This window comes from Nipponia nippon, unplaced genomic scaffold (assembly GCF_047370975.1).
Source record: "Nipponia nippon isolate SJK-2023a ecotype South Korea unplaced genomic scaffold, ASM4737097v1 scaffold_78, whole genome shotgun sequence".
Taxonomy (NCBI): Eukaryota; Metazoa; Chordata; class Aves; order Pelecaniformes; family Threskiornithidae; genus Nipponia; species Nipponia nippon.
Genome location: NW_028262400.1, coordinates 127033 through 266781, shown reverse-complemented (window position 1 = coordinate 266781; position 139749 = coordinate 127033). Strand labels below are relative to the sequence as shown.

At 53.1% G+C, this 139749-nt stretch overlaps 3 protein-coding genes and 1 pseudogene across 3 annotated transcripts; all 4 read right to left on the bottom strand.

Annotated features, from left to right (window-relative positions):
- Positions 1-46843: 46843 nt before the first annotated feature.
- Positions 46844-50553, bottom strand: LOC148050637 (ubiquitin carboxyl-terminal hydrolase 42-like). The gene is made up of 6 exons (XM_087741144.1): positions 50367-50553; positions 49781-49891; positions 49515-49617; positions 47617-47728; positions 47079-47219; positions 46844-46960 (listed from the first exon to the last, which is right to left on the bottom strand). The coding sequence occupies exons 1-6, from the start codon at positions 50551-50553 to the stop codon at positions 46844-46846; spliced, it is 771 nt and encodes a 256-aa protein (XP_087597270.1).
- A 5250-nt stretch (positions 50554-55803) lies between these two features.
- LOC148050636 (ubiquitin carboxyl-terminal hydrolase 42-like) lies at positions 55804-57790 on the bottom strand. Its single transcript, XM_087741146.1, has 6 exons — positions 57649-57790; positions 57098-57208; positions 56920-57022; positions 56685-56752; positions 56453-56523; positions 55804-55890 (listed from the first exon to the last, which is right to left on the bottom strand). Exons 1-6 carry the CDS (start codon positions 57788-57790, stop codon positions 55804-55806), a joined length of 582 nt encoding a protein of 193 aa, XP_087597272.1.
- Positions 57791-66213: 8423 nt separating this feature from the next.
- Positions 66214-67491, bottom strand: LOC148050635 (olfactory receptor 14C36-like). The gene is made up of 2 exons (XM_087741143.1): positions 67383-67491; positions 66214-66992 (listed from the first exon to the last, which is right to left on the bottom strand). Exons 1-2 carry the CDS (start codon positions 67489-67491, stop codon positions 66214-66216), a joined length of 888 nt encoding a protein of 295 aa, XP_087597269.1.
- Positions 67492-109518: 42027 nt separating this feature from the next.
- On the bottom strand, positions 109519-129502 carry LOC148050634 (uncharacterized; annotated as a pseudogene).
- Between the last annotated feature and the right edge of the window lie 10247 nt (positions 129503-139749).

The following is a 139749-nucleotide window of genomic DNA, read 5'->3' as shown; positions in this document are numbered from 1 at the left end:
AATGACTCCTGTGAGTAAGGGCTTCACCATTGGACTTTGTGAATGCCCAAAGGCGACGGACGTGGCTGCTGCTCCATCCCTGACTGTGGATGTGCTGACAACCTAGAGTGAATTCTGGGGCGTTTCCTGGTAGCAGCCAGGCTCACCCAGGTGTTTTTGATTAGACACAGGAAAATGAGTTTTGTCCCTCCTCTGCCACGATGTACAAGACTCTGAAAGATGACATTGCTCGTACTGACATCAGTAGGGTTACCTTCTGGGCTAGGGACTTGCTTGTTTTCATGAAGTCACTATCAGAAAAAGGGAAGACTTGACCTGATAATCCAATTCAAGAGTCTAGAGGGAAAGGAAGGTAGCCCGAAGCACAGAAATCAGAGTGTGGCTTTCTTGGAGTTTTGGCAAAGGAAGCAGGGCAACAGACTCTTTTCCAAAACTGCTTCTTGACCAGTCATTGTCAATGGCAGTGTTAGGCTTCCCCCAGTGTTTCTGTGTTGGAGGTTAGAGCTGCTTGTCCTGGGGGCTCCTGTACAGAGCTTGACTTTTAAACGATGCTTTTGTGCAACCACATCGTCTCCTCTCTTTTCAAATGTCATTTCCCTGCAGCCACTGCCGAGGGAATGGCTCTGCCGCAAAGGATCCTCTTTCCCCCGGAGAAGCTTTGCATGGATTGGCAGCAAAGACAGAGAGCTGGAGCAGGACTCCACAACCTGGGCAATACGTGCTACCTCAACTCCGTCCTGCAGTGCCTGACGTACACACCCCCTCTCGCCAACTACCTGCTCTCTCGGGAGCACAGCCGCTCGTGTCAGTACTTTTATCAACAGCTCCTTGCAAATCTGGTGGGCTCTTCCCAAGGATTCCCAGCATCTGGAATTTGATTGAGGAGAAAAGCAGCCCTCCTCTCTCAATCCCCCGAGTTGGTGTTCTTTGAACACTCAAGCCTAGAAGCCCCTTGTCCTATCTCGGTGTATTCATCTTCAGAGAGGCACCTCTTTCTAGCCCCCGCTCTCGGTCCCTATTCCTGCAAGTTAAACTCTCTTTGCTTCTTGCACAGAAAACTTTTGTCAGTTCAGCATCCCTCTGAAGAAAGTTTTCTATGCACTACAATGTCCCAGTGGGCCATTGGCACCTTGGGAGAAGAGGAGCGGGGGCTGTTCTTGTAACTTCAGGATCTCCATTAGGTTTCCCACCGCTCTGGAGATCTTGCTAACCCGAGACGCTTCCCTCCCTCCCTTCCTCTTCAGGTCGCCAGCAAGGCTTCTGCATGATGTGCAGAATGGAAGCACATGTTAACAAGGTCCTGCATTCCTCAGCCAGTGCCATCCAGCCTTGGAGTGTTGTCAATGTCCTCACACGTGAGTCATTTCAGGTGCTTTTACAGGTTTCCTTCCCTTCCTGCGGGGGACAACTCCTAACTTCTTCTTTCTTAGGAATAGGAGAACATTTCCAGCATGGCATGCAGGAAGACGCCCACGAGTTCTTACGCTGCACTGTCGATGCCATGCAGAGAGCTTGTCTGAGTGGAAGCAACGAGTAAGCACAAGCAAATTCCCTTTTCAATGCTCCTGAGGCCTTTGGACTCCTTGGTGTACTCCCATCAAGGAAACCCTACCGCCAGGGTTTTCAGACAAAGCAAAACTCCTGGAGGAGATCACTCTCTGCCCTACTTCTGAGCTCCCTGCCTTACCCTTTCTTTCCAGCTTGGATGTCTCTTCTCAAGCAACTACCATCGTCCACCAAATATTTGGGGGCATGCTGAGATCCAGAGGTACTTTTCCATGACTATCGCTCTGCTTGGAATTGTCTGTGTCCTTCTGTCTGCCTGTGATAAACAGCTGATCGTGTGACTGGCGTAGCAGGTATGGAGGCCGTAAACCGGCACAGTCAGTCGACTTCCCCTGTCGCTGAGCATTTTGATTTGCCTTCCAGTCACGTGCTTGAGCTGCAAAGCCGTTTCCGATTCCTACGAGGCCTTCCTGGATCTTCCTTTGGATATAAATGTAAGAGGGTTTGTAAGACATCCCAAGGCCCCCGTAGCTTTCCAGAATAAACGCAGGTGGTGTAAAACCATATACTGCAAAGCCAAGAGAAGAGAGCTTGGTGGTGGGTGGGGAGTGGAATGGACTGTGTCCTTCTGGGGAGGCCATGGCAGTGGTCTCCCTGTAGGTGCTGGCTTTAAGCGGGACAAGCACACATTATCCTCCCTGCACCCTTGATGGACTCTCCTCCTTCTTCCCTTTGCCCTCCCTCAACACCCCTCTGGCTCCCAGGCTGATGGGTTGTGTTGTTTTCATTCTGATGACCCTGCGCCCCATCAGTAGCTGAACTGAGTGGTGCCACAGAGAGGTCGCTTTGATAGCCCTGGGCATTCCTGGGAAATGAGGAAATGTTCAGCATAATACCCTCTTTCTGCCTCCTTCTGGACACTGCTTGTGGGTTCACAGTGGGTCTCCTCAGCCTCAGCTACCTGCGCCTTCTTGGCAGCTCTTAGCCAAGTGTTTGGGCGAGGGCGTTTCCCCGAGCTCAGTGCTCTCCTTTCTCCCTCCTCCAGGCAGCCTCCTCTGTCACTGCAGCTCTGGAGGACTTTGTGAAACCCGAGCAGCTGGATGGGGAAAACTGCTTTAAATGTAGCAAGTAAGATGATTACTAACGCCATATTAATGCTAGATCCTTCCTGAAGGTGCTGCATGTCATCGTGCAGAAGTCCTCTTTTCATGGAGGTTTAATGCCCAGTAATGGGCAGCAGCTGTTGTTTAATCTGGCACTTATGGTTCTGAATAGCCTTAAAACAGCGTCAGGATGTGTGAGACAGGAAAGCTTGTCTTGCCTTCTGGCGGGGAAAAAGGGTGCCCTTCAGCATCTGGCTCTGTGCTTGCTTTCAAGGTGTGACAAGATGGTTGCCGCCTCCAAGAGGTTTACAATCCATCGCGTGCCCAAGGTTCTCACCGTGTGTCTGAAAAGGTTTGAACATCTCACCGGCAGGAAGATCAGCAAGGTGTGTACGCAATTGGAGTGCAACTTTCTCTTCCTGGAGCGGGAGGTGTCCCAAAGCAGTAGGCTCTTTCACAAGCCGTTCATGTTGGGTTCTTCGTGTTCCCTTCTGGGGAGACGAGAGTTCCCGTGGGAAGACAAGCATGGACTCTGCTCCGACGGAGCTGCTTTGGCCAAGAACAGTTTCCTGCCACCCAAACCATGACATGTTGAAGGCTCGTCCATGTACTAGCTCAGGATCATTTCTGAGCCCTCTTGGTCTCTCTGTAGGTGGTGGAGTATCCCGAGTACTTGGATCTTTGGCCATACACATCTCGGACAGCAGGAGAACCGCTCCTCTACGCCTTATATGCTGTCCTGGTACATAGCGGTGGCAGCTGTCATGCAGGACACTATTTCTGCTACACCAAGGTCAAGAGCAACTTCCTTCCTAGCAGGGGAAAAAATGTGTGCTGGGGAAGGCAACCTTTCACAGCAGTGTTACTGGCAGCCAAGGTTCTGGGGGAGAAGGTCTCCTTACCGGCTGCGTTGGAGTTGTTTTGGCGTGCTCTTGGTTCGGTAGTTTTCTGCCTGTGTTATCACTGAGAAACCAGGCAGTTCCTCTCCAGCTATCGATGCCTTTCTTTGCAGGCCAGCGATGGACTGTGGTACAAGATGAACGATGCGTCTGTGGAGGGTTCTGACATCAACACAGTTCTCAGGCAGCAAGCCTATCTACTGTTTTATGTCAGGTAATAACCAGTGCTAAAATGTGTTTCGAATACGTTTCCTTCTCCTGGCTTTGCTCTTTTTCTTCTCATCCTCCTGAGTGTTTCTCTTTCGGTCCTAGGAGACAGTTCCTACCTGCATCATTCAGTGCTGTCAAGTCTGAACTACCTCACCTCTGTCCTTACTTTTCCTTGCCGGGCTTTCGGCTCCTGCCCTGCTGTAAAGTGCTCCTTGTCTGCTCTCTGAAGCTGGCTAATGTAGAGAAGAGTGCTTAAAGGGGGCCTCCAGGAAAGATGGGGAGGGACTCTTTATCAGGGAGTGTAGTGACAGGACGAGGGGTAAGGGTTTTAAACTGAACGAGGGAAGATGTAAATTAGGTATTAGGGAGAAATTCTTTACGGTGAGGGTGGTGAGACACTGGAAGAGGTTGCCCAGAGAAGCTGTGGATGCCCCCTCCCTGGAAGTGTTCAAGGCCAGCTTGGATGGGACTTGGAGCAACCTGATGGAGTGGAAGGTATCCCTGCCCATGGCAGGGGACTTGCAACTAGATGATCTTTAAGGTCCCTTCCAACCCCAACCATTCTGTGATTCTGTGATTCTATGAAATGGAGGCCGTAGCGGGGATAAAGACAAGGACTTGCTCTGACAGGTGTAGACCTGGTGGGAAGACCCCAATCGAATTTCTCATTTCTAGTCTCGCTTATATCTTCTCTCTGTTGTGGAAACCGCTCCAAGAAAATGACTGAACCCCAGAGGAGGCTGCAAGAACAGACCTAAATGGAGATCACTCTTTGTTTCTCCAGGTGCACTGATTTGAAAACTGGAGAAAGGGCTTCTTCCTCACCAGCACCATCATATGCCCGTCCCTTCCTCAGTCAGTGGGGGGCCGACAGCAAACAGGCGTGCTCTGTGGGACCACAGGGTCTGCCTCGTCGGACTAAGGTAACTCTGGGGAGGTGGGTCAGGGCAGCAGGTGGACAGTGGATTTCTTTCTGGGATCTTGGCATTGCTCTCTTTTCCCTCCCACACTGCAGCTTTCTTCACAGCCCCAACACTGCTCCCTCTCAAAGCATCCCACTTGTCTGCCTTTGGCCCTTCTGCCTTTGCAGCCCTCCAGGAGAGCCTTTGGGAGGCCCTTAGCTGTCCCCTCCCACAGCTTCTGGGCTTGCCTCACTCTTCTGCTCCTTTCAGGATGAAAGGGCAGGACCTTTTCACAGCTCTCTTTGCAGGACGTGGCGCTGGGCATGGAGGACTCTGCAGAGGACAGCAGCTCCTCTGTAACAGCCAGCAAGAGCCAGCTCACCTGGGCAGCTGCACGGGAGGCATCTGCAGGCTGGACGGGCTTCATCTGGCCAGGCAGGCTCAACATTGCCTCCTACATTGGCTCCTGCTTGCATCGCTTCTTCTGTGGCTGCATAAGGCTGGTGTCCGGAAGGAAATCTGCGTGCCCGCTCTGCTCTCAACCACGTGAGCGTGTGCTGCACACCGTGCGAGAAGACAGCAACAAAGAGGAGCATGGATTCAGCCCTTCTTCCCGCTGCCAGAAGAGTGGTGCCAAGGAGAGGGCCCGGAGCAGATCCCCGCAGTGGGGACAAGATCTCCGCAGCTGGTGCGTGGACACCACCGACTATGACCACTCAGCAGGGAGGAGGAGGAGGACAACCGGTCCTCCAAGGTGTGACTGCACTCCCAGGGATGACACAGCTGCAGGGCCCTCCAACGGCAGCTCCCAGTCGGCTCCTGCACCCAGTGCTGCTCGGGAGCAAACCCTGCCAGTGCAGAGAGAGCAGAGCAGATCCCTGCAGCAGGGCTATGATCTCCACAGCCAGTTTGTGGAGATCACGGACTATGACAGCTCAGAAAGGGGGAGGAGGAGGTGGAGAACAAGTCCTCCATGTCGTGACCAAGCCCCAAGGGATGACACAGCTCCAGGGCCCTCCAACACCAGCTCCAAGTGGGCTCCCGCATGCAGGGCTGCTCGGGACCAAACCCTGCTGAGGCAGAGAGAGCGGAGCAGATCCCCACAGCGGGGCTATGATGTCTGCAGCCAGTTTGTGGACACCACAGATTATGATGCCTCAGCAGGGAGAAGGAGGAGGAGGGTTTCAGTGCCCCAGAGAAGCATGCCAGACAAAGACTCGGGGCGCTGCGGCGGTGACGGGGACAGATTGTGACCCTGGCTGAAGAAGGAGCACAGCATCTTTCTTCTGCTGTGCCAGAGAAGAGGAGCAGCAGAAGAAAAAGGAGGAAGAGAAAACGAGGAAGCACCAAAACTGCCCCCAGCAGGGACCAAGCTGCACAAAAGGCACCAGCAGCCCACCCTGTCCCCCCTCCCAGTGCTGCCTCTGGCCAGGAAGAGCTCAGAGAGACCTTCCAGAGACTCGGACACCTCTGCCGGCTAGCCCGCCTGCCCACAGGTCCCTCGAGGAAGAGCTTTAAGCCCTGGTCAGCTCTTGGGATCGCCTTGCAAAAACAACACTCACTCGGTACCCACAGTCAGAAAAGCCAAAGCCAGAATTAAAAACATTCGTTGGCCTTGCATATGTAATTCCTGGGGTGTTTTCTTCTCTGTAGGTTTTGGGGCAATTGGAGGAAATGCCCAGTGTGGGAGGTTTATGTCTTGGGACGAAAGCGAGTGGGACTGAAACGGGCTGAACGGCCGGGCCCTGAGGGTGCTGCTCAGTGGCACCAAGCCTAGTGCAAGGCCAGTAACCAGGGGTGTCTCGCAGGGGTCAAGACTGGGTCTGATCCTGTTTATCATCTTCCTTAATTAATGTTCTGGAGGATGGGGCAGAGTGCACCCTCGGCAAGCTGACTGATGACAGCAGTCTGGGAGCAGCGGCACTTAGGCCAGGGGGTCGTGCTGCTGTCCCGAGGGACCTGGGCAGGCTGCAGAGACGGGCTGACAGAGACCTCATGCCCAGACCAGAAAGGGGACGTGCAAAGGGTGCTGTGCGGGTGACGAGCAGCGGCACAGGCTGCCCAGGGAGACTGTGGAGTCTCCATCCCTGGCGATGTTCCACGGCCCTCTGGACATGGTCAAGGAGAAGCGGCTGCAGGAGGCCCTGCTTGAGCAGGGGGTTGGACCCGGTGACTTTGTCCTCCAGCTGACCTCCCGGCCAGCCTCAAGCAGCCGCTGATTCTGTGAAATGGACGCCTGGAAGAGGACCCAGCCACCAACGCTGTCACCCTCAGGTGGCCATCGACAGCTCCACCAGCAAGCTGCAGGTGTGGAGAGGAGCCCAGGGCGGAGCAGGCTCCTGGCAGGCCCTGCGGCCCCTGGAGAGGAGCCCAGGCAGCAGCAGGTTCTCTGGCCGGAGCTGCGGCCCGTGGGGCCCAGGCAGGAGCAGGGGAATGGCGTGAGGAGGAAGGGGCGGCAGAGCCGAGGCGCTGTGGGCTGCCCGCAGCCCCATTCCCCGTCCCCCTGCACCGCTGGGAGGGGAGAGGGGGCCGAGGAGTCGGGAAGGAGGAGTGAGGCTGAGCCTGGGAAGGGCGGGGCTGGGGGAAGCTCTTTGGGTTGGGGTTTGGTGCTGCTCTCCGGCTGCCTTTTCCCTTGGCACCAAACTGCATCAGCCTGGCCCCGCTCAGGCCCCGCTCGCCCCTGAGGGGGCGCAGGCGGCTCTGGGAGGAGAGGCCCGGGCTGCTCCCGCCCACCCAGCCAGAGCCGTGCCATTGGCCACAGCTGAGCCAATCAGCAGAGCCGGTGTTGGCCTGTCAGGGCCAGGCGACCTGGGGCGGGGCCGCAGGGGCCAGAGGCCGAGCGGCCTGAGGAGAATGGGGGCAGAGCGGGGCCGGGGGCAGGCGGGGGGCCCCGCTCAGCAGCCGAAACCAGTTCCCACCAGTGCAGCCCTGGCTGAGGACAGCCCTGGTGAGAGCAGCACAAACCCCTTTCCCTTTTCCCAGCCTCCCTGGCTGCCGGCTGCAGCCGAGGCAGAGGCCGGGCAGGGGAGGGCTCATCCTGCCAGCGCTGCTGATGGCGGCAGAGGAGAGAGCGGCCTGGTCCTGCTGCGCGCAGGGTCGCTCTCCCGCCTGGGCTGCCCCTCGGCCCGGCGCTGCATCTCAGGACCAAGGGTCTGTATGGTTGTTGGTGTTGCTTTCAGGCAGGGTTGTTCCCCCACCCCATCCTCCCTTCCCCCTCCCTGCCCCGGCCAATATTCGCTGGAACCGTGCTGGCAGAAGGCCCCGGTTCCTGTTAAGGTCATTTACAGGGAATAATTTAAAGGCAATTTGATGAGGCTGGCAATTCCAACTGCTCCAGGTACACAGGAGCTTTAAATGGGCAGTTGCCTGCCGGTGACCTTTCATATGCCTTTCTTCCTAGGTTCATTCATTTCACTCCCACCAAAACCAAAGCCCTGGCTTACACATGGAAAGGGGCAAAACCCGCCGTGGCAGACAGCTGCTCTCCAGATCCTCATTGCTGTCTGGAGCCCTCCGTGACCAGGAACGGGCAGTGTGTGCCTCCAGTGTATCCCATCTCTGGATGTGCCAGGGCAAACACCAAGCTCACAGCTGGCCCAAGTGAGTAACAGTTCTCCAGCCGTTCGTTCAGACAAGACAAACAGCCTTTCTTTTTTGCCCTGTGTCAGTATGCCTTGTAGAAAGGCAACCTCCTTAGAGGCAGCTTGTACTTAGCATATGGATACAGAGTGTGTTTTATTGTTTGTGAAACTTTATCCGGCTTTTCTTTACTTGCAAATAGGAAAAATTCTCCTGTGCCTGTGTGCAGCCAGTTCTCGAAGGAGAGCAGGTGGGAGATGGTGCAGAGGACCTGTAGCATCCAGCTACGGAGATGAGTGCAGAAGTCTGATGCAAGGAACAGTGATGCAAGTCCCAGGTGGCCAATGACAGAAAAGGGGACGTTTGGGAGGTGAGGAGCAAAGTTGTCCATACAGTGTCAGACCTCAAGGGACTGCTTTTCCTACCTGTCCAGACCTCCCGAGCGGACACTCACCTCTTCTTTAACCTCAGAATTAATAAAAAATATCCTTTAAAACAAAATTCATTTTTATTAGATGCACTTTGAAATCTTTCGCCTTAACTACCCTAGGAAACCTCTCTAATGAGCTGTACAAGTCGTGAAGACTTGGAGAAAATCACAGGAAGAGACAGGGCTCGTTAGGGCTTTCTGTATTTTAATGAGCCCCATGGTGTATTTGGGCCTGAGGCCTTGAACCTCAGATACCGAGAGGAGATTGAACAAACTGCTCAAGAAGTCCAAGTCAGAAGCTGAACCCAAAGTATCTGGAAGCATTAATGGGCCCCATGAGGACCATTACTGACAAAGCCTCCCCAGGGACTCTTTAGAGCAGGTAATTGGAGGCCATGATTGCAGGTAGGCAAAGGCTCTGTGCAGGCAGCTGTAATGCTGAGCAAACCCTTTGGTTTCTTCTGTGAAGCAGAAAGGCCAAACCCTGACCCCCAGGCCCTGGGAAGGCAGATCCTGTCCCTCCCGCATGGCTCAGGGCTCCTCCTGGGGGCAGTGGGGTGTGAGGGTGAGCAATGCCAAGTGTAGGAAAACTGTACACCACCTCCCGGCCTCCCCAGGCAGGGCTGAGGAGAAACAAAGGCCAGAGCCTCAAAACAAGTTTTGCCTGGTAGGCCTCGGTGCCAGAGGCAGCTGCCAGAGCCAAGAGGACAAAGACCTCGGTCCTGTTGGGCCTTTCAGCCTTGCTAGAGCCCTTGGCCATCTCTGCTGCAGGCTGTCCTACGCTGTCCCATGCCTGCACCTCTTTCCCTTCAGGCTCTTGACATCCATCTTGCCTTCCCACCTAGCTCTCAGCCCAGCATTTCTATAGCTTCACTGATGGCTCTCCACCCTTGCTGGCTTTCCCTTGAAACACAAAGCCATGGGCTGGTCCAGCCTCCCTCTGGGTCACCTCTTGCACTACAAGGCTACCCTTTCAGTGACATTTCTTTTTCCTCACATCTAGTCTGAACCTTCCAAGCTGCACTTTGTGGAGGCTTCCTTCTCTTCCCACTACCAGGAAAAGCTCCATCACCTCTGAGGCCACCCTTCAAGCAGCTGCACGCTACTACTATAGTGCCCTGAGCCTCCACTTCACCAGGAGAAAGAAGTCCAGGTCCTTCAGCCTCTCCACACAGGCCCCATCCCCCATCCTGGCAGATGTCCCTTGGGGCCGCTCCAGGTCTCCCACTCTTCCAGACGAGGGAACCCACACTCGGACACACTACTCCAGATGTGGCCACACCAGTGCTGAGTGAAGGGGGACGATAACACCCTGGTCTGGGTGGCCACAGTCCTCCTAATGCAGCCCTGTATGCAGCTGGCCTTAGTCACTGTTGGTAGTGTTTGCTCTATCAAATGGCATTTGAAATGATACCTCACAGAGTCTGCGTGCCTTTCTTACAGGGGACGTGACAAACCAGGACCTCCAGGTGCAAAACAACAACCAAGTCACGTGCCTGCTGCTGCCTACCAGGTTCTCAGGCAGAAGTGATGTCCTAGTCAACAGCCCAGCCCTGTGTCTGCTGATGGCCAATGACCCAAAGAGACCGGAGATTCCAGTGTCCTCACACTCCCCTTCATGGCCATGTGCCTCCTACTGGCCTATGAGCTTCTCAGACATCACTGATGTCATCATAATAGCCCAACCCATCAGCCGCCTTCTGGCCTACCAACTGACCAGACAAAAGTAACCTCACCATGATCTTCCAAGCCACGTGCCCGCTGCTGGCCTTTCAGCTTCTCCAGCGGACACAACCAAGCCATGTACCTGCTGCTGTCCCCTCAGGTGCTCAGGTGGAAGGGATGTGACAACCCCTACCCAAGCCCTCTTCCTGCATGGGCCTACCAGGTACTTAGAGAAAATGATTCCCACAGTCAGCTTGCCAGCCACGTGCCTTCTGCTGGCCTCCTAGGGACACTGGCAAATGGGAGCCTAAAAGTACGTGTCCCCGCCATGAGGCAAGGGCTGAGCTATCAGCTACTGCAGAAAGAAGTGACCTCCCAGTCCCGTTCCCAGCCATGTTCCTGCTGCCGCCCTACCAACTCCAGAGACAGAAGTGACCTCACAGCCACCTTCACAGCCTTGTGCCTCCTGCTGACCCATGAGATCCTGAAGCACAGCGGACCTCACCATAGCATTCCCACCCATCTCCTCCTTGTGGCCTATGAGCTGATCAGATACAGGTCACCTCACATTCCTCTTCCAGTGCCGTGCGACTGTTCTGGGACCTCGCGATCGCTGCCCTGTTCAAGGGGCCAAACAGAGGAAGTTAGGGTTAGGAGGGGTTGAAGGTGAGGGGGCTGGAGCACAGGAATGAGGGCTTTGGGGCTTAGGTGTTCAGGTTAGGGCTTCGAGATCAGAGCTCACCTTTCAGTGCTGGGGATTGGGCAAAGGCTTAGGGAGCGGCCTTGCTGTTCTTCTGTTCACCTAGAAATTTAGAAGACATCAGAGCAACTACCTTCGCTGCTTCTACTGCAAAGCTGTTCTTGAGAACAGGAAATCCTCTTCCGACTTGAGCGTGTGCTTTTTTAGCAGTTAGTTCCCTGTAAGCAGAAGAGAACTGGAGCTGGTCAGCCCAGCACTGCCTCAAATGACCCAGGCTGGGCAGTCCATCCTGAGCTGCCACAGCAGGGCTTCAGGGCCCGCAGGTCCCGTTGCCTCATCAGAGCACAGGGACACATTCTACATGGGAATCTGAGAATAAAGGACTCGGCAGCCCCTTTGCATGGGAAAGAGGGGTGACAGGGTGAGATGCTCGCGGGCAGAGGTGGTTGGGGGGTAACCCGGAGGGCAGGAGCAGCAGGAGGAACGCGAGCCTGCTGCTCTACCTGCCATGGCAGTTGGGCAGTGTGGGGTTGGTTTGGGGCAAACAGCATTCTGAGGGGTCCGTCCCCATGGCGATCATTCCGCCAGCACCTGCTTCAGCCAGCCTTGCAATGCTTTGATTTTTCATACCACAACAACTTCCCACCTCCATGATTTTCCATCCTGCTGATGAGTTCCTGCCCTCAGTGTTGGTTTCCCAGCCCCACGATGGTTCCCCGTCCCAGTGACGATTTCCCATCCCAATGGTGGTTTGCTATCCCAATGGTCTCCCATCCCAAGCATGATGTTTTGGGGGAGGCAAATTTCCTGTCCAAGGGGAAGGGATGGGGCCAGCACCAGTGGCCCTGTGATGCCAACACATGTGTGCTGTCCCATCCTGCCCTGGTGGTGGGGATGGGGGTTTGGGGCACTTTTGGGTTGTTTTTGTCCTCCCCTCTGTGCCCTGTGTGGCAACTGCCGCTCCCAGCTGTGGTGGAACCGGTGCCAGCATTGGTACCGTGTGGCCATGATGGGGAGCTGTCATGAAAATTTGGCAAGTGGGCTATCCTGACTAAGGAGAGAAGCTGGGACGCAGGGTATAGCATTACAAGAGGAATTCTTGCATTCGTGCGCATGAGCCGTCCCATTCAAACTGGGGCACCACAAATGCGGTTTTACACATGCTTCTTATGCTTTTCAAGCATTCAGGTCCAATGCACTTTGACCAATCTCTGCTTAACACACACACAGGCTGCTGTTCTGCAAAGCAACTCTAATTCTGTGGCGTCATCATCCATCTGCTTCTTTGTTGATCTTGACGTCCCTGGAGTTGGTCTGGCTGCAGATCCTGATCTCTGATGGCAGATAAGGGGAGGGTTTCACAGAGGTGTCGGAGGGGCTGGGATGCTGGCGTGAGCTGGGTCATCCAGGGGCATCCTTTCTTCTTCAGGGTGGGGGCTGTCCTTCTCCTCCTTGCAGTGAGCTGGGGGCCTTTAGTCCTGCTGACTGAACCATGACTGTGCAGTATACAACGTCAACTAGATGTGTATCTGTCTATCTTCAGGAACTCGATCCAATTTCATACTCTCATGACTAATTGCTGCAATAGTTAGGGCAAGAGATTTTCCTAGAAGAGCCCCTGGGGTGTCCCTTTGTGGGGGTCCCCGGGAGGTACTTGTGGGGGTTGCTCGTAGATGGTTGGGAGATGCAGGTACTGGGAGCGATGGTAGCAGTGTGGCGTGGGGATGCTGTTCCTGAGGACACCGGTTTTAGCCTGCGGTGGGGATGCCGACGGTGGGGCTGTCAGGAGCAGGACAGGGCAGAGATACCAGGGGTGTTGGTACCAGGCCGGGGTGGGGATGCTGCTTCCAGGGCACCACCGCAAGGTGGTGCCGCCTTTCATAGGGGTGGCCGCCTTTCACCAGGGAACAAAATGGAGGGACAAGGAGCACTAGTTCAGAGCTGGCCTGTGGCTGTATCTTGAGGGGAAGATGAAATTCATTGGAAATGAACCTGTAAGAGACCAGGTGCTTTGTCCACAAGTCTCACAGACACAGTCCTGTACCTGGGAAGAGTGGAGAAGAAACCCTCAGCAACCCCAATGTGGCAGCCAAAGCTGGCAACAGGCACACTTACAGCCCTGGGCAGGTTTTTCTTCATCCAGCTGGTGCAGCTCAGGGAGGAGGTGGGAGCTTTGCTGGCAGATGAGCAGCCCTTCGTCAGCAGTGCATGGGGAAGCCTGGGGGCTGCTGGCTGTGGGAGGTGCCCGGGCCGTGGCAGCTGTGTGGTCTCGAGGGGACACGCCCGCGTGCGCGCCCATGTCACAAAGGGGCAGTGATGCAGCACCCACCCGGCGCTTGTGACCTCACCTGGCCAGGGCTTGAAATGCTGAAGAGCAGGCCAGCGAAAGCTAGTTGGGCTGAGCTGGCCTTCGGGATAACTCAGCTCCTTCCATTGCTACTTGCGTGCCCACTTTTTTCCAACCATTTATCGTTTCCTGCCCACTTCTCCTCAACTTCCATCCTCGTTCAAAGGTAATTATGATTTGACTTTCAGGACACAGCATAGGGTAGGTAGATAGAGGAGAAAAGTATAGGCTGGTGTGTGCCTTCCGCGCTCTAGGCTGAGCTATTACACCTTTCTAGGCTGGCCAGATATGGGCTATGGGTAGAGTTCCTCTTTGCTAATTCTTATATTTCTTTGCCATATCCCAGGAGAGGTAAGTAGGGGGTGGCAGTGTAGTCTGAGGCGTTGGGCTCAGCATGGAATGACAAGAAGCCCACCCTGACTGATGGGGTAGGAAGGGAGACAGAAAAGGAGGACGGCAAAAGCAGCCGTTGAAGTAGCGGCCGAAAGCCGGTCACTGCTGTGTACAAGGTGGGAAAGTGTGGGCTGGAGAGCCAGAGGGCTCTGCTGCTAACGCTGGCCACAGGTAAGCAGCAGGTCCCCTTTAGAGAAGGTGACACGCAATGCAGTGTGTCAAAAGGGCCTTGGTAATTGCTGTCAGTTGGAGTCCTGTGACAGGGACAGCAGGGCCATCAGCCTGCAGCTCTGCAGCACTTACAAGTACCACTGAAACACTTCTGATGGCAGACGTTGATCTATGGGTTTCGTTTGGAATTTTTTTCAATCATTTTCTTGAACTACGATTATTTCTTTGCAATCAGGTGACAGGACTGGTGCTGATCTCTTTCTGGAGCGCGTCCTGACATCCTTTGTCATCCCAAGCTTTCCGCTCTGTTCCTGAGAGGAGCGATGGCCGCAATGGGGAATGACTCCTGTGAGTAAGGGCTTCACCATTGGACTTTGTGAATGCCCAAAGGCGACGGACGTGGCTGCTGCTCCATCCCTGACTGTGGATGTGCTGACAACCTAGAGTGAATTCTGGGGCGTTTCCTGGTAGCAGCCAGGCTCACCCAGGTGTTTTTGATTAGACACAGGAAAATGAGTTTTGTCCCTCCTCTGCCACGATGTACAAGACTCTGAAAGATGACATTGCTCGTACTGACATCAGTAGGGTTACCTTCTGGGCTAGGGACTTGCTTGTTTTCATGAAGTCACTATCAGAAAAAGGGAAGACTTGACCTGATAATCCAATTCAAGGCTCTAGAGGGAAAGGAAGGTAGCCCGAAGCACAGAAATCAGAGTGTGGCTTTCTTGGAGTTTTGGCAAAGGAAGCAGGGCAACAGACTCTTTTCCAAAACTGCTTCTTGACCAGTCATTGTCAATGGCAGTGTTAGGCTTCCCCCAGTGTTTCTGTGTTGGAGGTTAGAGCTGCTTGTCCTGGGGGCTCCTGTACAGAGCTTGACTTTTAAACGATGCTTTTGTGCAACAACGTCATCTCCTCTCTTTTCAAATGTCATTTCCCTGCAGCCATTGCCGAGGGAATGGCTCTGCCACAAAGGATCCTCTTTCCCCCGGAGAAGCTTTGCATGGATTGGCAGCAAAGACAGAGAGCTGGAGCAGGACTCCACAACCTGGGCAATACGTGCTACCTCAACTCCGTCCTGCAGTGCCTGACGTACACACCCCCTCTCGCCAACTACCTGCTCTCTCGGGAGCACAGCCGCTCGTGTCAGTACTTTTATCAACAGCTCCTTGCAAATCTGGTGGGCTTTTCCCAAGGATTCCCAGCATCTGGAATTTGATTGAGGAGAAAACCAGCCCTCCTCTCTCAATCCCCCGAGTTGGTGTTCTTTGAACACTCAAGCCTAGAAGCCCCTTGTCCTATCTCGGTGTATTCATCTTCAGAGAGGCACCTCTTTCTAGCCCCCGCTCTCGGTCCCCATTCCTGCAAGTTAAACTCTCTTTGCTTCTTGCACAGAAAACTTTTGTCAGTTCAGCATCCCTCTGAAGAAAGTTTTCTATGCACTACAATGTCCCAGTGGGCCATTGGCACCTTGGGAGAAGAGGAGCGGGGGCTGTTCTTGTAACTTCAGGATCTCCATTAGGTTTCCCACCGCTCTGGAGATCTTGCTAACCCGAGACGCTTCCCTCCCTCCCTTCCTCTTCAGGTCGCCAGCAAGGCTTCTGCATGATGTGCAGAATGGAAGCACATGTTAACAAGGTCCTGCATTCCTCAGCCAGTGCCATCCAGCCTTGGAGTGTTGTCAATGTCCTCACACGTGAGTCATTTCAGGTGCTTTTACAGGTTTCCTTCCCTTCCTGTGGGGGACAACTCCTAACTTCTTCTTTCTTAGGAATAGGAGAACATTTCCAGCATGGCATGCAGGAAGACGCCCACGAGTTCTTACGCTGCACTGTCGATGCCATGCAGAGAGCTTGTCTGAGTGGAAGCAACGAGTAAGCACAAGCAAATTCCCTTTTCAATGCTCCTGAGGCCTTTGGACTCCTTGGTGTACTCCCATCAAGGAAACCCTACCGCCAGGGTTTTCAGACAAAGCAAAACTCCTGGAGGAGATCACTCTCTGCCCTACTTCTGAGCTCCCTGCCTTACCCTTTCTTTCCAGCTTGGATGTCTCTTCTCAAGCAACTACCATCGTCCACCAAATATTTGGGGGCATGCTGAGATCCAGAGGTACTTTTCCATGACTATCGCTCTGCTTGGAATTGTCTGTGTCCTTCTGTCTGCCTGTGATAAACAGCTGATCGTGTGACTGGCGTAGCAGGTATGGAGGCCGTAAACCGGCACAGTTAGTCGACTTCCCCTGTCGCTGAGCATTTTGATTTGCCTTCCAGTCACGTGCTTGAGCTGCAAAGCCGTTTCCGATTCCTACGAGGCCTTCCTGGATCTTCCTTTGGATATAAATGTAAGAGGGTTTGTAAGACATCCCAAGGCCCCCGTAGCTTTCCAGAATAAACGCAGGTGGTGTAAAACCATATACTGCAAAGCCAAGAGAAGAGAGCTTGGTGGTGGGTGGGGAGTGGAATGGACTGTGTCCTTCTGGGGAGGCCATGGCAGTGGTCTCCCTGTAGGTGCTGGCTTTAAGCGGGACAAGCACACATTATCCTCCCTGCACCCTTGATGGACTCTCCTCCTTCTTCCCTTTGCCCTCCCTCAACACCCCTCTGGCTCCCAGGCTGATGGGTTGTGTTGTTTTCATTCTGATGACCCTGCGCCCCATCAGTAGCTGAACTGAGTGGTGCCACAGAGAGGTCGCTTTGATAGCCCTGGGCATTCCTGGGAAATGAGGAAATGTTCAGCATAATACCCTCTTTCTGCCTCCTTCTGGACACTGCTTGTGGGTTCACAGTGGGTCTCCTCAGCCTCAGCTACCTGCGCCTTCTTGGCAGCTCTTAGCCAAGTGTTTGGGCGAGGGCGTTTCCCCGAGCTCAGTGCTCTCCTTTCTCCCTCCTCCAGGCAGCCTCCTCTGTCACCGCAGCTCTGGAGGACTTTGTGAAACCCGAGCAGCTGGATGGGGAAAACTGCTTTAAATGTAGCAAGTAAGATGATTACTAACGCCATATTAATGCTAGATCCTTCCTGAAGGTGCTGCATGTCATCGTGCAGAAGTCCTCTTTTCATGGAGGTTTAATGCCCAGTAATGGGCAGCAGCTGTTGTTTAATCTGGCACTTATGGTTCTGAATAGCCTTAAAACAGCGTCAGGATGTGTGAGACAGGAAAGCTTGTCTTGCCTTCTGGCGGGGAAAAAGGGTGCCCTTCAGCATCTGGCTCTGTGCTTGCTTTCAAGGTGTGACAAGATGGTTGCCGCCTCCAAGAGGTTTACAATCCATCGCGTGCCCAAGGTTCTCACCGTGTGTCTGAAAAGGTTTGAACATCTCACCGGCAGGAAGATCAGCAAGGTGTGTACGCAATTGGAGTGCAACTTTCTCTTCCTGGAGCGGGAGGTGTCCCAAAGCAGTAGGCTCTTTCACAAGCCGTTCATGTTGGGTTCTTCGTGTTCCCTTCTGGGGAGACGAGAGTTCCCGTGGGAAGACAAGCATGGACTCTGCTCCGACGGAGCTGCTTTGGCCAAGAACAGTTTCCTGCCACCCAAACCATGACATGTTGAAGGCTCGTCCATGTACTAGCTCAGGATCATTTCTGAGCCCTCTTGGTCTCTCTGTAGGTGGTGGAGTATCCCGAGTACTTGGATCTTTGGCCATACACATCTCGGACAGCAGGAGAACCGCTCCTCTACGCCTTATATGCTGTCCTGGTACATAGCGGTGGCAGCTGTCATGCAGGACACTATTTCTGCTACACCAAGGTCAAGAGCAACTTCCTTCCTAGCAGGGGAAAAAATGTGTGCTGGGGAAGGCAACCTTTCACAGCAGTGTTACTGGCAGCCAAGGTTCTGGGGGGAAGGTCTCCTTACCGGCTGCGTTGGAGTTGTTTTGGCGTGCTCTTGGTTCGGTAGTTTTCTGCCTGTGTTATCACTGAGAAACCAGGCAGTTCCTCTCCAGCTATCGATGCCTTTCTTTGCAGGCCAGCGATGGACTGTGGTACAAGATGAACGATGCGTCTGTGGAGGGTTCTGACATCAACACAGTTCTCAGGCAGCAAGCCTATCTACTGTTTTATGTCAGGTAATAACCAGTGCTAAAATGTGTTTCGAATACGTTTCCTTCTCCTGGCTTTGCTCTTTTTCTTCTCATCCTCCTGAGTGTTTCTCTTTTGGTCCTAGGAGACAGTTCCTACCTGCATCATTCAGTGCTGTCAAGTCTGAACTACCTCACCTCTGTCCTTACTTTTCCTTGCCGGGCTTTCGGCTCCTGCCCTGCTGTAAAGTGCTCCTTGTCTGCTCTCTGAAGCTGGCTAATGTAGAGAAGAGTACTTAAAGGGGGCCTCCAGGAAAGATGGGGAGGGACTCTTTATCAGGGAGTGTAGTGACAGGACGAGGGGTAAGGGTTTTAAACTGAACGAGGGAAGATGTAAATTAGGTATTAGGGAGAAATTCTTTACGGTGAGGGTGGTGAGACACTGGAAGAGGTTGCCCAGAGAAGCTGTGGATGCCCCCTCCCTGGAAGTGTTCAAGGCCAGCTTGGATGGGACTTGGAGCAACCTGATGGAGTGGAAGGTATCCCTGCCCATGGCAGGGGACTTGCAACTAGATGATCTTTAAGGTCCCTTCCAACCCCAACCATTCTGTGATTCTGTGATTCTATGAAATGGAGGCCGTAGGGGGGATAAAGACAAGGACTTGCTCTGACAGGTGTAGACCTGGTGGGAAGACCCCAATCGAATTTCTCATTTCTAGTCTCGCTTATATCTTCTCTCTGTTGTGGAAACCGCTCCAAGAAAATGACTGAACCCCAGAGGAGGCTGCAAGAACAGACCTAAATGGAGATCACTCTTTGTTTCTCCAGGTGCACTGATTTGAAAACTGGAGAAAGGGCTTCTTCCTCACCAGCACCATCATATGCCCGTCCCTTCCTCAGTCAGTGGGGGGCCGACAGCAAACAGGCGTGCTCTGTGGGACCACAGGGTCTGCCTCGTCGGACTAAGGTAACTCTGGGGAGGTGGGTCAGGGCAGCAGGTGGACAGTGGATTTCTTTCTGGGATCTTGGCATTGCTCTCTTTTCCCTCCCACACTGCAGCTTTCTTCACAGCCCCAACACTGCTCCCTCTCAAAGCATCCCACTTGTCTGCCTTTGGCCCTTCTGCCTTTGCAGCCCTCCAGGAGAGCCTTGGGGAGGCCCTTAGCTGTCCCCTCCCACAGCTTCTGGGCTTGCCTCACTCTTCTGCTCCTTTCAGGATGAAAGGGCAGGACCTTTTCACAGCTCTCTTTGCAGGACGTGGCGCTGGGCATGGAGGACTCTGCAGAGGACAGCAGCTCCTCTGCAACAGCCAGCAAGAGCCAGCTCACCTGGGCAGCTGCACGGGAGGCATCTGCAGGCTGGATGGGCTTCATCTGGCCAGGCAGGCTCAACATTGCCTCCTACATTGGCTCCTGCTTGCATCGCTTCTTCTGTGGCTGCATAAGGCTGGTGTCCGGAAGGAAATCTGCGTGCCCGCTCTGCTCTCAACCATGTGAGCGTGTGCTGCACACCGTGCGAGAAGACAGCAACAAAGAGGAGCATGGATTCAGCCCTTCTTCCCGCTGCCAGAAGAGTGGTGCCAAGGAGAGGGCCCGGAGCAGATCCCCGCAGTGGGGACAAGATCTCCGCAGCTGGTGCGTGGACACCACCGACTATGACCACTCAGCAGGGAGGAGGAGGAGGACAACCGGTCCTCCAAGGTGTGACTGCACTCCCAGGGATGACACAGCTGCAGGGCCCTCCAACGGCAGCTCCCAGTCGGCTCCTGCACCCAGTGCTGCTCAGGAGCAAACCCTGCCAGTGCAGAGAGAGCAGAGCAGATCCCTGCAGCAGGGCTATGATCTCCACAGCCAGTTTGTGGAGATCACGGACTATGACAGCTCAGAAAGGGGGAGGAGGAGGTGGAGAACAAGTCCTCCATGTCGTGACCAAGCCCCAAGGGATGACACAGCTCCAGGGCCCTCCAACACCAGCTCCAAGTGGGCTCCCGCATGCAGGGCTGCTCGGGACCAAACCCTGCTGAGGCAGAGAGAGCGGAGCAGATCCCCACAGCGGGGCTATGATGTCTGCAGCCAGTTTGTGGACACCACAGATTATGATGCCTCAGCAGGGAGAAGGAGGAGGAGGGTTTCAGTGCCCCAGAGAAGCATGCCAGACAAAGACTCGGGGCGCTGCGGCGGTGACGGGGACAGATTGTGACCCTGGCTGAAGAAGGAGCACAGCATCTTTCTTCTGCTGTGCCAGAGAAGAGGAGCAGCAGAAGAAAAAGGAGGAAGAGAAAACGAGGAAGCACCAAAACTGCCCCCAGCAGGGACCAAGCTGCACAAAAGGCACCAGCAGCCCACCCTGTCCCCTTCCCAGTGCTGCCTCTGGCCAGGAAGAGCTCAGAGAGACCTTCCAGAGACTCGGACACCTCTGCCGGCTAGCCCGCCTGCCCACAGGTCCCTCGAGGAAGAGCTTTAAGCCCTGGTCAGCTCTTGGGATCGCCTTGCAAAAACAACACTCACTCGGTACCCACAGTCAGAAAAGCCAAAGCCAGAATTAAAAACATTCGTTGGCCTTGCATATGTAATTCCTGGGGTGTTTTCTTCTCTGTAGGTTTTGGGGCAATTGGAGGAAATGCCCAGTGTGGGAGGTTTATGTCTTGGGACGAAAGCGAGTGGGACTGAAACGGGCTGAACGGCCGGGCCCTGAGGGTGCTGCTCAGTGGCACCAAGCCTAGTGCAAGGCCAGTAACCAGGGGTGTCTCGCAGGGGTCAAGACTGGGTCTGATCCTGTTTATCATCTTCCTTAATTAATGTTCTGGAGGATGGGGCAGAGTGCACCCTCGGCAAGCTGACTGATGACAGCAGTCTGGGAGCAGCGGCACTTAGGCCAGGGGGTCGTGCTGCTGTCCCGAGGGACCTGGGCAGGCTGCAGAGACGGGCTGACAGAGACCTCATGCCCAGACCAGAAAGGGGACGTGCAAAGGGTGCTGTGCGGGTGACGAGCAGCGGCACAGGCTGCCCAGGGAGACTGTGGAGTCTCCATCCCTGGCGATGTTCCACGGCCCTCTGGACATGGTCAAGGAGAAGCGGCTGCAGGAGGCCCTGCTTGAGCAGGGGGTTGGACCCGGTGACTTTGTCCTCCAGCTGACCTCCCGGCCAGCCTCAAGCAGCCGCTGATTCTGTGAAATGGACGCCTGGAAGAGGACCCAGCCACCAACGCTGTCACCCTCAGGTGGCCATCGACAGCTCCACCAGCAAGCTGCAGGTGTGGAGAGGAGCCCAGGGCGGAGCAGGCTCCTGGCAGGCCCTGCGGCCCCTGGAGAGGAGCCCAGGCAGCAGCAGGTTCTCTGGCCGGAGCTGCGGCCCGTGGGGCCCAGGCAGGAGCAGGGGAATGGCGTGAGGAGGAAGGGGCGGCAGAGCCGAGGCGCTGTGGGCTGCCCGCAGCCCCATTCCCCGTCCCCCTGCACCGCTGGGAGGGGAGAGGGGGCCGAGGAGTCGGGAAGGAGGAGTGAGGCTGAGCCTGGGAAGGGCGGGGCTGGGGGAAGCTCTTTGGGTTGGGGTTTGGTGCTGCTCTCCGGCTGCCTTTTCCCTTGGCACCAAACTGCATCAGCCTGGCCCCGCTCAGGCCCCGCTCGCCCCTGAGGGGGCGCAGGCGGCTCTGGGAGGAGAGGCCCGGGCTGCTCCCGCCCACCCAGCCAGAGCCGTGCCATTGGCCACAGCTGAGCCAATCAGCAGAGCCGGTGTTGGCCTGTCAGGGCCAGGCGACCTGGGGCGGGGCCGCAGGGGCCAGAGGCCGAGCGGCCTGAGGAGAATGGGGGCAGAGCGGGGCCGGGGGCAGGCGGGGGGGCCCCGCTCAGCAGCCGAAACCAGTTCCCACCAGTGCAGCCCTGGCTGAGGACAGCCCTGGTGAGAGCAGCACAAACCCCTTTCCCTTTTCCCAGCCTCCCTGGCTGCCGGCTGCAGCCGAGGCAGAGGCCGGGCAGGGGAGGGCTCATCCTGCCAGCGCTGCTGATGGCGGCAGAGGAGAGAGCGGCCTGGTCCTGCTGCGCGCAGGGTCGCTCTCCCGCCTGGGCTGCCCCTCGGCCCGGCGCTGCATCTCAGGACCAAGGGTCTGTATGGTTGTTGGTGTTGCTTTCAGGCAGGGTTGTTCCCCCACCCCATCCTCCCTTCCCCCTCCCTGCCCCGGCCAATATTCGCTGGAACCGTGCTGGCAGAAGGCCCCGGTTCCTGTTAAGGTCAGTTACAGGGAATAATTTAAAGGCAATTTGATGAGGCTGGCAATTCCAACTGCTCCAGGTACACAGGAGCTTTAAATGGGCAGTTGCCTGCCGGTGACCTTTCATATGCCTTTCTTCCTAGGTTCATTCATTTCACTCCCACCAAAACCAAAGCCCCGGCTTACACATGGAAAGGGGCAAAACCCGCCGTGGCAGACAGCTGCTCTCCAGGTCCTCATTGCTGTCTGGAGCCCTCCGTGACCAGGAACGGGCAGTGTGTGCCTCCAGTGTATCCCATTTCTGGATGTGCCAGGGCAAACCCCAAGCTCACAGCTGGCCCAAGTGAGTAACAGTTCTCCAGCCGTTCGTTCAGACAAGACAAACAGCCTTTCTTTTTTGCCCTGTGTCAGTATGCCTTGTAGAAAGGCAACCTCCTTAGAGGCAGCTTGTACTTAGCATATGGATACAGAGTGTGTTTTATTGTTTGTGAAACTTTATCCGGCTTTTCTTTACTTGCAAATAGGAAAAATTCTCCTGTGCCTGTGTGCAGCCAGTTCTCGAAGGAGAGCAGGTGGGAGATGGTGCAGAGGACCTGTAGCATCCAGCTACGGAGATGAGTGCAGAAGTCTGATGCAAGGAACAGTGATGCAAGTCCCAGGTGGCCAATGACAGAAAAGGGGACGTTTGGGAGGTGAGGAGCAAAGTTGTCCATACAGTGTCAGACCTCAAGGGACTGCTTTTCCTACCTGTCCAGACCTCCCGAGCGGACACTCACCTCTTCTTTAACCTCAGAATTAATAAAAAATATCCTTTAAAACAAAATTCATTTTTATTAGATGCACTTTGAAATCTTTCGCCTTAACTACCCTAGGAAACCTCTCTAATGAGCTGTACAAGTCGTGAAGACTTGGAGAAAATCACAGGAAGAGACAGGGCTCGTTAGGGCTTTCTGTATTTTAATGAGCCCCATGGTGTATTTGGGGCTGAGGCCTTGAACCTCAGATACCGAGAGGAGATTGAACAAACTGCTCAAGAAGTCCAAGTCAGAAGCTGAACCCAAAGTATCTGGAAGCATTAATGGGCCCCATGAGGACCATTACTGACAAAGCCTCCCCAGGGACTCTTTAGAGCAGGTAATTGGAGGCCATGATTGCAGGTAGGCAAAGGCTCTGTGCAGGCAGCTGTAATGCTGAGCAAACCCTTTGGTTTCTTCTGTGAAGCAGAAAGGCCAAACCCTGACCCCCAGGCCCTGGGAAGGCAGATCCTGTCCCTCCCGCATGGCTCAGGGCTCCTCCTGGGGGCAGTGGGGTGTGAGGGTGAGCAATGCCAAGTGTAGGAAAACTGTACACCACCTCCCGGCCTCCCCAGGCAGGGCTGAGGAGAAACAAAGGCCAGAGCCTCAAAACAACTTTTGCCTGGTAGGCCTCGGTGCCAGAGGCAGCTGCCAGAGCCAAGAGGACAAAGACCTCGGTCCTGTTGGGCCTTTCAGCCTTGCTAGAGCCCTTGGCCATCTCTGCTGCAGGCTGTCCTACGCTGTCCCATGCCTGCACCTCTTTCCCTTCAGGCTCTTGACATCCATCTTGCCTTCCCACCTAGCTCTCAGCCCAGCATTTCTATAGCTTCACTGATGGCTCTCCACCCTTGCTGGCTTTCCCTTGAAACACAAAGCCATGGGCTGGTCCAGACTCCCTCTGGGTCACCTCTTGCACTACAAGGCTACCCTTTCAGTGACATTTCTTTTTCCTCACATCTAGTCTGAACCTTCCAAGCTGCACTTTGTGGAGGCTTCCTTCTCTTCCCACTACCAGGAAAAGCTCCATCACCTCTGAGGCCACCCTTCAAGCAGCTGCACGCTACTACTATAGTGCCCTGAGCCTCCACTTCACCAGGAGAAAGAAGTCCAGGTCCTTCAGCCTCTCCACACAGGCCCCATCCCCCATCCTGGCAGATGTCCCTTGGGGCCGCTCCAGGTCTCCCACTCTTCCAGACGAGGGAACCCACACTCGGACACACTACTCCAGATGTGGCCACACCAGTGCTGAGTGAAGGGGGACGATAACACCCTGGTCTGGGTGGCCACAGTCCTCCTAATGCAGCCCTGTATGCAGCTGGCCTTAGTCACTGTTGGTAGTGTTTGCTCTATCAAATGGCATTTGAAATGATACCTCACAGAGTCTGCGTGCCTTTCTTACAGGGGACGTGACAAACCAGGACCTCCAGGTGCAAAACAACAACCAAGTCACGTGCCTGCTGCTGCCTACCAGGTTCTCAGGCAGAAGTGATGTCCTAGTCAACAGCCCAGCCCTGTGTCTGCTGATGGCCAATGACCCAAAGAGACCGGAGATTCCAGTGTCCTCACACTCCCCTTCATGGCCATGTGCCTCCTACTGGCCTATGAGCTTCTCAGACATCACTGATGTCATCATAATAGCCCAACCCATCAGCCGCCTTCTGGCCTACCAACTGACCAGACAAAAGTAACCTCACCATGATCTTCCAAGCCACGTGCCCGCTGCTGGCCTTTCAGCTTCTCCAGCGGACACAACCAAGCCATGTACCTGCTGCTGTCCCCTCAGGTGCTCAGGTGGAAGGGATGTGACAACCCCTACCCAAGCCCTCTTCCTGCATGGGCCTACCAGGTACTTAGAGAAAATGATTCCCACAGTCAGCTTGCCAGCCACGTGCCTTCTGCTGGCCTCCTAGGGACACTGGCAAATGGGAGCCTAAAAGTACGTGTCCCCGCCATGAGGCAAGGGCTGAGCTATCAGCTACTGCAGAAAGAAGTGACCTCCCAGTCCCGTTCCCAGCCATGTTCCTGCTGCCGCCCTACCAACTCCAGAGACAGAAGTGACCTCACAGCCACCTTCACAGCCTTGTGCCTCCTGCTGACCCATGAGATCCTGAAGCACAGCGGACCTCACCATAGCATTCCCACCCATCTCCTCCTTGTGGCCTATGAGCTGATCAGATACAGGTCACCTCACATTCCTCTTCCAGTGCCGTGCGACTGTTCTGGGACCTCGCGATCGCTGCCCTGTTCAAGGGGCCAAACAGAGGAAGTTAGGGTTAGGAGGGGTTGAAGGTGAGGGGGCTGGAGCACAGGAATGAGGGCTTTGGGGCTTAGGTGTTCAGGTTAGGGCTTCGAGATCAGAGCTCACCTTTCAGTGCTGGGGATTGGGCAAAGGCTTAGGGAGCGGCCTTGCTGTTCTTCTGTTCACCTAGAAATTTAGAAGACATCAGAGCAACTACCTTCGCTGCTTCTACTGCAAAGCTGTTCTTGAGAACAGGAAATCCTCTTCCGACTTGAGCGTGTGCTTTTTTAGCAGTTAGTTCCCTGTAAGCAGAAGAGAACTGGAGCTGGTCAGCCCAGCACTGCCTCAAATGACCCAGGCTGGGCAGTCCATCCTGAGCTGCCACAGCAGGGCTTCAGGGCCCGCAGGTCCCGTTGCCTCATCAGAGCACAGGGACACATTCTACATGGGAATCTGAGAATAAAGGACTCGGCAGCCCCTTTGCATGGGAAAGAGGGGTGACAGGGTGAGATGCTCGCGGGCAGAGGTGGTTGGGGGGTAACCCGGAGGGCAGGAGCAGCAGGAGGAACGCGAGCCTGCTGCTCTACCTGCCATGGCAGTTGGGCAGTGTGGGGTTGGTTTGGGGCAAACAGCATTCTGAGGGGTCCGTCCCCATGGCGATCATTCCGCCAGCACCTGCTTCAGCCAGCCTTGCAATGCTTTGATTTTTCATACCACAACAACTTCCCACCTCCATGATTTTCCATCCTGCTGATGAGTTCCTGCCCTCAGTGTTGGTTTCCCAGCCCCACGATGGTTCCCCGTCCCAGTGACGATTTCCCATCCCAATGGTGGTTTGCTATCCCAATGGTCTCCCATCCCAAGCATGATGTTTTGGGGGAGGCAAATTTCCTGTCCAAGGGGAAGGGATGGGGCCAGCACCAGTGGCCCTGTGATGCCAACACATGTGTGCTGTCCCATCCTGCCCTGGTGGTGGGGATGGGGGTTTGGGGCACTTTTGGGTTGTTTTTGTCCTCCCCTCTGTGCCCTGGGGGGCAACTGCCGCTCCCAGCTGTGGTGGAACCGGTGCCAGCATTGGTACCGTGTGGCCATGATGGGGAGCTGTCATGAAAATTTGGCAAGTGGGCTATCCTGACTAAGGAGAGAAGCTGGGACGCAGGGTATAGCATTACAAGAGGAATTCTTGCATTCGTGCGCATGAGCCGTCCCATTCAAACTGCGGCACCACAAATGCGGTTTTACACATGCTTCTTATGCTTTTCAAGCATTCAGGTCCAATGCACTTTGACCAATCTCTGCTTAACACACACACAGGCTGCTGTTCTGCAAAGCAACTCTAATTCTGTGGCGTCATCATCCATCTGCTTCTTTGTTGATCTTGACGTCCCTGGAGTTGGTCTGGCTGCAGATCCTGATCTCTGATGGCAGATAAGGGGAGGGTTTCACAGAGGTGTCGGAGGGGCTGGGATGCTGGCGTGAGCTGGGTCATCCAGGGGCATCCTTTCTTCTTCAGGGTGGGGGCTGTCCTTCTCCTCCTTGCAGTGAGCTGGGGGCCTTTAGTCCTGCTGACTGAACCATGACTGTGCAGTATACAACGTCAACTAGATGTGTATCTGTCTATCTTCAGGAACTCGATCCAATTTCATACTCTCATGACTAATTGCTGCAATAGTTAGGGCAAGAGATTTTCCTAGAAGAGCCCCTGGGGTGTCCCTTTGTGGGGGTCCCCGGGAGGTACTTGTGGGGGTTGCTCGTAGATGGTTGGGAGATGCAGGTACTGGGAGCGATGGTAGCAGTGTGGCGTGGGGATGCTGTTCCTGAGGACACCGGTTTTAGCCTGCGGTGGGGATGCCGACGGTGGGGCTGTCAGGAGCAGGACAGGGCAGAGATACCAGGGGTGTTGGTACCAGGCCGGGGTGGGGATGCTGCTTCCAGGGCACCACCGCAAGGTGGTGCCGCCTTTCATAGGGGTGGCCGCCTTTCACCAGGGAACAAAATGGAGGGACAAGGAGCACTAGTTCAGAGCTGGCCTGTGGCTGTATCTTGAGGGGAAGATGAAATTCATTGGAAATGAACCTGTAAGAGACCAGGTGCTTTGTCCACAAGTCTCACAGACACAGTCCTGTACCTGGGAAGAGTGGAGAAGAAACCCTCAGCAACCCCAATGTGGCAGCCAAAGCTGGCAACAGGCACGCTTACAGCCCTGGGCAGGTTTTTCTTCATCCAGCTGGTGCAGCTCAGGGAGGAGGTGGGAGCTTTGCTGGCAGATGAGCAGCCCTTCGTCAGCAGTGCATGGGGAAGCCTGGGGGCTGCTGGCTGTGGGAGGTGCCCGGGCCGTGGCAGCTGTGTGGTCTCGAGGGGACACGCCCGCGTGCGCGCCCATGTCACAAAGGGGCAGTGATGCAGCACCCACCCGGCGCTTGTGACCTCACCTGGCCAGGGCTTGAAATGCTGAAGAGCAGGCCAGCGAAAGCTAGTTGGGCTGAGCTGGCCTTCGGGATAACTCAGCTCCTTCCATTGCTACTTGCGTGCCCACTTTTTTCCAACCATTTATCGTTTCCTGCCCACTTCTCCTCAACTTCCATCCTCGTTCAAAGGTAATTATGATTTGACTTTCAGGACACAGCATAGGGTAGGTAGATAGAGGAGAAAAGTATAGGCTGGTGTGTGCCTTCCGCGCTCTAGGCTGAGCTATTACACCTTTCTAGGCTGGCCAGATATGGGCTATGGGTAGAGTTCCTCTTTGCTAATTCTTATATTTCTTTGCCATATCCCAGGAGAGGTAAGTAGGGGGGTGGCAGTGTAGTCTGAGGCGTTGGGCTCAGCATGGAATGACAAGAAGCCCACCCTGACTGATGGGGTAGGAAGGGAGACAGAAAAGGAGGACGGCAAAAGCAGCCGTTGAAGTAGCGGCCGAAAGCCGGTCACTGCTGTGTACAAGGTGGGAAAGTGTGGGCTGGAGAGCCAGAGGGCTCTGCTGCTAACGCTGGCCACAGGTAAGCAGCAGGTCCCCTTTAGAGAAGGTGACACGCAATGCAGTGTGTCAAAAGGGCCTTGGTAATTGCTGTCAATTGGAGTCCTGTGACAGGGACAGCAGGGCCATCAGCCTGCAGCTCTGCAGCACTTACAAGTACCACTGAAACACTTCTGATGGCAGACGTTGATCTATGGGTTTCGTTTGGAATTTTTTTCAATCATTTTCTTGAACTACGGTTATTTCTTTGCAATCAGGTGACAGGCCTGGTGCTGATCTCTTTCTGGAGCGCGTCCTGACATCCTTTGTCATCCCAAGCTTTCCGCTCTGTTCCTGAGAGGAGCGATGGCCGCAATGGGGAATGACTCCTGTGAGTAAGGGCTTCACCATTGGACTTTGTGAATGCCCAAAGGCGACGGACGTGGCTGCTGCTCCATCCCTGACTGTGGATGTGCTGACAACCTAGAGTGAATTCTGGGGCGTTTCCTGGTAGCAGCCAGGCTCACCCAGGTGTTTTTGATTAGACACAGGAAAATGAGTTTTGTCCCTCCTCTGCCACGATGTACAAGACTCTGAAAGATGACATTGCTCGTACTGACATCAGTAGGGTTACCTTCTGGGCTAGGGACTTGCTTGTTTTCATGAAGTCACTATCAGAAAAAGGGAAGACTTGACCTGATAATCCAATTCAAGGCTCTAGAGGGAAAGGAAGGTAGCCCGAAGCACAGAAATCAGAGTGTGGCTTTCTTGGAGTTTTGGCAAAGGAAGCAGGGCAACAGACTCTTTTCCAAAACTGCTTCTTGACCAGTCATTGTCAATGGCAGTGTTAGGCTTCCCCCAGTGTTTCTGTGTTGGAGGTTAGAGCTGCTTGTCCTGGGGGCTCCTGTACAGAGCTTGACTTTTAAACGATGCTTTTGTGCAACAACGTCATCTCCTCTCTTTTCAAATGTCATTTCCCTGCAGCCATTGCCGAGGGAATGGCTCTGCCACAAAGGATCCTCTTTCCCCCGGAGAAGCTTTGCATGGATTGGCAGCAAAGACAGAGAGCTGGAGCAGGACTCCACAACCTGGGCAATACGTGCTACCTCAACTCCGTCCTGCAGTGCCTGACGTACACACCCCCTCTCGCCAACTACCTGCTCTCTCGGGAGCACAGCCGCTCGTGTCAGTACTTTTATCAACAGCTCCTTGCAAATCTGGTGGGCTTTTCCCAAGGATTCCCAGCATCTGGAATTTGATTGAGGAGAAAACCAGCCCTCCTCTCTCAATCCCCCGAGTTGGTGTTCTTTGAACACTCAAGCCTAGAAGCCCCTTGTCCTATCTCGGTGTATTCATCTTCAGAGAGGCACCTCTTTCTAGCCCCCGCTCTCGGTCCCCATTCCTGCAAGTTAAACTCTCTTTGCTTCTTGCACAGAAAACTTTTGTCAGTTCAGCATCCCTCTGAAGAAAGTTTTCTATGCACTACAATGTCCCAGTGGGCCATTGGCACCTTGGGAGAAGAGGAGCGGGGGCTGTTCTTGTAACTTCAGGATCTCCATTAGGTTTCCCACCGCTCTGGAGATCTTGCTAACCCGAGACGCTTCCCTCCCTCCCTTCCTCTTCAGGTCGCCAGCAAGGCTTCTGCATGATGTGCAGAATGGAAGCACATGTTAACAAGGTCCTGCATTCCTCAGCCAGTGCCATCCAGCCTTGGAGTGTTGTCAATGTCCTCACACGTGAGTCATTTCAGGTGCTTTTACAGGTTTCCTTCCCTTCCTGTGGGGGACAACTCCTAACTTCTTCTTTCTTAGGAATAGGAGAACATTTCCAGCATGGCATGCAGGAAGACGCCCACGAGTTCTTACGCTGCACTGTCGATGCCATGCAGAGAGCTTGTCTGAGTGGAAGCAACGAGTAAGCACAAGCAAATTCCCTTTTCAATGCTCCTGAGGCCTTTGGACTCCTTGGTGTACTCCCATCAAGGAAACCCTACCGCCAGGGTTTTCAGACAAAGCAAAACTCCTGGAGGAGATCACTCTCTGCCCTACTTCTGAGCTCCCTGCCTTACCCTTTCTTTCCAGCTTGGATGTCTCTTCTCAAGCAACTACCATCGTCCACCAAATATTTGGGGGCATGCTGAGATCCAGAGGTACTTTTCCATGACTATCGCTCTGCTTGGAATTGTCTGTGTCCTTCTGTCTGCCTGTGATAAACAGCTGATCGTGTGACTGGCGTAGCAGGTATGGAGGCCGTAAACCGGCACAGTCAGTCGACTTCCCCTGTCGCTGAGCATTTTGATTTGCCTTCCAGTCACGTGCTTGAGCTGCAAAGCCGTTTCCGATTCCTACGAGGCCTTCCTGGATCTTCCTTTGGATATAAATGTAAGAGGGTTTGTAAGACATCCCAAGGCCCCCGTAGCTTTCCAGAATAAACGCAGGTGGTGTAAAACCATATACTGCAAAGCCAAGAGAAGAGAGCTTGGTGGTGGGTGGGGAGTGGAATGGACTGTGTCCTTCTGGGGAGGCCATGGCAGTGGTCTCCCTGTAGGTGCTGGCTTTAAGCGGGACAAGCACACATTATCCTCCCTGCACCCTTGATGGACTCTCCTCCTTCTTCCCTTTGCCCTCCCTCAACACCCCTCTGGCTCCCAGGCTGATGGGTTGTGTTGTTTTCATTCTGATGACCCTGCGCCCCATCAGTAGCTGAACTGAGTGGTGCCACAGAGAGGTCGCTTTGATAGCCCTGGGCATTCCTGGGAAATGAGGAAATGTTCAGCATAATACCCTCTTTCTGCCTCCTTCTGGACACTGCTTGTGGGTTCACAGTGGGTCTCCTCAGCCTCAGCTACCTGCGCCTTCTTGGCAGCTCTTAGCCAAGTGTTTGGGCGAGGGCGTTTCCCCGAGCTCAGTGCTCTCCTTTCTCCCTCCTCCAGGCAGCCTCCTCTGTCACCGCAGCTCTGGAGGACTTTGTGAAACCCGAGCAGCTGGATGGGGAAAACTGCTTTAAATGTAGCAAGTAAGATGATTACTAACGCCATATTAATGCTAGATCCTTCCTGAAGGTGCTGCATGTCATCGTGCAGAAGTCCTCTTTTCATGGAGGTTTAATGCCCAGTAATGGGCAGCAGCTGTTGTTTAATCTGGCACTTATGGTTCTGAATAGCCTTAAAACAGCGTCAGGATGTGTGAGACAGGAAAGCTTGTCTTGCCTTCTGGCGGGGAAAAAGGGTGCCCTTCAGCATCTGGCTCTGTGCTTGCTTTCAAGGTGTGACAAGATGGTTGCCGCCTCCAAGAGGTTTACAATCCATCGCGTGCCCAAGGTTCTCACCGTGTGTCTGAAAAGGTTTGAACATCTCACCGGCAGGAAGATCAGCAAGGTGTGTACGCAATTGGAGTGCAACTTTCTCTTCCTGGAGCGGGAGGTGTCCCAAAGCAGTAGGCTCTTTCACAAGCCGTTCATGTTGGGTTCTTCGTGTTCCCTTCTGGGGAGACGAGAGTTCCCGTGGGAAGACAAGCATGGACTCTGCTCCGACGGAGCTGCTTTGGCCAAGAACAGTTTCCTGCCACCCAAACCATGACATGTTGAAGGCTCGTCCATGTACTAGCTCAGGATCATTTCTGAGCCCTCTTGGTCTCTCTGTAGGTGGTGGAGTATCCCGAGTACTTGGATCTTTGGCCATACACATCTCGGACAGCAGGAGAACCGCTCCTCTACGCCTTATATGCTGTCCTGGTACATAGCGGTGGCAGCTGTCATGCAGGACACTATTTCTGCTACACCAAGGTCAAGAGCAACTTCCTTCCTAGCAGGGGAAAAAATGTGTGCTGGGGAAGGCAACCTTTCACAGCAGTGTTACTGGCAGCCAAGGTTCTGGGGGAGAAGGTCTCCTTACCGGCTGCGTTGGAGTTGTTTTGGCGTGCTCTTGGTTCGGTAGTTTTCTGCCTGTGTTATCACTGAGAAACCAGGCAGTTCCTCTCCAGCTATCGATGCCTTTCTTTGCAGGCCAGCGATGGACTGTGGTACAAGATGAACGATGCGTCTGTGGAGGGTTCTGACATCAACACAGTTCTCAGGCAGCAAGCCTATCTACTGTTTTATGTCAGGTAATAACCAGTGCTAAAATGTGTTTCGAATACGTTTCCTTCTCCTGGCTTTGCTCTTTTTCTTCTCATCCTCCTGAGTGTTTCTCTTTTGGTCCTAGGAGACAGTTCCTACCTGCATCATTCAGTGCTGTCAAGTCTGAACTACCTCACCTCTGTCCTTACTTTTCCTTGCCGGGCTTTCGGCTCCTGCCCTGCTGTAAAGTGCTCCTTGTCTGCTCTCTGAAGCTGGCTAATGTAGAGAAGAGTACTTAAAGGGGGCCTCCAGGAAAGATGGGGAGGGACTCTTTATCAGGGAGTGTAGTGACAGGACGAGGGGTAAGGGTTTTAAACTGAACGAGGGAAGATGTAAATTAGGTATTAGGGAGAAATTCTTTACGGTGAGGGTGGTGAGACACTGGAAGAGGTTGCCCAGAGAAGCTGTGGATGCCCCCTCCCTGGAAGTGTTCAAGGCCAGCTTGGATGGGACTTGGAGCAACCTGATGGAGTGGAAGGTATCCCTGCCCATGGCAGGGGACTTGCAACTAGATGATCTTTAAGGTCCCTTCCAACCCCAACCATTCTGTGATTCTGTGATTCTATGAAATGGAGGCCGTAGGGGGGATAAAGACAAGGACTTGCTCTGACAGGTGTAGACCTGGTGGGAAGACCCCAATCGAATTTCTCATTTCTAGTCTCGCTTATATCTTCTCTCTGTTGTGGAAACCGCTCCAAGAAAATGACTGAACCCCAGAGGAGGCTGCAAGAACAGACCTAAATGGAGATCACTCTTTGTTTCTCCAGGTGCACTGATTTGAAAACTGGAGAAAGGGCTTCTTCCTCACCAGCACCATCATATGCCCGTCCCTTCCTCAGTCAGTGGGGGGCCGACAGCAAACAGGCGTGCTCTGTGGGACCACAGGGTCTGCCTCGTCGGACTAAGGTAACTCTGGGGAGGTGGGTCAGGGCAGCAGGTGGACAGTGGATTTCTTTCTGGGATCTTGGCATTGCTCTCTTTTCCCTCCCACACTGCAGCTTTCTTCACAGCCCCAACACTGCTCCCTCTCAAAGCATCCCACTTGTCTGCCTTTGGCCCTTCTGCCTTTGCAGCCCTCCAGGAGAGCCTTTGGGAGGCCCTTAGCTGTCCCCTCCCACAGCTTCTGGGCTTGCCTCACTCTTCTGCTCCTTTCAGGATGAAAGGGCAGGACCTTTTCACAGCTCTCTTTGCAGGACGTGGCGCTGGGCATGGAGGACTCTGCAGAGGACAGCAGCTCCTCTGCAACAGCCAGCAAGAGCCAGCTCACCTGGGCAGCTGCACGGGAGGCATCTGCAGGCTGGACGGGCTTCATCTGGCCAGGCAGGCTCAACATTGCCTCCTACATTGGCTCCTGCTTGCATCGCTTCTTCTGTGGCTGCATAAGGCTGGTGTCCGGAAGGAAATCTGCGTGCCCGCTCTGCTCTCAACCACGTGAGCGTGTGCTGCACACCGTGCGAGAAGACAGCAACAAAGAGGAGCATGGATTCAGCCCTTCTTCCCGCTGCCAGAAGAGTGGTGCCAAGGAGAGGGCCCGGAGCAGATCCCCGCAGTGGGGACAAGATCTCCGCAGCTGGTGCGTGGACACCACCGACTATGACCACTCAGCAGGGAGGAGGAGGAGGACAACCGGTCCTCCAAGGTGTGACTGCACTCCCAGGGATGACACAGCTGCAGGGCCCTCCAACGGCAGCTCCCAGTCGGCTCCTGCACCCAGTGCTGCTCGGGAGCAAACCCTGCCAGTGCAGAGAGAGCAGAGCAGATCCCTGCAGCAGGGCTATGATCTCCACAGCCAGTTTGTGGAGATCACGGACTATGACAGCTCAGAAAGGGGGAGGAGGAGGTGGAGAACAAGTCCTCCATGTCGTGACCAAGCCCCAAGGGATGACACAGCTCCAGGGCCCTCCAACACCAGCTCCAAGTGGGCTCCCGCATGCAGGGCTGCTCGGGACCAAACCCTGCTGAGGCAGAGAGAGCGGAGCAGATCCCCACAGCGGGGCTATGATGTCTGCAGCCAGTTTGTGGACACCACAGATTATGATGCCTCAGCAGGGAGAAGGAGGAGGAGGGTTTCAGTGCCCCAGAGAAGCATGCCAGACAAAGACTCGGGGCGCTGCGGCGGTGACGGGGACAGATTGTGACCCTGGCTGAAGAAGGAGCACAGCATCTTTCTTCTGCTGTGCCAGAGAAGAGGAGCAGCAGAAGAAAAAGGAGGAAGAGAAAACGAGGAAGCACCAAAACTGCCCCCAGCAGGGACCAAGCTGCACAAAAGGCACCAGCAGCCCACCCTGTCCCCCCTCCCAGTGCTGCCTCTGGCCAGGAAGAGCTCAGAGAGACCTTCCAGAGACTCGGACACCTCTGCCGGCTAGCCCGCCTGCCCACAGGTCCCTCGAGGAAGAGCTTTAAGCCCTGGTCAGCTCTTGGGATCGCCTTGCAAAAACAACACTCACTCGGTACCCACAGTCAGAAAAGCCAAAGCCAGAATTAAAAACATTCGTTGGCCTTGCATATGTAATTCCTGGGGTGTTTTCTTCTCTGTAGGTTTTGGGGCAATTGGAGGAAATGCCCAGTGTGGGAGGTTTATGTCTTGGGACGAAAGCGAGTGGGACTGAAACGGGCTGAACGGCCGGGCCCTGAGGGTGCTGCTCAGTGGCACCAAGCCTAGTGCAAGGCCAGTAACCAGGGGTGTCTCGCAGGGGTCAAGACTGGGTCTGATCCTGTTTATCATCTTCCTTAATTAATGTTCTGGAGGATGGGGCAGAGTGCACCCTCGGCAAGCTGACTGATGACAGCAGTCTGGGAGCAGCGGCACTTAGGCCAGGGGGTCGTGCTGCTGTCCCGAGGGACCTGGGCAGGCTGCAGAGACGGGCTGACAGAGACCTCATGCCCAGACCAGAAAGGGGACGTGCAAAGGGTGCTGTGCGGGTGACGAGCAGCGGCACAGGCTGCCCAGGGAGACTGTGGAGTCTCCATCCCTGGCGATGTTCCACGGCCCTCTGGACATGGTCAAGGAGAAGCGGCTGCAGGAGGCCCTGCTTGAGCAGGGGGGTTGGACCCGGTGACTTTGTCCTCCAGCTGACCTCCCGGCTGCCCGCTCAGCAGCCGAAACCAGTTCCCACCAGTGCAGCCCTGGCTGAGGACAGCCCTAGTGAGAGCAGCACAAACCCCTTTCCCTTTTCCCAGCCTCCCTGGCTGCCGGCTGCAGCCAAGGCAGAGGCCGGGCAGGGGAGGGCTCATCCTGCCAGCGCTGCTGATGGCGGCAGAGGAGAGAGCGGCCTGGTCCTGCTGAGCGCAGGGTCGCTCTCCCGCCTGGGCTGCCCCTCGGCCCAGCGCTGCATCTCAGGACCAAGGGTCTGTATGGTGGTTGGTGTTGCTTTCAGGAAGGGTTGTTCCCCCACCCCATCCTCCCTTCCCCCTCCCTGCCCCGGCCAATATTCGCTGGAACCGTGCTGGCAGAAGGCCCCGGTTCCTGTTAAGGTCAGTTACAGGGAATAATTTAAAGGCAATTTGATGAGGCTGACAATTCCAGATAGACAGGAGCTTTAAATGGGCAGTTGCCTGCCGGTGACCTTTCATATGCCTTTCTTCCTAGGTTCATTCATTTCACTCCCACCAAAACCAAAGCCCCGGCTTACACATGGAAAGGGGCAAAACCCGCCGTGGCAGACAGCTGCTCTCCAGGTCCTCATTGCTGTCTGGAGCCGTCCGTGACCAGGAACGGGCAGTGTGTGCCTCCAGTGTATCCCATCTCTGGATGTGCCAGGGCAAACACCAAGCTCACAGCTGGCCCAAGTGAGTAACAGTTCTCCAGCCGTTCGTTCAGACAAGACAAACAGCCTTTCTTTTTTGCCCTGTGTCAGTGCAGTACAAAACAATCAGCTCCTCGGACTGAGGAGCCTCGGACTGAGGCAAAGGAGGCATTAAGTACCTCAGCCTTTTCCTCGGCCTTTGGCCCTGTTTCCCCTTGCCTCCAATAAAGGATGGAGATTCTCCCTAGCCCTCCTTTTGTGGGTAATGCATTTCTCGAAACATCTTTTATTGTCTTTGAGGGCAGCAGCCAGATTCAGTTCCAGCTGGGCAGTCTCCTTCTCCCTCCCCTGCAGGAGCCCCACCCTCCGGAAGGGAGATGTGGGGGCGGGGCGTTCCAGGGGGAGGGGTGAAACCATGGGGGCGTGGCTGCGTTGGGGAGGCCGGGCTGTGAGGTCACAGACCCCCGCTGTGCCTCTCCGTGATGTGCTCTGCTGTGCCGCGGGCACCGCTCTGGCAGTGCCAGCAGCAGCGGCAGCAGCAGCAGCAACACATGGTGCAGGCGTGGGGGGCTGTGGCCCCCACCCGCCTCCTTCTTCTCCTTCTCCTGGTGGCCCTGCAAGCCCGGGATGCTCAGGCTCCTCCGTGGCGAGCGCGGGGTTTAGGTAGGCAGGCAGGCAAGGGACGGCACCCAGCCCTGGGCAGCTTGGAGCGGAGCCCACCACACCCCGGGGTGGCAGCAGGGCCAGGGTTGTAGTGGGGCAGGGCCGGGAGAGCAGCGGGGCTGGGCTGAGACGGGTGAGCTGTGGCCAGCTCCTCGGGCAAGCGGGAGGCAGACGCCCTGCAGGGAGGCACAGGGGCCGTGGCCGCTGCAGGGGGCTTTTGCAGGTGAACGGTGGTGCCAGGAGTGGTGCCTGGCCCTGCCGTACAGCTCTGGCCCTGCCGTGCAGGCTGGGGGAAGGCTGCCCGAGCAGGGCGTTGCAGGGCCAGCTCTCGTGATGGTTGCAGGGGCAACAGACCACAGGAGCACTTCTCTCCCAGGCTGCTCACAGCTGTGCCTGCGGCCGTGGCTCTGCCGCTCCCCAGCTGGGTCCCAGCTTTCAGCCTCGGAGACATCTGTCCTCAGGAGATGTCCGCTCAGGAAGACGGGAGCATTCCTGCTCTAGCCCTGCAGTGCTCTCCTTGGGCAAACACAGGTCCCCGACACACAGCCCCAGCCCGCAGCCCAAGGGAACAGACAGGGCAGCACTCGTGCAGACTCTCACTGGCCAGCGGGCTCTTCTCCACGAAACGTGCGAATGATCATTTTTTTCCTCCAGTGCTTTCATGTGGGCTTCTTTTGTGCACAGCAGAGATCTCCCAGTAAGAAATCCCCGAGGGGCCGTATGTGTGTCCACCTGGTCCTTGAGGGGAGTTGCACACGGCCTGGAAACGGCATTTTGCAAGCTGCCAGGTGCCAGCCAACAGGTCACCCAGGCCCCTCGGCAGCTTTGGAAATCTCCACCCACGTCTGGGTGCCACGTCATTCGCTGGCTTCCCTCCAGTCACTGCAGGTCACTGGGAAAGAAGTAGCTCACAACATCTAATGGAAACGTGCTTGATTACAGCTGTGCCTGTAGGCGACGGCCACCAGACTTCTCAGCCTGACCTTGTCCGGGAGCCTCAGGGCGATCCCACAGGTATGTCACGTGAATGCACGAGCATTTAGGGTTTCATATTCTGTTCCTATGAAATTTTACTTAATAATATGTCAGCCGATGCTCAGACATGCAGAAGAGCAGAGAGGGAATGGGTCGGGCTGAGTGATGTCCCCTGGGGCACTCTGCCTTGGGAAGCTGTCTTTGCCAGACTCTGCGAGCCTGCGCTGCTTCAGGTGCCTGCTGCAAAGCCAGCGGGCTTGTTGGGGTTGAGTTTAGAGCTGGTGGGAGCTCCAGGGAGTCCTTTCTCCTGACAGCTCCATGCACGGGTGGTTTTGGATCAGCATGGTCCAGGCACCCAGGAACTGTCTGCACGATGCTCCTGAGTGGAAGGGAGAGAGGAGTGCCATGGAGCAATCCCGCGTTTGAACTGCATTCCCTGCCATTCAGCTCTGAGGAAGTCTACTGAAATATTTCACGGGAGCTGCTCTCTTCTGTTTGTTTCCAGAGGTGGCGGGGGGCGATGGATATCCAGCTTCCTGGCTGGGTGCCTGGGCTGAGGCGCAGGGAGGTCGCATGGGTACGTCATGGCTTTTTATTGCCTTTGAGAGCTGCCAGCTCAAAGCCCAAATGTGTGCGGGTGTGAGAATATAGACCTGCACTGTGTGTGCCGTGACATTCCGTGATCCCCGTGTATGTTCTGCTATTCAGTTATGGTGGTGCGTATCACAGTGTATGATGGAAACGTGTCATGGGTGTTTGGTTGCAGATGTGGCTCCAGCTCCTCGGCTGAATCCTGCGCTGGAGCTCAGCTGGCATCCCAGGGGTGAGTAGTCAGTCTTGGCTGACTTCACAGGCTAAGCACTCGTTTTCAGTATTTTAGTAGAGGGAAATTTAACTGGATCCTTTCTGTTAAGGTCCTCAAAGAGCAAAGTATAAAGCCAGCCTAGGGCAATCTTCCCAGCAGTCATCAGAAGTCCTAAAGGAAATCCTGGGACAACTGGAGAAAGCGGCACATGGTGGGTGTATATCACTCTTAACCAGGAGGCTTGGGAAGCTGAGGTTGTAGACACCTGTATGGACAAGCCATAGGCAGCACAAGCAGCAAGGGCTCGATGAGAGCCTCGCTGCACTGACACTCGATTGCACACCTCGCAGGTGCTGGTGAGCTGCAGAGACAGTGCAGATTCTCTGCTGCCAGTTGTGGTTCCAGCTGAGTGCCAGGCACAGCTGCTGCCCCAGTTATCCCATCGCTGGCCAGAGCTGTTCTGGGCAGACGCTGGTATCCAGCTGGCAGGAACTGGTGGTGCTCACACCTTGCTGCCAGTGGCCGGAGGGGAGAGAGCCCTTGGGCGGCAGAGAGGATGCGCAGGCAGCTTGGGGTCGCTGAGACCGGCAGACTTTGCCGGGGCTGCAGGCATGCCCTGGCCAGGGTCGGAGCAGCCCCGACTTCACCGCCTGGTCCAGCCCCGTTGTTGTCCTTGATGTTTGAGGACTGTGTGTGACAGCTCGTGGTCAGGGACAGGTGAAAGCTGGACACCCAGCTTGAGGCCGGACAGCTACCTTGAAGGCAGCTGAAATGAAAGGCTGTGAATTTTAGCTCTCTGTGTGTAGTTGTGTTTTAGATACCTTGGTTGTGGCTTTCCTCTTGTTTTGGGGGGCTGTGGGCTCTTCACTGCCACTTGTGAAAGTGCCCAGAACATGGTTGCAAGAGCTTGGGGTTCATTCCACTGCGTGGGGCTGTTACCCTTAGTGTGTGATGAGGTTGGCATGATGGGACGTGCTGCTCCGAAGGGCTCTTTCCCCAGCTGAGTTGGCTGCAGCGTCCTCCTGTCCTCTCTGAAGGAAGTAATTTACCGTCACCTTGCAGTTTGCCCAAAATGAACTGAGTGGAATGCGAACAGGAAGATGACGTGCAATCTCCCAGTCTCTCAGCAGGTCAGGTTTTCCCATCTACTGGTAAACTGGAAAGTGTCCAGGGCTTAAATTTTTTCCGTGAATGACACATTGTTTGGACCAGTGATGAGGTGCACCCCCAAACACCCAGGCTTTGTTTCTGAGTGTAATTAATGTATTTTGCCTCCTGAAGATACCGTGTTCCTGAGGAGGAACGGTTACTTCTACTTAAAGTGACCCCCTTTCTTTCTAAAGAGATGGACCATGAGACCGTGGAGAAGGAGGCGCTTGAGGAAGGAGGCAGTCCCTCATTGCCAGTCTCTGATGGAAAAACGGGGGCAATTCAACCAACCGGCGTGCCAGGTAATTGCTGCCCCTGGGTCATCCAGTGTCAGATCTCAAAATCCCTGGGTGTCTGCAGGCTCTTCCCCTGCTGCCGGCTACTGCACATGGTGTCAGCAGCCAAACTATGAGTACAGAGCAAGTGTTCTGAAGGGAGCCAGGAGCGGCTCTCTGAGGATGACTGTCGTGTCGGGGGTGTGGAGGTTCTTGCCAGCAGTGTGCCAGAGCGACACCGGTAACCCTCTGTGGATGTGGTGAAGTGCTCGCCTCCCACCGCACCCCTTTCCCAGGAATTTCAGAACCCTGCCATTTTGGGAAGGAGGCCATCTGAACCACGTTCAGTAGACGATGGGAAATGTGACTCTTGATCGAATGGACCTCCCTCAGTACCCGCATCGCAGAGCTTGCCGTGCGTCCCTAGAGGCCCTAGGCCCAAGAGAGGGGGATCCCTGCTGTGAGCTGAGGGGCAAAGGGATTCACTGGCAGATGAGGCACAGGTTTAGAGGGCACCTCTGCCTGCAAGTGGTGCCATGGTGGAGAAAAGGCAAAGGGGGAGAGCAATGTTGAGGTGTCTCGTGAGAGGGCCTGAGTCCGTCCCCTCGGGGTGTGGGTGCTGGGCTGGGGAGGGAGAGCTGGGGGTGGCACTCCCTGATGCAGGGATGGAGAAAGAGAGGCTGCAGAGTGCATTGGTTTTCAATGGCTTTGGGAGTTTCCTTTGTTTCTACTGAAACATTGCAGGCCCAGGATGTTCACTCCTTCAGAGATGCTAACAAAGTGAGAGAGACCATTTCCTGGCAATGTCAGCCCTCCTGTGAGAGTGCCAGTCGTGCGCAGGACACCCTAACGTGCAGAATTGTTCCTCCAGGTGTGGATGGCAGGAGAAGCTCAAATGCTGTGGATCCCAATGATTTCCAGAAATACTGCATAGAAGGCGCCGTGGCAGTCTTGGGCTCGGTGCTGTTTGGGATGGCATTGTGTGGTGTGATCTGTCTGTGGGGGAAGAGAAAAGGGTGAGTTGTTGGGAGGTTTTTTTGCCAAACTTCTGTAGGAGATGGCTGCTATTGGTCATGAAGCATTTCAAGTATTCTGGAGTGCCGAGTTCCTTATTGGCTAGACTCGGCTGAGGTTTCTGCTGTAAGCTGCTTTAACTGGCCTCTCAATTCATGGGCATTCTTTTCTGAAACCCCTTCTTACTGTGGCAAGTGTGGGTTACAAGTGACCCTGCCTCGACAAGAGCAGACCCAGGGAGAGACGTAGGCAGAGCAAGGTCAGAAAGTAAAAACAACAAGGGATGACATTGGCATAGAAAGTGAGAACTGCAATAGTCACATCTCCCTACCAGTGAACCCCGCAGCAGAAATCACTCTGTTAGGTGATGCCGTAAATCCCTTTTGTCTGTGCAGGGGTACGTATCCCTTTGGATAGGTCTTGTGAAGAGAGGATGGAGAGCACCTCAGCGAACAGCGAGCCGAGGCTGTCCCCTTGCCTGGTCAGGGATGGGCATGGAGGCGAGCGCTGGTGCCTGCCAGGCACGCTGAGAAAGGCGACCAGGAGGCTCTCCTGGCCCTGCAGTGCCATGCCCGGCTTTGGTCCCCTCGGCCTGCCGGGGTCAGGTCTCCTTCCCGGCACATGCAGAGCAGGCAGGTCAGGATGGTCAGGGCCGAGAGGAGACGAGCCATGGGCAGGCGAGCAGAGCCCCAGCCGAGGGGTGCGGGGCGCCCCATTTTCTGCACAAAGCTCTCCGTGCCCACAGCTCCCACGTGCAGCCAGGTGCCCAAACCCCACAGGGTGCCCAGCGCTGCTCCGCACCCTGGCACCCACGTGGCACCGCAGCTGCGGCGGGGCCTCAGCAGCCTCCTCTCTTCACAGGCGCCTCTCTGCAGCTTCGTGAGCCCGGCCTGACACCAGCAGCCACCCCACACGCCCAGACAGCTGTCCCACATGCCCCAGGACCCCTGAGAGTCAGACCCGATGCCAGCAGCCACCTTCTGTGCCTGGAGATCCAGCCCACCTGCCACGGAGCACCAAGGATCCAGCCCTCGCCAGCCCATACAGTGTGTGTCCTGATAAAAGGCTATTGTTAGTAAAAGACAGGTTTGGACCCTATAAATGAGGCTTGGGACTCTAAAAATGAGGCTTTGGGCCTTCAAAAGCAGAACTGGGGTCTTAAAAATGACGTTCTGCGACCTTTAAATGCATCCTTGAACCTTAAGAGCGAGGCTTGGAAATATTGCAAATGAGGGTGTGGAACCTGAAAATGAGGCTTTGGGCCTTGAAGAGGAGGCTTTCAATCTTAGAATCAAAGGTTTGTACTCTAAAAAGGAAGCTTTGGGCCCTAAAAATGAGGCTGTGAGCCCTAAAAGAGGGGTTTGGACTCTAAAAATGAGGGTTTGGACACTCCAGATGTGGCTTGGGCCCTCAAAACGACTGGCTGGATCCTCAAAATGCCACCTTGGAGCCTGAAATTGAGGCTTTAGAAACTCAAAATGAGGCTTTAGAGTCTAACAAGGAGACTTTGCAATCTGAAACAGAGGCTTTGGACCACTAACATGAAGCTTTGAAGTCCAAAATGATGCTTTGGAAGCAAAACTAAGCCTTTAGAAAGTAAAAATGAGGCCTTGGACACTCTAAATGTAGCTTTGGACCCTGAAAAGAGGCTTGGTGCCCTGAAAGTGAGAGTTTAAACCCTAAAAATGAAACTGTGGGCCCCCAAAAAGGCTATGGGTAATAAAAAACAGGTTTGGAACAAAAAAATGAGGATTTTGGCCCTCAGAAGGACTCTTTGGGCACTGAAAAGGATGGGCTAGATGCTACAAATTACACTTGTGACCGTGAAAACGAGGGAAACCTATTGGTTCCTCTCTGGCCCCAGGAACTGAAGCTTTGGTCCTGAATATAGGGTTTGGGCACCCCAGTGAAGGCTTTGAGCTGTCAAAGGGGGCTTTGGAGCCTAGAAATGAGAGTTTGGAGCCTCCAAAGGAGGATTTGGGCCTTCAAAGTGGGGCTTGGGAAATGAAATGGAGGTTTTGAACCCTGAAATCAGGTTTGGTGCCCTAAAATGATGCTTTGGTACCACAACCTAAGGCTTTGCACCCTACAAATGGGTCTTTGGAGGCTCAAAATGAGGCTTGGGACATGAAACAAATGAGGCTTTGTAGCCTAAATGAGGAGTTTGGACCCTCAAATGAGGCTTTGGGCCCACCAAATGAGCATTTGGACTGTCAAAATGAGGCTTTGGTCCGTCCAAATTGCAGACTGGATCCTAAAGCTGAGGCTATGGTTCCTGAAAGGGAGGCTCTGGTCCCAGAAAAGGAGGCTTTAGAAGCTAAAACTGAGAGTTGGAGCCCAAAAATGAGCCTTTGGGCTCCTTAAGAAATCACTATAAAGAAGGCTTTGGAGTCTGGGAATGAGGCTTTGGACCTTCAAAGTCAGAACTGGGGACTTAAAAATGATGCTCTGGGCCCTTGAAATGAGTCCTTGAATCTTAAAAGTGAGGCTTGGAAATGGTAAATGAGGTTGAGGACCCTGCAAATGAGGGTTTGGACCATCAAAAGGAGGCTTTCAAGCCTGGAATCAAAGCTTTGTACTCTAAAAATGAAGCTCTGAGCCCTAAAACAGGGGGTTGGCCCTAAAAATGAGGGTTTGCAAACTCAAGATGCGACTTGGGCCCTCAATACAACAGGCTGCATTGTAAAACTGAGCCTTTGGAGCCTGAAATGGAGGCTTTAAATACTGAAAGTGCAGCTTTGGAGTCTAAAAAGGAGATTTGCAAACTGAAAGGGAGCCTTTGGACCATGAATGTGAAGCTTTGGTGCCTAAAAAAGAGACTTTGTAGCCTAAAATGAGCCTTTGATCCCTAAAAGTGAGGCTTTGGATTCTAAGGTGAAAATCTGAATCTTAAAAATGAGGCTTTGGGCCTTGCAGCGAGCATTTGGACCATAAAAGGAGGGGTTGGATCCTGAAAAGGAGGCTTTGGGCCCTGAAAAGGAGACTTTGGGCTCTGCCATCAGTTTTGGACCTTAAAACTGTCCCTGCTCATGAAGTTCAGGGCAGTTTATAGAGTTATTCATCTGAATGATTCGAGTCCTGTGCCATAAGGAGAACTCCATCTCTCTCTCCTCCTTCTGCTGTGTTTACGAGATCTCCACTGACGTGGAGATATTGGCCGTTGCCTCATGTTCAGCCCCACGTTGCCTGACAGCATTCAGGGAATCTGCTGACTTTCATGTTCAAATCCAGGCCCACGGAGCTCCATGAGGTGCCAGGGCTTGCAGGGACAGCACAGGACCTCCAGGAAAGCAATTCCCATTCAGGGCAGGTGCATTACAGCCACCCCAGACGTCATCGCAGAGAGTGGAATTTGGTGCCTGTGTGCGACACACTAATGCCGTCAGTCAGAGGCATCGGCCATCAGGTGCCATCAGAGAGGCAAGCTCTGTCCCTTCTCTACCCAACAGCTGCAGGCATTGCGTGAACTCAAAGCACATCCCACTGGGGTCTTCACTCGCTCCCTTGATGATACAGTCAAGGAACAGACCAATCATTTTCACAGTGTGCCTGGGGACATCTTGTCTTCAAGGACGACGTCCTACAAGCACAGCAACGGTCCTTATCAAAACTGAATTGAAACTTGAAAGGGAATTCAAAGGCACCAAGATGAGCTGCTGGTACTTCAGGAAGAGCTGAAGAAGGCACAGAGATATACTGTGGGACCAGTGCTGAATTTAGAAAGAGTAAGGGTAGGTAGGTCTGAGGTAGTCTATGTCCTCTTTGCCTCAGTTACCACCAGCGAGGTCTCCCAGGCCTTTGTGCTTTGAGGCAGGGCTCAGGGCGGGAAAAACCAGCGGTGGCTGGGGATGCAGCCAGGGCTCACTTGAGCAAACTACACCCTTCCCAGGCCATGGGGCTGGAGGGGCTGCGTCCAAGGGTGCTGAGAGAGGTTTTCACCAGCAGGGGCTGGTCTGTTATGATCCCGGTAAGAAAGGCACTCAGACTCTGGGAGGTATTGAAAGGGTTAAAAACCACAAGAGCAAGAAGGATGTTGTAAATACCTTAGTCCCTTCATTAGATCAGAAGACACCCTGGTGTCATTTAAGGATGTTGTGAATACCTTACGGTTTGATGTGATTTAGGGAGTAGCTAGAAGAACAGTTCTAAGATAAGGGGGGCTCCGGGATAATCTCGCTGCAGACAACTCGGCCTTGGGAGAACGGATGCACGGAACCATGAAGGTAGGAAGAAAGAGAAGAATGGCAACAACAGTCTTCAAGGACAACGTCTACGTGATCCTAGGACTGAGTTTGCGCAGAAGCAAGGGTCGATCAGCGAGCAGAGTGAAGAAGACTACGAGCCTTCATCGGAAGACCCCAAAGACCACTTGAAGACCACCCCGAGAGATGACTGCGCATGCGAATCGGATATTTGCATATGCTCATAAGTTCCTGGAAATCTCATGTTTATGTAAATGAATTCCCAGAAATCCTATGAATATGTATGATTGTATTGGATATATTCTCTAAAACTTCCTTACCTCGTTGGAGCACTTGTGGTGGAGAATCCCCAGTGCTGCCCAGCGCTGCAAGAAAGGATACCTGCTTAATAGTGACTTTGTTGCTCTTGAGTTTCATTTCAGGGACTCTCTGGATACTCCGTTTCTCCCTTGGGGAGATTCGGACGGTGAGGAGAAACATCCGTGAATTTTTGTATCAAAACTCTCTACAGAAATCAGAAGCACCACTTAGGACTGGCTTTGGTTAAGATGGCAATTTTATTGTTTCGATCGGACACGTCAACATTTCCTGGTGATGCTGCAAACGTGGCTTACTTGTGAGTCCTCCTCTCCAGAGTTCTCTCTGGATTTCTCTTTCTCCTTCACTTTCTTGCGTTCTTTCTCTTTCAATTTTGGATCACCAGAATGCGCGCTTCTGTCTTTTGCCGCCTTCTTTCGGGCACACTTTCACCCGCCTCTGCACAGGACTGTTTCCTCTTCCTGCGCGTTCGTTTTCCATTTGCCTGGCAGGAGCCTGCAGACTCTGGGGGAACTGGCGCTGGTGGGAGCGCACGTTGTTCAAGTGAGTATTTCCCCGGCTGCTGATCACCTACCGCACCAGGATGCGAGTCTGCTCTGGGGCCGCTCAAGCCGCGCACACCTTCCCCTCCTGCGCTTTTGCCATCACCAGGGCTGTTTCTCTCCCTGTGGGAAGAGCCGCGCAGGTTCCCCCTGCCACGCGCCAGCTGACGGTGAGCGCGCTGCTGCGTTTCCGCGCAGCAAGTGTGCCTCCGCCTGGGAGGCGGACAGTCTGGCTGGCTTCTGTTCGGCTTCTCCCCCTCCTCAGCGTCAGAGCGCGCTCTCTTCCTGCCGCAGTGCTGAGGGGGAGTTCCTGCAGAGTCCCACGGTTTTCTCTTCCCTCGCACCCTCTGCACATTTTCTCCACCTTCTTGATTTCTCCGTCCCCCGATGCCTCCAGGAAAGGGACTCTTCAGCACTTGACCCAGCTTGGCCTCGGAAGTGCTCTTTGTCTCTTGGCATTCATCGCCTGCTCCAGGGGTCAAAGGATGGTGCCTGGAGAAACAACAGGGATCTTAGGCTAGGGTTGTTGCTGCAGCCTCCTCGTGGCTTCAGTCTCCCCCTGTCACGTTCCGGCAGCACTTGATATGACACGCAGAAGACTGAACCAGCACTAGAAACTGGAAATTAGGTCATGCGCTTCCAGCCATGCCTGTCCCTTTCAGAGCAGTGACTCATCTTTAGACCCTCTCGCACCTCCATTTTGCCTCGTTTCGCAGCTAGCCAGTCTCAGGGAGCAGACAGGTAGCAATTTACACAAGCGCAGCTGTTTAATGCCAGACAAGGAGAGAGAAGAAAGGACCTGGCGAACTGCGGAACAGAGAACTCAGCTGGACAAAGAGGCATTCTCTGCTAGGACAGAAAGCAAAACCCACCGAAGGAGAACAGCAACAAGAAGATCAGGAACGGGAGAGGGAGTGTATTCTGAGCACCCTTTCACACTTGATAGTACCTGGCATAGAAGAGTAAATAGGCACGCTGGCAGAGTACCGTCTTGATGTCACAAAGACGTACGGAGGCATCATTCATCTCGTACCAACGTCCATCGCTGGCCTGCAAAGAAAGGCAAGGCTATCTTCAGATGAACTGCAGGGGTTTTAAAACAAAAACACAGACTGGACACCGCTGAAGGACACAATACCCCAATGCACATCACCAAGTTGACTTTTACCTTTACGAAGCAGTAATAATGTCCTGTCTGACAGCTGGAACCTTCATGTACCAGGACGGCATACAAGGAATAGAGGAGCGGTTCTCCAGGGGCTTGAGACATGTATGCGCCAAGGTCCAAATATTCCGGGTACTGCACAACCTAAGGAGAGACCAAGAAGACTCAGAAACTACCTTGAGAGTCTTTAGGAAGCAGCCTGAGAAAACCTTGTCACCAAACACAGGCTACAAGTATAGAAATCGATCTTCTTGGCCCATCCAAAGCAGGTGCTGCCATTTCATCATGGAAGTGGCAGAAAACTGTTTGCAGCCAAACCAGCTCTTTAGGAGCACAGGAGGTGCTTATCTTCACATTGGGACTTTCCTCTTACCGCAAGGGAAAGAGCAAGGCGCAGCTATTGCATTGATTTTTTCTTAGACAGCTGCACTCACTCGATAGCCATCAGGCCAGTAGACAGTAACAACTTCCAAAAAAGGATTCTCCTTTCGGAGAGGCCTCCTTCCAAGCAGACAAAGTTGCAGTGCACTTGTGGCCATACCTTGCTAATCTTTCTGCCAGAGAAAGCGTCGAATCTCTTCAAGCACACTGTCAGGATATTGGAGGAACGATGTATTGTAAGGCTCTTGGACGCAGTGGCCAGCTGTTCACACCTGGAGAACAAGCACAGACCCAGCTGTTGCAACCTGTCTTCTCCCCGCTGCGCCCGCCATCCATGTAGGGTTGAGTTCAGGCTTGTTTTGCCCAACTATCATATGCCCGCTTGCACTTCAGACCCCTGAAGTCCATATGCTCTCCCTGAAGGCAGCTTTGGGCTAGGGCGGCTCCCTTTGGAGAGCAGCAGTCTGGAGTCTTGACAGTACAAGAACTAGGCATGACGCTGTTGAGAGAGCCAGCGGGGGCTGCTGCTGCTCCGAGGACTGAGGTCTCCTGGACAGAGACGCAAGCATCCAAAAAGCCTTGGAAACAAAACTGTTGATGGCTTTCTTGAGGAAGCTGCTGTTGCCAAATCACTGTCCAGGGCTGCCGCCTTGCTTCGGCTCACCACTGCATATGGGACATGTCTTTTCCCTTCTGGCCATAGGGCTAGTTCAGTGGGCAACTTCATAGCTAGGAAGCTTGACCACCTCCAGGGCAGACAATGCCAGCAATAAAATTCTCATCCAAGCTTTCCAAGTATTCAGGCAGAAGGGGAAAGAAATATCCATCTTAGAAACAAATGCATTCTTTTCCAAGTTCTGGATGATTCGCGTGGATTAGTTGTATGGGGAAGAAAAAAAAAAAAGAAAAAAAAGCCAAGCTGTCTCATGACTGGGTTTCTCAATTCAGTCCAAACACAACTAGTGCTCCCAGACATGCAATACCCTAACCCAGTATCTGCTAGGAAGGTGGCACTGGCCAAAATCTTACTTGCTACATTTATAGCCATTTCCACCATCCAGCTGCTCAGGTTTGACAAAGTCTTCCAGAGCTCCAGTGACAGATGAGGTTGCCTGGATGAGGAAGAAAGGAGAGCACTAAGTTCCTGGAAACTCAAAAACCCCAGGAAATAGCTACCCGCGTGGTACCAGCGTTATCCCAATAAACAGCTACCCCTGGGCGGTAGCAGAGTTCCTGTGGTAGGCGTGGTTCAAAATAGCAAAAGCAATCAAACCCATCCCTCCAGCATCAATCAGACGCGTAGTGAGGGAGTCCCAAGCAGGGTGGTGTGACAGTGTCACGATGGCTGTCCATACCTTCCTTACTCTTTGCCCAGCTGACACCCAGCCCAGAGAGACCATTTGCAGGGCTTCCGCAGAAGGAGCACACAAGCCCAGTTCCCTTCCCATCCACCCCCAAGCTCTTGCCTGGTACCAGCCCACAGCTGGAAGCCAACAGAGTTTACTGGAGATAAACTAGGCCCCCCACAGGGGCCCTGAAACAGTTGGCACCACCATTTCAAAACATCTCACCTTGATATCCAAAGCAATATCAAGGAATGTCTCGTAGGTGTCGGAAACGGCTTTGCAGCTCAAGCACGTTACTGCAAAAGAAGCAAAGAGAAATGCTTCTCAGGTAGGGAAGGAGAGTAACTGCCCATTTCAAGGACCAACACCTACGCCTTTAGACGCACCGGACCTCCTGCCGCATGCTAGGAGCTGTTTACCACAAAGAGAGGAAGAGCCACGCGTCATTCTAAGGACGGAAATATTTTTAAAAAGTACCTCTGGATCTTAGAAAGCCTCCAAAGACCTGATGAATGAGCGTGCTAGCTTGAGAAGTTGTGTCCCAGCTGGAAAGAAATGGTAATCGGAGCTCAGAAGGTGGAAGGCAGAGAGTGAGCTCTTCCACGAGTTTTCCTTGTTAGGAAAGGGCCGGACAGAGGTTTTCAGTGGCGGTTGTAAAGCAAGGAGTCAAAAGGGCTAGAGAACGTTTCAACGGTCATGTGCTTCTGCTTACTCGCTGCTTCTGCTCAAGCAAGCCCTCTGCATGGCATCCACGGTGTAGTAGAAGAATTCATGCGCGTCTTCCTGGGTGCCAAGCTGGAAATGGTCTCCTATTCCTGAGAAAGAAGAAGGTTTTCCCATTGATCTCAGAGAAAAAGGAAACGCGACTTACCCTTCTGAAAGCTCTCCTCCTTAACATGAACCCGGCAAAAGCAGTTGGACGCGGGCTTTGTCAGAAATCCAAACTACCTCCAAATGAAACCGTCTGAAATGACTCACGTGGAAGCTCATTGATCACAGGCGTAGGCTCGATGGCACTGCCCGAGCAAGACAGGACCTCCTCGATGTGCACTTCCATGGTACACATCATGCAGAAGCCTTGCTTCGCACCTAAAGAGGGAGGGAAAGAAGGACGGAAGGGAGGAAGCAAGCAAGCGAGCCTCTCGGTCAGCTAAAATATACACAGCTATGGAAAAGCTTCAAGGAAAAAACCACCAAACCACCCCACGTTTAAGTTCCAGGTGCAATCTCCACTCTCCCTTCTACATCCGCTTCTCCTCAGATGCCAGTGGCTCAACAGCCCTGTGGCGGTTTACTGCACAGAGTTGTAGAGAAGAAATAGGCATGCCTTCCGAAGGCACTTCATTAAGCACGGGAAGCAAGAAATGATCTTCCCTGGGAGTAGGAGCGCAGCACGTGAAACCAAACTAACGCGCTGCCTACGCTATGCTGAGCCCGCTCTGAAGGCAATATTGGAAGGCAGCTTCTAGAGGAAAAGGAAGAGCTGTCTTCCCAGAGTCCCTGTTGTTCTTTCATCCTTCAGAGCCGCCCAAGAGATGTAAAAGAAGGTGTAGCAAGGACTCACAGGACTGGCTGTGCTCACGAGAGAGCAAGTAGTTGGCCAGCGGCGGGGTGTACGTCAAACACTGCAGGACAGAGTTGAGGAAGCAGGTATTGCCCAGGTTGAAGAGGCCGCCTCCGACACTGCGTCTTTGCTGCCAGGCCATGCAAATCTTCTGCGGAGGAAACACGTCCCTTCCCGGCACAGCCATTCCGACACTCATGCCTGCAAGGAAGTCAGCTTTTAAAGGAGATCCTCCTGGTTTGGTTTCACAAAGCCCTAGACCGCTCTCCCTAGACTTGTCCCTCTTCGGATGCGTTACATAAAAGATAGCAAGGAATTAGGCTGGCAGCCTGCGTCGACCCAAGCTGTAACGGTAGAGCTCAGCTGGCCCCTCGGAAGGTACAGGCCAAGCCACACCTCCACCCTGTCTCGATCTCCGCAATCCCCTGTCCAAAAGGAAACTAACAATTACCTTAGCCACCAACTGGAATTAGCGGGAAGGGGAGAGAGAAGAAACGGATGAAATTTCCGGGAAGAAAAGGAGGACGTAGAATGAAATGCAGACAGCGAGGAGCTGAGTGACCCCGCTGGCGAGCTCAGCCCACGCTTGCTCTCTCCAGCACAGGCGCCAGCGCCGGGAGAGAGCACGGCAGGAGCTGCACGGGGACGCCATTTATGGCCACCCGGCCCTGGGACGCCCTTTGTGACACGGGGCCGTGTGGGGCTCAGCAGCTCCCGCAGCTGCGACCACGGGGCCGCCCCAGGTGCCCACTGCGGCCATGGGGCTCCTTCCCTGGGCAGAGCGCATGCCTCTGCCCCACGCAGAGACAGCCCCAGGGGGGCATGGGTACACAGCTGGGGCCACTGCTGGGGACAGCTGGGGCCGGCACAGCCCTGCTGTGGCCCCGGGCTCCTTCCCAACTCTCCGCAGTCAAACGCTGCAGGATGGTGTTGAGGAAGCGCCTGTTGCCCAGGTTGTAGAGGCCCGCTCCGCCCCTGCCTGGTTGCTTCTAGGCCATGCAAAGCTTCTCCAGGGGAAAGAGGATCATTTGCGGCGGAGCCATTCCCTCGGCAATGGCTGCAGGGAAATGACATTTGAAAAGAGAGGAGACGATGTGGTTGCACAAAAGCATCGTTTAAAAGTCAAGTTCTCTACAGGAGCCCCCAGGACAAGCAGCTCTAACCTCCAACACAGAAACACTGGGGGAAGCCTAACACTGCCATTGGCAATGACTGGTCAAGAAGCAGTTTTGGAAAAGAGTCTGTTGCCCTGCTTCCTTTGCCAAAACTCCAAGAAAGCCATACTCTGATTTCTGTGCTTCTGCCGCCCCTTCCTCCTCACGCCATTCCCCTGCTCCTGCCTGGACCCCACGGGCCGCAGCTCCGGCCAGAGAACCTGCTGCTGCCTGGGCTCCTCTCCAGGGCTGCAGCTTGTTGGTGGAGCTGTTGATGGCCACCTGAGGGTGACAGCGTTGGTGGCTGGGTCCTCTTCCAGGCGTCCATTTCACAGAATCAGCGGCTGCTTGAGGCTGGCCGGGAGGTCAGCTGGAGGACAAAGTCACCGGGTCCAACCCCCCTGCTCAAGCAGGGCCTCCTGCAGCCACTTGTCCTTGACCATGTCCAGAGGGCCGTGGAACATCGCCAGGGATGGAGACTCCACAGTCTCCCTGGGCAGCCTGTGCCGCTGCTCGTCACCCGCACAGCACCCTTTGCACGTCCCCTTTCTGGTCTGGGCATGAGGTCCCTGTCAGCCCGTCTCTGCAGCCTGCCCAGGTCCCTCGGGACGGCTGCACGACCCCCTGGCCTAAGTGCCGCTGCTCCCAGACTGCTGTCATCAGTCAGCTTGCCGAGGGTGCACTCTGCCCCATCCTCCAGAACATTAATTAAGGAAGATGATAAACAGGATCAGACCCAGTCTTGACCCCTGCGAGACACCCCTGGTTACTGGCCTCGCACTAGGCTTGGTGCCACTGAGCAGCACCCTCAGGGCCCGGCCGTTCAGCCCGTTTCAGTCCCACTCGCTGTTGTCTCAGCCAGCCCATTTCTGTTGGAGTGACTTGAACTCCATATTTAAAAAGAAGAGATTGCAAGATGGGCCCATGCAAGCACACAGCTTTCAAAATCCCAAGACATAAACCTCCCACACTGGGCATTTCCTCCAATTGCCCCAAAACCTACAGAGAAGAAAACATCCCAGGAATTACATATGCAAGGCCAAGGAGTGTTTTTAATTCTGGCTTTGGCTTTTCTGAGTGTGGGTACCAAGTGACTGTTGTTTTTGCAAGGCGATCCCAACAGCTGACCAGGGCTTAAGGCTCTTCCTCGAGGGACCTGTGGTCAGGCGGGCTAGCCGGCAGAGGTGTCCGAGTCTCTGGAAGGTCTCTCTGAGCTCTTCCTGGCCAGAGGCAGCACTGGGAGGGGGGACAGGGTGGGCTGCTGGTGCCCTTTGTGCAGCTTGGGTCCTGCTGGGGGCAGTTTTGGTGCTTCCTCGTTTTCTCCTCTTCCTTTTTCTTCTCCTGCTCCTCTTCTCTGGCACAGCAGAAGAAAGATGCTGTGCTTCTTCTTCAGCCAGGGTCACAATCTGTCCCCGTCACTGCCGCAGCGCCCCGAGTCTTTGTCTGGCGTGTATCGCTGGGGCGCTGAAACCCTCCTCCTCCTCTTCCCTGCTGAGGCATCATAATCTGTGGTGTCCAGAAACTGGCTGCAGACATCATAGCCCCGCTGCGGGGATCTGCTCCGCTCTCTCTGCCTCAGCAGGGTTTGGTCCCGAGCAGCCCTGCGTGCAGGAGCCCACTTGGAGCTGGCGTTGGAGGGCCCTGGAGCTGTCTCATCCCTTGGGTCTCGGTCACATCGGGGAGGACTTGTTCTCCACCTCCTCCTCCCCCTTTCTGAGCTGTGGTAGTCCGTGATCTCCACAAACTGGCTGTGGAGATCATAGCCCTGCTGCAGGGATCTGCTCTGCTCTCTCTGCACTGGCAGGGTTTGCTCCCGAGCAGCACTGGGTGCAGGAGCCGACTGGGAGCTGCTGTTGGAGGGCCCTGCAGCTGTGTCATCCCTGGGAGTGCAGTCACACCTTGGAGGACCAGTTCTCCTCCTCCTCCTCCCTGCTGAGTGGTCATAGTCGGTGGTATCCACGCACCAGCTGCGGAGATCTTGTCCCCACTGCGGGGACCTGCTCCGGGCCCTCTCCTTGGCACCACTCTTCTGGCAGTGGGAAGAAGGGCTGAATCCATGCTCCTCTTTGTTGCTGTCTTCTCGCACGGTGTGCAGCACACGCTCACGTGGTTGAGAGCAGAGCGGGCACGCAGCTTTCCTTCTGGACACCAGCCTTATGCAGCCACAGAAGAAGCGATGCAAGCAGGAGCCAATGTAGGAGGCAATGTTGAGCCTGCCTGGCCAGATGAAGCCCGTCCAGCCTGCAGATGCCTCCCGTGCAGCTGCCCAGGTGAGCTGGCTCTTGCTGGCTGTTGCAGAGGAGCTGCTGTCCTCTGCAGAGTCCTCCATGCCCAGCGCCACATCCTGCAAAGAGAGCTGTGAAAAGGTCCTGCCCTTTCATCCTGAAAGGAGCAGAAGAGTGAGGCAAGCCCAGAAGCTGTGGGAGGGGACAGCTAAGGGCCTCCCAAAGGCTCTCCTGGAGGGCTGCAAAGGCAGAAGGGCCAAAGGCAGACAAGTGGGATGCTTTGAGAGGGAGCAGCGTTGGGGCTGTGAAGAAAGCTGCAGTGTGGGAGGGAAAAGAGAGCAATGCCAAGATCCCAGAAAGAAATCCGCTGTCCACCTGCTGCCCTGACCCACCTCCCCAGAGTTACCTTAGTCCAACGAGGCAGACCCTGTGGTCCCACAGAGCACGCCTGTTTGCTGTCGGCCCCCCGCTGACTGAGGAAGGGACGGGCATATGATGGTGCTGGTGAGGAAGAAGCCCTTTCTCCAGTTTTCAAATCAGTGCACCTGGAGAAACAAAGAGTGATCTCCATTTAGGTCTGTTCTTGCAGCCTCCTCTGGGGTTCAGTCATTTTCTTAGAGCGGTTTCCACAACAGAGAGAAGATATAAGCGAGACTAGAAATGAGAAATTCGATTGGGGTCTTCCCACCAGGTCTACACCTGTCAGAGCAAGTCCTTGTCTTTATCCCCCCTACGGCCTCCATTTCATAGAATCACAGAATGGTTGGGGTTGGAAGGGACCTTAAAGATGATCTAGTTGCAAGTCCCATGCCATGGGCAGGCAAAGAGTCCCTCCCCATCTTTCCTGGAGGCCCCCTTTAAGTACTCTTCTCTACATTAGCCAGCTTCAGAGAGCAGTTTACAGCAGGGCAGGAGCCAAAAGCCCGGCAAGGAAAGGTAAGGACGGAGGTGGGGTAGTTCAGACTTGACAGCACTGAATGATGCAGGTAGGAACTGTCTCCTAGGACCAAAAGAGAAACACTCAGGAGGATGAGAAGAAAAAGAGCAAAGCCAGGAGAAGGAAACGTATTCGGAACACATTTTAATACTGGTTATTACCTGACATAAAAGAGTAGATAGGCTTGCTGCCTGAGAACTGTGTTGATGTCAGAACCCTCCACAGACGCATCGTTCATCTTGTACCACAGTCCATCGCTGGCCTGCAAAGAAAGGCATCAATAGCTGGAGAGGAACTGCCTGGTTTCTCAGTGATCACACAGGCAGAAAACTACCGAACCAAGAGCACGCCAAAAGAAATCCAACGCAGCCGGTAAGGAGACCTTCTCCCCCAGAACCTTGGCTGCCAGTAACACTGCTGTGAAAGGTTGCCTTCCCCAGCACACATTTTTCCCCTGCTAGGAAGGAAGTTGCTCTTGACCTTGGTGTAGCAGAAATAGTGTCCTGCATGACAGCTGCCACCGCTATGTACCAGGACAGCATATAAGGCGTAGAGGAGCGGTTCTCCTGCTGTCCGAGATGTGTATGGCCAAAGATCCAAGTACTCGGGATACTCCACCACCTACAGAGAGACCAAGAGGGCTCAGAAATGATCCTGAGCTAGTACATGGACTAGCCTTCAACATGTCATGGTTTGGGTGGCAGGAAACTGTTCTTGGCCAAAGCAGCTCTGACAGAGCAGAGTCCATCCAATTGCGTACACACCTTGCTGATCTTCCTGCCGGTGAGATGTTCAAACCTTTTCAGACACACGGTGAGAACCTTGGGCACACGATGGATTGTAAACCTCTTGGAGGCGGCAACCATCTTGTCACACCTTGAAAGCAAGCACAGAGCCAGATGCTGAAGGGCACCCTTTTTCCCCGCCAGAAGGCAAGACAAGCTTTCCTGTCTCACACATCCTGACGCTGTTTTAAGGCTATTCAGAACCATAAGTACCAGATTAAACAACAGCTGCTGCCCATTACTGGGCATTAAACCTCCATGAAAAGAGGACTTCTGCACGTTGACATGCAGCACCTTCAGGAAGGATCTAGCATTAATATGGCGTTAGTAATCATCTTACTTGCTACATTTAAAGCAGTTTTCCCCATCCAGCTGCTTGGGTTTCACAAAGTCCTCCAGAGCTGCGGTGACAGAGGAGGCTGCCTGGAGGAGGGAGAAAGGAGAGCACTGAGCTCGGGGAAACGCCCTCGCCCAAACACTTGGCTAAGAGCTGCCAAGAAGGCGCAGGTAGCTGAGGCTGAGGAGACCCACTGTGAACCCACAAGCAGTGTCCAGAAGGAGGCAGAAAGAGGGTATTATGCTGAACATTTCCTCATTTCCCAGGAATGCCCAGGGCTACCAAAGCGACCTCTCTGTGGCACCACTCAGTTCAGCTACTGATGGGGTGCAGGGTCATCAGAATGAAAACAACACAACCCATCAGCCTGGGAGCCAGAGGGGTGTTGAGGGAGGGCAAAGGGAAGAAGGAGGAGAGTCCATCAAGGGTGCAGGGAGGATAATGTGTGCTTGTCCCACTTAAAGCCCGCACCTACAGGGAGACCACTGCCATGGCCTCCCCAGAAGGACACAGTCCATTCCACTCCCCACCCACCACCAAGCTCTCTTCTCTTGGCTTTGCAGTATATGGTTTTATACCACCTGCGTTTATTCTGGAAAGCTACGGGGGCCTTGGGATGTCTTGAATCCCAGTTACAAACCCTCTTACATTTATATCCAAAGGAAGATCCAGGAAGGCCTCGTAGGAATCGGAAATGGCTTTGCAGCTCAAGCACGTGACTGGAAGGCAAATCAAAATGCTCAGCGACAGGGGAAGTCGACTGACTGTGCCGGTTTACGGCCTCCATACCTGCTACGCCAATCACACGATCAGCTGTTTATCACAAGGAGACAGAAGGACACAGACAATTCCAAGCAGAGCAATAGTCATGGAAAAGTACCTCTGGATCTCAGCATGCCCCCAAATATTTGGTGGACGATGGTAGTTGCTTGAGAAGAGACATCCAAGCTGGAAAGAAAGGGTAAGGCAGGGAGCTCAGAAGTAGGGCAGAGAGTGATCTCCTCCAGGAGTTTTGCTTTGTCTGAAAACCCTGGCGGTAGGGTTTCCTTGACGGGAGTACACCAAGGAGTCCAAAGAGCTCACGAGCATGGAAGAGGTAATTTGCTTGTGCTTACTCGTTGCTTCCACTCAGACAAGCTCTCTGCATGGCATCGACAGTGCAGCGTAAGAACTCGTGGGCGTCTTCCTGCATGCCATGCTGGAAATGTTCTCCTATTCCTAAGAAAGAAGAAGTTAGGAGTTGTCCCCCGCAGGAAGGGAAGGAAACCTGTAAAAGCACCTGAAATGACTCACGTGTGAGGACATTGACAACACTCCAAGGCTGGATGGCACTGGCTGAGGAATGCAGGACCTTGTTAACATGTGCTTCCATTCTGCACATCATGCAGAAGCCTTGCTGGCGACCTGAAGAGGAAGGGAGGGAGGGAAGCGTCTCGGGTTAGCAAGATCTCCAGAGCGGTGGGAAACCTAATGGAGATCCTGAAGTTACAAGAACAGCCCCCGCTCCTCTTCTCCCAAGGTGCCAATGGCCCACTGGGACATTGTAGTGCATAGAAAACTTTCTTCAGAGGGATGCTGAACTGACAAAAGTTTTCTGTGCAAGAAGCAAAGAGAGTTTAACTTGCAGGAATAGGGACCGAGAGCGGGGGCTAGAAAGAGGTGCCTCTCTGAAGATGAATACACCGAGATAGGACAAGGGGCTTCTAGGCTTGAGTGTTCAAAGAACACCAACTCGGGGGATTGAGAGAGGAGGGCTGCTTTTCTCCTCAATCAAATTCCAGATGCTGGGAATCCTTGGGAAGAGCCCACCAGATTTGCAAGGAGCTGTTGATAAAAGTACTGACACGAGCGGCTGTGCTCCCGAGAGAGCAGGTAGTTGGCGAGAGGGGGTGTGTACGTCAGGCACTGCAGGACGGAGTTGAGGTAGCACGTATTGCCCAGGTTGTGGAGTCCTGCTCCAGCTCTCTGTCTTTGCTGCCAATCCATGCAAAGCTTCTCCGGGGGAAAGAGGATCCTTTGTGGCAGAGCCATTCCCTCGGCAGTGGCTGCAGGGAAATGACATTTGAAAAGAGAGGAGATGACGTTGTTGCACAAAAGCATCGTTTAAAAGTCAAGCTCTGTACAGGAGCCCCCAGGACAAGCAGCTCTAACCTCCAACACAGAAACACTGGGGGAAGCCTAACACCGCCATTGACAATGACTGGTCAAGAAGCAGTTTTGGAAAAGAGTCTGTTGCCCTGCTTCCTTTGCCAAAACTCCAAGAAAGCCACACTCTGATTTCTGTGCTTCGGGCTACCTTCCTTTCCCTCTAGAGCCTTGAATTGGATTATCAGGTCAAGTCTTCCCTTTTTCTGATAGTGACTTCATGAAAACAAGCAAGTCCCTAGCCCAGAAGGTAACCCTACTGATGTCAGTACGAGCAATGTCATCTTTCAAAGTCTTGTCCATCGTGGCAGAGGAGGGACAAAACTCATTTTCCTGTGTCTAATCAAAAACTCCTGGGTGAGCCTGGCTGCTACCAGGGAATGCCCCAGAATTCACTCTAGGTTGTCAGCACATCCACAGTCAGGGATGGAGCAGCAGCCACGTCCGTCGCCTTTGGGGATTCACAAAGTCCAATGGTGAAGCCCTTACTCACAGGAGTCATTCCCCATTGCGGCCATCGCTCCTCTCAGGAACAGAGCGGAAAGCTTTGGATGACAAAGGATGTCAGGACGTGCTCCAGAAAGAGAAGATCAGAGCCAGGCCCGTCACCTGATTGCAAAGAAATAATTGTAGTTCAAGAAAATGATTGAAAACAATTCCAAATGAAACGCACAGATCAACGTCTGCCATCAGAAGTGTTTCAGTGGTACTTGTAAGTGCTGCAGAGCTGCAGGCTGATGGCCCTGCTGTCCCTGTCACAGGACTCCAACTGACAGCAATTACCAAGGCCCTTTTGATAGACTGCGTTGCGTGTCACCTTCTCTAAAGGGGACCTGCTGCTTACCTGTGGCCAGCGTTAGCAGCAGAGCCCTCTGGCTCTCCAGCCCACACTTTCCCACCTTGTACACAGCAGTGACCGGCTTTCGGCCGCTACTTTAACGGCTGCTTTTGCCGTCCTCCTTTTCTGTCTCCCTTCCTACCCCATCAGTCAGGGTGGGCTTCTTGTCATTCCATGCTGAGCCCAACGCCTCAGACTACACTGCCACCCCCCTACTTACCTCTCCTGGGATATGGCAAAGAAATATAAGAATTAGCAAAGAGGAACTCTACCCATAGCCCATATCTGGCCAGCCTGGAAAGGTGTAATAGCTCAGCCTAGAGCTCGGAAGGCACACACCAGCCTATGCTTTTCTCCTCTATCTACCTACCCTATGCTGTGTCCTGAAAGTCAAATCATAATTACCTTTGAACGAGGATGGAAGTTGAGGAGAAATGGGCAGGAAACGATAAATGGTTGGAAAAAAGTGGGCACGCAAGTAGCAATGGAAGGAGCTGAGTTATCCCGAAGGCCAGCTCAGCCCAACTAGCTTTCGCTGGCCTGCTCTTCAGCATTTCAAGCCCTGGCCAGGTGAGGTCACAAGCGCCGGGTGGGTGCTGCATCACTGCCCCTTTGTGACATGGGCGCGCACGCGGGCGTGTCCCCTCGAGACCACACAGCTGCCACGGCCTGGGCACCTCGCACAGCCAGCAGCCCCCAGGCTTCCCCATGCACTGCTGACGAAGGGCTGCTCATCTGCCAGCAAAGCTCCCACCTCCTCCCTGAGCTGCACCAGCTGGATGAAGAAAAACCTGCCCAGGGCTGTAAGCGTGCCTGTTGCCAGCTTTGGCTGCCACATTGGGGTTGCTGAGGGTTTCTTCTCCACTCTTCCCAGGTACAGGACTGTGTCTGTGAGACTTGTGGAGAAAGCACCTGGTCTCTTACAGGTTCATTTCCAATGAATTTTATCTTCCCCTCAAGATACAGCCACAGGCCAGCTCTGAAGTAGTGCTCCTTGTCCCTCCATTTTGTTCCCTGGTGAAAGGCGGCCACCCCTATGAAAGGCGGCACCACCTTGCGGTGGTGCCCTGGAAGCAGCATCCCCACCCCGGCCTGGTACCAACACCCCTGGTATCTCTGCCCTGTCCTGCTCCTGACAGCCCCACCGTCGGCATCCCCACCGCAGGCTAAAACCGGTGTCCTCAGGAACAGCATCCCCACGCCACACTGCTACCATCGCCCCCAGTACCTGCATCTCCCAACCATCTACGAGCAACCCCCACAAGTACCTCCCGGGGACCCCCACAAAGGGACACCCCAGGGGCTCTTCTAGGAAAATCTCTTGCCCTAACTATTGCAGCAATTAGTCATGAGAGTATGAAATTGGATCGAGTTCCTGAAGATAGACAGATACACATCTAGTTGACGTTGTATACTGCACAGTCATGGTTCAGTCAGCAGGACCAAAGGCCCCCAGCTCACTGCAAGGAGGAGAAGGACAGCCCCCACCCTGAAGAAGAAAGGATGCCCCTGGATGACCCAGCTCACGCCAGCATCCCAGCCCCTCCGACACCTCTGTGAAACCCTCCCCTTATCTGCCATCAGAGATCAGGATCTGCAGCCAGACCAACTCCAGGGATGCCAAGATCAGCAAAGAAGCAGATGGATGATGACGCCACAGAATTAGAGTTGCTTTGCAAAACAGCAGCCTGTGTGTGTGTTAAGCAGAGATTGGTCAAAGTGCATTGGACCTGAACGCTTGAAAAGCATAAGAAGCATGTGTAAAACCGCATTTGTGGTGCCCCAGTTTGAATGGGATGGCTCATGCGCACGAATGCAGGAATTCCTCTTGTAATGCTATACCCTGCGTCCCAGCTTCTCTCCTTAGTCAGGATAGCCCACTTGCCAAATTTTCATGACAGCTCCCCATCATGGCCACACGGTACCAATGCTGGCACCGGTTCCACCACAGCTGGGAGCGGCAGTTGCCCCCCAGGGCACAGAGGGGAGGACAAAAACAACCCAAAAGTGCCCCAAACCCCCATCCCCACCACCAGGGCAGGATGGGACAGCACACATGTGTTGGCATCACAGGGCCACTGGTGCTGGCCCCATCCCTTCCCCTTGGACAGGAAATTTGCCTCCCCCAAAACATCATGCTTGGGATGGGAGACCATTGGGATAGCAAACCACCATTGGGATGGGAAATCGTCACTGGGACGGGGAACCATTGTGGGGCTGGGAAACCAACACTGAGGGCAGGAACTCATCAGCAGGATGGAAAATCATGGAGGTGGGAAGTTGTTGTGGTATGAAAAATCAAAGCATTGCAAGGCTGGCTGAAGCAGATGCTGGCGGAGTGATCGCCATGGGGACGGACCCCTCAGAATGCTGTTTGCCCCAAACCAACCCCACACTGCCCAACTGCCATGGCAGGTAGAGCAGCAGGCTCGCGTTCCTCCTGCTGCTCCTGCCCTCCGGGTTACCCCCCAACCACCTCTGCCCGCGAGCATCTCACCCTGTCACCCCTCTTTCCCATGCAAAGGGGCTGCCGAGTCCTTTATTCTCAGATTCCCATGTAGAATGTGTCCCTGTGCTCTGATGAGGCAACGGGACCTGCGGGCCCTGAAGCCCTGCTGTGGCAGCTCAGGATGGACTGCCCAGCCTGGGTCATTTGAGGCAGTGCTGGGCTGACCAGCTCCAGTTCTCTTCTGCTTACAGGGAACTAACTGCTAAAAAAGCACACGCTCAAGTCGGAAGAGGATTTCCTGTTCTCAAGAACAGCTTTGCAGTAGAAGCAGCGAAGGTAGTTGCTCTGATGTCTTCTAAATTTCTAGGTGAACAGAAGAACAGCAAGGCCGCTCCCTAAGCCTTTGCCCAATCCCCAGCACTGAAAGGTGAGCTCTGATCTCAAAGCCCTAACCTGAACACCTAAGCCCCAAAGCCCTCATTCCTGTGCTCCAGCCCCCTCACCTTCAACCCCTCCTAACCCTAACTTCCTCTGTTTGGCCCCTTGAACAGGGCAGCGATCGCGAGGTCCCAGAACAGTCGCACGGCACTGGAAGAGGAATGTGAGGTGACCTGTATCTGATCAGCTCATAGGCCACAAGGAGGAGATGGGTGGGAATGCTATGGTGAGGTCCGCTGTGCTTCAGGATCTCATGGGTCAGCAGGAGGCACAAGGCTGTGAAGGTGGCTGTGAGGTCACTTCTGTCTCTGGAGTTGGTAGGGCGGCAGCAGGAACATGGCTGGGAACGGGACTGGGAGGTCACTTCTTTCTGCAGTAGCTGATAGCTCAGCCCTTGCCTCATGGCGGGGACACGTACTTTTAGGCTCCCATTTGCCAGTGTCCCTAGGAGGCCAGCAGAAGGCACGTGGCTGGCAAGCTGACTGTGGGAATCATTTTCTCTAAGTACCTGGTAGGCCCATGCAGGAAGAGGGCTTGGGTAGGGGTTGTCACATCCCTTCCACCTGAGCACCTGAGGGGACAGCAGCAGGTACATGGCTTGGTTGTGTCCGCTGGAGAAGCTGAAAGGCCAGCAGCGGGCACGTGGCTTGGAAGATCATGGTGAGGTTACTTTTGTCTGGTCAGTTGGTAGGCCAGAAGGCGGCTGATGGGTTGGGCTATTATGATGACATCAGTGATGTCTGAGAAGCTCATAGGCCAGTAGGAGGCACATGGCCATGAAGGGGAGTGTGAGGACACTGGAATCTCCGGTCTCTTTGGGTCATTGGCCATCAGCAGACACAGGGCTGGGCTGTTGACTAGGACATCACTTCTGCCTGAGAACCTGGTAGGCAGCAGCAGGCACGTGACTTGGTTGTTGTTTTGCACCTGGAGGTCCTGGTTTGTCACGTCCCCTGTAAGAAAGGCACACAGACTCTGTGAGGTATCATTTCAAATGCCATTTGATAGAGCAAACACTACCAACAGTGACTAAGGCCAGCTGCATACAGGGCTGCATTAGGAGGACTGTGGCCACCCAGACCAGGGTGTTATCGTCCCCCTTCACTCAGCACTGGTGTGGCCACATCTGGAGTAGTGTGTCCGAGTGTGGGTTCCCTCGTCTGGAAGAGTGGGAGACCTGGAGCGGCCCCAAGGGACATCTGCCAGGATGGGGGATGGGGCCTGTGTGGAGAGGCTGAAGGACCTGGACTTCTTTCTCCTGGTGAAGTGGAGGCTCAGGGCACTATAGTAGTAGCGTGCAGCTGCTTGAAGGGTGGCCTCAGAGGTGATGGAGCTTTTCCTGGTAGTGGGAAGAGAAGGAAGCCTCCACAAAGTGCAGCTTGGAAGGTTCAGACTAGATGTGAGGAAAAAGAAATGTCACTGAAAGGGTAGCCTTGTGGTGCAAGAGGTGACCCAGAGGGAGGCTGGACCAGCCCATGGCTTTGTGTTTTAAGGGAAAGCCAGCAAGGGTGGAGAGCCATCAGTGAAGCTATAGAAATGCTGGGCTGAGAGCTAGGTGGGAAGGCAAGATGGATGTCAAGAGCCTGAAGGGAAAGAGGTGCAGGCATGGGACAGCGTAGGACAGCCTGCAGCAGAGATGGCCAAGGGCTCTAGCAAGGCTGAAAGGCCCAACAGGACCGAGGTCTTTGTCCTCTTGGCTCTGGCAGCTGCCTCTGGCACCGAGGCCTACCAAGCAAAACTTGTTTTGAGGCTCTGGCCTTTGTTTCTTCCTCAGCCCTGCCTGGGGAGGCCGGGAGGTGGTGTACAGTTTTCCTACACTTGGCATTGCTCACCCTCACACCCCACTGCCCCCAGGAGGAGCCCTGAGCCATGCGGGAGGGACAGGATCTGCCTTCCCAGGGCCTGGGGGTCAGGGTTTGGCCTTTCTGCTTCACAGAAGAAACCAAAGGGTTTGCTCAGCATTACAGCTGCCTGCACAGAGCCTTTGCAATCATGGCCTCCAATTACCTGCTCTAAAGAGTCCCTGGGGAGGCTTTGTCAGTAATGGTCCTCATGGGGCCCATTAATGCTTCCAGATACTTTGGGTTCAGCTTCTGACTTGGACTTCTTGAGCAGTTTGTTCAATCTCCTCTCGGTATCTGAGGTTCAAGGCCTCAGCCCCAAATACACCATGGGGCTCATTAAAATACAGAAAGCCCTAACGAGCCCTGTCTCTTCCTGTGATTTTCTCCAAGTCTTCACGACTTGTACAGCTCATTAGAGAGGTTTCCTAGGGTAGTTAAGGCGAAAGATTTCAAAGTGCATCTAATAAAAATGAATTTTGTTTTAAAGGATATTTTTTATTAATTCTGAGGTTAAAGAAGAGGTGAGTGTCCGCTCGGGAGGTCTGGACAGGTAGGAAAAGCAGTCCCTTGAGGTCTGACACTGTATGGACAACTTTGCTCCTCACCTCCCAAACGTCCCCTTTTCTGTCATTGGCCACCTGGGACTTGCATCACTGTTCCTTGCATCAGACTTCTGCACTCATCTCCGTAGCTGGATGCTACAGGTCCTCTGCACCATCTCCCACCTGCTCTCCTTCGAGAACTGGCTGCACACAGGCACAGGAGAATTTTTCCTATTTGCAAGTAAAGAAAAGCCGGATAAAGTTTCACAAACAATAAAACACACTCTGTATCCATCTGCTAAGTACAAGCTGCCTCTAAGGAGGTTGCCTTTCTACAAGGGATAATCTTATGAGAAATGTTTTAGATAGATAAGTGCAAACAGATAGATAGGAAAACAACTAAAGTGTTGGTTAAAGAGACAATTAGACTACTGAGAGACAGGCAAGCTTTGAACTGCCTGAGGCTTAAGGCAGTCGCATTGGTGAGAGGTATCTGAATGAACAAAGATTAAGGGGAGGAGAAAACGGGAGAAAAATGGCAAGGGCCTTTGCCTAGGCAGTCTGCATCCGCAAAGATGATTTTAGAAATGGCCACTGTATCAGGATAGGTGAAAGTATATGAAAGACTAGTGAAACTAAATCCACTGTATAAGAGGCAGAATAGTGGTAAGGAAGTTACAGGGGAAGACTGGCGTTTCTTGGAGTATCCCTTTTGAGAGGTCACGGGACTGGCGAAGGTCTTATGTGAGTGAGGACAAGCAAGTGCTGCACCCATCTTTGAAGGCAGCCAGAAGTGCAAGCCAGGGCACCGCAGGCTGTACAAGCTCACTTTGGTGAGGAGGGAGCCACTGAATGCCTCCTCATGGCTGACATGTCTGGACAGCTAAAAGAGAAGAACATGTCCAAAAGCAGTCAGCGTGGACTCCCCAAGGGTAAATCATGCCTCGCCAGCCTGATTGCCTTCGTGGTGAAGTAACTGTGTTGGTGCATGAGGGGAGAAGAGTGGATGTGGTTTACCTCAGCTGCAGCAGGGCTCAATATTCTTCTACTCAAGTTAGGCCATTACAGTCTGGATGGACAGAGAAACAGATGGGCAAAACGCCAGTTGGATGCTGAGGCTGAGAGAGCAGTGGTGATTGTGAAGGAAGTTCAGAAAGATGAAACTTGGAGGGGTGTGTGCCACCAAGTGCATTCATGTTCCCGAGATGTGCTCTGTGCCTTGTGAAAGGTGAAAACTGCCGCCTTCTTCTCGAGGGCAATGTCACTGCTGCTTGCAGAACCCCTTCTGACTGCACAGCTGAGATGCTCTGCAGGCCACCTCCTTTGATAGCACGTAATGAAAGGGACAGGCCAGAAAGCCAAGGAAGCGTGATGGAGCATTTGCAATGAAGCTGGCCACAGTGGGTGAGACCTAAGCCTTCAGCAACTGCCCTTTCATGATGGCAATGCTGTTATGGACGTCAGCTCTGCCACAGAAGCACCCATTGCTTGTCCCTGCCTGCTGGCACAAACTGCCACCCACCAGGACTATATCAAGCTGCCAGTGCTCTCAGGCCACCAACAGAAGGGCTCAGAAGGAGAGAGTGGAAGTGGAAAGTGAGCAGCTCGGAAAGACCAAGTGCTGGTGCTGCCTGGCAGTGCTGCTGTGCCAGGACTCTTTTCCCCTCCACCTCTGCACACAGGCACTGCCCCTGCAGCTCCAGAGAAGGTCTCAATAAAGGACCTTGGACAAACAAGTCACTGAGGGGTCGTTTATTTTGTTTTAAAACACAAAGAGCACGGCTCGTCATTACACAGTCTCTGGGTCACACAGGACGGGTAGATACTGACTTAGGAATGTTACGAGTAATGGCATTTCATTGTGGACAATATGATTAAAACTAACAAAACTTAAAAACTGAACCAGACCAACTGCCAAAGTCAGGCTGATCCTATAGTGCTTTACATTGTGAGTGATATACAGAAGAAAATGGGCAGTTTATTGCTGCTTAAAACCATCCAGTCATCAGCTTCCACACTGCATCCTTGAGCTCCTGGTTCCTCATGCTGTAGATGAGGGGGTTCACTGCTGGAGGCACCACAGAGTACAGAACTGCCACCACCATATCCAGGGATGGAGAGGAGAAGGAGTGTGGCTTCAGGTAGGCAAAAAATTATGTCCTGAGAAACAGGGAGACCACAGCCAGGTGAGGGAGGCATGTGGAAAAGGCTTTGTGGCGTCCCTGCTCAGAGGGGATCCTCAGCACGGCCCTGAGGATCTGCACGTAGGACGCCACAATGAAAACAAAACACCCAAATCCAAAAGAGGCAGTAAACACAAGAAGCCCCACTTCCCTGAGGTAGGCATCTGAGCAGGAGAGCTTGAGGATGCGGGGAATTTCACAGAAGAACTGGTCCAGGACATTGCCTTGGCAGAGGGGTAGGGAAAATGTATTGGCAGTGTGCAGCACAGCATGGAGAAACCCAGTGCCCCAGGCAGCTGCTGCCATGTGGACACAAGCTCTGCTGCCCAGGAGCGTCCCATAGTGCAGGGGTTTGCAGATGGCCACGTAGCAGTCATAGGCCATGATGGCTAGCAGAGAATACTCTGCCAAAAAGAAAAAGGCAAATACAAAGACTTGGGCAGCACACCCTGAGAAAGAGATGGCCCTGGTGTCCCACAGGGCATTGGCCATGGCTTTGGGGAGAGTGGTGGAGATGAAACCAAGGTCTGTGAGGGAGAGGTTGAGGAGGAAGAAGTACATGGGGGTGTGGAGGCGGTGGTCGCAGGCAACGGCAGTGATGATGAGGCCGTTGCCCAGGAGGGCAGCCAGGTAGATGGCCAGGAAGAGCCAGAAGTGCAAGAGCTGCAGCTCCCGCGTGTCTGCCAATGCCAGTAGGAGGAACTGGGAGGAGCTGCCATTGGGCATTTGTTCTCTGTGGCCATGGGGACCTGCCCAAGAAGGAAAACACAATGACAAGTTCGGGGAGACTTCTTAGAGGTAAAGCCCACGCCATTTCTCATCGCAATCCCCCGCCATGAGCTGAATGAGGAATGTTTCAGAAAATTTTTCAACGCTACCAATTGAATGACATGGTGCCTCACAGCTTGGGCACCTAGTTCCCATGAAGACACCTCCAGGAGAGGACCCTGAGCGCTGGTGTCAGAACAGAAGCTGACCTGCAGCCCCACCACAGCCCCACAGAGGAAGAGCACAATAGAAATGTGGGGAAAGAGGGAAGAAAATTGCAAAGCTCCAAAAAAAAAAACAAAGCAAGAACAGAAAGGGAGACGGGAATGCTGTGGAGCCTTCTCCTTACCCTGTTTTGCTCTCCACCTCACTGACACTGACACTGTAGGGCAGTCGCTTTTTCTGTGTTGTTCTGTGTTCATTGTAGGACACGTGCACTTCTACTCGACTGGAGGTCCAGCTGCCAAGGATGTGACTCATGCCCTGGATCCCATGGCCTTGGGGGAACAGGCTTTGCTGGGTGGGAGAGGAGACCCTTTAAATCAGGCTTGGGACTCTAAAACTGAGGCTTTGGACCTTCAAAAGCAGAACTGGGGTCTTAAAAATGATGCTCTGCACCCTTTAAATGCATCCTTGAACCTTAAAAGTGAGGCTTGGAAATATTGCAATGAGGGTGTGGACCCTGAAAAGCTTTCAATCTTAGAATCAAAGTTTTGTACTCTAAAAATGAAGCTTTGGGCCCTAAAAATGAGGCTGTGAGCCTTTAAAAGAGGTGTTTGGACTCTAAAAATGAGGGTTTGGACACTCCAGATGTGGCTTGGGCCCTCAAAACGACTGGCTGGATCCTCAAAATGCCACCTTGGAGCCTGAAACTCAGGCTTTAGAAAGTCAAAATGCGGCTTTCGAGTCTAACAAGGAGACTTTGCAATCTGAAACAGAGTCTTTGGACCGCTAACATGAAGCTTTGAAGTCCAAAATGACGCTCTGGGAGCAAAACTAAGACTTTAGAAAGTAAAAATGAGGCCTTGGACCCTCTAAATGTAGCTTTGGACCCTGAAAAGAGGCTTGGTGCCCTAAAAGTGAGAGTTTAAACCCTAAAAATGAAACTGTGGGCCCCCAAAAAGGCTATGCATAATAAAAGAGAGGTTTGGAACAAAAAAATGATGATCTTGGCCTTCAGAAGGACTCTTTGGGCACTAGAACAGATGGGCTAGATGCTACAAATGACACTTGGGACCCTGCAAATGAGGGGAACCCATTGGTTCCTCTGTGGCCCCAAGAACTGAAGCTTTGGTCCTGAATATAGGGCTTTGGGCACCCCAGTGAAGGCTTTGAGCTGTCAAAGGGGGCTTTGGAGCCTAGAAATGAGAGTTTGGACCATTAAAAGGGGATTTTGGGCCTTAAAAGTGGGGCTTGGAAAATGAAATGGAGGTTTTGAACTCTGAAATGAGACTTTGTGCCCTAAAATGATGCTTTGGTACCACAACCTAAGGCTTTGCACCTTAAAACTGGGGTTTTGGAGGCTCAAAATGAGGCTTGGGACATGAAACAAATGAGGCTTTGTAGCCTAAATGAGGAGTTTGGACCCTCAAATGAGGCTTTGGACCCACCAAATGAGTATTTGGGCTGTCAAAATGACGCTTTGGTCCGTCCAAATTGCAGACTGGATCCTAAAAATGAGGCTTTGGTTCCTGAAAGCGAGGCTTTGGTCCCTGAAAAGGAGGCTTTAGAAGCTAAAACTGAGGGTTTGGGCCCAAAAATGAGCCTTTGGACCCTATAAAGAAGGCTTTGGAGTCTGGGAATGAGGCTTTGGACCTTCAAAGTCAGAACGGGGGACTTAAAAATGATGCTCTGGGCCCTTGAAATGAGTCATTGAATCTTAAAATGGGGCTTGGAAATTGTAAATGAGGGTTTAGACCCTGAAAATGAGGGTTTGGACCATCAAAAGGAGGCTTTCAAGCCTAGAATCAAGGCTTTGTACTCTAAAAATGAAGCTCTGAGCCCTAAAAGAGGGGGTTGAACCCTAAAAATGAGGGTTCGGACACTCAAGATGCGACTTGGGCCCTCAAAACGACTGGCTGCATCCTGAAACTGAGCCTTTGGAGCCTGAAATTGAGGCTTTGGAAAGTCAAAATGTGGCTTTGGAATCTAAAAAGGAGATTTGCAAACTGAAAGGGAGCCTTTGGACCATAAAAATGTGGCTTTGAAACCTAAAAAGAGACTTTGGACCCTAAAATGAGCCTTTGATCCCTAAAAGTGAGGCTTTGGGCCATAGAAATGAGGCTTTGGATTCTAAGGTGAAAATTTGAACCTTAAAAATGAGGCTTTGGGCCTTGAAGTGAGCATTTGGACCATAAAAGGAGGGTTTGGATCCTGAAAAGGGGGCTTTGGGCCCTGAAAAGGAGACTTTGGGCTCTGTAACCAGTTTTGAACCTTAAAACTGTCCCTGCTCATGACGCTCAGGGCAGTTTACAGAGTTATTCATCTGAATGATTCGAGTCCTGTGCCATAGGGAGAACTCCGTCTCTCTCTCCTCCTTCTGCTGTGTTTACGAGATCTCCACTGACGTGGAGATATTGGCCGTTGCCTCATGTTCAGCCCCACGTTGCCTGACAGCATTCAGGGAATCTGCTGACTTTCATGTTCAAATCCAGGCCCACGGAGCTCCATGAGGTGCCAGGGCTACACGAGGTGCCAGGAAACAACGTGATTTATCCTTTGTACAGTCCAACAGAAACAACGTTCTCATGAGAACTTGTTGCTGCACTGTTAGGTGCAGGCAAAGCCAGGCAGGTGGCCTCCTGGCCAGTGGAGAGTGGGAGCTGCCTGCAGGCTCCTCGGTGGCAATGAGCTGCCGAGGTTGTCCTGCGGCCCAGGGATCTGTGCAGCACAGCACAGGCGTGAAGACCACACTGTGCATGCAGCACAGCCCAGCCCAGCAGGACCACTGCCAGGAAGAGCTGTAGGCCCACTGCTTGTCACACAACTGTCACCTGTTTTGATTAAATGAGTAGAATAGCATAGCATAGCATATAAACCAGACCAGAGCAGACCAGAATACTTTAGCTTGAGGGGACCTACAATGATCATCTACTCTGACTGCCTGACCAATTCAGGGCTGACCAAAAGTTAAAGCAAGTTATTAAGGGCATTGTCCAAATGCCTCTTAAACACTGAGAGGCTTGGGGCATCGACCGCCTCTCTAGGAAGCCTGTTGCAGGGTTTGACCACCCTCTCAGTACAGACATGTTTCCTGATATCCAGTCGAAACCTCCTCTGGTGCAGCTTTGAGCCATTCCCACGTGTCCTATCACCGGATCCCAGGGAGAAGAGATCAGCACCTCCCTCTCCACGTCCCCTCCTCAGGCAGCTGGAGAGAGCCACGAGGTCGCCCCTCAGCCGCCTTCTCTCCAAACTAGACAAGCCCAAAGCCCTTAGCTGCTCCTCAGAGGACATGCCTTCCCGCCCTTTCACCAGCTTTGGTGCCCTCCTCTGGATGCATTCAAGGACCTGAACATCCTTCTCCAATGGTGGGGCCCAGCACCGCACACAGTATTCCAGGTGAGGCCTCACCAACGCTGAATGCAGCGGGATTAATCCCCTCTCCTGACCGGCTGGTTTTGCTGTGTTTGATGCACCCCAGAACACGGTTTGCCCTCCCGCCTGCCAGGGCACACTGCTGACTGCTGTGGAGCCTGCTGTCGACCAGCACCCCCAGATCCCTTTCTGCAGGGCCACTCTTTTCCCAATTTATACTTGTGCCCGCTGTTACTGCATCCTGGGTGCAGAATCTGGCATTTTGACTTGTTCCATTTCATCCCATTAATCATAGCCCAATGCTCCAATCTACCTAGATCCCTCTGCAAGGCCTCTTGTCCCTCGAGAGAGTCAACAGCACCTCCCAGTTTGGTATCATCAGCAGCCTTGGTAATGGTGCATTCGACTCCTGCACGCAGATGATCGATAAGCATATTGAACAGAACTGGCCCTAGGCTTGAGCCCTGAGGAAGACCGCTGGGGACTGGTCGCCAGCCAGATGCAGCCCCATTCACTGCGACCCTTCAGCCAGTTCTTCACCCAGCGCACCGTGAACCCGCTCATCCCCCAGTTGGACAACTTGTCCAGAAGGATGCTGTGAGGGACAGTACCAAAAGCCTTACTAAAATCCGGGAAATCTACACCCACCACCTTTCCTTTCATCCACTAGGATGGTGACCTTATCCCAGAAGGATATCAAATGAGTTCAACGGGACTTGTATTTAACATGGGTTCACAAAGGGGAAGGGAAAGTCCAGAGGTCCCTTCCAACCTCAACATTTCTGTCATTCTGTGAGGAGAAAGGAGAAAACTCCTGGGGGCTTGTGGCAGGCCTGGGAGGGAGCTGAGGTCCCTTCCAGCCCCAGCACTACAAATCCAGCATGAGATGCCCCCATTGACTCAGCTGATTGCCTTTCCTCAGCATGGCTAAAGGAGATGCCTCCCTGGCAGTCTCCAGGTGTCCTGCCTCATGATGGGCCAAGGAGAAGGGGGATTCTCAGACCTAACTGTGTCTGGGAGAGGAGAAAGGCCACTGCTGCAAAGAAACCTCTCTGCAGAGGTGAGACAGGCAACATCGGTCTCTTCCCAAGCAGGTTCCTGGGGAGCCCCAGGGACACCTGGAGGGAGCGCCGAGCGGGGTGGGGGGCAGAGAAAGTGACGTCTTGGGCAGGTGCCCTCCTCCGGGGCTGAGACAGGCTCCTGGGGTGGAGGGAGCTCCTGGGAAGCAGGCAGCAGTGCAGAGAGACAGCTCTGCCAAGGAGCAACTCCTCTGCCAAGCGCAGCAGGGCTCTGGGCAAAGGAGTAGGGCAGAGCGAGATTAAAGGCAGGCTGGAGTGGGAGGAGAGAGGAGAGCTGCAAGGGAAGAAACCTTTCCAGCCCTTGACACGGGAAGTCTCTTGGTGCAGGGCAATGCAGCTGCCGTTGCGGGAAGGGTCTCCGAAAGCGTTCATAGCCTCCGGGGTCTGTCAGGAGGCCTCCCAGCCCAGGGGCTCATGTTAGACAAGGGGGAAGGGGTGAAGGCAGGGTGTGCAGCCAGAGCTGCCCAGGGCATTTCAGAGGGGGCTTTTGCAGAGGAAGAGCAAGGCAGGGGATACCTTACAGCTAAAGAGCTTTCCTGAGGCTGTGCTTCCAGTTTCCTGCTGTTTCAGGACAAAGGGAAAAGGTGCTGCTGCGTTTGGCGAGGGAGCCTGAGAGTCCTGAGCTGCCACGCTGAGAGATCAGTAGGTCTGGTAGGAGCCAAGGCAACTGCTTCCATCCACTCCTCTACCTCCAGAGAGCACCAGCATCACCTTTGCTGGCCTCAGCAGGGTTTGTCTGGCCTGCTCCTTACTGCCTGCAAGCGGGGAGTACCTCTAGAGAGTGCCTGAAACAGGGAGGTTTCTTCAGGTCAGAGCTGAGCAGACAGTAGTGGGTGATGGGGTCTGTGATCCCTGACAGGGAAAAACTGGAGGGCAGAGAAATAGTTCCCGGCAGGGATAGCTCCAGGCAGCAGAGACATGGGCAGAGAGCTCTAGGAAACTCCAACCCCAAATGGCATGGGAGGGAGAATTTGGGAAGCTCCCTGTCATGCCCTCCAATGCAGACACCTTCCTCTGCGCAAGACCCCTGCTCTCGTCTCCCACCCAGCACAGCCTCTGCCCTCAAGGCTGTGTGGTCCAGGGCAGGAGTTGCCTCCTCTGCAGCCAGAGCTCTGGCACAGCAGAGGGGCATCTCTCCTGACACGTGGCCGCTTCCCTCTGCAGGGCAAAGGGGCTGAGAGCGACTGCCCTGCGCTTTTGCTAACTGGGAGGTGCTGTGCTCTGCTGGGTAAGGAGAAGGCTTTCCTGAGTGCCCGGACGCCTCTCCTCTCCTTGCTTCCCTTAGGAGGAGAGTCACAGAGTTCTTCTTTGTTCCTGCCCCTGCTTGTGCTGCTCTTCTTCCTGCTCGTGGGGTCCCTGGCAGTAACGGTGGTGGTGTGGGGCAAGGGGTGGGGCTGTGGAGTGCCTGCTCTGGCCCTGACCTGGAGGGCGCTGCCCTGGAGGTGTTTCCATGGGACCAAGGTGCCCAAGCCCTCTCTTCATTTTCCAGGCTCCAGACACTGCACTCAGTGCTTGGGCAATGAGGCACTGCTTCCCTTAGCAGACAGCACCTTAAGACGCCTGATTATGCTGGACAGGGAGTCCTGCGGGGCTGTGAGCATCCCTCCAGAAGGGCACAGCTCTCCTGTAGGACCTTGGAGATGTCTGAGAGCACCCGATCTGCCCATGCCATTCAGCATCCTTGCCCTGTGCTCTTCCTCATACTCCGCAGAGCTGTGCTGGAAAGGAGAGGTGTTTTGAACTCTGCACCTGGAACAGGACCCCTCTGCTCCCAGGACACTCCAGTGTCTTTTGCAGAGCAACCTCTGGGTGCAGTCGTCCTGCAGCTGAGAGCGGTGCAAGCCCAGAGCAGCTGGGCACCAGGCTGATGGACAGAGCAGCCCTCCTGCATGGGAGCACTGACGCAGGTTTGCACTGAGAGCAACGGGGCAACGGGGGAATGTGACCCTTTCCAAGACCATTTCCCAAGTGGGATGGGCGTGTCTGCATACTAAAACACAGTGTACCGAGACACAATTGCTGCACCTCATCTCCCACCTTCCTCTGGGGAAGAAAGCGTCCTTCTGGGCTTTTTGCCCTCCGCTCTAGTGCAGCACAGGGAACTCCTCCCCAGGAAGCCTCCCTCCAAACACCCTGGGCTGTTGCTGCCTCCATGGGTCCTTGCTGGAAAGCAGGGCTGACCCTTCCGGAGCCCCTGGGGAGAGGGCACGGCTCTGCACAGCACACTCAGCCAGCACAAACCAGAGCTGAAGCCTCGGAGCTGTGTAACAGCCCCCCAGGAAAGAAAAACACCCTTAGGTATTGCACAATGAATGAATGAAATTTGGCTCAGAGAAGCTTCTCTGAATTTTTCTCTTTTCTCTCCTTTGGCAGTTTCCATGCCCAGAAGCAGCAGCTGTCCAATGGCAGCTCCACGAACGAGTTCCTCCTCCTGACACTTACAGACACACAGGAGCTGCAGGTCTTACCCTTCTGGCTCTTCCTGGCCATCTACCTGGCTGCCCTCCTGGGCAACGGCCTCATCATCACCGCCATAGCCTGGGACCACCACCTCCACACCCCCATGTACTTCTTCCTCCTCAACCTCTCCCTCCTCGACCTGGGCTCCATCTCCACCACTCTCCCCAAAGCCATGGCCAATGCCCTGTGGGCCCACCAGGGCCATCTCCTACTTGGGATGTGCTGCACAGCACTTTTTCTTTCTCTTCTTGTTTGGAGGAGAGTATTTTCTTCTCACTGTCATGGCCTATGACCGCTACGTGGCCATCTGCAAACCCCTGCACTACGGGACCCTCCTGGGCAGCAGAGCTTGTGTCCACATGGCAGCAGCTGCCTGGGGCACTGGGTTTCTCCATGCTGTGCTGCACACGGCCAACACATTTTCCCTACCTCTCTGCCAAGGCAATGTCCTGGACCAGTTCTTCTGTGAAATCCCCCAGATCCTCAAGCTCTCTTGCTCAGATGCCTACCTCAGGGAAGTGGGGCTTATTGTGGTTAGTGTCTGTTTCGCATTTGGGTGTTTTGTTTTCCTTGTGTTGTCCTATGTGCAGATCCTCAGGGCCGTGCTGAGGATCCCCTCTGAGCAGGGACGGCACAAAGCCTTTTCCACGTGCCTCCCTCACCTGGCCGTGGTCTCCCTGTATGTCAGCACTGCCATGTCTGCCTACCTCAAGCCCTCCTCCATCTCCTCTCCAGTTCTAAATCTGGTGGTGGCAGTTCTGTATTCAGTGGTGCCTCCAGCAGTGAACCCCCTCATCTACAGCATGAGGAACAAGGAGCTGAAGGGTTCCGTGAAGAAACTTTTGACTGGATGCTGTTAATCGGCAAGAAACTGCCCATCTTCTTTGGCAAATCTCATTGCACTTGTAATGTAACTCATTATAGGCTGAGACTTTCTTGGGTAGTTTGGTTTTGGCTTTTCTTAGTTGTAGTAATGCTGTCCACAAACAAAGTGCTTGTCTTCATCTGTTTCAATATCCACCTGTTTTTTGTGATCCAGACTGTGTAAATGAGGAGCCGTGCTCTCTGTGTGTTTAAACAAAATAAAGGACCCTTCAGCACCTTGTTTATCTGAGATCCTTCCCCTCAGACCTTTGTAAAGCTGCAGGTGGAGTACCTTGGTGCAGAGGTGGAGAACCTTGGTGCAGAGGTGGAGAGGAAAAACAGCCCTGGCACAGCAGCACTGCCAGGGAGCACCAGTTCTTGGTCTTTCCCAAGCTGCTCTCTTTCCACTTCCACACTCTCCTTCTCAGCCCTTGTGTTGCTGCACGGTCGGAGTGCTCTGGCAGCTTGGTCACAGTCCTGTGGTGCGGCAGTCCTGTGACCGCAGGCACGGACAGGCAATGGGCACCTCTGTGACAGAGCTGGCCTCCATAATAGCATTTCAGATTCGCTATTAGGAAAAATTTCTTCACGGAGAGAGTGGATAGGCATTGGAACAGACTGCCCAGGGAAGTGGTACAATCACAGTCCTGGAAGTATTCAGAAAACCTGTGGATATGGATATGGTGCTTAAGGACATGGCTTAGAGGTGGACCAGGCAGTTAGGTTAAGAGGCTGGACTCGATGATCTCAGAGGTCCTTTCCAACCTGAACGCTTCTATGATTCTATGAAAAAGGATCTTCTGAGGGCAGTGCCTGAAGGCTTAGGTCTTCTTTCAAAGTGGCTCGAGAGAACATGCCCAGAGAAGTGCCCAGGAGAGGAAAACCCTTGTGAACAGCTCAAGTGTGTGAGTGTGCAGCTTTGGGGCACACAGCAGTGTCATGGACGCTCATGGGAGACTTCAGTCGTTGGCACCCAAGAATGTCTCCTCGCACAGCCAGGCCACCTGGGAGAGACGTGAAGGACCAGCAGAGCAGGCTCTGGTCTGTGCCCGTGTGTGCTGGACACCCCATCCAAAACACACACCATACTGGCTGCTATGAAGAAAATTAACCCTATCCCAGCCACAGCCAGTACACCGAAGCTCCCCTCCCATGGCATTCCTGGTAGCATTTCCGTCTCACTCCCTGCCCAGAGCAGACCAACCGCCTGCAATACAAATGGGGTCACCAAATGAACTCCTCCCGAGCCTTGCACAAGCAGGCAAAGAGCAAAGTGGTGCCTCAGGGAGGTCCTCCCCTCACACATCTTGATGTGCTTCCTCAGCCGGTGTTTTTTGGATCCATGGATAGTGAATGGTGAAACATGGTCATCCCCTGAGGATGAGATGGAAAGCCTTGAGTGCTTCTGTACTTAATAAATACTGCTTGTTGTTGTTATGCTAACAAATCTAAACCAATTGAGTACGGTGTAAATATCATTCGAGAACATGCCCATACCATTCCCACGAGGAACCAGGAGCTCAAGGATGCCCTATGGAAACTGGCCCAGTAGATGTTGATTCACCGAAAACAACTTGCCTCCCCCTCTCTGCACATTTCCCAGAGTTTATCTTATGGCCGGAGTCTATTGCTTTTCCCTTATGATAATCATACATCTAGATATTTTTTCTGGGTTTATTTATACTGCTTCATTCAAGGCTTGATCCTGTTGTGTCTTACCCTTGCACAACACGGTGTCAAATGTGACCTGTCCAATAGCAGCTCTTCAATAAAACAGAATCTCCCAGGTCCAGAGACTGAAGGCTGGGCTCTTCCTCCAAAGCTGCTGCCAAGAAAATGTCCAAGGAATTAGTCCTTTAAAGAGTCTGTTCTTCTTGTGTTCTCAATGTTTTGGGGTTAGGTTCATGGTACTATTGGGTTCCACTGGACCAAATGCTCTGGATTTAAACGCTCTCTTCTTGGTGTCCAGGGGCAGGGCAGATGGTCCATGAGCTCCCCATTATCTCCTTAGGTTTCTTCATGTGTGACAGGAGTGATGGCATATACCAGACTCCCTGGAAATGAATTTGGAGGGGTGAGGAGAGGAGAGGATGGGGACTCCCCACGTGCCCTGGGGTTGGAATGAATGGAGGCTCAGAAGGTGAAACACCCTCAGTGGTGAAGTCCCACAAAATTACAGCACTAAATTGAGGTAGGCACAAACAAGGACTGTGCAATGGGAGTCAGTGGGAACCCAGCAGGCAGAGGGAAGGGAGACTGCAGAGATGTGGGAGCTCCCTGAGGAGCCCCAGGACTCTCATGCTGTCCTGGTCAGTGGGGCCGATGGAGGCAGAGAAGGGGGCAAATGCAGGCGGAGTTGGGGATAACCTATAATATGAATGCAGCAGAGCTGGAGATTGACTGGCTTCTGTTTCCTCGTGCCCTTGGGGCCAGCATCAGCCCTGGGGCTGGTGGGGAGGCTGAGCCCCCTCTCTGACCCCCAGCAGCTGCTCGTCCCTTCAGAGGGGCTGGGGCTGTGGTTGAGTGCCCAGAGCTCTGCAGCAGCCTGCAGCAGACACTACCATGGGGTCAGGGAGGTGGAGAGATCTGGGCAGGGGCTGGGCTGGGCCGCAAAAGGCCTGGAAGAGGGAATGCAACTGCACAGGTAATCTGTGTGAGTGTGCAGGCTGGGGGTGCTCACGGTGCAGAGCCAGGCATGATGGTGAAGGAAGCAAGGCACCAAAGGTGCACAAGAGAGGGGCCTGGTCTGTTCCATATTCCCTTGGCATCCCGAGGAAGCAGCCTCAGGGAAATTGTCCCAGACCCATCCCCCACACCGGCCATTTCCATCTCTGCCATAGGCCATGGGTCAAGATAAAGACAGGGAGATCGCTTACTGATTCCTGTCACAGGCAAAGAAGACATGACATTTATTGCCAATTAAAAGAATGTGGATAGTGAGAAACGATTACAAGAGTATTAAAGACCATTTCCCCACCCCAATCCTTTTTCCCAGGCCCAGATTACTCCTTCATTCCCAGTTCTTCTACCCACCCCAGCCTTGAGAGGCGCAGGGGGGTGGGAAATGGGGGGGTTCAGTTAGTACATAACAGTTCACCTCTGTCACTCCTTCCTCCCATACTTCTCCCCTGCTCCAGCGTGGGTCCTCTCCACAGGATCCCGCTCTATTTGCAGTCAAGGCTATGTGTTGTTCACTTCTTTCTCTCTTACTTTTCTCCTTTCTACTCACAGAATGACAGAAATGTGGAGGTTGGAAGGGACCTCTGGACTCTCCCTTCCCCTTTGTGAACCCATGTTAAATACAAGTCCCGTTGAACTCATTTGATATCCTTCTGGGATAAGGTCACCATCCTAGTGGATGAAAGGAAGGTGGTGGGTGTAGATTTCCCGGATTTTAGTAAGGCTTTTGGTACTGTCCCTCACAGCATCCTTCTGGACAAGTTGTCCAACTGGGGGATGAGAGGGTTCATGGTGCACTGGGTGAAGAACTGGCTGAAGGGCAGAGCTCAAAGGGTCGCAGTGAATGGGGCTGCATGTGGCTGGCCACTGGTCCCCAGCGGTGCTCCTCAGGGCTCAATCCTAGGGCCAGTTCTGTTCCATACACTTATCGATGATCTGCATGCAGAAGTAGAATGCACCATTACCAAGTTTGCTGATGATAATGATTCCATTTCACAGAATCAGCGGCTGCTTGAGTCTGGCCGGGAGGTCAGCTGGAGGACAAAGTCACCGGGTCCAACCCCCTGCTCAAGCAGGGCCTCCTGCAGCCGCTTCTCCTTGACCACATCCAGAGGGCTGTGGAACATCGCCAGGGATGGAGACTCCACAGTCTCCCTGGGCAGCCTGTGCCGCTGCTCGTCACCCGCACAGCACCCTTTGCACGTCCCCTTTCTGGTCTGGGCATGAGGTCCCTGTCAGCCCATCTCTGCAGCCTGCCCAGGTCCCTCGGGACAGCAGCACGACCCCCTGGCCTAAGTGCCGCTGCTCCCAGACTGCTGTCATCAGTCAGCTTGCCGAGGGTGCACTCTGCCCCATCCTCCAGAACATTAATTAAGGAAGATGATAAACAGGATCAGACCCAGTCTTGACCCCTGCGAGACACCCCTGGTTACTGGCCTCGCACTAGGCTTGGTGCCACTGAGCAGCACCCTCAGGGCCCGGCCGTTCAGCCCGTTTCAGTCCCACTCGCTGTCGTCTCAGCCAGCGCATTTCTGTTGGAGTGACTTGAACTCCATATTTAAAAAGAAGAGATTGCAAGATGGGCCCAGGCAAGCACACAGCTTTCAAAATCCCAAGACATAAACCTCCCACACTGGGCATTTCCTCCAATTGCCCCAAAACCTACAGAGAAGAAAACACCCCAGGAATTACATATGCAAGGCCAACGAATGTTTTTAATTCTGGCTTTGGCTTTTCTGACTGTGGGTACCGAGTGAGTGTTGTTTTTGCAAGGCGATCCCAAGAGCTGACCAGGGCTTAAAGCTCTTCCTCGAGGGACCTGTGGGCAGGCGGGCTAGCCGGCAGAGCTGTCCGAGTCTCTGGAAGGTCTCTCTGAGCTCTTCCTGGCCAGAGGCAGCACTGGGAGGGGGGACAGGGTGGGCTGCTGGTGCCTTTTGTGCAGCTTGGTCCCTGCTGGGGGCAGTTTTGGTGCTTCCTCGTTTTCTACTCTTCCTTTTTCTACTGCTGCTCCTCTTCTCTGGCACAGCAGAAGAAAGATGCTGTGCTCCTTCTTCAGCCAGGGTCACAATCTGTCCCCGTCATTGCCGCAGCGCCCCGAGTCTTTGTCTGGCATGTATCGCTGGGGCGCTGAAACCCTCCTCCTCCTCTTCCCTGCTGAGGCATCATAATCTGTGGTGTCCAGAAACTGGCTGCAGACATCATAGCCCCGCTGAGGGGATCTGCTCCGCTTTCTCTGCCTCAGCAGGGTTTGGTCCCGAGCAGCCCTGCGTGCAGGAGCCCACTTGGAGCTGGCGTTGGAGGGCCCTGGAACTGTCTCATCCCTTGGGGCTTGGTCACGACATGGAGGACTTGTTCTCCACCTCCTCCTCCCCCTTTCTGAGCTGTGGTAGTCCGTGATCTCCACAAACTGGCTGTGGAGATCATAGCCCTGCTGCAGGGATCTGCTCTGCTCTCTCTGCACTGGCAGGGTTTGCTCCCGAGCAGCACTGGGTGCAGGAGCCGACTGGGAGCTGCTGTTGGAGGGCCCTGCAGCTGTGTCATCCCTGGGAGTGCAGTCACACCTTGGAGGACCAGTTCTCCTCCTCCTCCTCCCTGCTGAGTGGTCATAGTCGGTGGTGTCCACGCACCAGCTGCAGAGATCTTGTCCCCACTGCGGGGATCTGCTCCGGGCCCTCTCCTTGGCACCACTCTTCTGGCAGTGGGAAGAAGGGCTGAATCCATGCTCCTCTTTGTTGCTGTCTTCTCGCACGGTGTGCAGCACACGCTCACGTGGTTGAGAGCAGAGCGGGCACGCAGCTTTCCTTCTGGACACCAGCCTTATGCAGCCACAGAAGAAGCGATGCAAGCAGGAGCCAATGTAGGAGGCAATGTTGAGCCTGCCTGGCCAGATGAAGCCCGTCCAGCCTGCAGATGCCTCCCGTGCAGCTGCCCAGGTGAGCTGGCTCTTGCTGGCTGTTGCAGAGGAGCTGCTGTCCTCTGCAGAGTCCTCCATGCCCAGCGCCACGTCCTGCAAAGAGAGCTGTGAAAAGGTCCTGCCCTTTTGTCCTGAAAGGACCAGAAGAGTGAGGCGAGCCCAGAAGCTGTGGGAGGGGACAGCTAAGGGCCTCCCCAAGGCTCTCCTGGAGGGCTGCAAAGGCAGAAGGGCCAACGGCAGACAAGTGGGATGCTTTGAGAGGGAGCAGTGTTGGGGCTGTGAAGAAAGCTGCAGTGTGGGAGGGAAAAGAGAGCAATGCCAAGATCCCAGAAAGAAATCCACTGTCCACCTGCTGCCCTGACCCACCTCCCCATAGTTACCTTAGTCCGACGAGGCAGACCCTGTGGTCCCACAGAGCACGCCTGTTTGCTGTCGGCCCCCCGCTGACTGAGGAAGGGACGGGCATATGATGGTGCTGGTGAGGAAGAAGCCCTTTCTCCAGTTTTCAAATCAGTGCACCTGGAGAAACAAAGAGTGATCTCCATTTAGGTCTGTTCTTGCAGCCTCCTCTGGGGTTCAGTCATTTTCTTGGAGCGGTTTCCACAACAGAGAGAAGATATAAGCGAGACTAGAAATGAGAAATTCGATTGGGGTCTTCCCACCAGGTCTACACCTGTCAGAGCAAGTCCTTGTCTTTATCCCCCCTACGGCCTCCATTTCATAGAATCACAGAATCACAGAATGGTTGGGGTTGGAAGGGACCTTAAAGATGATCTAGTTGCAAGTCCCATGCCATGGGCAGGCAAAGAGTCCCTCCCCATCTTTCCTGGAGGCCCCCTTTAAGTACTCTTCTCTACATTAGCCAGCTTCAGAGAGCAGACAAGGAGCAGTTTACAGCAGGGCAGGAGCCAAAAGCCCGGCAAGGAAAGGTAAGGACGGAGGTGGGGTAGTTCAGACTTGACAGCACTGAATGATGCAGGTAGGAACTGTCTCCTAGGACCAAAAGAGAAACACTCAGGAGGATGAGAAGAAAAAGAGCAAAGCCAGGAGAAGGAAACGTATTCGGAACACATTTTAATACTGGTTATTACCTGACATAAAAGAGTAGATAGGCTTGCTGCCTGAGAACTGTGTTGATGTCAGAACCCTCCATCAGACGCATCGTTCATCGTTCATCAGCCTGTTCCCAGCTTTGGCTGCCACATTTGTGTTGCTGAGGGTTTCTCTTCCACTCTTCCCAGGTACAGGACTGTGTCCGTGAGGCTCGTGGACCAAAGCACCTGGTCTCTTATAGGTTCATTTCCAATGAATTTTATCTTCCCCCCAAGATACAGCCACAGGTTGACTCTGAAATGGTGCTCCTTGTCCCTCCGTTTTGTTCCCTGGTGAAAGGCGGCAACCCCTATGAAAGGCGCCACCACCTTGCGGTTCCCAACGGGAACCACCGCCCCGGAACCGGCATCCCCACCCCGGCCTGGCACCAACACCCCTGGTATCTCTGCCCTGTCCTGCTCCTGACAGCCCCACTGCTGGCATCCCCACCGCAGGCTGGAGAAAATGGCCCCAGGAACAGCATCCCCACGCCACACTGCTACCATCGCCCCCAGTACCTGCATCTCCCACCACACTACGAGCAACCCCCACAAGTACCTCCCAGGGACCCCCACAGAGGGACACCCCAGGGGCTCTCTTAGGAAAATCTCATGCCCTAACTATTGCAGCAATTAGTCATGAGAGTATGAAATTGGATCAAGCTCCTGAAGATAGACAGATATACATCTAGTTGACGTTGTATAGTGCACAGTCATGGTTCAGTCAGCAGGACTAAAGGCCCCCAGCTCACTGCAAGGAGGAGAAGGACAGCCCCCACCCTGAAGAAGAAAGGATGCCCCTGGATGACCCAGCTCACGTCAGCATCCCAGCCCCTCCGACACCTCTGTGAAACCCTCCCCTTATCTGCCATCAGAGATCAGGATCTGCAGCCAGACCAACTCCAGGGATGCCAAGATCAACAAAGAAGCAGATGGATGATGACGCCACAGAATTGGAGTTGCTTTGCAGAACAGCAGCCTGTGTGTGTGTTAAGCAGAGACTAGTCAAATTGCATTGGACCTGAATGCTTGAAAAGCATAAGAAGCATCTGTAAAACCGCATTTGTGGTGCCGCAGTTTGAATGGGACGGCTCATGCGCACAAATGCAAGAATTCCTCTTGTTATGCTATACTCTGCGTCCCAGCTTCTCTCCTCGTCAGCATAGCCCACTTGCCAAATTCTCGTGACAGCTCCCCATCATGGCTGAACGGTAACGGTACCGGCACCGGTTCCACCACAGTTGGGAGCAGCAGTTGCCCCCCAATGCACAGAGGGGAGGACAAAAACAACCCAAAAGTGCCCTAACCCCCCACGCCCCAATCCCAACCACTAGGGCAGGATGGGACAGCACAGGCATGTTGGCATCACAGGGCCACTGGTGCTGGCCCCATCCCTTCCCCGTGGACAGGCAATTCGCCTCCCCCAAAACATCATGCTTGGGATGGGAGACCACTGGGATAGCAAACCACCATTGGGATGGGAAATCATCACTGGGACGGGGAACCATCGTGGGGCTGGGAAACCAACACTGAGGGCAGGAACTCATCAGCAGGATGGAAAATCATGGAGGTGGGAAGTTGTCGTGGTATGAAAAATCAAAGCATTGCAAGGCTGGCTGAAGCAGGTGCTGGCAGAATGATCACCATGGGGACGGACCCCTCAGAATGCTGTTTGCCCCAAACCAACCCCACACTGCCCAACTGCCATGGCAGGTAGAGCAGCAGGCTCACGCTCCTCCTGGTGCTCCTGCCCTCCGGGTAACCCCCCAACCACCTCTGCCCACCAGCATCTCAGGATGGGGGTCTGGGTCTCTGTGGAGAGGCTGAAGGACCTGGACTTCTTTCTCCTGGTGAAGTGGAGGCTCAGGGCACTATAGTAGTAGCGTGCAACTGCTTGAAGAGCAGCTTCAGAGGTGATGGAGCTTTTCCTGGTAGTGGGAAGAGAAGGAAGCCTCCACAAAGTGCAGCTTGGAAGGTTCAGACTGGATGTGAGGAAAAAGAAATGTCACTGAAAGGGTAGCCTTGTGGTGCAAGAGGGACCCAGAGGGAGTCTGGATCAGCCCATGGCTTTGTGTTTCAAGGGAAAGCCAGCAAGGGTGGAGAGCCATCAGTGAAGCTATAGAAATGCTGGGCTGAGAGCTAGGTGGGAAGGCAAGATGGATGTCAAGAGCCTGAAGGGAAAGAGGTGCAGGCATGGGACAGCGTAGGACAGCCTGCAGCAGAGATGGCCAAGGGCTCTAGCAAGGCTGAAAGGCCCAACAGGACCGAGGTCTTTGTCCTCTTGGCTCTGGCAGCTGCCTCTGGCACCGAGGCCTACCAGGCAAAACTTGTTTTGAGGCTCTGGCCTTTGTTTCTCCTCAGCCCTGCCTGGGGAGGCCGGGAGGTGGTGTACAGTTTTCCTACACTTGGCATTGCTCACCCTCACACCCCACTGCCCCCAGGAAGAGCCCTGAGCCATGCGGGAGGGACAGGATCTGCCTTCCCAGGGCCTGCGGATGAGGGCTTGGCCTTTCTGCTTCACAGAAGAAACCAAAGGGTTTGCTCAGCATTACAGCTGCCTGCACAGAGCCTTTGCCTACCTGCAATCATGGCCTCCAATTACCTGCTCTAAAGAGTCCCTGGGGAGGCTTTGTCAGTAATGGTCCTCATGGGGCCCATTAATGCTTCCAGATACTTTGGGTTCAGCTTCTGACTTGGACTTCTTGAGCAGTTTGTTCAATCTCCTCTCGGTATCTGAGGTTCAAGGCCTCAGGCCCAAATACACCATGGGGCTCATTAAAATACAGAAAGCCCTAACGAGCCCTGTCTCTTCCTGTGATTTTCTCCAAGTCTTCACGACTTGTACAGCTCATTAGAGAGGTTTCCTAGGGTAGTTAAGGCGAAAGATTTCAAAGTGCATCTAATAAAAATGAATTTTGTTTTAAAGGATATTTTTTATTAATTCTGAGGTTAAAGAAGAGGTGAGAGTCCGCTCGGGAGGTCTGGACAGGTAGGAAAAGCAGTCCCTTGAGGTCTGACACTGTATGGACAACTTTGCTCCTCACCTCCCAAACGTCCCCTTTTCTGTCATTGGCCACCTGGGACTTGCATCACTGTTCCTTGCATCAGACTTCTGCACTCATCTCCGTAGCTGGATGCTACAGGTCCTCTGCACCATCTCCCACCTGCTCTCCTTCGAGAACTGGCTGCACACAGGCACAGGAGAATTTTTCCTATTTGCAAGTAAAGAAAAGCCGGATAAAGTTTCACAAACAATAAAACACACTCTGTATCCATCTGCTAAGTACAAGCTGCCTCTAAGGAGGTTGCCTTTCTACAAGGGATAATCTTATGAGAAATGTTTTAGATAGATAGGTGCAAACAGATAGATAGGAAAACAACTAAAGTGTTGGTTAAAGAGACAATTAGACTACTGAGAGACAGGCAAGCTTTGAACTCCCTGAGGCTTAAGGCAGTCGCATTGGTGAGAGGTATCTGAATGAACAAAGATTAAGGGGAGGAGAAAACGGGAGAAAAATGGCAAGGGCCTTTGCCTAGGCAGTCTGCATCCGCAAAGATGATTTTAGAAATGGCCACTGTATCAGGATAGGTGAAAGTATATGAAAGACTAGTGAAACTAAATCCACTGTATAAGAGGCAGAATAGTGGTAAGGAAGTTACAGGGGAAGACTGGCATTTCTTGGAGTATCCCTTTTGAGAGGTCACGGGACTGGCGAAGATCTTATGTGAGTGAGGACAAGCAAGTGCTGCACCCATCTTTGAAGGCAGCCAGAAGTGCAAGCCAGGGCACCGCAGGCTGTACAAGCTCACTTTGGTGAGGAGGGAGCCACTGAATGCCTCCTCATGGCTGACATGTCTGGACAGCTAAAAGAGAAGAACATGTCCAAAAGCAGTTGGCATGGACTCCCCAAGGGTAAATCATGCCTCGCCAGCCTGATTGCCTTCTGACTGCACAGCTGAGATGCTCTGCAGGCCACCTCCTTTGATAGCACGTAATGAAAGGGACAGGCCAGAAAGCCAAGGAAGCGTGATGGAGCATTTGCAATGAAGCTGGCCACAGTGGGTGAGACCTAGAGCCTTCAGCAACTGCCCTTTCATGATGGCAATGCTGTTATGGATGTCAGCTCTGCCACAGAAGCACCCATTGCTTGTCCCTGCCTGCTGGCACAAACTGCCACCCACCAGGACTACATCAAGCTGCCAGTGCTCTCAGGCCTTACACCAACAGAAGGGCTCAGAAGGAGAGAGTGGAAGTGGAAAGTGAGCAGCTCGGAAAGACCAAGTGCTGGTGCTGCCTGGCAGTGCTGCTGTGCCAGGACTCTTTTCCCCTCCACCTCTGCACACAGGCACTGCCCCTGCAGCTCCAGAGAAGGTCTCAATAAAGGACCTTGGACAAACAAGTCACTGAGGGGTCGTTTATTTTGTTTTAAAGCACAGAGAGCACGGCTCATCATTACACAGTCTCTGGGTCACACAGGACAGGTAGATACTGACTTAGGAATGTTACGAGTAATGGCATTTCATTGCGGACAATATGATTAAAACTAACAAAAGTTAAAAACTGAACCAGACCAACTGCCAAAGTCAGGCTGATCCTATAGTGCTTTACATTGTGAGTGATATACAGAAGAAAATGGGCAGTTTATTGCTGCTTAAAACCATCCAGTCATCAGCTTCCACACTGCATCCTTGAGCTCCTGGTTCCTCATGCTGTAGATGAGGGGGTTCACTGCTGGAGGCACCACTGCGTACAGAACTGCCACCACCATATCCAGGGATGGAGAGGAGAAGGAGTGTGGCTTCAGGTAGGCAAAAAATTATGTCCTGAGAAACAGGGAGACCACAGCCAGGTGAGGGAGGCATGTGGAAAAGGCTTTGTGCCGTCCCTGCTCAGAGGGGATCCTCAGCACGGCCCTGAGGATCTGCACGTAGGACGCCACAATGAAAACAAAACACCCAAATCCAAAAGAGGCAGTAAACACAAGAAGTCCAACCTCCCTGTGGTAGGCATCTGAGCAGGAGAGCTTGAGGATGTGGGGAATTTCACAGAAGAACTTGTCCAGGACATTGCCTTGGCAGAGGGGTAGTGAAAATGTATTAGCAGTGTGCAGCACAGCATGGAGAAACCCAGTGCCCCAGGCAGCTGCTGCCATGTGGACACAAGCTCTGCTGCCCAGGAGGGTCCCATAGTGCAGAGGTTTGCAGATGGCCACGTAGCGGTCATAGGCCATGATGGCTAGCAGAGAATACTCTGTCAAAAAGAAAAAGACAAATACAAAGACTTGGGCAGCACACCCTGAGAAAGAGATGGCCCTGGTGTCCCACAGGGCATTGGCCATGGCTTTGGGGAGAGTGGTGGAGATGAAACCAAGGTCTGTGAGGGAGAGGTTGAGGAGGAAGAAGTACATGGGGGTGTGGAGGCGGTGGTCGCAGGCAACGGCAGTGATGATGAGGCCGTTGCCCAGGAGGGCAGCCAGGTAGATGGCCAGGAAGAGCCAGAAGTGCAAGAGCTGCAGCTCCCGCGTGTCTGCCAATGCCAGTAGGAGGAACTGGGTGATGGAGCTGCCATTGGACATTTGTTCTCTGTGGGCATGGGGACCTGTCCAAGAAGGAAAACACAATGACAAGTTAGGGGAGACTTCTTAGAGGTAAAGCCCACGCCATTTCTCATCGCAATCCCCCTCCCTGAGCTGAATGAGGAATGTTTCAGAAAATTTTTCAACGCTACCAATTGAATGACATGGTGCCTCACAGCTTGGGCACCTAGTTCCCATGAAGACACCTCCAGGAGAGGACCCTGAGCGCTGGTGTCAGAACAGAAGCTGACCTGCAGCCCCACCACAGCCCCACAGAGGAAGAGCACAATAGAAATGTGGGGAAAGAGGGAAGAAAATTGCAAAGCTCCAAAAAAAAAACAAAGCAAGAACAGAAAGGGAGACAGGAATGCTGTGGAGCCTTCTCCTTACCCTGTTTTGCTCTCCACCTCACTGACACTGACACTGTAGGGCAGTCGCTTTTTCTGTGTTGTTCTGTGTTCATTGTAGGACACGTGCACTTACACTCGACTGGAGGTCCAGCTGCCAAGGATGTGACTCATGCCCTGGATCCCATGGCCTTGGGGGAACAGGCTTTGCTGGGTGGGAGAGGAGACCCTTTAAATCAGGCTTGGGACTCTAAAACTGAGGCTTTGGACCTTCAAAAGCAGAACTGGGGTCTTAAAAATGATGCTCTGCACCCTTTAAATGCATCCTTGAACCTTAAAAGTGAGGCTTGGAAATATTGCAATGAGGGTGTGGACCCTGAAAAGCTTTCAATCTTAGAATCAAAGTTTTGTACTCTAAAAATGAAGCTTTGGGCCCTAAAAATGAGGCTGTGAGCCTTTAAAAGAGGTGTTTGGACTCTAAAAATGAGGGTTTGGACACTCCAGATGTGGCTTGGGCCCTCAAAACGACTGTCTGGATCCTCAAAATGCCACCTTGGAGCCTGAAACTCAGGCTTTAGAAAGTCAAAATGCGGCTTTCGAGTCTAACAAGGAGACTTTGCAATCTGAAACAGAGTCTTTGGACCGCTAACATGAAGCTTTGAAGTCCAAAATGACGCTCTGGGAGCAAAACTAAGACTTTAGAAAGTAAAAATGAGGCCTTGGACCCTCTAAATGTAGCTTTGGACCCTGAAAAGAGGCTTGGTGCCCTAAAAGTGAGAGTTTAAACCCTAAAAATGAAACTGTGGGCCCCCAAAAAGGCTATGCATAATAAAAGAGAGGTTTGGAACAAAAAAATGATGATCTTGGCCTTCAGAAGGACTCTTTGGGCACTAGAACAGATGGGCTAGATGCTACAAATGACACTTGGGACCCTGCAAATGAGGGGAACCCATTGGTTCCTCTGTGGCCCCAAGAACTGAAGCTTTGGTCCTGAATATAGGGCTTTGGGCACCCCAGTGAAGGCTTTGAGCTGTCAAAGGGGGCTTTGGAGCCTAGAAATGAGAGTTTGGACCATTAAAAGGGGATTTTGGGCCTTAAAAGTGGGGCTTGGAAAATGAAATGGAGGTTTTGAACTCTGAAATGAGACTTTGTGCCCTAAAATGATGCTTTGGTACCACAACCTAAGGCTTTGCACCCTAAAAATGGGGTTTTGGAGGCTCAAAATGAGGCTTGGGACATGAAACAAATGAGGCTTTGTAGCCTAAATGAGGAGTTTGGACCCTCAAATGAGGCTTTGGACCCACCAAATGAGCATTTGGGCTGTCAAAATGAGGCTTTGGTCCCCGTCCAAATTGCAGACTGGATCTAAAAAGGAGGCTATGGTTCCTGAAAGCGAGGCTTTGGTCCCAGAAAAGGAGGCTTTAGAAGCTAAAACTGAGGGTTGGAGCCCAAAAATGAGCCTTTGGACCCTATGAAGAAGGCTTTGGAGTCTGGGAATGAGGCTTTGGACCTTCAAAGTCAGACCTGGGGACTTAAAAATGATGCTCTGGGCCCTTGAAATGAGTCATTGAATCTTAAAATGGGGCTTGGAAATTGTAAATGAGGGTTTAGACCCTGAAAATGAGGGTTTGGACCATCAAAAGGAGGCTTTCAAGCCTAGAATCAAGGCTTTGTACTCTAAAAATGAAGCTTTGAGCCCTAAAAGAGGGGGTTGAACCCTGAAAATGAGGGTTCGGACACTCCAGATGCAACTTGGGCCCTCAAAACAAACAGCTGCATCCTAAAACTGAGCTTTTGGAGCCTGGAATTAGGCTTTGGAAAGTTAAAATGTGGCTTTGGAGTCTAAAAAGGAGATTTGCAATCTGAAAGGGAGCCTTTGGACCATAAAAATGTGGCTTTGGAGCCTAAAAAGAGACTTTGGAGCCTAAAATGAGCCTTTGATCCCTAAAAGTGAGGCTTTGGGCCATAGAAATGAGGCTTTGGATTCTAAGGTGAAAATTTGAACCTTAAAAATGAGGCTTTGGGCCTTAAAGTGAGCATTTGGACCATAAAAGGAGGGGTTGGATCCTGAAAAGGAGGCTTTGGGCCCTGAAAAGGAGACTTTGGGCTCTGTAACCAGTTTTGAACCTTAAAACTGTCCCTGCTCATGACGCTCAGGGCAGTTTACAGAGTTCTTCATCTGAATGATTCGAGTCCTGTGCCATAGGGAGAACTCCGTCTCTCTCTCCTCCTTCTGCTGTGTTTACGAGATCTCCACTGACGTGGAGATATTGGCCGTTGCCTCATGTTCAGCCCCACGTTGCCTGACAGCATTCAGGGAATCTGCTGACTTTCATGTTCAAATCCAGGCCCACGGAGCTCCATGAGGTGCCAGGGCTACACGAGGTGCCAGGAAACAACGTGATTTATCCTTTGTACAGTCCAACAGAAACAACGTTCTCATGAGAACTTGTTGCTGCACTGTTAGGTGCAGGCAAAGCCAGGCAGGTGGCCTACTGGCCAGTGGAGAGTGGGAGCTGCCTGCAGGCTCCTCGGTGGCAATGAGCTGCTGCGGTTGTCCTGCGGCCCAGGGATCTGTGCAGCACAGCACAGGCGTGAAGACCACACTGTGCATGCAGCACAGCCCAGCCCAGCAGGAGCTGCTCAGGTTTCCCCGTGAGAAGGCTGTCCTCCAGCCTGGTGCCACAGCTGAGGTGCTGCGGCCCACACGTGCACTGCCAGGAAGAGCTGTAGGCCCACTGCTTGTCACACAACTGTCACCTGTTTTGATTAAATGAGTAGAATAGCATAGCATAGCATAGCATATAAACCAGAGCAGAGCAGAAGAGTTTAATTCGAGGGGACCTACAATGATCATCTACTCTGACTGCCTGACCAATTCAGGGCTGACCAAAAGTTAAAGCAAGTTATTAAGGGCATTGTCCAAATGCCTCTTAAACACTGAGAGGCTTGGGGCATCGACCGCCTCTCTAGGAAGCCTGTTGCAGGGTTTGACCACCCTCTCAGTACAGACATGTTTCCTGATATCCAGTCGAAACCTCCTCTGGTGCAGCTTTGAGCCATTCCCACGTGTCCTATCACCGGATCCCAGGGAGAAGAGATCAGCACCTCCCTCTCCACGTCCCCTCCTCAGGCAGCTGGAGAGAGCCACGAGGTCGCCCCTCAGCCGCCTTCTCTCCAAACTAGACAAGCCCAAAGCCCTTAGCTGCTCCTCAGAGGACATGCCTTCCCGCCCTTTCACCAGCTTTGGTGCCCTCCTCTGGATGCATTCAAGGACCTGAACATCCTTCTCCAATGGTGGGGCCCAGCACCGCACACAGTATTCCAGGTGAGGCCTCACCAACGCTGAATGCAGCGGGATTAATCCCCTCTGCTGACCGGCTGGTTTTGCTGTGTTTGATGCACCCCAGAACACGGTTTGCCCTCCCGCCTGCCAGGGCACACTGCTGACTGCTGTGGAGCCTGCTGTCGACCAGCACCCCCAGATCCCTTTCTGCAGGGCCACTCTTTTCCCAATTTATACTTGTGCCCGCTGTTACTGCATCCTGGGTGCAGAATCTGGCATTTTGACTTGTTCCATTTCATCCCATTAATCATAGCCCAATGCTCCAATCTACCTAGATCCCTCTGCAAGGCCTCTTGTCCCTCGAGAGAGTCAACAGCACCTCCCAGTTTGGTATCATCAGCAACCTTGCTAGTGGTTCATTCGACTCCTGCACGCAGATGATCGATAAGCATATTGAACAGAACTGGCCCTCAGGATTGAGCCCTGAGGAAGACCGCTGGGGACCAGTGGCCAGCCAGATGCAGCCCCATTCACTGCGACCCTTTGAGCTCTGCCCTTCAGCCAGTTCTTCACCCAGCGCACCGTGAACCCGCTCATCCCCCAGTTGGACAACTTGTCCAGAAGGATGCTGTGAGGGACAGTACCAAAAGCCTTACTAAAATCCGGGAAATCTACACCCACCACCTTGCCTTCATCCACTAGGATGGTGACCTTATCCCAGAAGGATATCAAATGAGTTCAACGGGACTTGTATTTAACATGGGTTCACAAAGGGGAAGGGAAAGTCCAGAGGTCCCTTCCAACCTCAACATTTCTGTCATTCTGTGAGGAGAAAGGAGAAAGGAGAAAACTCCTGGGGGCTTGTGGCAGGCAGGGGAGGGAGCTGAGGTCCCTTCCAGCCCCAGCACTACAAATCCAGCATGAGATGCCCCCATTGACTCAGCTGATTGCCTTCCCTCAGCGTGGCTGAAGGAGCTGCCTCCCTGGCAGTCTCCAGGTGTCCTGCCTCATGATGGGCCAAGGCAGGGGGATTCTCAGAGCTAACTGTGTCTGGGAGAGGAGAAAGGCCACTGCTGCAAAGAAACCTCTCTGCAGAGGTGAGACAGGCAACATCGGTCTCTTCCCAAGCAGGTTCCTGGGGAGCCCCAGGGACACCTGGAGGGAGCGCCGAGCGGAGTGGGGGGCAGAGAAAGTGACGTCTTGGGCAGGTGCCCTCCTCCGGGGCTGAGACAGGCTCCTGGGGTGGAGGGAGCTCCTGGGAAGCAGGCAGCAGTGCAGAGAGACAGCTCTGCCAAGGAGCAACTCCTCTGCCAAGCGCAGCAGGGCTCTGGGCAAAGGAGTAGGGCAGAGCGAGATTAAAGGCAGGCTGGAGTGGGAGGAGAGAGGAGAGTTGCAAGGGAAGAAACCTTTCCAGCCCTTGACACGGTAAGTCTCTTGGTGCAGGGCAATGCAGCTGCCGTTGCGGGAAGGGTCTCCAAAAGCGTTCACAGCCTCCAGGGTCTGTCAGGAGGCCTCCCAGCCCAGGGGCTCATGTTAGACAAGGGGGAAGGGGTGAAGGCAGGGTGTGCAGCCAGAGCTGCCCAGGGCATTTCAGAGGGCACTCTTGCAGAGGAAGAGCAAGGCAGGGGATACCTTAACGCTAAAGAGCTTTCCTGAGGCCGTGCTTCCAGTTTCCTGCTGTTTCAGGACAAAGGGAAAAGGTGCTGCTGCATTTGGCGAGGGAGCCTGAGAGTCCTGAGCTGCCATGCTGAGAAATCAGTAGGTCTGGTAGGAGCCAAGGCAACTGCTTCCATCCACTCCTCTACCTCCAGAGAGCACCAGCATCACCTTTGCTGGCCTCAGCAGGGTTTGTCTGGCCTGCTCCTTACTGCCTGCAAGTGGGGAGTACCTCTAGAGAGTTCCTGAAACTGGGAGGTTTCTTCAGGTCAGAGCTGAGCAGACAGGAGTGGGTGATGGGGTCGGTGATCCCTGACAGGGAAAAACTGGAGGGCAGAGAAACAGTTCCCGGCAAGGAGAGCTCCAGGCAGCAGAGACATGGGCAGAGAGCTCTAGGAAACTCCAACCCCAAATGGCATGGGAGGGAGAATTTGGGAAGCTCCCTGTCATGCCCTCCAATGCAGACACCTGCCTCTGCGCAAGACCCCTGCTCTCGTCTCCCACCCAGCACAGCCTCTGCCCTCAAGGCTGTGTGGTCCAGGGCAGGAGTTGCCTCCTCTGCAGCCAGAGCTCTGGCACAGCAGAGGGGCATCTCTCCTGACACGTGGCCGCTTCCCTCTGCAGGGCAAAGGGGCTGAGAGCGACTGCCCTGGGCTTTTGCTAACTGGGAGGTGCTGTGCTCTGCTGGGTAAGGAGAAGGCTTTCCTGAGTGCCCGGACGCCTCTCCTCTCCTTGCTTCCCTTAGGAGGAGAGTCACAGAGTTCTTCTTTGTTCCTGCCCCTGCTTGTGCTGCTCTTCTTCCTGCTCGTGGGGTCCCTGGCAGTAACGGTGGTGGTGTGGGGCAAGGGGTGGGGGTGTGGAGTGCCTGCTCTGGCCCTGACCTGGAGGGCGCTGCCCTGGAGGTGTTTCCATGGGACCAAGGTGCCCAAGCCCTCTCTTCGTTTTCCAGGCTCCAGACACTGCACTCAGTGCTTGGGCAATGAGGCACTGCTTCCCTTAGCAGACAGCACCGTAAGACACCTGATTATGCTGGGCAGGGAGTCCTGCGGGGCTGTGAGCATCCCTCCAGAAGGGCACAGCTCTCCTGCAGGACCTTGGAGATGTCTGAGAGCACCCGATCTGCCCATGCCAATCAGCATCCTTGCCCTGTCCTCTTCCTCATACTCCGCAGAGCTGTGCTGGAAAGGAGAGGTGTTTTGAATTCTGCACCTGGAACAGGACCCCTCTGCTCCCAGGACAGTCCAGTGTCTTTTCCAGAGCAACGTCTGGGTGCAGTCGTCCTGCAGCTGAGAGCGGTGCAAGCCCAGAGCAGCTGGGCACCAGGCTGATGGACAGAGCAGCCCTCCTGCATGGGAGCACTGACGCAGGTTTGCACTGAGAGCAACGGGGCAACGGGGGAATGTGACCCTTTCCAAGACCATTTCCCAAGTGGGATGGGCGTGTCTGCATACTAAAACACAGTGTACCGACACACGTTTGCTGTGCCTCATCTCCCACCTTCCTCTGGGGAAGAAAGCGTCCTTCTGGGCTTTTTGCCCTCCGCTCTAGTGCAGCACAGGGAACTCCTCCCCAGGAAGCCTCCCTCCAAACACCCTGGGCTGTTGCTGCCTCCATGGGTCCTTGCTGGAAAGCAGGGCTGACCCTTCCGGAGCCCCTGGGGAGAGGGCACGGCTCTGCACAGCACACTCAGCCAGCACAAACCAGAGCTGAAGCCTTGGAGCTGTGTAACAGTTCCTCAGGAAAGAAAAACACCCTTAGGTATTGCACAATGAATGAATGAAATTTGGCTCAGAGAAGCTTCTCTGAATTTTTCTCTTTTCTCTCCTTTGGCAGTTTCCATGCCCAGACGCAGCAAATGTCCAATGGCAGCTCCACGAACGAGTTCCTCCTCCTGACATTTACAGACACACAGGAGCTGCAGGTCTTACCCTTCTGGCTCTTCCTGGCCATCTACCTGGCTGCCCTCCTGGGCAACGGCCTCATCATCACCGCCATAGCCTGCGACCACCGCCTCCACACCCCCATGTACTTCCTCCTCAACCTCTCCCTTCTTGACCTGGGCTCCATCTCCACCACTCTCCCCAAAGCCATGGCCAATGCCCTGTGGGGCATCAGGGCCATCTCCTACTTGGGATGTGCTGCACAGGTCTTTTTCTTTCTCTTCTTGTTTGGAGGAGAGTATTTTCTTCTCACTGTCATGGCCTATGACCGCTACGTGGCCATCTGCAAACCCCTGCACTACGGGACCCTGCTGGGCAGCAGAGCTTGTGTCCACATGGCAGCAGCTGCCTGGGGCACTGGGTTTCTCCATGCTGTGCTGCACACTGCCAATACATTTTCCCTACCTCTCTGCCAAGGCAATGTCCTGGACCAGTTCTTCTGTGAAATCCCCCAGATCCTCAAGCTCTCTTGCTCAGATGCCTACCTCAGGGAAGTTGGGGTCCTTGTGGTGACTGCATGTTTAGCCTTTGGGTGTTTTGTTTTCCTTGTGTTGTCCTATGTGCAGATCCTCAGGGCCGTGCTGAGGATCCCCTCTGAGCAGGGACGGCACAAAGCCTTTTCCACGTGCCTCCCTCACCTGGCCGTGGTCTCCCTGTATGTCAGCACTGCCATGTCTGCCTACCTCAAGCCCTCCTCCATCTCCTCTCCAGTTCTAAATCTGGTGGTGGCAGTTCTGTATTCAGTGGTGCCTCCAGCAGTGAACCCCCTCATCTACAGCATGAGGAACAAGGAGCTGAAGGGTTCTGTGAAGAAACTTTTGACTGGATGCTGTTAATCGGCAAGAAACTGCCCATCTTCTTTGGCAAATCTCATTGCACTTGTAATGTAACTCATTATAGGCTGAGACTTTCTTGGGTAGTTTGGTTTTGGCTTTTCTTAGTTGTAATAATGCTGTCCACAAACAAAGTGCTTGTCTTCATCTGTTTCAATATCCACCTGTTTTTTGTGATCCAGACTGTGTAAATGAGGAGCCGTGCTCTCTGTGTGTTTAAACAAAATAAAGGACCCTTCAGCACCTTGTTTATCTGAGATCCTTCCCCTCAGACCTTTGTAAAGCTGCAGGTGGAGTACCTTGGTGCAGAGGTGGAGAACCTTGGTGCAGAGGTGGAGAGGAAAAACAGCCCTGGCACAGCAGCACTGCCAGGGAGCACCAGTTCTTGGTCTTTCCCAAGCTGCTCTCTTTCCACTTCCACACTCTCCTTCTCAGCCCTTGTGTTGCTGCACGGTCGGAGTGCTCTGGCAGCTTGGTCACAGTCCTGTGGTGCGGCAGTCCTGTGACCGCAGGCACGGACAGGCAATGGGCACCTCTGTGACAGAGCTGGCCTCCATAATAGCATTTCAGATTCGCTATTAGGAAAAATTTCTTCACGGAGAGAGTGGATAGGCATTGGAACAGACTGCCCAGGGAAGTGGTACAATCACAGTCCTGGAAGTATTCAGAAAACCTGTGGATATGGATATGGTGCTTAAGGACATGGCTTAGAGGTGGACCAGGCAGTTAGGTTAAGAGGCTGGACTCGATGATCTCAGAGGTCCTTTCCAACCTGAACGCTTCTATGATTCTATGAAAAAGGATCTTCTGAGGGCAGTGCCTGAAGGCTTAGGTCTTCTTTCAAAGTGGCTCGAGAGAACATGCCCAGAGAAGTGCCCAGGAGAGGAAAACCCTTGTGAACAGCTCAAGTGTGTGAGTGTGCAGCTTTGGGGCACACAGCAGTGTCATGGACGCTCATGGGAGACTTCAGTCGTTGGCACCCAAGAATGTCTCCTCGCACAGCCAGGCCACCTGGGAGAGACGTGAAGGACCAGCAGAGCAGGCTCTGGTCTGTGCCCGTGTGTGCTGGACACCCCATCCAAAACACACACCATACTGGCTGCTATGAAGAAAATTAACCCTATCCCAGCCACAGCCAGTACACCGAAGCTCCCCTCCCATGGCATTCCTGGTAGCATTTCCGTCTCACTCCCTGCCCAGAGCAGACCAACCGCCTGCAATACAAATGGGGTCACCAAATGAACTCCTCCCGAGCCTTGCACAAGCAGGCAAAGAGCAAAGTGGTGCCTCAGGGAGGTCCTCCCCTCACACATCTTGATGTGCTTCCTCAGCCGGTGTTTTTTGGATCCATGGATAGTGAATGGTGAAACATGGTCATCCCCTGAGGATGAGATGGAAAGCCTTGAGTGCTTCTGTACTTAATAAATACTGCTTGTTGTTGTTATGCTAACAAATCTAAACCAATTGAGTACGGTGTAAATATCATTCGAGAACATGCCCATACCATTCCCACGAGGAACCAGGAGCTCAAGGATGCCCTATGGAAACTGGCCCAGTAGATGTTGATTCACCGAAAACAACTTGCCTCCCCCTCTCTGCACATTTCCCAGAGTTTATCTTATGGCCGGAGTCTATTGCTTTTCCCTTATGATAATCATACATCTAGATATTTTTTCTGGGTTTATTTATACTGCTTCATTCAAGGCTTGATCCTGTTGTGTCTTACCCTTGCACAACACGGTGTCAAATGTGACCTGTCCAATAGCAGCTCTTCAATAAAACAGAATCTCCCAGGTCCAGAGACTGAAGGCTGGGCTCTTCCTCCAAAGCTGCTGCCAAGAAAATGTCCAAGGAATTAGTCCTTTAAAGAGTCTGTTCTTCTTGTGTTCTCAATGTTTTGGGGTTAGGTTCATGGTACTATTGGGTTCCACTGGACCAAATGCTCTGGATTTAAACGCTCTCTTCTTGGTGTCCAGGGGCAGGGCAGATGGTCCATGAGCTCCCCATTATCTCCTTAGGTTTCTTCATGTGTGACAGGAGTGATGGCATATACCAGACTCCCTGGAAATGAATTTGGAGGGGTGAGGAGAGGAGAGGATGGGGACTCCCCACGTGCCCTGGGGTTGGAATGAATGGAGGCTCAGAAGGTGAAACACCCTCAGTGGTGAAGTCCCACAAAATTACAGCACTAAATTGAGGTAGGCACAAACAAGGACTGTGCAATGGGAGTCAGTGGGAACCCAGCAGGCAGAGGGAAGGGAGACTGCAGAGATGTGGGAGCTCCCTGAGGAGCCCCAGGACTCTCATGCTGTCCTGGTCAGTGGGGCCGATGGAGGCAGAGAAGGGGGCAAATGCAGGCGGAGTTGGGGATAACCTATAATATGAATGCAGCAGAGCTGGAGATTGACTGGCTTCTGTTTCCTCGTGCCCTTGGGGCCAGCATCAGCCCTGGGGCTGGTGGGGAGGCTGAGCCCCCTCTCTGACCCCCAGCAGCTGCTCGTCCCTTCAGAGGGGCTGGGGCTGTGGTTGAGTGCCCAGAGCTCTGCAGCAGCCTGCAGCAGACACTACCATGGGGTCAGGGAGGTGGAGAGATCTGGGCAGGGGCTGGGCTGGGCCGCAAAAGGCCTGGAAGAGGGAATGCAACTGCACAGGTAATCTGTGTGAGTGTGCAGGCTGGGGGTGCTCACGGTGCAGAGCCAGGCATGATGGTGAAGGAAGCAAGGCACCAAAGGTGCACAAGAGAGGGGCCTGGTCTGTTCCATATTCCCTTGGCATCCCGAGGAAGCAGCCTCAGGGAAATTGTCCCAGACCCATCCCCCACACCGGCCATTTCCATCTCTGCCATAGGCCATGGGTCAAGATAAAGACAGGGAGATCGCTTACTGATTCCTGTCACAGGCAAAGAAGACATGACATTTATTGCCAATTAAAAGAATGTGGATAGTGAGAAACGATTACAAGAGTATTAAAGACCATTTCCCCACCCCAATCCTTTTTCCCAGGCCCAGATTACTCCTTCATTCCCAGTTCTTCTACCCACCCCAGCCTTGAGAGGCGCAGGGGGGTGGGAAATGGGGGGGTTCAGTTAGTACATAACAGTTCACCTCTGTCACTCCTTCCTCCCATACTTCTCCCCTGCTCCAGCGTGGGTCCTCTCCACAGGATCCCGCTCTATTTGCAGTCAAGGCTATGTGTTGTTCACTTCTTTCTCTCTTACTTTTCTCCTTTCTACTCACAGAATGACAGAAATGTGGAGGTTGGAAGGGACCTCTGGACTCTCCCTTCCCCTTTGTGAACCCATGTTAAATACAAGTCCCGTTGAACTCATTTGATATCCTTCTGGGATAAGGTCACCATCCTAGTGGATGAAAGGAAGGTGGTGGGTGTAGATTTCCCGGATTTTAGTAAGGCTTTTGGTACTGTCCCTCACAGCATCCTTCTGGACAAGTTGTCCAACTGGGGGATGAGAGGGTTCATGGTGCACTGGGTGAAGAACTGGCTGAAGGGCAGAGCTCAAAGGGTCGCAGTGAATGGGGCTGCATGTGGCTGGCCACTGGTCCCCAGCGGTGCTCCTCAGGGCTCAATCCTAGGGCCAGTTCTGTTCCATACACTTATCGATGATCTGCATGCAGAAGTAGAATGCACCATTACCAAGTTTGCTGATGATAATGATTCCATTTCACAGAATCAGCGGCTGCTTGAGTCTGGCCGGGAGGTCAGCTGGAGGACAAAGTCACCGGGTCCAACCCCCCTGCTCAAGCAGGGCCTCCTGCAGCCGCTTCTCCTTGACCACATCCAGAGGGCTGTGGAACATCGCCAGGGATGGAGACTCCACAGTCTCCCTGGGCAGCCTGTGCCGCTGCTCGTCACCCGCACAGCACCCTTTGCACGTCCCCTTTCTGGTCTGGGCATGAGGTCCCTGTCAGCCCATCTCTGCAGCCTGCCCAGGTCCCTCGGGACAGCAGCACGACCCCCTGGCCTAAGTGCCGCTGCTCCCAGACTGCTGTCATCAGTCAGCTTGCCGAGGGTGCACTCTGCCCCATCCTCCAGAACATTAATTAAGGAAGATGATAAACAGGATCAGACCCAGTCTTGACCCCTGGGAGACACCCCTGGTTACTGGCCTCGCACTAGGCTTGGTGCCACTGAGCAGCACCCTCAGGGCCCGGCCGTTCAGCCCGTTTCAGTCCCACTCGCTGTCGTCTCAGCCAGCGCATTTCTGTTGGAGTGACTTGAACTCCATATTTAAAAAGAAGAGATTGCAAGATGGGCCCAGGCAAGCACACAGCTTTCAAAATCCCAAGACATAAACCTCCCACACTGGGCATTTCCTCCAATTGCCCCAAAACCTACAGAGAAGAAAACACCCCAGGAATTACATATGCAAGGCCAACGAATGTTTTTAATTCTGGCTTTGGCTTTTCTGACTGTGGGTACCGAGTGAGTGTTGTTTTTGCAAGGCGATCCCAAGAGCTGACCAGGGCTTAAAGCTCTTCCTCGAGGGACCTGTGGGCAGGCGGGCTAGCCGGCAGAGCTGTCCGAGTCTCTGGAAGGTCTCTCTGAGCTCTTCCTGGCCAGAGGCAGCACTGGGAGGGGGGACAGGGTGGGCTGCTGGTGCCTTTTGTGCAGCTTGGTCCCTGCTGGGGGCAGTTTTGGTGCTTCCTCGTTTTCTACTCTTCCTTTTTCTACTGCTGCTCCTCTTCTCTGGCACAGCAGAAGAAAGATGCTGTGCTCCTTCTTCAGCCAGGGTCACAATCTGTCCCCGTCATTGCCGCAGCGCCCCGAGTCTTTGTCTGGCATGTATCGCTGGGGCGCTGAAACCCTCCTCCTCCTCTTCCCTGCTGAGGCATCATAATCTGTGGTGTCCACAAACTGGCTGCAGACATCATAGCCCCGCTGAGGGGATCTGCTCCGCTTTCTCTGCCTCAGCAGGGTTTGGTCCCGAGCAGCCCTGCGTGCAGGAGCCCACTTGGAGCTGGCGTTGGAGGGCCCTGGAACTGTCTCATCCCTTGGGGCTTGGTCACGACATGGAGGACTTGTTCTCCACCTCCTCCTCCCCCTTTCTGAGCTGTGGTAGTCCGTGATCTCCACAAACTGGCTGTGGAGATCATAGCCCTGCTGCAGGGATCTGCTCTGCTCTCTCTGCACTGGCAGGGTTTGCTCCCGAGCAGCACTGGGTGCAGGAGCCGACTGGGAGCTGCTGTTGGAGGGCCCTGCAGCTGTGTCATCCCTGGGAGTGCAGTCACACCTTGGAGGACCAGTTCTCCTCCTCCTCCTCCCTGCTGAGTGGTCATAGTCGGTGGTGTCCACGCACCAGCTGCAGAGATCTTGTCCCCACTGCGGGGATCTGCTCCGGGCCCTCTCCTTGGCACCACTCTTCTGGCAGTGGGAAGAAGGGCTGAATCCATGCTCCTCTTTGTTGCTGTCTTCTCGCACGGTGTGCAGCACACGCTCACATGGTTGAGAGCAGAGCGGGCACGCAGATTTCCTTCCGGACACCAGCCTTATGCAGCCACAGAAGAAGTGATGCAAGCAGGAGCCAATGTAGGAGGCAATGTTGAGCCTGCCTGGCCAGATGAAGCCCGTCCAGCCTGCAGATGCCTCCCGTGCAGCTGCCCAGGTGAGCTGGCTCTTGCTGGCTGTTGCAGAGGAGCTGCTGTCCTCTGCAGAGTCCTCCATGCCCAGCGCCACGTCCTGCAAAGAGAGCTGTGAAAAGGTCCTGCCCTTTTGTCCTGAAAGGACCAGAAGAGTGAGGCAAGCCCAGAAGCTGTGGGAGGGGACAGCTAAGGGCCTCCCCAAGGCTCTCCTGGAGGGCTGCAAAGGCAGAAGGACCAACGGCAGACAAGTGGGATGCTTTGAGAGGGAGCAGCGTTGGGGCTGTGAAGAAAGCTGCAGTGTGGGAGGGAAAAGAGAGCAATGCCAAGATCCCAGAAAGAAATCCACTGTCCACCTGCTGCCCTGACCCACCTCCCCATAGTTACCTTAGTCCGACGAGGCAGACCCTGTGGTCCCACAGAGCACGCCTGTTTGCTGTCGGCCCCCCGCTGACTGAGGAAGGGACGGGCATATGATGGTGCTGGTGAGGAAGAAGCCCTTTCTCCAGTTTTCAAATCAGTGCACCTGGAGAAACAAAGAGTGATCTCCATTTAGGTCTGTTCTTGCAGCCTCCTCTGGGGTTCAGTCATTTTCTTGGAGCGGTTTCCACAACAGAGAGAAGATATAAGCGAGACTAGAAATGAGAAATTCGATTGGGGTCTTCCCACCAGGTCTACACCTGTCAGAGCAAGTCCTTGTCTTTATCCCCCCTACGGCCTCCATTTCATAGAATCACAGAATGGTTGGGGTTGGAAGGGACCTTAAAGATGATCTAGTTGCAAGTCCCATGCCATGGGCAGGCAAAGAGTCCCTCCCCATCTTTCCTGGAGGCCCCCTTTAAGTACTCTTCTCTACATTAGCCAGCTTCAGAGAGCAGACAAGGAGCAGTTTACAGCAGGGCAGGAGCCAAAAGCCCGGCAAGGAAAGGTAAGGACGGAGGTGGGGTAGTTCAGACTTGACAGCACTGAATGATGCAGGTAGGAACTGTCTCCTAGGACCAAAAGAGAAACACTCAGGAGGATGAGAAGAAAAAGAGCAAAGCCAGGAGAAGGAAACGTATTCGGAACACATTTTAATACTGGTTATTACCTGACATAAAAGAGTAGATAGGCTTGCTGCCTGAGAACTGTGTTGATGTCAGAACCCTCCATCAGACGCATCGTTCATCGTTCATCAGCCTGTTCCCAGCTTTGGCTGCCACATTTGTGTTGCTGAGGGTTTCTCTTCCACTCTTCCCAGGTACAGGACTGTGTCCGTGAGGCTCGTGGACCAAAGCACCTGGTCTCTTATAGGTTCATTTCCAATGAATTTTATCTTCCCCCCAAGATACAGCCACAGGTTGACTCTGAAATGGTGCTCCTTGTCCCTCCGTTTTGTTCCCTGGTGAAAGGCGGCAACCCCTATGAAAGGCGCCACCACCTTGCGGTTCCCAACGGGAACCACCGCCCCGGAACCGGCATCCCCACCCCGGCCTGGCACCAACACCCCTGGTATCTCTGCCCTGTCCTGCTCCTGACAGCCCCACTGCTGGCATCCCCACCGCAGGCTGGAGAAAATGGCCCCAGGAACAGCATCCCCACGCCACACTGCTACCATCGCCCCCAGTACCTGCATCTCCCACCACACTACGAGCAACCCCCACAAGTACCTCCCAGGGACCCCCACAGAGGGACACCCCAGGGGCTCTCTTAGGAAAATCTCATGCCCTAACTATTGCAGCAATTAGTCATGAGAGTATGAAATTGGATCAAGCTCCTGAAGATAGACAGATATACATCTAGTTGACGTTGTATAGTGCACAGTCATGGTTCAGTCAGCAGGACTAAAGGCCCCCAGCTCACTGCAAGGAGGAGAAGGACAGCCCCCACCCTGAAGAAGAAAGGATGCCCCTGGATGACCCAGCTCACGTCAGCATCCCAGCCCCTCCGACACCTCTGTGAAACCCTCCCCTTATCTGCCATCAGAGATCAGGATCTGCAGCCAGACCAACTCCAGGGATGCCAAGATCAACAAAGAAGCAGATGGATGATGACGCCACAGAATTGGAGTTGCTTTGCAGAACAGCAGCCTGTGTGTGTGTTAAGCAGAGACTAGTCAAATTGCATTGGACCTGAATGCTTGAAAAGCATAAGAAGCATCTGTAAAACCGCATTTGTGGTGCCGCAGTTTGAATGGGACGGCTCATGCGCACAAATGCAAGAATTCCTCTTGTTATGCTATACTCTGCGTCCCAGCTTCTCTCCTCGTCAGCATAGCCCACTTGCCAAATTCTCGTGACAGCTCCCCATCATGGCTGAACGGTAACGGTACCGGCACCGGTTCCACCACAGTTGGGAGCAGCAGTTGCCCCCCAATGCACAGAGGGGAGGACAAAAACAACCCAAAAGTGCCCTAACCCCCCACGCCCCAATCCCAACCACTAGGGCAGGATGGGACAGCACAGGCATGTTGGCATCACAGGGCCACTGGTGCTGGCCCCATCCCTTCCCCGTGGACAGGCAATTCGCCTCCCCCAAAACATCATGCTTGGGATGGGAGACCACTGGGATAGCAAACCACCATTGGGATGGGAAATCATCACTGGGACGGGGAACCATCGTGGGGCTGGGAAACCAACACTGAGGGCAGGAAATTAGCAGCAGGATGGAAAATCATGGAGGTGGGAAGTTGTCGTGGTATGAAAAATCAAAGCATTGCAAGGCTGGCTGAAGCAGGTGCTGGCAGAATGATCGCCATGGGGACGGACCCCTCAGAATGCTGTTTGCCCCAAACCAACCCCACACTGCCCAACTGCCATGGCAGGTAGAGCAGCAGGCTCACGCTCCTCCTGGTGCTCCTGCCCTCCGGGTAACCCCCCAACCACCTCTGCCCACCAGCATCTCAGGATGGGGGTCTGGGTCTCTGTGGAGAGGCTGAAGGACCTGGACTTCTTTCTCCTGGTGAAGTGGAGGCTCAGGGCACTATAGTAGTAGCGTGCAACTGCTTGAAGAGCAGCTTCAGAGGTGATGGAGCTTTTCCTGGTAGTGGGAAGAGAAGGAAGCCTCCACAAAGTGCAGCTTGGAAGGTTCAGACTGGATGTGAGGAAAAAGAAATGTCACTGAAAGGGTAGCCTTGTGGTGCAAGAGGGACCCAGAGGGAGTCTGGATCAGCCCATGGCTTTGTGTTTCAAGGGAAAGCCAGCAAGGGTGGAGAGCCATCAGTGAAGCTATAGAAATGCTGGGCTGAGAGCTAGGTGGGAAGGCAAGATGGATGTCAAGAGCCTGAAGGGAAAGAGGTGCAGGCATGGGACAGCGTAGGACAGCCTGCAGCAGAGATGGCCAAGGGCTCTAGCAAGGCTGAAAGGCCCAACAGGACCGAGGTCTTTGTCCTCTTGGCTCTGGCAGCTGCCTCTGGCACCGAGGCCTACCAGGCAAAAGTTGTTTTGAGGCTCTGGCCTTTGTTTCTCCTCAGCCCTGCCTGGGGAGGCCGGGAGGTGGTGTACAGTTTTCCTACACTTGGCATTGCTCACCCTCACACCCCACTGCCCCCAGGAAGAGCCCTGAGCCATGCGGGAGGGACAGGATCTGCCTTCCCAGGGCCTGCGGATGAGGGCTTGGCCTTTCTGCTTCACAGAAGAAACCAAAGGGTTTGCTCAGCATTACAGCTGCCTGCACAGAGCCTTTGCCTACCTGCAATCATGGCCTCCAATTACCTGCTCTAAAGAGTCCCTGGGGAGGCTTTGTCAGTAATGGTCCTCATGGGGCCCATTAATGCTTCCAGATACTTTGGGTTCAGCTTCTGACTTGGACTTCTTGAGCAGTTTGTTCAATCTCCTCTCGGTATCTGAGGTTCAAGGCCTCAGGCCCAAATACACCATGGGGCTCATTAAAATACAGAAAGCCCTAACGAGCCCTGTCTCTTCCTGTGATTTTCTCCAAGTCTTCACGACTTGTACAGCTCATTAGAGAGGTTTCCTAGGGTAGTTAAGGCGAAAGATTTCAAAGTGCATCTAATAAAAATGAATTTTGTTTTAAAGGATATTTTTTATTAATTCTGAGGTTAAAGAAGAGGTGAGAGTCCGCTCGGGAGGTCTGGACAGGTAGGAAAAGCAGTCCCTTGAGGTCTGACACTGTATGGACAACTTTGCTCCTCACCTCCCAAACGTCCCCTTTTCTGTCATTGGCCACCTGGGACTTGCATCACTGTTCCTTGCATCAGACTTCTGCACTCATCTCCGTAGCTGGATGCTACAGGTCCTCTGCACCATCTCCCACCTGCTCTCCTTCGAGAACTGGCTGCACACAGGCACAGGAGAATTTTTCCTATTTGCAAGTAAAGAAAAGCCGGATAAAGTTTCACAAACAATAAAACACACTCTGTATCCATCTGCTAAGTACAAGCTGCCTCTAAGGAGGTTGCCTTTCTACAAGGGATAATCTTATGAGAAATGTTTTAGATAGATAGGTGCAAACAGATAGATAGGAAAACAACTAAAGTGTTGGTTAAAGAGACAATTAGACTACTGAGAGACAGGCAAGCTTTGAACTCCCTGAGGCTTAAGGCAGTCGCATTGGTGAGAGGTATCTGAATGAACAAAGATTAAGGGGAGGAGAAAACGGGAGAAAAATGGCAAGGGCCTTTGCCTAGGCAGTCTGCATCCGCAAAGATGATTTTAGAAATGGCCACTGTATCAGGATAGGTGAAAGTATATGAAAGACTAGTGAAACTAAATCCACTGTATAAGAGGCAGAATAGTGGTAAGGAAGTTACAGGGGAAGACTGGCATTTCTTGGAGTATCCCTTTTGAGAGGTCACGGGACTGGCGAAGATCTTATGTGAGTGAGGACAAGCAAGTGCTGCACCCATCTTTGAAGGCAGCCAGAAGTGCAAGCCAGGGCACCGCAGGCTGTACAAGCTCACTTTGGTGAGGAGGGAGCCACTGAATGCCTCCTCATGGCTGACATGTCTGGACAGCTAAAAGAGAAGAACATGTCCAAAAGCAGTTGGCATGGACTCCCCAAGGGTAAATCATGCCTCGCCAGCCTGATTGCCTTCTGACTGCACAGCTGAGATGCTCTGCAGGCCACCTCCTTTGATAGCACGTAATGAAAGGGACAGGCCAGAAAGCCAAGGAAGCGTGATGGAGCATTTGCAATGAAGCTGGCCACAGTGGGTGAGACCTAGAGCCTTCAGCAACTGCCCTTTCATGATGGCAATGCTGTTATGGATGTCAGCTCTGCCACAGAAGCACCCATTGCTTGTCCCTGCCTGCTGGCACAAACTGCCACCCACCAGGACTACATCAAGCTGCCAGTGCTCTCAGGCCTTACACCAACAGAAGGGCTCAGAAGGAGAGAGTGGAAGTGGAAAGTGAGCAGCTCGGAAAGACCAAGTGCTGGTGCTGCCTGGCAGTGCTGCTGTGCCAGGACTCTTTTCCCCTCCACCTCTGCACACAGGCACTGCCCCTGCAGCTCCAGAGAAGGTCTCAATAAAGGACCTTGGACAAACAAGTCACTGAGGGGTCGTTTATTTTGTTTTAAAACACAGAGAGCACGGCTCATCATTACACAGTCTCTGGGTCACACAGGACAGGTAGATACTGACTTAGGAATGTTACGAGTAATGGCATTTCATTGCGGACAATATGATTAAAACTAACAAAAGTTAAAAACTGAACCAGACCAACTGCCAAAGTCAGGCTGATCCTATAGTGCTTTACATTGTGAGTGATATACAGAAGAAAATGGGCAGTTTATTGCTGCTTAAAACCATCCAGTCATCAGCTTCCACACTGCATCCTTGAGCTCCTGGTTCCTCATGCTGTAGATGAGGGGGTTCACTGCTGGAGGCACCACTGCGTACAGAACTGCCACCACCATATCCAGGGATGGAGAGGAGAAGGAGTGTGGCTTCAGGTAGGCAAAAAATTATGTCCTGAGAAACAGGGAGACCACAGCCAGGTGAGGGAGGCATGTGGAAAAGGCTTTGTGCCGTCCCTGCTCAGAGGGGATCCTCAGCACGGCCCTGAGGATCTGCACGTAGGACGCCACAATGAAAACAAAACACCCAAATCCAAAAGAGGCAGTAAACACAAGAAGTCCAACCTCCCTGTGGTAGGCATCTGAGCAGGAGAGCTTGAGGATGTGGGGAATTTCACAGAAGAACTTGTCCAGGACATTGCCTTGGCAGAGGGGTAGTGAAAATGTATTAGCAGTGTGCAGCACAGCATGGAGAAACCCAGTGCCCCAGGCAGCTGCTGCCATGTGGACACAAGCTCTGCTGCCCAGGAGGGTCCCATAGTGCAGAGGTTTGCAGATGGCCACGTAGCGGTCATAGGCCATGATGGCTAGCAGAGAATACTCTGTCAAAAAGAAAAAGACAAATACAAAGACTTGGGCAGCACACCCTGAGAAAGAGATGGCCCTGGTGTCCCACAGGGCATTGGCCATGGCTTTGGGGAGAGTGGTGGAGATGAAACCAAGGTCTGTGAGGGAGAGGTTGAGGAGGAAGAAGTACATGGGGGTGTGGAGGCGGTGGTCGCAGGCAACGGCAGTGATGATGAGGCCGTTGCCCAGGAGGGCAGCCAGGTAGATGGCCAGGAAGAGCCAGAAGTGCAAGAGCTGCAGCTCCCGCGTGTCTGCCAATGCCAGTAGGAGGAACTGGGTGATGGAGCTGCCATTGGACATTTGTTCTCTGTGGGCATGGGGACCTGTCCAAGAAGGAAAACACAATGACAAGTTAGGGGAGACTTCTTAGAGGTAAAGCCCACGCCATTTCTCATCGCAATCCCCCTCCCTGAGCTGAATGAGGAATGTTTCAGAAAATTTTTCAACGCTACCAATTGAATGACATGGTGCCTCACAGCTTGGGCACCTAGTTCCCATGAAGACACCTCCAGGAGAGGACCCTGAGCGCTGGTGTCAGAACAGAAGCTGACCTGCAGCCCCACCACAGCCCCACAGAGGAAGAGCACAATAGAAATGTGGGGAAAGAGGGAAGAAAATTGCAAAGCTCCAAAAAAAAAAAACAAAGCAAGAACAGAAAGGGAGACGGGAATGCTGTGGAGCCTTCTCCTTACCCTGTTTTGCTCTCCACCTCACTGACACTGACACTGTAGGGCAGTCGCTTTTTCTGTGTTGTTCTGTGTTCATTGTAGGACACGTGCACTTACACTCGACTGGAGGTCCAGCTGCCAAGGATGTGACTCATGCCCTGGATCCCATGGCCTTGGGGGAACAGGCTTTGCTGGGTGGGAGAGGAGACCCTTTAAATCAGGCTTGGGACTCTAAAACTGAGGCTTTGGACCTTCAAAAGCAGAACTGGGGTCTTAAAAATGATGCTCTGCACCCTTTAAATGCATCCTTGAACCTTAAAAGTGAGGCTTGGAAATATTGCAATGAGGGTGTGGACCCTGAAAAGCTTTCAATCTTAGAATCAAAGTTTTGTACTCTAAAAATGAAGCTTTGGGCCCTAAAAATGAGGCTGTGAGCCTTTAAAAGAGGTGTTTGGACTCTAAAAATGAGGGTTTGGACACTCCAGATGTGGCTTGGGCCCTCAAAACGACTGTCTGGATCCTCAAAATGCCACCTTGGAGCCTGAAACTCAGGCTTTAGAAAGTCAAAATGCGGCTTTCGAGTCTAACAAGGAGACTTTGCAATCTGAAACAGAGTCTTTGGACCGCTAACATGAAGCTTTGAAGTCCAAAATGACGCTCTGGGAGCAAAACTAAGACTTTAGAAAGTAAAAATGAGGCCTTGGACCCTCTAAATGTAGCTTTGGACCCTGAAAAGAGGCTTGGTGCCCTAAAAGTGAGAGTTTAAACCCTAAAAATGAAACTGTGGGCCCCCAAAAAGGCTATGCATAATAAAAGAGAGGTTTGGAACAAAAAAATGATGATCTTGGCCTTCAGAAGGACTCTTTGGGCACTAGAACAGATGGGCTAGATGCTACAAATGACACTTGGGACCCTGCAAATGAGGGGAACCCATTGGTTCCTCTGTGGCCCCAAGAACTGAAGCTTTGGTCCTGAATATAGGGCTTTGGGCACCCCAGTGAAGGCTTTGAGCTGTCAAAGGGGGCTTTGGAGCCTAGAAATGAGAGTTTGGACCATTAAAAGGGGATTTTGGGCCTTAAAAGTGGGGCTTGGAAAATGAAATGGAGGTTTTGAACTCTGAAATGAGACTTTGTGCCCTAAAATGATGCTTTGGTACCACAACCTAAGGCTTTGCACCCTAAAAATGGGGTTTTGGAGGCTCAAAATGAGGCTTGGGACATGAAACAAATGAGGCTTTGTAGCCTAAATGAGGAGTTTGGACCCTCAAATGAGGCTTTGGACCCACCAAATGAGCATTTGGGCTGTCAAAATGAGGCTTTGGTCCCCGTCCAAATTGCAGACTGGATCTAAAAAGGAGGCTATGGTTCCTGAAAGCGAGGCTTTGGTCCCAGAAAAGGAGGCTTTAGAAGCTAAAACTGAGGGTTGGAGCCCAAAAATGAGCCTTTGGACCCTATGAAGAAGGCTTTGGAGTCTGGGAATGAGGCTTTGGACCTTCAAAGTCAGACCTGGGGACTTAAAAATGATGCTCTGGGCCCTTGAAATGAGTCATTGAATCTTAAAATGGGGCTTGGAAATTGTAAATGAGGGTTTAGACCCTGAAAATGAGGGTTTGGACCATCAAAAGGAGGCTTTCAAGCCTAGAATCAAGGCTTTGTACTCTAAAAATGAAGCTTTGAGCCCTAAAAGAGGGGGTTGAACCCTGAAAATGAGGGTTCGGACACTCCAGATGCAACTTGGGCCCTCAAAACAAACAGCTGCATCCTAAAACTGAGCTTTTGGAGCCTGGAATTAGGCTTTGGAAAGTTAAAATGTGGCTTTGGAGTCTAAAAAGGAGATTTGCAATCTGAAAGGGAGCCTTTGGACCATAAAAATGTGGCTTTGGAGCCTAAAAAGAGACTTTGGACCCTAAAATGAGCCTTTGATCCCTAAAAGTGAGGCTTTGGGCCATAGAAATGAGGCTTTGGATTCTAAGGTGAAAATTTGAACCTTAAAAATGAGGCTTTGGGCCTTAAAGTGAGCATTTGGACCATAAAAGGAGGGGTTGGATCCTGAAAAGGAGGCTTTGGGCCCTGAAAAGGAGACTTTGGGCTCTGTAACCAGTTTTGAACCTTAAAACTGTCCCTGCTCATGACGCTCAGGGCAGTTTACAGAGTTCTTCATCTGAATGATTCGAGTCCTGTGCCATAGGGAGAACTCCGTCTCTCTCTCCTCCTTCTGCTGTGTTTACGAGATCTCCACTGACGTGGAGATATTGGCCGTTGCCTCATGTTCAGCCCCACGTTGCCTGACAGCATTCAGGGAATCTGCTGACTTTCATGTTCAAATCCAGGCCCACGGAGCTCCATGAGGTGCCAGGGCTACACGAGGTGCCAGGAAACAACGTGATTTATCCTTTGTACAGTCCAACAGAAACAACGTTCTCATGAGAACTTGTTGCTGCACTGTTAGGTGCAGGCAAAGCCAGGCAGGTGGCCTACTGGCCAGTGGAGAGTGGGAGCTGCCGGCAGGCTCCTCGGTGGCAATGAGCTGCCGAGGTTGTCCTGCGGCCCAGGGATCTGTGCAGCACAGCACAGGCGTGAAGACCACACTGTGCATGCAGCACAGCCCAGCCCAGCAGGAGCTGCTCAGGTTTCCCCGTGAGAAGGCTGTCCTCCAGCCTGGTGCCACAGCTGAGGTGCTGCGGCCCACACGTGCACTGCCAGGAAGAGCTGTAGGCCCACTGCTTGTCACACAACTGTCACCTGTTTTGATTAAATGAGTAGAATAGCATAGCATAGCATAGCATATAAACCAGAGCAGAGCAGAAGAGTTTAATTCGAGGGGACCTACAATGATCATCTACTCTGACTGCCTGACCAATTCAGGGCTGACCAAAAGTTAAAGCAAGTTATTAAGGGCATTGTCCAAATGCCTCTTAAACACTGAGAGGCTTGGGGCATCGACCGCCTCTCTAGGAAGCCTGTTGCAGGGTTTGACCACCCTCTCAGTACAGACATGTTTCCTGATATCCAGTCGAAACCTCCTCTGGTGCAGCTTTGAGCCATTCCCACGTGTCCTATCACCGGATCCCAGGGAGAAGAGATCAGCACCTCCCTCTCCACGTCCCCTCCTCAGGCAGCTGGAGAGAGCCACGAGGTCGCCCCTCAGCCGCCTTCTCTCCAAACTAGACAAGCCCAAAGCCCTTAGCTGCTCCTCAGAGGACATGCCTTCCCGCCCTTTCACCAGCTTTGGTGCCCTCCTCTGGATGCATTCAAGGACCTGAACATCCTTCTCCAATGGTGGGGCCCAGCACCGCACACAGTATTCCAGGTGAGGCCTCACCAACACTGAATGCAGCAGGATAATCCCCTCTGCTGACCGGCTGGTTTTGCTGTGTTTGATGCACCCCAGAACACGGTTTGCCCTCCCGCCTGCCAGGGCACACTGCTGACTGCTGTGGAGCCTGCTGTCGACCAGCACCCCCAGATCCCTTTCTGCAGGGCCACTCTTTTCCCAATTTATACTTGTGCCCGCTGTTACTGCATCCTGGGTGCAGAATCTGGCATTTTGACTTGTTCCATTTCATCCCATTAATCATAGCCCAATGCTCCAATCTACCTAGATCCCTCTGCAAGGCCTCTTGTCCCTCGAGAGAGTCAACAGCACCTCCCAGTTTGGTATCATCAGCAACCTTGCTAGTGGTTCATTCGACTCCTGCACGCAGATGATCGATAAGCATATTGAACAGAACTGGCCCTCAGGATTGAGCCCTGAGGAAGACCGCTGGGGACCAGTGGCCAGCCAGATGCAGCCCCATTCACTGCGACCCTTTGAGCTCTGCCCTTCAGCCAGTTCTTCACCCAGCGCACCGTGAACCCGCTCATCCCCCAGTTGGACAACTTGTCCAGAAGGATGCTGTGAGGGACAGTACCAAAAGCCTTACTAAAATCCGGGAAATCTACACCCACCACCTTGCCTTCATCCACTAGGATGGTGACCTTATCCCAGAAGGATATCAAATGAGTTCAACGGGACTTGTATTTAACATGGGTTCACAAAGGGGAAGGGAAAGTCCAGAGGTCCCTTCCAACCTCAACATTTCTGTCATTCTGTGAGGAGAAAGGAGAAAGGAGAAAACTCCTGGGGGCTTGTGGCAGGCAGGGGAGGGAGCTGAGGTCCCTTCCAGCCCCAGCACTACAAATCCAGCATGAGATGCCCCCATTGACTCAGCTGATTGCCTTCCCTCAGCATGGCTGAAGGAGCTGCCTCCCTGGCAGTCTCCAGGTGTCCTGCCTCATGATGGGCCAAGGCAGGGGGATTCTCAGAGCTAACTGTGTCTGGGAGAGGAGAAAGGCCACTGCTGCAAAGAAACCTCTCTGCAGAGGTGAGACAGGCAACATCGGTCTCTTCCCAAGCAGGTTCCTGGGGAGCCCCAGGGACACCTGGAGGGAGCGCCGAGCGGAGTGGGGGGCAGAGAAAGTGACGTCTTGGGCAGGTGCCCTCCTCCGGGGCTGAGACAGGCTCCTGGGGTGGAGGGAGCTCCTGGGAAGCAGGCAGCAGTGCAGAGAGACAGCTCTGCCAAGGAGCAACTCCTCTGCCAAGCGCAGCAGGGCTCTGGGCAAAGGAGTAGGGCAGAGCGAGATTAAAGGCAGGCTGGAGTGGGAGGAGAGAGGAGAGCTGCAAGGGAAGAAACCTTTCCAGCCCTTGACATGGGAAGTCTCTTGGTGCAGGGCAATGCAGCTGCCGTTGCGGGAAGGGTCTCCAAAAGCGTTCACAGCCTCCAGGGTCTGTCAGGAGGCCTCCCAGCCCAGGGGCTCATGTTAGACAAGGGGGAAGGGGTGAAGGCAGGGTGTGCAGCCAGAGCTGCCCAGGGCATTTCAGAGGGCACTCTTGCAGAGGAAGAGCAAGGCAGGGGATACCTTAACGCTAAAGAGCTTTCCTGAGGCCGTGCTTCCAGTTTCCTGCTGTTTCAGGACAAAGGGAAAAGGTGCTGCTGCATTTGGCGAGGGAGCCTGAGAGTCCTGAGCTGCCATGCTGAGAAATCAGTAGGTCTGGTAGGAGCCAAGGCAACTGCTTCCATCCACTCCTCTACCTCCAGAGAGCACCAGCATCACCTTTGCTGGCCTCAGCAGGGTTTGTCTGGCCTGCTCCTTACTGCCTGCAAGTGGGGAGTACCTCTAGAGAGTTCCTGAAACTGGGAGGTTTCTTCAGGTCAGAGCTGAGCAGACAGGAGTGGGTGATGGGGTCGGTGATCCCTGACAGGGAAAAACTGGAGGGCAGAGAAACAGTTCCCGGCAAGGAGAGCTCCAGGCAGCAGAGACATGGGCAGAGAGCTCTAGGAAACTCCAACCCCAAATGGCATGGGAGGGAGAATTTGGGAAGCTCCCTGTCATGCCCTCCAATGCAGACACCTGCCTCTGCGCAAGACCCCTGCTCTCGTCTCCCACCCAGCACAGCCTCTGCCCTCAAGGCTGTGTGGTCCAGGGCAGGAGTTGCCTCCTCTGCAGCCAGAGCTCTGGCACAGCAGAGGGGCATCTCTCCTGACACGTGGCCGCTTCCCTCTGCAGGGCAAAGGGGCTGAGAGCGACTGCCCTGCGCTTTTGCTAACTGGGAGGTGCTGTGCTCTGCTGGGTAAGGAGAAGGCTTTCCTGAGTGCCCGGACGCCTCTCCTCTCCTTGCTTCCCTTAGGAGGAGAGTCACAGAGTTCTTCTTTGTTCCTGCCCCTGCTTGTGCTGCTCTTCTTCCTGCTCGTGGGGTCCCTGGCAGTAACGGTGGTGGTGTGGGGCAAGGGGTGGGGGTGTGGAGTGCCTGCTCTGGCCCTGACCTGGAGGGCGCTGCCCTGGAGGTGTTTCCATGGGACCAAGGTGCCCAAGCCCTCTCTTCGTTTTCCAGGCTCCAGACACTGCACTCAGTGCTTGGGCAATGAGGCACTGCTTCCCTTAGCAGACAGCACCGTAAGACACCTGATTATGCTGGGCAGGGAGTCCTGCGGGGCTGTGAGCATCCCTCCAGAAGGGCACAGCTCTCCTGCAGGACCTTGGAGATGTCTGAGAGCACCCGATCTGCCCATGCCAATCAGCATCCTTGCCCTGTCCTCTTCCTCATACTCCGCAGAGCTGTGCTGGAAAGGAGAGGTGTTTTGAACTCTGCACCTGGAACAGGACCCCTCTGCTCCCAGGACAGTCCAGTGTCTTTTCCAGAGCAACGTCTGGGTGCAGTCGTCCTGCAGCTGAGAGCGGTGCAAGCCCAGAGCAGCTGGGCACCAGGCTGATGGACAGAGCAGCCCTCCTGCATGGGAGCACTGACGCAGGTTTGCACTGAGAGCAACGGGGCAACGGGGGAATGTGACCCTTTCCAAGACCATTTCCCAAGTGGGATGGGCGTGTCTGCATACTAAAACACAGTGTACCGACACACGTTTGCTGCGCCTCATCTCCCACCTTCCTCTGGGGAAGAAAGCGTCCTTCTGGGCTTTTTGCCCTCCGCTCTAGTGCAGCACAGGGAACTCCTCCCCAGGAAGCCTCCCTCCAAACACCCTGGGCTGTTGCTGCCTCCATGGGTCCTTGCTGGAAAGCAGGGCTGACCCTTCCGGAGCCCCTGGGGAGAGGGCACGGCTCTGCACAGCACACTCAGCCAGCACAAACCAGAGCTGAAGCCTTGGAGCTGTGTAACAGTTCCCCAGGAAAGAAAAACACCCTTAGGTATTGCACAATGAATGAATGAAATTTGGCTCAGAGAAGCTTCTCTGAATTTTTCTCTTTTCTCTCCTTTGGCAGTTTCCATGCCCAGACGCAGCAAATGTCCAATGGCAGCTCCACGAACGAGTTCCTCCTCCTGACATTTACAGACACACAGGAGCTGCAGGTCTTACCCTTCTGGCTCTTCCTGGCCATCTACCTGGCTGCCCTCCTGGGCAACGGCCTCATCATCACCGCCATAGCCTGCGACCACCGCCTCCACACCCCCATGTACTTCCTCCTCAACCTCTCCCTTCTTGACCTGGGCTCCATCTCCACCACTCTCCCCAAAGCCATGGCCAATGCCCTGTGGGGCATCAGGGCCATCTCCTACTTGGGATGTGCTGCACAGCACTTTTTCTTTCTCTTCTTGTTTGGAGGAGAGTATTTTCTTCTCACTGTCATGGCCTATGACCGCTACGTGGCCATCTGCAAACCCCTGCACTACGGGACCCTGCTGGGCAGCAGAGCTTGTGTCCACATGGCAGCAGCTGCCTGGGGCACTGGGTTTCTCCATGCTGTGCTGCACACGGCCAACACATTTTCCCTACCTCTCTGCCAAGGCAATGTCCTGGACCAGTTCTTCTGTGAAATCCCCCAGATCCTCAAGCTCTCTTGCTCAGATGCCTACCTCAGGGAAGTGGGGCTTATTGTGGTTAGTGTCTGTTTCGCATTTGGGTGTTTTGTTTTCCTTGTGTTGTCCTATGTGCAGATCCTCAGGGCCGTGCTGAGGATCCCCTCTGAGCAGGGACGGCACAAAGCCTTTTCCACGTGCCTCCCTCACCTGGCCGTGGTCTCCCTGTATGTCAGCACTGCCATGTCTGCCTACCTCAAGCCCTCCTCCATCTCCTCTCCAGTTCTAAATCTGGTGGTGGCAGTTCTGTATTCAGTGGTGCCTCCAGCAGTGAACCCCCTCATCTACAGCATGAGGAACAAGGAGCTGAAGGGTTCCGTGAAGAAACTTTTGACTGGATGCTGTTAATCGGCAAGAAACTGCCCATCTTCTTTGGCAAATCTCATTGCACTTGTAATGTAACTCATTATAGGCTGAGACTTTCTTGGGTAGTTTGGTTTTGGCTTTTCTTAGTTGTAATAATGCTGTCCACAAACAAAGTGCTTGTCTTCATCTGTTTCAATATCCACCTGTTTTTTGTGATCCAGACTGTGTAAATGAGGAGCCGTGCTCTCTGTGTGTTTAAACAAAATAAAGGACCCTTCAGCACCTTGTTTATCTGAGATCCTTCCCCTCAGACCTTTGTAAAGCTGCAGGTGGAGTACCTTGGTGCAGAGGTGGAGAACCTTGGTGCAGAGGTGGAGAGGAAAAACAGCCCTGGCACAGCAGCACTGCCAGGGAGCACCAGTTCTTGGTCTTTCCCAAGCTGCTCTCTTTCCACTTCCACACTCTCCTTCTCAGCCCTTGTGTTGCTGCACGGTCGGAGTGCTCTGGCAGCTTGGTCACAGTCCTGTGGTGCGGCAGTCCTGTGACCGCAGGCACGGACAGGCAATGGGCACCTCTGTGACAGAGCTGGCCTCCATAATAGCGTTTCAGATTAGCTATTAGGAAAAATTTCCTCACGGTGAGAATGGTTAGGCATTGGAACAGACTGCCCAGGGAAGTGGTACAATCACAGTCCTGGAAGTATTCAGAAAACCTGTGGATATGGATATGGTGCTTAAGGACATGGCTTAGAGGTGGACCAGGCAGTTAGGTTAAGAGGCTGGACTCGATGATCTCAGAGGTCCTTTCCAACCTGAACGCTTCTATGATTCTATGAAAAAGGATCTTCTGAGGGCAGTGCCTGAAGGCTTAGGTCTTCTTTCAAAGTGGCTCGAGAGAACATGCCCAGAGAAGTGCCCAGGAGAGGAAAACCCTTGTGAACAGCTCAAGTGTGTGAGTGTGCAGGTTTGAGGCACACAGCAGTGTCATGGACGCTCATGGGAGACTTCAGTCGTTGGCACCCAAGAATGTCTCCTCGCACAGACAGGCCTCCTGGGAGAGACGTGAAGGACCAGCAGAGCAGGCTCTGGTCTGTGCCTGTGTGTGCTGGACACCCCATCCAAAGCACACACCATACGGGCTGCTATGAAGAAAATTAACCCTATCCCAGCCACACCCAGTACACCGAAGCTGGGTGGTGCCTGTCACACAATGAGTCTGAATGGGGAGGGGGTTCCTGGATAGGCCCTGTGCTGTCCATGTCAGCTGCATGCAGTTGGGCTGGAGAGCCCTGGCATCTCATGTAGCTCTGCAGGCCTGTATTTGGGTATTAAATTAAGATTCAGGTGTCCTGAATTAGGTTAGGCAATGGAGGGATGCACATGAGACAACTGCCAAAGGAGATGTAGATAATACAACTGATGGAGAAAAGAAAGAGAGACTTAGCTCTCCTTGGGCCACATGACCGCATTTGGTCTGCTGAAGACCTCTATAGGCTGCCCTGGACATAAGCAACTGTTACGGGTTCAGTTGTCCTACATGTGGGCATCTGCTGTCAATTTACCTGGACAATGGAATTTCCCACCAGCCTCCAAGGTGATGCCCCCAGATGCTGCCCTGTCTCTATGGACTGCTGCATTACAGCTGACAGTGACCAGCATGCATCTTGGTCACCTCCTGAACCTCAAATGTCACCAGGTGTTTGTGTCTGAACAGCTCACTCCTGGTCTCCATCTCCAGTAATTAGCATGGGAGCTGAGACAAGAAGCTCACATGCAGGTGCCTGTTTTGTGCACACCTGAACTATGCAAGAGGAATCCCAGCTCCTGGGGGTTATGGTCTGCATGGGAGGGAGCTGAGACCCCTTCAGTAGTGTAAGAGAAACTACACTACTGGAAGTAAGTCTCTATCCCCAGCTGTGGGAGGGAACATCAGTGGTTGCTTCAGCCTGTTTCACAGCAGGTTTCCCTGGAGCCCCAGGGACACCTGGAGGGAGCCCAGGGGAGCAGAGAAAGTGCTGCCTTGGGCTGGGCCTCTGCTGCTGAGCTGGGCTGGGCTCCTGGGCTGGAGGGAGCTCCTGGCAAGGAGCAGCTCCTCTGCAAAGCACAGCAGGGGGAGGGCACAGCCTGCAAGTGCAAGGGGACAGGAGAGACGTGCGAGAGATGTTACAGGCACTGTGTAGTGGGAGAATGCTGAGAGTTCACTGGTGGAGAAATCTACACAGTCCTTGACACAGTAAGTCTCTGGCTTCAGGGTGATACACAAGTGTCCTGGAGGGGCCTCCTAGAGCTGGCACATCTTGCTGCAGCTAGGATCGGGCAGGATGGCGCTCAGGGTTTCTTTATTGTGGAGAAGGACATGCTCCAGAGCAGGGCTTCCCTGCAGCACCATAAGGAACAGGGCATGAAAGCTCCCTTCTCCCGGGGATGTCTGCAAGGGTGGGAAGCTGGGTGTGCACTGAGGGGTGCCCAGGGCTGTCCTTCAGAGCAGGGTCCCTGCACCCCAGGGGCTGCGTGCTGGGGCAGGGGCTCTGTCGCCTGCCAGGGTCAGCACTCAGCCTGCCCAGGGAGCTCCCCACAATGCTACAGGGAGAAGCTGTGGGTGGAAGGTGTGCTAGCTGGCAGGGCAGGGTCCTTCTGCAGTGGAGAGGGTGCTGCATGGGTCAGAGCTGCTCACAGCTCCCGATCAGCCCAGGGCATTTGCAGAGGGTCCTTTTGAAGAAGGACATCGAGGCAGTATTTACCTGAAAGCGAAGGAGTCTGTGCTTTGAGTTTTCCACTCTTTGTTGGCTGGGGGGCAGTGGCAGATGGGAATTTACTTCTTCGCTCTGGCGAAGGCACAAAGACCCCAGTTCTCATGAAGACTTCTCTGAGCTGCTCCTGAGCCCCTGCACACACAGAGATGCCCCTGGGCAGTGCCCTGCTGCCAGGAGGGGCCTGCAGGGCAGAGCTGAGCATGCAGTGGGCAGGCTGGGGTCTGTGAGCACCAAAAGGGAGGAGATGTGGGGACAGAGAAACATCTGCCGGCAGGGAGAGCTCCAGGCAGCAGAGCCATGGGCAGGGAGTGAGAGGGAGCTGCTGCCAGAAATGCTGTGGGAGGGGGGGTTAATACACCCGCGTGCCATGACCTGCACTGCAGATGCCTTCCCCGGAGCAAGCCCCCGACCTCTTCTGCCACCCAGCAGAGCCTTCACCGCGAAGGCCATGTGGTCCACGGCATGAGTTAGCTCCTTGACAGATGGACCCCTGACGAACCTCCTGAGTACCCATCTGTTTGTCCCTGTACTGCCTCCATGAACAGGAGGATTGGGGAATTTCTCCATTTTTCCTCTCCTCTTCATGTTGCCTTTGTTCCCAGCTAAGGTGGGGGCTCCGGGCAATGCTGGTTGCAGGGCTGAGTGAGCCAACTCTCCATTCAGGTCTCAGGATCCTTCGGACATTCAGTTATTTCCCGGGGGGGTCCTGCTGGGCTGCAGGCTGCCTTCCAGAAGGGCACAGCTCTCCCATGCCATCTCTGTGTTACCTGGCAGCCCCTCAGTACTAAGGCCATGGAAATGCTGCTGGAAGGCTGTATGCAAGCAGCGGTAATGAGCCCTCTGTGGCCCTGGCTGCGAGGGGAGAGCTGAGATATTCCTCAGGTAGGATGAGACAGTAGGAGCAGTTTGGAGACCTGCACTTGGGAGCTGGATTCACCTGCTCTCACCATTGTCCGCTTTCTTCTCAGGGGAACATCTAGGTATAATTGTCCTCCAGCTCAAAGAAGTGGCAGCCTAGGGCAGCTGAGACCAGGCTGGTGGACAGACTGGCTGTCCTCACTCTGCATGAAGGGATAGTCCTTTGGCTTCACAGAACCCACAAGGTTTCTCTTGGAGACAAGCAGAAATGCCAAGGATTTCTGCCTTAAAAATACCACTCACTGTGATGGGGCAACTAGAAGCAGATAAACAAAACAAAATCCCCACAGCTCTTCTCTGCAGTTCAGTGAATTGGGAGTGACAATGCTGAAAAGCTCTTTAAGACCACGAGTGGATTAACATCACTCCCAGTTTGTATTTCTCTCTTGTTGTAGGGCAGAACTGACTCCTCCAGAGCCCAGAGCAGAGCCCCCTGCTTTGTGGGGCATCCTCAGCCAGCACCCACCAGTGTTCACAAAAGGGACCAGCCAAAAGTTTTCTGAAAGGGGAGAGGCAATTTGGGGGGTTTCCATAAGAACTGGAATAAGTTTTGCTGTGAGATGTCTACCCTAACTTGTCACTGCCTTTTCCTCCTGGAACAGGTCCCAGTGCCCAGAGGAAGCCAACCTCTCCCTCCTCGACCTGGGCTCCATCTCCACCACTCTCCCCAAAGCCATGGCCAATGCCCTGTGGGACACCAGGGCCATCTCCTACTTGGGATGTGCTGCACAGGTCTTTTTTTTCTTTTTCTGTGCTACAGCAGAGTATTGTCTTCTCACTGTCATGGCCTATGACCGCTATGTGGCCATCTGCAAACCCCTGCACTACGGGACCCTGCTGGGCAGCAGAGCTTGTGTCCACATGGCAGCAGCTGCCTGGGGCACTGGGTTTCTCAACACTCTCCTGCACACTGCCAACACATTTTCGCTACCCCTCTGCCAAGGCAATGCCCTGGACCAGTTCTTCTGTGAAATCCCCCACATCCTCAAGCTCTCCTGCTCAGGTGCCTACCTCGGGGAAGTTGGGGTCCTTGTAGTTACTGCCTGTTTAGGATATGGGTGTTTTGTATTCATTGTGGTGTCCTATGTGCAGATCTTCAGGGCTGTGCTGAGGATCCCCTCTGAGCAGGGACGCCACAAAGCCTTTTCCACGTGCCTCCGTCACCTGGCTGTGGTCTCCCTCTTTGTCAGCACTGCCATGTTTGCCTATCTGAAGCCCCCTGCCACCTCCTCCCCATTACTGGATGTGGTGGTGGCAGTTCTGTACTCTGTGGTGCCTCCAGCAGTGAACCCCCTCATCTACAGCATGAGGAACCAGGAGCTCAAGGATGCAGTGTGGAAACTGATGACTGGATTATTTTCAAAAGCATGAAACTGTTTGTCATCTTCTGCAAATCACTTACTGTAATTCGTTACAGGCCCAGCCTGCCTTCTGTAATTTTTTTCGGTGTTGGTTTTGAGTTTTGGGGTTTTTTTTGCTTTGTTTTACTTTTGGTAATCTTGTCCACAAAGAAATGTCATGATTTTTGCTATTTCTAATGATGTATATCTATCCAGATTCTGTGTGACCCACAGACTGTGTACATGAGGAGCAGTGCTCTCTGTGTGTTTAATGAAAATAAAGGACCTTCCAGTGGCTTGTTAGTCTGAGATCCTGCCTCCAAGACTTCTCTGGAGCTGCAGGGGCAGTGCCTGTGTGCAGAGGTGGAGGCAAAAGGAGTCCCGGCACAGCAGCACTGCCAGGGAGCACCAGTGCTTGGTCTTCCCAGAGCTGCTCACTTTCCACTTCAGCGCTGTCCTTCTTAGCTTTTGTGTTGGTGTAAGGCCTGAGTGCTCTTGAGGCTTGCTCACAGTCCTGCTGGGTGGCCGTCCTGTGACTGCAGGCAGGGACAGGCAATGGGCACCTCTGTGACAGAGCTGGCCTCCATAGCAGCATTTCCATCATACAAGGTGATCTCCTCAGGGCAGTGCCTGAAGCTTCGGTCTTCTTTCCAAGTGTCTCTCAAGAACATGCCCAGGAAAATGCCCAGAAAACACCAGTGAATAGCTAAAATGTGTGAGTGTGCAGGGTGGGGGCAAACAGCAGTGTCCTCGCACCACCAGCCTCCTGGGAGAGCCATGAAGAAGCAGCAGAGCAGGCTCTGATCTATTCCCGTGTGCGCTGGACACCCCAGGGAAGCTGCCCCAGGACAATCATCACAGACCTGCCAATAAAAACCACCGCTTCCAGCACTAGCCTCTCAGCCCACCTCCAAGAGGTCCTGTATCCCTCTATGGAGGGACACCAAATGACTTGTCCAGAAGTCCATGTTTGCACTGTAAAGAGGAGGCCTAAGCATCCACATCGTATGCATGTGGTGAGATGAACCCGAGTGAGCACAAACACAGTCATCTGTTCCTGGGGGTGCTGCAAAGGCCTGTGGGACAGCCAGTGTCTTGAGGTCGCTTCACGTTGGGAGTAACATTCCCTGGGAAACCACCTGAATGCAGCACTGGGATGTCCTTCCTTGAACCGAGGTCCCTGTGTCCGTTCCTCATGCTGTGGGGCATCTCAGATGAGTGCAGAGCCGCGCAACACACTGCAGGGCTGAGGTGCCTGCCACCCTCTGGCAGTGGCAACAGGAGGCCAGAAAGACACTGTGACTGCTGCAATGCACTGCCTCTGCGTGAGCAAGGGAAGGACTCGTGTCTGAACACCCCTGTGAGTATGCAGAGTGCATGAGGCAAGCTCGAATATGGACACCTCACAGAGCCCCGACACTTCTGAGTGTGACTCCAGGAACAGCCCCCACTGTCCCCATGACGTTTCTCTCACCTGCCTTGGAAAGGCTCATTGCAAATGCCTCTGTCTGCTCTATCACTCTTCCTTGGCTTTCTGGCTTGTGCCTTCAAATGTACAGTATGAAAGAAGCACACCTGCGGAGCATCTCAACCATGCAGTCAGAAGGGGTTCTGCAAGCACGAGCGACACTGCCCTTTGGAAGGCGGCATTTCTCACCTTTCAGAAGGCACAGAGCCCATCTAGAGAGTATGAATGCACTCAGAGGCACCCTCCTGTTTCACCTCTCTGAACTGCCTTCACAATTTCTTTAAGCAATTAACAAAGAAACAAATGTTTTTCCATGTAGGTATCACCTCTGCTCACAGCAGCGTTAGTACTATTTTTGGCACCTTTTGCAGGTACTGAGTGCTTCCTGCTGGTGGCCACATCCTACAATCAGTGCTGGGCTCTGTGCCACTGGCTTCTCTCTGCAAGGCTCCTGAACTGGAAGGTCTGTCTCGAGTAGGCAGCTGCACCTTGGCTCGGGGTATTTATGCCATCTACAGGAATCATTTCATTCTTGTCCCAGATACAGGTCTGTGGTCCCAGTGGAGCGGACCACCTCTTCTGTGATTTCACTGGAGCTCTCCTGCAGTGCCACCGTGACATTCATGCTGTGTGCTTTCATAACCTGCTTTTCAGAGCCAGTCCTCCCCTTCCTGTTCACACGGGCATCCTGTGTGGGCGTCAGAGCTGCCAACCTGGAGCAGCTCTCCCGCCCAGCATGGGCAGACAGAAGGTCTTCTCCACCTGCTCCTCTCACCTCACCAGTGCCACTGTTTCCTATGACACCCTCGTCATTGTCTGTGTGATGCCCAGAAGAGCCCTCCTGAGATCATTTGACAAACCCCTTTTTCTACACCATCCTCAGGCCCCTGCTCAATACGTTCATCTCCAGCCTGTGGACCAGAAAGGTTTGGGGGGAGGGGGACACTAAGGAAAATGCTCAGAAAAGCTGTCAGCTGCACCTTGGAGTTGTGGGCCTGCAGGAAGGACCCGGGCATTCCTCTGGAAGTGGATACAGAGAGGGCTTTGGGTGTGGGAAGGGGCAGAGAGGTGCTGGTGGAGCTGGCCGGCATTATCATGAACACCTCTCTCAAACATCTTGGAAAGGCTAGAGCAATCAGGGAGGTTTCAAGGTCCTCAGAAAAGGCAAATATCAAACCCATCTTCAAGGAGGTCTGGGAGAATCACAGGCTGGTCAGCTTCACCTCAGTCCCTGGGAAGGTGATGGGGCAAGTCCTCCTGCAGCCATCTCTAGGTACTTGAAGGCAAAGAAAAAGATTGCAGAACATGTATGGGAGGGGAACGTAGGCAATGTTGCGTACCTGGACTTTAACAAGGCCTTAGACATGGTCTGCCGTGATCTCTTTATAGCCAGACTGGTCGTACCTGGACTGAAGAAGTAGGTGATGATGTGAGTGGGAGTTATGCAGGACGATTAGGCCCCGATGTCATCAGTGGTACAGAGTCCTCCTGGCAGCCCGTCACTTTTGGCATTCCTCTGTGACCAGCACTTGGGCCAACACTGCTGAATTATCTTTATTATCTCCCTGTGTGGTGGGATGGAGCGTGCCTTCATCTCCTTTGTAGATGAGGGCAAGCGGAAGGAGAGCCTTTGAAATGCTTCATCTAGGTCACCCTGTGTCCAGCAGAAGAGCTGGATAAGACAATGTTCAGGTCTCTTCCAACATCAGTTATTCTATGGTGCAAGGAATCGTTCTGTTGAAGAGCTCATTGAAGCCAGAATAGGCAGAGGAAGGAGAAACGACAGAGGGGCAGAATTAGAGAGACAAGATAACCCAATATAAATATAGTTCTTCTGAGCAATGTCTGAACCATCGATAAGAACATTTATTTTGATAAGGGGCTGCAGAAGACTATTCACGTAGTGAAAGAGAGCATCATCAGTTTGCTAGTACATACCCTTGGTGCTGTTTAAAAAAAAAAAAGAAACATTGAAAAAAATAATGAAAATTAATTAAAAAACCTAGCAATGCTGGAAAGGAAGACTTTTTCAGCTCTTCCAAAGAGTTCTTTTCTGCAGAGGTTTCAAGTTTGTCCTAAAATCTACATTCAGCCCTTGCTTCAGTTATCCACACAGAGGTGGTCACTGCCTCCAGGATGCCCTGGGGAAGATGAAGCAGCCGTGTGGGAAATGCATCCCAGGAGATATGGGAGCCCTTCTGGAGCATGAGCTGGGATGCAGGCAGAGTACCTCAGGGGTGGGGGAGGGCATCACCTGCCACCAGCACTGCTGGGGTGGCTGAGCAGGGACCTCTCCAGCACAGCAGCACATTGCGTCCAATTGGCTGCTGGCTCTGAGGGCACTTCTGACTGGGCAGCAGTAGGCACACAGACACGTGGAGGTCTTGAAAGCCCTTACGTTACTGTCCCCAACAAGATGAAAGATTTGGGAAGGTCAGGGGTAGCTGGGACTGGAAGATGGTAGATTTAGGGGAGGGAAGAGGGGCTTGGCCAAAAGAAGTGAAAGATTTTGAAGAGGTAAGATGAGTTCAGGTAATGTTGATGCCTCTGCAACACTGACTGTGAAAACATTCATGTTAGGCCTTTACCCTATTTCTAACCAGCAACCTTAAGTCCTAACCCTGCCCCTAAATGCTACCCCTCACCCTGCAAGGAATCCACTGCTCTAATCCCTCACCTCAAAGTTTACCTCTAAACCAAAGTCCAAACACAGAACTCCTTACCCCTACTCTTACCCTATTGACCACCCCAATCCCTTGCCCATACCTCTAGCATTAAAATGTTGGCCTTAACCCTCGCCCTAACCCCAGGCCCAGACAAAACCCTCATCCACAAAAGTAGGCCATACCCTAAACACTAACCAGACACTCTGAGCAGAACACCAAACCTACCCTATAAACCTTTGCCTGATCCCTAACCATGAAAGGTGAGCTGTAGTCCCTAAACCCTAACCTCAACACCTAAGCTCCAAAGCTGTTATTTCCCGTGCTCTAATCCCCTCACCTTCAACCCCTCCTAACCCTAACTTAAGCTGTTCGCACCCTTGGAGCAGGAGGGGTGTCCCGATCCAATGTCGGGGGAGGTTTCGATACGATCCCAAGGACGAGATTAAGACGCTGGAATCGGTCAAATGTCATACAACCTTTGACTTTTATTTGAGGGGAGAAGAGAACGGAGGGAGGAGGGAGGGCAAGGGAGGAGGGGAAAAGAATGGGGGAGAGAGAAAGAGAAAGAAAGAGAAGGAAAAGGAGGAGTTTATCGCCACCACCTTGAGTCCTGACGATCTTCTGCTGGGTCTCCGGTGGCCTCGGGCGTCGTCGGGGACCGAAGCGGGCGGGGAGGCTTGAGGGTGCAGGAACAGAAGGAGTGGTCTCTCACGCGCCGCCGCTGCCGCCCCGCCCGAGGGGCACGTGTGCTCCTTATATAGGGGCTCACGCATGCGCGGATCACAAATGCGTACGTGCGGCTCGCCACGGATGTGCCGTCCCCACCTCTGCTCTTTTCGCGCCTTTTTTGTCCCCGCCTCGGCTCTTTTCGCGCCTTTAGTCTGTGCGCAGGCGCACGAGGTTGTTTTTCTTAAAGCTGTGGAGAAGGTGGTCTTTTCGAAGCACGATGCTGGATGGCGCTACGGCGGCAATGTCGAGACAAAAACCACATTTTTCTATCGGTCTTTTACACCACCCCGTGGCTCGACATTGCAGCTTGGTGGCGTAGGAGGAAGAGAAAGAAAGAGAGAGGAAAGAAGGGGGAAAGGAAGAAAACGGAAGTTGAGGGAGTTGGGGATAAGGGTGGAGGAAAATTGTGGGAAGGAGGAAGGGAACAACATTGTTTTAGGTGAAGGAACATCTTAACACAGAAGAACTGGGGTACTGCTCAATGCAAACTCATTCTCGAACAACTTTAATAATTCTTCAACTTTGGAGGACAAACATTAGGAATGGGGTTAACAGTAACTGGCAATATGCAATTTCTTCCTTCAGGAGGAATTGGGAATGGGTTTAAATGACTGGTACAGAGGTAGGTTGTGGCTGAGAGATGGTACGGATTTTTGTTGCACCATCAGGTGGAGGGCTGGGAACAAATTGCATATTTGACACAACATGTCGAATTAATTGAATAAAACAGGGAATTATGCAGGGTAGGAACAGTAAGGTGGCAGTTGCACATAATAGGTACAATATTAATTGTTTCACCCAGGGTGCCCCTGGTAACCAGGACCACAAATCGCTGTTCCAACCACTCCAGGTTTGAACAGGGACATGGGCTATTTTCCTGATATCTTGGGTCAACTGGAGAACTACTTCTCCCACATCATCAATTTCTAAGCAGCAGTTAGAGATATTTAATTTTCCACACACCCCTCCCTCCTCAGCCAATAAATAATCTAAAACCATACGGTGTTGAAGGATTGCCGTGCGCATTTGTTGCGATTGTCGAGTTAATAGGTCTATGGCATCAGCAGTTTTGTTGGTGATAATTTCTAGGGCTGCTTGTAGTCTAATTATTCAATTTAGATTATAAATCGGTTCTCTTGCCCCTGCAATGGGCTCGTTAGGATTCCAGGTTGCTGGCCCATAGTGTTCAATTATTCGCTCAGGGGGCCATTCGTCATTTCCCCATATTTGTGTCCCACCTAAATTTATCTTGGTAGATCGTGTCTTACGGGCAATCCTTCTATCCCCGAGGTTATCATACACTTTTATGCCTAGTTGGGGTCCACCAGTTTCTGGCAGGAGGAAAAAGAGGGGCCTTATAATCCCTATATAACAAACTCCCGACCACCCCGTGGGTAAGAACTTATATGCCGTGTTCCCACAAATCCAATAATGCCCCTTTTTGGCTTTATTTCCCTGATCAAATGGCCCATCTTTCCCCGGTGGAAACTGAAAATAAGTTGTGTCTTTGTCACCCAGAGGGCTGAAAAAGGTGATTGCCCCATCCCTTATTCAGCCAGTACAATACTAAGCCCCATAAGTACCCCTCCATTTACAAGTTTGTTTGTAATGTCGGAGAATCAAGGTTTCATTTTTGCTTGACCAATATCCCTTAAACCCCTGGTTACGCCCTGTTTCATTAGGCCACACCCACAGGTCCTTTTCCTTGTCGAGGGGCTTACGTGTGAGAGTCCATTGACATTTGCTTTCTCCCACTTCGACCCCTCCTTTCTGGGTGCGATTCAAACAATATTGCCCCTTCGTTGGAAACTGAATTGGCCAGGTGCCACTGTCATCCCATGGATCATCTGCGGCTTCGCTATATTTGCTTACAATTTGGTCTGGGGTGAGAGGTGCGGATGTCCACGGCCAACTTGATAGCCCTAGGGGTCCGCCGCAAACCCAACAGTGGCTCAGATTGAAAGTTTGACTCACGGCTTTTGCTAATAGCACGAACTCATTGTTCTCGAAGGGGTTGTATGGAGGAGGGGAAGGTAGAGGGAGTGGTCATTCATCACTTTCATGGAAGTGTCCCTGAGTTAAAATGATCCAAAGTAGCAGGTGCATCGTGATCACATCGCCGCCCTTAAAAACAGAAACAGGAACAAAACTCGCTCCTTGGGTTAGAAGGAGGGAATAATCCATTTGGTGTGGATTTTGTTGGTTCTCCCACAGGTACCTTTCGCTCTCCATGTATGTTTGTTTAGGGGGGTATCTAATACCAGAGGCACAGCCCCCATGGTGGGAAGCTCAACCAGGACCGGCTGGCCACGGGAGTAAGACGATGCACTGGGGGAATTAGAGTTTTGAGAGACGGGTACCATGGTTGGGGCTTGTGGACAAAAATGCTGCAATTTTCGGACACCTGTTTGTACCCCAGTGGTTACTGACATTGGCCACTGCCTCCCCCACCCGCTCAGCCCATCCCGGTTGGTGGGGTTTAGTAGGTCTCCTTTATTATTGCAGGTGAGTTGTCTGATGAACATCCACCCTCCGCCTCCCTCCTCACCCTGAGAGGGCGGAGGTTTTAGTTTCCCGCCGCTCTTTTTGTCCTTCTTAAACCCTTCCTCCCTGTCCAACGCTGGCACAGAAGGCGGGTTCAGTTTGGGAGGGGGTCCTTGCCTGGACCACCTCCGCACCAGGAGCTTTAACTTTTTGGTGGGGAGCCCATCCATTAGGTCTCGGGGCACACCCTTTTGCAGTCCCTTCTGCCACAATTCTTGTCGGAATGGGGGTTTCTCCCTTTTTGTTAGGTCAGGGCTTCTCCCTGAAAAAGCCAGCGATTTACTTGCCGGCCTCGCTGCCCGCTCGGCCCTGGTTTCTACCTGTTGGTAAGTCCTGCCTACTGGCCCATATTTCCTCCCATAGTTTATCAGTTCCTGGGCTATCTCCCCCCAGGTCCACACCTTTCTCCCCCACTGCCGCTGTTCGGGGGTTACCGTTCCCTCCAGGGCAGCTGCGATTCACTCCTCCCAAGGCACGTTTTGAATTCTCCCCTGTAACTGGATCCCGATAGGTTTTAGCGAGTCAGGGAGTCCTCTTATTAGCGGCGTCAGCCGCTCGGGGTCTACAGGTAGCAACATTGGAGAGCTTAGATTTGGCTTCAGCTCCCAGTCGTACATCATTTGTAGGCAAGCCGCCTTTTGTACGTTTTCTAGTAGTTGCTCGACCGAGCCAGTTATAGCTAGGGGATCCCCCCTCTCCAATGGGTTCAGCCCCCCCGCCCAATATGCAGCCCTCTGGGTCAGAGACCATGGGGCTCGGCGATCGCCCGTTGTGAGAAAGACGCCAGGGCCCCAATACCCCTCTGCTTCCTTTTCCGATAGCATGATCCCGTCCCCCCCGACAGGGATACCCTCCACACGTATTCGGTTTCGGACTCCCTTGCTGTTCTAGCAAAGTCCTTTCGGAGCTTAGCCAATTCGGTGGTGGTAAAAGGGATTTCTTTCGCTACAACTTGGGGACAGCTGTCACTATCGTCCTCGTATATGTATTCCGTCTTTACCAGCGGGCACATATGGGGGCGGTTATCCACAGTCTCCCTTAATCGCTTTAGATCTTTCTGGGGGTAAATTTGGCGTACTCCTTTCTCTTCCAGCATTACCTCAGCCTCAGCGGGGGTGTCTGCCTCCCTCAGGAGCTGAACCCTCAGCTCCTCCTTCAAAATCATATTCTGGCGCTTCTCCTCCTCTAGTGCCCGTTTGGTCTCTAGTAGTTGCTCTCGCAGCGGTGTTATTGCTGCTTGCAACGAAGCGGCCAGAGCCTCGGATGGACAGGGCGCTCGTTTCTTATCCTCCACCGCCGCTGCCAGACACGCTCCTAACACAGCACATACGATGGCTTTCCCTTTCCCTTTCTTTACTCTAGCTTCTCTATGTAAGACCGCTATTCGGTCCATAACACTTTGCAGTTGGAACCAGTGGTCCCGAGCCCAATCTTGTCCTGGGGGTGAGGGGCGAGAGCGGTACGTTTCTAAAAACTCATATAATCTCTCTGTCTCTTCACAAAAATCGCCTGCCTTTTGGGTGGCCATGTCCTACAAAGGGGAATTCGTCCCGGGAGGGTCAAACCTGAAAAAGACCAAGTTTCCCCTATACGCTCCCAGGAGGCCAATCCGCACACTATTACGAGACAAAGACAAGCCTACAAAGGGGATATCGTCCTGAGGGGATCACACCGTAACAAGCTTCCCCTATACTCCCCCAGGAGGCCAGACCATAAACTAATATGAGACAGAGGAGAGCCTACAAAGGGGATATCATCCTGAGGGAGTCACAACATAAAATTCAAGTTTCCCCTATCCTCCCTCAGGAGCTCAAATCACAAAGTAGTGCGCGCGCTTCAGTGCAAAGGTCTCAACACCCACTCCTTCCTTACGCTTCGTTCGTCTCCGGCTGCTTCCCTCGCGGGAGAGCAGAACTGCGGATCGGAACTCCGCACTCGCTTCGTACTTATTTGTACATCTCACTCACACACAATCGCTCAGCACACCATAAGGTTGTATGACACTCTCATCTCAAGGGATCCTGTCCGTGACGCCAATTAAATGTCCCGATCCAATGTCGGGGAAGGTTTCGATACGATCCCAAGGACGAGATTAAGACGCTGGAATTGGTCAAATGTCATACAACCTTTGACTTTTATTTGAGGGGAGAAGAGAACGGAGGGAGGAGGGAGGGCAAGGGAGGAGGGGAAAAGAATGGGGGAGAGAGAAAGAGAAAGAAAGAGAAGGAAAAGGAGGAGTTTATCGCCACCACCTTGAGTCCTGACGATCTTCTGCTGGGTCTCCGGTGGCCTCGGGCGTCGTCGGGGACCGAAGCGGGCGGGGAGGCTTGAGGGTGCAGGAACAGAAGGAGTGGTCTCTCACGCGCCGCCGCTGCCGCCCCGCCCGAGGGGCACGTGTGCTCCTTATATAGGGGCTCACGCATGCGCGGATCACAAATGCGTACGTGCGGCTCGCCACGGATGTGCCGTCCCTGCCTCTGCTCTTTTCGCGCCTTTTTTGTCCCCGCCTCGGCTCTTTTCGCGCCTTTAGTCTGTGCGCAGGCGCACGAGGTTGTTTTTCTTAAAGCTGTGGAGAAGGTGGTCTTTTCGAAGCACGATGCTGGATGGCGCTACGGCGGCAATGTCGAGACAAAAACCACATTTTTCTATCGGTCCTTTACAAGGGGGATCGTGAGGTCCCAGAACAGTCGCATGGCACTGGAAGAGGAATGTGAGGTGACCTGTATCTGATCAGCTCATAGGCCACAAGGAGGAGATGGGTGGGAATGCTATGGTGAGGTCAGCTGTGCCTCAGGATCTCCTGGGCCAGCAGGAGGCACAAGGCCTTGAAGGTGGCTGTGAGGTCACTTCTGTCTCTGGAGTTGATAGGTAAGTAGCAGGAACATGGCTGGGAAAGGGACTGTCAGCCCTTGACTCATGGCTGGGATATGTGCTTTTAGGCTCACATCTGCCAGTGTCTCTGACAGACCAGCAGAAGGCACGGGGTTGGAAAGTTGATTGTGGGAATCCCTAAGTACCTGGTAGGCCCATGCAGGAAGAGGGCTTGGATAGGGGTTGTCCTGTCCTTTCCACCTGAGTACCCAATGGGACAGCAGTACGCACATGATTTGGTTGTGCCTACTGGAGAAGCTGAAAGGCCAGCAGCAGGCACGTGGCTTGGACGATCACGGTGAGGTTACTTCTGTCCAGTCAGCTGGTGCAGCAAGTCTTGCAGATCCCGTCTGTAGAAGGGTTATCCCATTTTGCTTCTGTGATCACTTTCAGTGTTTTCTTAGAAAAAAAAAAAATCAAGTCATCCTTTCAGTAGAAAGCCCCAAAAGAGGGGGTTCACATGTGAATTCCTTGTTGCAGTTTCAGATAAAAAGAAGGACAAGCAGGTGGCCTAATCACCAGTACCAGGTGGGAGCTTCCTGCAGACTTCTCATTACAGTCAAGTTTATCCTGCAACCCAGCAATATGCTCAGCACAACACGGCCTGAAGGCCAAGCTGTACGCGGAGCACAGCACAGGCCTGGGTGTCCTCAGATTTACCATTACATGGATGACTAACTGCTTGATGTACAGTGGTCTTCTGGTCAGGATCCCTGAACTGCCTGAGGAAGGATGGGAAGAGGATGAGGTGTCCTCTAGGCAGCTGGAGGAAGGGACACATTTTAGGCCCTAGTAATCACTGGGGATTTTGAAGACCATGGACCTCTGCTAGAAGGCCTTGTTTAGAGGGAAGGTGGAAGGTGATCCCTGATGTGACATGGGGGGATGCTCTCCTGGACTTGTTTTTCACAAGAAGACAAGGCAGGACTGGTGGAAGATGTGGAGGGCAGCTTTGGCTGAATTGTGAGTGAGGTGGTAGGGTAGAAAACCCTGAGGGAAGTCAGCAAGACACATTTTAGCAGTGCTGAGCAGAGAGGAAGGATCACCTCCACCAACCCTTTGGCAGTGCTCTTCCTCATGCAGCCCAGGATGCCTGTGTCCTACAAAGGTGCAAAGCCAGGAGAAGAGAAGAGAAAGCTTTGGGGAGACCTAATAACAGCCTTCCCACATCTTCTTGGGTATCAGCAAGAAAATGGAGCCAGGCTCTTCACTGTTGTGCATGATGGGAGGATGAGGGCCACTGGGCATCAGCTGAAACAAGGGAGGAATATCCTTCTCCCCATCAAGACACTCAAGCACTGAAGCAGATTGCCCAGAGAGCTTGTGCCATCTCCATCCTTGGAGCTTTTCAAGCCCCAAATGAATAAGCTCCTGAGCAACCTGCTCTGAGCCCATCGCTGACCCTGCTGAGAGCAGGAGGTTGGCCTAGAGATCTCTTGAGGTCCCTTCCAGCATGAATGATTCTGTGCTTCCATCCACAACAGATCTTTCCTTTAAGATGGGAGGGAAAGCACTCAGGTTCCCAGTGACTGTTGAAGTCAGCCAGAAAGAGGCTTGGTCAGATGATCTGTGGCTTTCTTGTCCCACTCCAGGCATTGTTGCCCAGATGCAGGGCTGCTTGGCAGGTACCCCTCCAAGACCCTCATTATTTCCTTTGCTTCAACTTTTCTTTCCTTTTTCCCTCTTTTCCCACTCACAATTTCTTCCCCTTCACCATCCCAGTACCCTCCCATGTAAACAGCACATCTCTGTATTCCCTTTCCGCCCTGGCCCTGCTTTGGCTTCCTATGTACCCTCGTTTGGTGATTCTGAGCTTGTCGTCATGGGAATTCCTGTCTTGGTCAGCAATTCCATTAAACCAGTACCTCCTTCTATTAGCTGTAGTGTCCTGCAGTTCCTCATGCTGTTTTCTTGTCAGAGGCACCACTAAGCTGGTGGGCCATCTGTACGTACACATGAACAGCTGTGCCAACAGAGCTTCACTCCAGAGGCACCTTGAGAAGCTCTGGGATCTGGCAACAGATCCTCAGGAAGTTTTACAAGGAGAAGTTGCACGTGCTTTTTTGGGGGTAGAATAAGCCCAAACATGAGGGCAGGCTGGGACCTGAACAGCTCCAGAGTGACCCTGAGAAGAAGGGCGTGGGCACTAAGAGGAACGCCATAGGAGCCAGTGGTGCCTGCTCACCATGAAGAAAGCCAGCTGCATAGAGGGCTGCCTTGGTTGGAGCATGGGCACCCAGAGAAGGGAGTTATCATCGCCCTTGTCTCAGCACTGGTGTGGCCACATCTGGACTAGTGTGTCTGGGTGTGGGGCTCCCCGGTCTGGAGGAATGGGGAGGAACTGGAAGGGTTCTAGAGGAGATGTGGCAGGATGGGGTTTGGGACCTGTGTGGAGAGGCTGAGGGACCTGGGCTTCTTTAGCGTGGTGAAGTGAAGGCTCAGGGCACTATAGTAGTAGCCTGTAACTGCTTGAAGGGTGGCCTCAGAGATGATGGAGCTTTTCTTGGTAGTGGGAAGAGAAGGAATCCTCGACAAAGAGCAGCTTGGAAGGTTCAGAGTGGATGTGAGAAAAAAGAAATGTCACTGAAAGGGTAGCCTTGTGGTGCAAGAGGTGACCCAGAGGAAGTCTGGATCAGCCCATGGCTTTGTGTTTCAAGAAAAAGCCAGGGATAGGTGGAGAGGTATCAGCAAAGGTATAGAAATGCCAGGCTGAGCACTAGGTGGAAAGCAAGATGGATGTCAGCAGCCTGAAGGGAAAGAGGTGCAGGCATGGGACAGCGTAGGACAGCCTGCCGCAGAGATGGCTGAAAGGCCCAACAGGACTGGGGTCTTTGTCGTCTTGTCTATAGCAGTGGCCTCTGCCACCAAGGCTGGTGAAATGGAACTTTAATTTGAGGGTCTCGGGATCTGCCTTCCCAGGGCCTGGGGGTCAGGGTTTGGCCTTTCTGCTTCATGAAACAAACCAAAGGGTTGGCTCAGCGTTACAGACACCTGCACAGTGCCTTTGCCTTCCTGCAATCATGGCCTCCAATTATCTGCTCTAACAAGTCCCTGGGGAGGCTTTGGCAGTAATGGTCCTCAGTGGGACCCATTAATACTTCAGGGTAATTTAGGTTTTGCTTCTGACTTTGACTTTTTGAGGAGTTTGTTCAGTCTTCTCTCAGTATCTGAGGTTCATGGAATGAGCCCCAAATGCCCTAATGAGCTCTTTATCTTTCTGTAATTTTCTTCAAGTCTTCAAGACTTGTATCGCTAATTGGAGCTGTTTCGTAGTGTAGTTAAGGAGGAAGATTTCAAAGTGCACCTAAAAAAAATTATTTTCTATTTTAAAAGGAATGCTTTATTACTTTTTTAGTTTAGAGAAGAGGTTATAGCAGCATTCTCCAGATGATAATGATCCAGAGTGTCTTCTCAGGAGGTCTGGACAGGTAGGAGAATGAGTTCCTTGAGGTCTGACACTGTATGGACAGCCTTGCTCCTTCCCTCCCAAAGTTCGACATTTCTGACATTGGCCCCCTGGGACTTGCATCGCTGTTCCTTACATCAGACTTCTGCCCTGAAGTCAGCAGCTGGATGTTACAGGTCCTCTGCACCATCTCCCACCTGCTCTCCTTCGAGAACTGCCTGCCCACAGGCACAGAAGAACTTTTCCTAATTGCAAGCAAAGAAATGTAAAGCAGGATAATGTTTCATAAACAGTAAAACACACTCCTCCACCATATGCTAAGTACAAAGTGCCTTTAATGAGGCTGCCTTTCTACAAGGGATAATCTTATGAGCAATATTTTCTCTAGGTAGATACAAAAAGATAGACATAAACACAGTTAACGTGTTGGCTGAGGAGACAATTAGACTGTTGAAAGAGAAGTAAGCTTTTACTCCCTGAAGCTCAAAGCAGCTGCAGAGGTGAGAGGTATCTGAATGAACAAAGAACAAGGGGAGGAGAAAACGGGAGAAAAATGGGAAGGGCCTTTGCCCAGACAGACTGCATCTGCAAAGGTGACTTTAGTCATTGTATCCTGGACAGGTGCAAATATATGAAAGATTAGAGAAATTACGCATGGGGTATACCAGGCAGAAGAGTGGCAATGGAGTTACAGGGGAAGATCAGTATTTCTTTGGATTATCTCTTTTGAAAGGTCATGGGATTGGCAGAGGGCTCATGTAAGAAAAAACAAGCCAATGTTGCACCCATCTTTGCAAAAGGCCAAAAGTGCAACCCAGGGAACCCCAGGCTGCACCAGCTCACATCGGTGAGGAGTGTGCCAGCAGTTGGAGTCCTCTTGGGTGACATTTCTGGGCACCCCGAAGAGAGTAACTGTCAACACGGACTTCCCAAGGGTAAATCATGCCTCGCCAAACTGACAGCCTGCAGTTGAGCATGAGGAGATAAAAAGTGGATATCATTTGCCTCAGCTTCAGCAGAACTCTTGGCATGGTCTCCCTCAATATTCTTCTACCCATGTTAGGCCATAACAGTCTGGATGGACAGACAAAGAGATGGGCAAAACACCAGTTGGATGTGGAGGCTGAGAGCGCAGTGGTGAAGGGGTCACACCCTACCTGGAGGCCAGTGGGACATACTGGGGCATTGTGGAGCAGCACAGGGGACTCTCCTGAGCCCTGTGCAGTTTAACACTGGACCCATGACCCAGAGGAGGCAACTCTCACCACATTTGTTGATGACACTAAATTGGGAAGCCATTCCTGTGCCTTGGGATTCCATTCAGGGGAAACCTGTGTCGCCAATGACTGGAATGCACTTCCTTCAAAAGAGAGAAGCAGCAATATGTTTTATTGAGGCAAAATAATAATTTGGCAGAGTTCAGTGAATACAATGGAATTTAGCAAAGTTTAACAGGGGTTTGCCAAGGTTCAATAAGTTTGATGGGAAGGTTCACTCTATTCATTTCTACATGGAAGAATCATACAAAGGAAAAGTGAGTTGCAGGGAGAGCTCAAAGAAGGCTCACTATGCTGTCATATCTATGGGATAAAGTGATTGGCTTGTAGTCAGATTACATGCCCTAGAGAAGGTGTGCAGGAGACTCCTTGTACCCACAACTTTCTCTGTTCCTCGATAAATGAGTCTTGGAAAAGCCACCCATTGTTATCCGTGTGTTAATCGCACGACTGGTGTTCCAAGCTCATGTGCGTCAATGCTCGCTGTCACTCTGCTCCTTTGTGGGTTTTCAGAGAGCAGATTGAAGCTAGAGGAGTTCACGGCCTGGCTACGGCTCAGGCCTTTTCCTCCTCTGGAGCCTGCACCAAACCACCGCCAGTCTGGTCAAGGGGTCAAGTGCATCCGTCGCACTCCACCCCATGACTACATTCAATCCACTTTATCGACTCACAGAGTGGTAGTACAGTTACCTCCTGCCTCTATGTTATACATATGTGACGTGTTATAGATCAGCGCTAAGAGTCCAATTATCTGAATTTAAAGTGTTCTAATTAATGTTGGTTATATACAGGTTACAGACAGAATGAGTTGATCGTAGATATTTTACCTGCTGGATTGATGTAATTTGTTTCATTTTTTGCCAAACTGTGATCTACAGAATGATTATAAGCAATAAACACAATAAGGTTAAACCCAACAAAACTACAATTGGATGCAGCATCCAATTCAAAATTCCCGTTGCTGTTGGGGACCGTTCAAAAAGAGTTTCCCACTAGTGATGTTTTCCATCTTTCTTCACTCTTTCCAGGACATGGTGTATCTCCTCTGCATCGTGATGGACCGTAATTAGGGGATTTTTGCCTGTTGCTCCGAATTTGTTTTAGCAATTGACTCAGGTCATCATGTTGCAAGAGTGTTCTCACCAATGTGAGTCATTCCAATGGGGGTAGGCAGTAAAACTTGATATGAGGTATAGTTAGATAGTCGCAATTGGTGGGTTGTGACAGGAGCTGAATAGTTAAAGTCACATCCTATGATTTTGGCAAAATTACAAACACAGATATTTGAGTGATTGCATATATCTACAGTGGTATTGTCTATAAATACAGAATCACAAAGTGTTCTCATAGAAACACATCCGTTTCCGACGTATGCAAGTACAGTTCCAGGGGTTTCATCAGGAGGTATTGCAAAATGACAAAGATTTTGTTCAGTGTCAAGGCAAATGTCTTGGGCCTTAATGGTATTACTTTCACAAATAAATCCCTGTTGTTCCCATACAACACAAGGATCAACATCGATAGATTGCCCTTGGTTCCCATTTTGGTGGGCCCATACTCTCTGTTCTAACGGACAGAGGAGGTTCAATTGTGATTTAATCCTAGCGCAATGATTGGGTATATGGTGTGGACCAAAGCACTGCGTATTGCTAGAATAAAAGCTGTGGCTTTACTGTTGGTAGGTTTCTAGGTAAAATTGACTGGATGCCACCAGGATTGGAATTCCCTTTCAAATTGAGTCACATGATCCGAAATTACCTTTGGAATTTCAGTGGGCAAGGTGCCCTCTTCACCTTCTCTTGTAATTGCTGCAACAGTAGATTGCACCCACAACGGAGAAATGTGTACGGTGCAGAAGTGAGGGTCTCCACCCTGTTCATTGGGCTTGTTGGCGTATCAGCCAAATTTGGTCCATGCTGACAATGATTGCTCCAGCGAGAAGGACAAGCAATCCTTCAATGGTTAACCCGATCTCCAGGGGAGGTGTGCTGGTGTCATGCCTGGTATCGTTTCTGGAAAGGGAAAACAGCACAAGTCTCGGCGGGGTTTTTCCGGACGGGTTACCCCTTAGTGGCTCAATTTGTTTAACTGCTCAGACTAAAGACAAAAGTCCCTTTTCCCACTCAGAATATCTCTGTTCTGGCTCTTTACATGCAGTTGAGTTAGACATTAAAGGTCTTTGTGGCCTGCTTGGCCTGGTATGTGATAGATTGCAATAAGGACCATGTGCTGCAAAACCCCATTGTGCAGGGTCGTGGGGGTGTACTGGTCCCAGTGCCTGATCTGTCTTTAATTCCTCTGTTAGAGTTTTGACTGCCTCTTCATGTTCTGGGTTCCATTTCCACGGTTTTCCCTTTCGTAAAAGTGAGTACAGTGGGTGAGCAATGCTAGAAAATGCAGGTACAGGTTTCCTCCAGTACTCTAAAGTACCCATAAGCTGATGTAACTTTTTTCCTGGAGTGGGGCATCTGCAATTGTTCTAGTTTACTTAAGGTGTCCGGTGGAATTGCACCCGTCACAAGCTGACAGGCAGAAGGCCGGTCCTGTCAGGAACTTCATGAAATAGAAGAAGGACAAAGGCCAAGCCTTGCATCTGGGATAGACGATCACCTTGCAGTGGCAGGGGAAGAGGATTGCCTGGCTGGAGAGCAGCTCTGTGGAAACAGCCCTGGTGGTGTTGGGGAACTGAAGGCAAAACATGATCTGGCAGTGATCTACATGAGCCAGTGTGACCTAGTAGCAAAGAAGGCCAGCAGTGTCCTGGAGTGTTTAAAGAGGAGCCTCGCCAAAAGAGCGAGGGAAGTGACTGTCTCCACCTGCTCGTCACTTGTCAGACGAGCTGTGCACTCCTGTGACCCTTTCTGGGCCCCCAGTTCAAGTGTACTGGGTCTGGCTGGGTTGGAGTTGACTTCACTCGTAGCAGCCCCTATGGCGCTGTTTTGCATTTGTGCCTAAACCAGTGTTGATGACACACCAGTGTTTTGGCTATTGCTAAGCAGTGCTTGCACAGCGTCAAGGCCTTCTCTCTTTCCCACTCTGCTCCCTGCAAGCGAGTAGGCTGGGGGTGGACAAGACGTTGGCAGAGGGGGGACAACCGACACAGCTGACCCCAATTGACCAGAGGGATATTCCATACAATATGATGTCATGCTCAGAAATACAAGCTGGGGCAGAGGAAGAAGGAGGTGGAGGTTTCAGTCATTCAAAGTGATGGTTGCTGGGAGACTGGCTGAGCATCAGTCTGCTTGTGGGAGGTGGTAAGTGATTGCCTTTGCGTTGCCTGTTGGGTTTAGTTTATGTTTGTTCTCATCTTTTTTCTTTCACCTTTTACCCTATTTGTAGCTCAGCCCACAAGCTGCACACTGCCACCATGCAGCAGCATGGGTAGTGACCATACCAGCTGAGCAGTGCCCTGAGGAGAAGGGCCTGGGAACCATGCCGAAGCCATACGAGCCAGCGGGCCTCACATTTCGAAAGGCAAGTGGAGAAACTGGAGAGGGTCCAGAGAAGGACTGCCGTGTTGGAGTAAGAGGCCTAAGCACAAGCTGTGAGGAGAGTCTGAGGGAACTGGGCCTCTCTAGCCTGCTGAAGGAGGCATGGGGCAACCTAGTAAGAGCCTAAACCTACCTGGAGAGATGATGGAGCCAAGCTCTCTTCTGCAGTGGCTGATGGTATGAGAGAGGCAACAGCCACAAACTGCCTCTTGGCAGCTTTAGGCTGAGCCTTAGGAAAGATAACATGGACTAGGAGGAGTGTTGCTGTGATCTCCACCTTTGGAGCTCTCCTTTGCTCCACAAAGTCACAGCCAGCCTGGAGACTGGACTAGACACCCCCAGCAGTCTTTTTCCCACCAGCCCTTCCAGGAGCCTGTGCCTATCCACACATCATACAAGAAGAGATAAAGCTGGAGGCGAGGGTCTCTACATCATGTGCTCCTAGGACAGGTCAGGGGGAAGGGAGCTCAGGTGGTCTGTAGTCCAATGCCCAGCTCCAAGCAGGGCCAGCTCTGAGGTCAGCCCAGGTTGCTCAGTAAATGTCCGCATCCAGAGAGAGAGTTTACACATGAAGCTGGCATCTAGGCCACCATTACAGAAATGGAGACGAGATCTTTGGCCAGCTCCCTGAACAGCTCCCATCAGTATGCCATGCCGCCTGAGATTCCTGGGAACATCCACCTTCTTGTCCAGAGGAGTGGCTTCCTTAGGCAAGTGTCCTGGCATA

What these genes read in the sequence shown, in the direction of transcription:
- LOC148050637 (XM_087741144.1), bottom strand. Translation starts at nt 50,553, where the DNA reads ATGGCTGTGCCGGGAAGGGACGTGTTTCCTCCGCAGAAGATTTGCATG. An exon ending in TGTGATCAATGAGCTTCCAC is followed by an intron (nt 49,618 to 49,780) that starts GTGAGTCATTTC and finishes CTTCTTTCTCAG; the next exon opens with GAATAGGAGACCATTTCCAG. An exon ending in ATTATTACTGCTTCGTAAAG is followed by an intron (nt 46,961 to 47,078) that starts GTAAAAGTCAAC and finishes CTTTCTTTGCAG; the next exon opens with GCCAGCGATGGACGTTGGTA.
- LOC148050636 (XM_087741146.1), bottom strand. Translation starts at nt 57,790, where the DNA reads ATGGATTGGCAGCAAAGACAGAGAGCTGGAGCAGGACTCCACAACCTG. An exon ending in TGTCTGAGTGGAAGCAACGA is followed by an intron (nt 56,753 to 56,919) that starts GTAAGCACAAGC and finishes CTTTCTTTCCAG; the next exon opens with CTTGGATGTCTCTTCTCAAG. An exon ending in GGGCATGCTGAGATCCAGAG is followed by an intron (nt 56,524 to 56,684) that starts GTACTTTTCCAT and finishes TTTGCCTTCCAG; the next exon opens with TCACGTGCTTGAGCTGCAAA.
- LOC148050635 (XM_087741143.1), bottom strand. Translation starts at nt 67,491, where the DNA reads ATGAGTCACATCCTTGGCAGCTGGACCTCCAGTCGAGTAGAAGTGCAC. An exon ending in GCCCTACAGTGTCAGTGTCA is followed by an intron (nt 66,993 to 67,382) that starts GTGAGGTGGAGA and finishes CTTCTTGGGCAG; the next exon opens with GTCCCCATGGCCACAGAGAA.